The sequence below is a fragment of the Culex quinquefasciatus genome, chromosome 2 (assembly GCF_015732765.1).
Source record: "Culex quinquefasciatus strain JHB chromosome 2, VPISU_Cqui_1.0_pri_paternal, whole genome shotgun sequence".
NCBI lineage: Eukaryota > Metazoa > Arthropoda > Insecta > Diptera > Culicidae > Culex > Culex quinquefasciatus.
Window position 1 is genome coordinate 140,554,157 of NC_051862.1, and position 144,179 is coordinate 140,698,335.

General features: G+C 37.6%; 7 protein-coding genes across 11 annotated transcripts in view; 4 read left to right on the forward strand and 3 right to left on the reverse strand.

The window, feature by feature from the left end:
* The first annotated feature begins 2,517 nt into the window (after nt 1-2,517).
* Nucleotides 2,518-11,852, forward strand: LOC6031777 (laccase-2). The gene is made up of 9 exons (XM_038258281.1): nt 2,518-2,544; nt 2,603-2,765; nt 2,861-3,407; nt 7,155-7,271; nt 7,353-7,479; nt 7,589-7,752; nt 8,381-8,579; nt 11,021-11,482; nt 11,555-11,852. The coding sequence occupies exons 2-9, from the start codon at nt 2,659-2,661 to the stop codon at nt 11,713-11,715; spliced, it is 1,884 nt and encodes a 627-aa protein (XP_038114209.1). The 5' UTR covers nt 2,518-2,544; nt 2,603-2,658; the 3' UTR covers nt 11,716-11,852.
* A 2,135-nt stretch (nt 11,853-13,987) lies between these two features.
* On the forward strand, nt 13,988-37,678 carry LOC6031776 (laccase-1). 3 transcript variants are annotated; one of them, XM_001842435.2, is made up of 6 exons: nt 20,008-20,232; nt 20,389-20,963; nt 27,022-27,818; nt 36,039-36,202; nt 36,286-36,475; nt 36,985-37,678. In XM_001842435.2, exons 2-6 carry the CDS (start codon nt 20,722-20,724, stop codon nt 37,593-37,595), a joined length of 2,004 nt encoding a protein of 667 aa, XP_001842487.2. In that variant the 5' UTR covers nt 20,008-20,232; nt 20,389-20,721; the 3' UTR covers nt 37,596-37,678. The 3 variants fall into 3 exon arrangements, with proteins under 3 accessions (XP_038112198.1, XP_038112197.1, XP_001842487.2); XM_038256270.1 differs by lacking the exons at nt 20,008-20,232; nt 20,389-20,963 and adding an exon at nt 13,988-14,051; XM_038256269.1 differs by lacking the exons at nt 20,008-20,232; nt 20,389-20,963 and adding an exon at nt 19,890-19,930.
* A 3,701-nt stretch (nt 37,679-41,379) lies between these two features.
* On the forward strand, nt 41,380-42,625 carry LOC6031775 (6-pyruvoyl tetrahydrobiopterin synthase). The gene is made up of 4 exons (XM_038257685.1): nt 41,380-41,738; nt 41,802-41,881; nt 41,975-42,120; nt 42,186-42,625. The coding sequence occupies exons 1-4, from the start codon at nt 41,674-41,676 to the stop codon at nt 42,420-42,422; spliced, it is 528 nt and encodes a 175-aa protein (XP_038113613.1). The 5' UTR covers nt 41,380-41,673; the 3' UTR covers nt 42,423-42,625.
* A 3,449-nt stretch (nt 42,626-46,074) lies between these two features.
* LOC6031774 (alkaline ceramidase) lies at nt 46,075-63,097 on the reverse strand. The gene is made up of 5 exons (XM_038251122.1): nt 62,810-63,097; nt 56,395-56,630; nt 47,093-47,349; nt 46,884-47,021; nt 46,075-46,810 (listed from the first exon to the last, which is right to left on the reverse strand). The coding sequence occupies exons 2-5, from the start codon at nt 56,488-56,490 to the stop codon at nt 46,495-46,497; spliced, it is 807 nt and encodes a 268-aa protein (XP_038107050.1). The 5' UTR covers nt 56,491-56,630; nt 62,810-63,097; the 3' UTR covers nt 46,075-46,494.
* A 177-nt stretch (nt 63,098-63,274) lies between these two features.
* Nucleotides 63,275-79,863, forward strand: LOC6031773 (protein shuttle craft). The gene is made up of 4 exons (XM_001842432.2): nt 63,275-63,431; nt 67,601-70,268; nt 79,082-79,436; nt 79,507-79,863. The coding sequence occupies exons 2-4, from the start codon at nt 67,741-67,743 to the stop codon at nt 79,630-79,632; spliced, it is 3,009 nt and encodes a 1,002-aa protein (XP_001842484.2). The 5' UTR covers nt 63,275-63,431; nt 67,601-67,740; the 3' UTR covers nt 79,633-79,863.
* An 8,027-nt stretch (nt 79,864-87,890) lies between these two features.
* LOC6031772 (uncharacterized protein C19orf47) lies at nt 87,891-89,969 on the reverse strand. Its single transcript, XM_001842431.2, has 4 exons — nt 89,753-89,969; nt 89,317-89,649; nt 88,809-89,251; nt 87,891-88,749 (listed from the first exon to the last, which is right to left on the reverse strand). Exons 1-4 carry the CDS (start codon nt 89,769-89,771, stop codon nt 88,033-88,035), a joined length of 1,512 nt encoding a protein of 503 aa, XP_001842483.2. The 5' UTR covers nt 89,772-89,969; the 3' UTR covers nt 87,891-88,032.
* Nucleotides 89,970-94,190: 4,221 nt separating this feature from the next.
* LOC6031771 (ATP-citrate synthase) overlaps nt 94,191-144,179 on the reverse strand; it is a 50,466-nt gene continuing 477 nt past the window's right edge. Inside the window, exons 1-11 of one of the 3 annotated variants that reach the window (XM_038251407.1) lie at nt 139,627-139,744; nt 139,375-139,412; nt 113,317-113,580; nt 109,584-109,769; nt 108,661-109,513; nt 108,395-108,589; nt 103,682-103,832; nt 96,471-97,704; nt 96,305-96,409; nt 96,008-96,243; nt 94,191-95,934 (exon numbers count right to left, since the gene is read on the reverse strand). In XM_038251407.1, the coding sequence (XP_038107335.1) occupies nt 95,766-95,934; nt 96,008-96,243; nt 96,305-96,409; nt 96,471-97,704; nt 103,682-103,832; nt 108,395-108,589; nt 108,661-109,513; nt 109,584-109,769; nt 113,317-113,478 (3,291 nt within the window). In that variant the 5' untranslated portion in view covers nt 113,479-113,580; nt 139,375-139,412; nt 139,627-139,744 and the 3' untranslated portion in view covers nt 94,191-95,765. Of the gene's footprint in view, nt 95,935-96,007; nt 96,244-96,304; nt 96,410-96,470; nt 97,705-103,681; nt 103,833-108,394; nt 108,590-108,660; nt 109,514-109,583; nt 109,770-113,316; nt 113,581-122,674; nt 122,870-139,374; nt 139,413-139,626; nt 139,745-144,179 lie in introns of those variants that run through there. The other 2 variants (XM_038251406.1, XM_038251408.1) reach the window with 2 other exon arrangements.

Below are 144,179 nucleotides of genomic sequence, written 5' to 3' on the forward strand. Positions count from 1 at the left end.
GACGAGACAGGAGAAACCGGGACCGACGTTTTACTTCACCATCCGATAGAAGCTCAGTGGATAAGGCGGGAATCGAACCCGCGTCTCATAGCATCATCGGGCGCCCTATCTTTGATAAAAAAAATAAATTTTCAAAAACACTTCGGTAGAAATATTCATATAATTGATTTTAACGCACCTAAATCATATTTTTTATATTTTAAACCAAATTATCTAGTTATTTATAGTTCTACTTTATAATTTGGCACCCATTCTGTTGCAAATACCTAATGAGAATGTTATAACTGACATGAAAATGTTGTACTCTCATCGATTTCGGCGCCCCCCCAGGAGCTGGCGCCCTTGGCGGTCGCCAACTGCGCCAACCCCTAGGTACGGCGCTGACTACAATATTATCGAACTTTTTTTTTTATCTGTTGCACCATGTTTAAATAATAAGCATACTAACACAGACAACAGACATTTTGGCTCAATCGCCATCTTGTGTAAAACCATGCAACGGTTTTATCGAGAATGGCAAGCCGTTTGTGGCGCTGTCGTCGCAAAGGAGATTTGATAACCCTCCCGCGCGGCTCTCAACTGTACTGAACAAAAGATTCATTCCTTGTTTCGTCGAGAAAATTGATATGTAAATCAAAAATAGTTTTGAAGTGCCGAAAGAAGAAATGTCGAGTATCGCTTAAGATAACCGTTAGATAATTTCAGATCAAAAATGTATATTTATTTTAAAAAAATAACTTCATCAAAATTTAGTTGGTGAGAATCAGAAAGCGGCTTCTGCAAAAGCTGTAGTGCACTGCAGTCTACATCCAGGCTTATTCTTGCAAGGAGCAATAGTTTACGAGATGGCGTTAATGTGTCACCTGCCATATTTTTACACACGGTTTTCAAATTATTCTGTTCTAAAATAAGCTGAAAATGTGTTAATCGGACTGCTATCTACAACGAGTTGGATTTCCCATTTGGAACTGTCGAAGCATAAATCCTCCAAAAATTTTCGTTTATTTCAAAATTTAGAACTTGCGACCTGCGGTCTGCGAGTTTAGTACAGAATCGCAACACCGCAGCATTGTCATTGTTGAAGATCAGAATGATTTGCATGAGTTTAAAACTTGCACATACATCTGCGATCCTGCGTTTCCTATTGTAGTCCAGGCTTCATAGCTTTTTGAATAAAATAGTTTTTCCCAGTGTCATCTAACTAGCCCTCATTTTACAACATGCGATATCTCGAAAACTATTGATTCGATTTTCATTGTTGAAAAATTACAACTTTGTGAAATGTACTGCTTTTTGAAATATTTTTTTCTGTTTTCAAACAATCTCTCTTATATCTGAACAAAGCTATTGATATTTTTATTATTCTAAACAAGTAATTTTGAATAGCAAAATATTCGCAATCAAATGTCTAGGTAAACCAGTGTTGGTATTCTCGCGCTCTCGCGAGAAATATTTCTCGCTCTCGAGTTCTCGTCGCTAGTCAAGAGCTCCCCGTGCTCCCTTCCTCTCGCGCACGGGCTAGCTCGCGAGCCGAGAAGTAGAACGTGTTGGAAACGAAACAAACAACGTAACGATTGAAGTTACACATCTTTACCATTGCATCGTTCGCATTCAAAAGCCTGATAAACAAATTGATTGCTTGGAACGAACGGCTAGCACGAGGCGCTCGCGAGCGCTCCCGGCTAGAGCGATTTAAATGTTCAAATCATGTTTTTATCAAATTTGAAACTAAAATTTATTCAACCAAAAATGCAAACAATTTATTCGATTATGAATTGATAAAAACCAACCGAGAACGTTCAAAACACACAATTTGCGTTTCAAATCTTCTAACATTTAAGTATTGTCAAAACGTACACGATAACGCGACAGCAGATTAACTCTCTCCACGTTGTCACCCTAAAACCAGGAAAAAATAATCTTCCATCACAACCAAAATTGCCGCAGGCACCAGCAAAAAAGCCTGTTTACTTTCCAACTCTTATCAAAAACATCCGACTAAGCCGCTACCGCCGCCGCAGGTTCCAAGAAAGCAAACACCGGCAACACTCACTGTAGGTTGTTCTACCCAAAAGCAGCCAGCATCCAGGCTGCAAGTCACGGAGAACGCGAGACATATTTATTACACTGCCCCGAGCCATCGACGGCCGTTAATCAAATGTTGGTGCGCCATTAAAATCCGACGGAATTGAACGAATCGGGAAATTGTACTGTTTTGGGTTGTGTGCGATTCAACGGCAGAGGAGTTCAACTCCAAGGTCGGGTGTCTAATGCAATCTAAAATATTGCCGATGTAGGATTATCAGTTCATGACCATAGACACAAGCTTTCGTGTAGAGAAGAGTTAGGTTTTGCCAGAAAAATTTTGTCAGTCATCATTGGAGGTTTGATTTGAAACCATGTTCTTGAATTTTGAACAAGAGTAGATAGAGGTGAAGAGTGTAACTATGAAGCTAACAATGTTTGCAAAAATTGTAGTTATTATACTTGTGGCATTATTTAGCAATAAAATCGATGGCTTTCTAACGTTTAAATTAGATTTTAGTATGTTTTAACAACTGCATGACACGTTACATGAGAATAACTAATATCTAATTTGAAGGTTCGCTATGGGCCAAGCAGCAGACCCGGCCCATCCTAGTTCCGTTGACGGCGAAGATGAAGACCTACGCCGGGGAAGAGTGTGACCGGGTTTGCAGTGCCACCGAAGCACCCCGCATTTGTTATTTCAAGTGGATTGCCGAGAGTTACGCAGCAATGGGATCGTAAGTTTAAAATGATTGAAATAAAAGAATTTCGGTTCCCTTGAACGAAAACAGAGTTTATGAAGTTGGAATAACTTCCATAAACATTCCGACAGGGCCTGCAAAGAATGCCGATGGGGCAACCATTCCGACTGCTTCCACCCGCAGTGCATCACCGCCGACGGCATGGAACGGAGCGTGGTGACGCTGAACCGGCAAATCCCGGGACCCACGATCGCCGTCTGTCGGAACGACGTCATCGTGGTGGACCTGCTGAACCACATGGAGGGCTCGGCCGGTGCGATTCACTGGCACGGCATGCACCAGATGCAGACGCCCTGGATGGACGGCGTCCCGATGGTGACGCAGTGTCCGATTCCGTTCGGGGACATCTTCCGGTACGTGTTCAATGCCAGCGAGCCGGGAACGCAGTTTTACCATTCGCACGCCGGACACCAGAAGGCCAACGGGCACTTTGGGTCGCTGATTGTGCGAAATCCGAGTGATTTGAACAGGGAGTTGTACGATGCGGATCTGACCGAGCACATAATTATTATTGCGGACTGGACGCTGGACATGGCGGAGAAGTACGTTCCGGGGCTGCAGAGTAGCACCATCCAGATGGATTCGATTTTGATCAACGGTCGGGGTAGGCATTTCGATGTGAGTATCATCTTTTGGATGTACTGAGCTCTAATCTCAAATATGACCTTAATTGGTTGTCGCTCCGGGTCTGAAATTATAAATGATTGGTTTTTACCAAACATAAGTTCATTCAATTTGGATTTATTTAAATTTATCTAAATCCTCATGAGCTTATAGTTTATATTCCAACTTTGCCGAAGAGAGTGCAGATATTCTTCCACTCTGAAGAACGTTGCGAAATTCAACAGTTAAAACGGCAGCACTTTGGCGTTAGCGTCGTTTTCTGACGTTGCGAGAAAAAGTTGTTTAATGTTTGACTAAAATGAACTAGAACATGCAATGAAAAATGTTCTGAGCATTGTCCCGAAGGATGGTTGAATTAGGTTGCCGAGATCTTGAGTTATAATTAAAAATGTGTACAGAAGTCGGGCATGTACGTGTGTCAAACAGCTTCTGTCTAAATTCCCTTTGGTCAGTTGTCGCAATTTTTAGAGTGTGTCAAGATAGCACGATCGAAGAAAGTAAACGAGCAAGCCAGATAGTGAGTTATTGAGTGATTGAAAGAGTGAACCGATCAATGCACTTTCAACTACATTTCCTGAATATATCTCCATGTCTATCGGTGTCTATTTTTAGATAACTCAATTTGAATTTGACGGTTTTTTTATCAATTTATTTATAAATGTTATTCGCAGTATTGTTAAAATATAATATTATCAGCTCTCAGCAACTACAATTATCCCGCCTGAATATTCATGCCTCAAATACAACTGCTCTTCTCTCCTTATTGAAACTCTCAGCGCAGAAGATAGCCGAACACGTTTTCGTGTTTACACACTCGCGATTGACATTTTCCTTTTCTCTCTCATTCCCGCTTCCACGATCATCCAAATTTTATTTTCTGTTTTGTTTTAGGGGACATAAAATTCCAACTTTTCAGAAATTTCCAAAATAGGCAAAAAATCTTTAACCGAGTTATGAATTTTTGAATTGAATTCTGATTTTTTTCAAAAAATCGAAATACTGGTCGCAAAAAGTTTTCAACTTCATTTTTCGATATAAAATCGAATTCAAAAAGGCGTATTATGGTTGGGCCTTTTGATATGCTGGTCTTGATTCAAAAAGTTTAAAATGAAATTGAAAACATTTTTTTCGAAGAGTTCACAAATTTTCACGAATGTTTCATATTTTAACATTGAAAATCGAACCATAAGTTGCTGAGATATCGGCATTAGCAATGATGATTTGTTTTGGTGAGACTTAGAAAACATAAATTTTTCTGTTTTAAAATCTTTGTATGGCAATATCTCAGCAACTAAGCCCGAGCATGGGTAAATAACAAGGGAAATGCGTAATAATACCTTTCTCTGGTATCAATACCAAATTTTGGTATTCCTGGACCCTTAAAAATTTGTCTTAAGGATTATGCAAGAGCAAAATTTGGTATCATACCAATTTAAGGTATTGTTTTGATATTGCAAAATTGCAGAATTTGTCAATGGTCGAACACCACATTTTGGTATTATTTTGGTATTAAAGTGTTTTACCAAATTCCTCTGAAACTATGGGAAAATTTTGACCAATTTTGACAAAATAATTAATTTTGCGCTAAAATGATGTCTCAAAGCGAATGCTTTCATTGAAAACCAGAAATTTCAAACTTGATTTTAAACATTTTTGATATACCCCCTACAGAAATGACTTAAAATTGTGGAAAATTTTCTAAGTCAGGATGGCACATTTTGGTGTTATTTTGGTATTAAGGTGTTTTATCAATTTCCTCTGAAACTATGGGAAAATGTTGACCAATTTTGACAAAATAATTAATTTTGCGCTAAAATGATGTCTCAAAGCGAATGCTTTCATTGAAAACCGGAAATTTCAAACTTGATTTTAAACATTTTTGATATACCCCCTACAGAAATGACTTGATATTGTGGAAAAATTTCTAAGTCAGGATGCCACATTTTGGTATTATTTTGGTATTGAAAGGTTTCATCAATTTTCTCTGAAACAATGGATTTTTTTAAATTTTTGACGAGATAATTAATTTTGCGCTAACTTGACTTGAAACCCAAAAATGTTAAAGCTGATTTAATTTTTTTTTGTGATATACTCACTAATATTTTTTTCAAAAACGTTGAAATTTTTCTAAGTTGGGATAGCCAAATACTTTGAAAAACGAGTCAATCAACAGATTATTGAATTTTGGTGAATTTCAATCCAGTTTCATTTTAATAATACTTATTTTTCAATCTTGTTATTTTTCAGAAGCTTCAAGAACTTCAAGTACAGCCGTTCATCAATGACAAATGCATTCGGTGTGGTGAAGAATATCACTAAAAACAACATGGAATCATCAGGTGAGTAGATTTGGTTGTTGCATAAGGATCATGTACGTTTTTTTCACTAACTGCAACTGCTGCACTAAAAATGGTATGAAAATAGCAAATTTTGGTATTACTTGTGCAAATACCAGCGACCAAAATGTGCTCTTGGTTGCCCAGTAATAGATGGTAAAATACCATGAAATCAAACCAATATTATGTTTGTGGAAGACCACAGGAATACCAAAATATGATTTTCCAAGGGCGCGGGAATACCTAAAATTAAAACCATGACAATACCAAGTTTTGGTATTCAAGCAATGTTCAAAAATCCAGAAGTCCGTAACTTGGTATTGAAATGATTTTATTTTGTGGTATTATTTTACCTTTGGAATAACATGGTATGGTATTGTTGTGCCCTTCCACATACAAGCTTTTGGTATGATTTCATGGTATTTTACCATCTATTACTGGGCAACCAAGGGCACATTTTGGTCGCTGTTATTTGCCCAAGTAATACCAAAATTTGGTATTCCCGTGTTATTTACCCCTGCTCAGGTACCCCTGCGCCACGAGACCCACGAGAGTGGGCAAACACGGGCACTAATTAAAAAAAAATGAATAACTGCGACAATTTTCAAAAAAGTTATCTTAAAATGGCTATAACTTGAAAACGGTGCACTTTATCAAAATTTCACTAAAATACTCTTTGATTGCAAATTCGGTTTTACATCGAAAAATGAAGTTGAGTAATTTTTGCGACCAATATTTTTTTTTTTTTTTAAATCAGTTTTGATTCAAAAATTCGGGCCAAGATTTTTTGCCCATTCTGGAAATTTCTGAAAAGTTGACATTTGATGTCCCCTAAAACATATCAGAAAATAAAAAAAAATAAAAATAATGTTTTTTATTACCGCGTATCAGTGTAGTCCTTATCCATACCAACAAATTTGCCGAAGACACCAAATCGATCAAAAAATTCCTTCAAAAGATACAGAGTTTTGAATTTTCATAAATCATTTTTGTATAGACAGCTGCCAAATTTGTGTGGAAAAGTATATGTACAAACTAATGTTGCAAAATGGTTTCTTTAGGCATACCAAAGATACCAAAAAAGTTTCAGCCGGATTAAAAAATAGAAAAAAAACGAATGACCGAAATATCAGAGAATTGCTCAATTTTAGGATGAAATTTGAATGGTTTAGAAATTTATTTGCAAGGGGACTTATATGTCAAATTGGACGCTCACTTTGATTACTTTCTAAAAATTCAAAAAAAAACTGTGTACTTAAAAAAGGTAATAATGAAATATTTAACCAAAACAGTGGATTGCTGTGAATCTGAATTCTAAGATCTATTGTTTTGCAAATTCAATGTGATCGACCACAAACCAATATAATACAAACAAGCAACAATTACCAAATAATGCATTTTCCAGGAAGAAGACCAAGAGCTGCAACAGTCTCCACTGACGGTTTACCGCGTAGAGCAGGGCAAACGCTACCGTTTCCGGGTAGTCAGCAGCGGTAGCCAGTTTTGTCCGTTTCAGTTACAAGTAAGTAACAAAGCGGTAAACCACTCCGATCTGGACCAATCACGGATGTGAGCGTCTGAATAATTAATTCGCTTCTTCCAGATTGAACACCACAGGATGCAAATCATTTCGACAGACGGTGGCGCCGTCCAACCGCTGGTCGTGGACACGCTCGTTTCGACGTCCGGCGAACGGTACGATTTCGTCCTTTCGGCAGACCAAAAACCAGGTCCGTACACGGGGCCTTCGACAAACACCGACCCACCACCACTTTGTAATCCCAAAATGCGATCATTGATTCATTTGTGTGTGTGTGTCCTTTTTCTCTGTCCAAACAGGAAACTACTGGGTACGAGTACGAGCCATCGGCTTTTGTGACATCCAGCGGAAGGAGGAGTATGCCGTCCTTTCGTACTCGTCACCGGCCGACGTCAGCGACCAAGAGTTGGCCTTTCCGACGGTGGAACCTCCTGGCTGGGACGAACCGTATCCGGTTGGTGTGGTAAGTGGAACAGAACCGTTGGTTAATCCTGTTGAAACTGTAATTGTCACACTGACCTAGTAAACTCGGCTGATGTTCTATTAGGAAATTATATACTTACACACATAGTTCTACAACAATATTTTTATCATTTAGAAACATTGTCAAAAAAACACTTTTTGCTGGCCCCATTAAGGCTCTATGTACTGAGTAAGTAAATCTTTCCCAGTTCCTGAGGGGAACACCCTTGAAGAGTATCGGGGCCGGCATTTACAAAGCGGATTCAGTGGCAGTTTCATTCTCAACTTAATGTTAACATGTTAAGGTTAATGTTAACATTCCATAGGTCGCCTCCCTAAGGTGTCGTGATAAGGTCCAGTTTGTGACGATACACTACCTTCCCTTTACTAAGCAATCGATTCCAGAAGGGAAAAGATCACCAGTTGTGTTGGTCCGAGCCGGGATTTGAACCCCGATCTACCGCTTACGAAGCGGAAGCGTTACCACTGGGCTACGTGGCTCGGTCTTGTATGTACTGAGTACTAAAGCCAAATTGATTCCATCCAAAGCAATTTATCATAAACAAACCGTCACACCGGGGGTCTCAAATTTTCAATTTATTTTGTTTTTTTTTTTTTCTTTCGGTCAGATCCTGAACCACCCAAACACCACCTGCTACCAGCCTGGGGATCAGTCCGTGTGTGCCGCTGACCTGGAATCCCACGAAGTTCACCGGGACGATGCCCTGATCGATGCGAAGCCGGACAAAAAGTTTTACATCGCATTTGACACGTTCCAGGCGGACACCAACCTGCTGTTCTCGGAAAATGGATACGTCCGCTACATGAGTAAGTGGGATGTTTTTTTTTGTCGTTTCAAGCTTGGTAAATAAAACCATTGGCAGCGTATTGTGCGCAAGTACGTTGTACACGAACAATGGTGCTGCAAATACCTCGAATTAACAAAATACCGGTTTTACACCAGCAAGTGACAACAGCTTTTTGTCGAATGGAATTACGCGAAAAACTTTTTTTATTATGTGACGCTTTTAAACGGAATACAATTCATTTATCGGAGTACCCAATTTAGACGAATTGAATGCAGACAAAAATGGAAAAATAGTTGTTCTCCATTAGGTACATTAGGTCGTTGCAAATATTTTTTGCATTTCTTACAAAAGAAAAGTTTGAGGTTTGCTTTTGGAAAAACGCTTTTCTCAGAAATCTTAAAAAATTCGCCAGGAATTCCCGAATGTACGAAAAAGGGAAAAGGTCGTACCGCCCCTCCGTCACGAGATATCAAAATACGGACCTTGGATTCGTGATCAGGGACAAAAGTTACCCCTTAGGACAAAGTTTCACGCCAATCGAAGAGGGGTCGGGGCAACTTTTCCCGATTTCGTGTGAGTTGGTAGAGAATTACCCAATATTTTTGAGCTTATTCTATGAAAATATAATCAATAAAATGAAAACATAGATTTTATGAGTGTTTCAAAAATTTCCCGGGGTCCCGGGAATTCCCGGGATTTCAAAAATATTTTTCCCGTTTCCCGGGAAATTCAAAACCCGGGAAAATTGGACGCCCTAAAAAATATATATGAAGCTTTAGGTCAAATTCTCACTGGGTGGCATCATTATGCTTCTGGAAAAAATAATTGCACCAATATATTTGTCGTTTCATCATTTTGTAAGAAAGGCTCTATTTCACCTCTGGTGATATGGTGACAGTTTTCAAAGATGGATCTCGAATATTTCGATGAAAATTATGTCTTTCCAATGTGCCCATCAATTATGAATACTTGGAAACCATTTCTAAATCTTTTAAAAATGAAGTTAAATTGATTGAATATTGAAAAGATTAATATTACTATTTTCTATATAAATTTGAGTGAAGCATATTTTTTTTTAGGTGTTATAGACACATTCTCCGAGCTAGTATACAAGTGGTTTAAACTTAATATATTGGAAAAATAGATGTTGTAATTGAATTCTAAATAGTTCCAGGCTTCTAAAACCAACTACTACAACTTTCAATGATGTTTTCTGAAGTCATCCCACATATTCGGAACACCCACAAATTCGGAACACTTTTGTGGTAATTTGTCAATAGGATGCAAAATGTAACTTTTCTGTCGTCCCTGCTATTTTTATGACCTTTATTTGTACATTCTCTTCCTATTTCACTAGTAAAAATAGTACTTTAAAAAAAAACTCATTTCAAGACTATTTTATCCAGAGCAGTAAAAGCACTGGGCAGTACTACTGGAGAGAAAAAAAAGTTTGTTTACATCGTAAGAAAAAAGTGTTCCGAATTTGTGGATTTCAAGGGTCAATGTTTTTCTTTAAAAACTTGATATAAAACGTAAAAATGTACAGCAGGTCTATACTTCAATCGAAACATCGCAAGAAAAGCTTTCTTATGAAGGAAAAAGCAAATCATTATGTTCAATTATCGATTTTCTATGATTTGTTGAACATTGACAGATCTGTAAACTGTTCCGAATATGAGGGATGACTGTATTAACTGCAGTAAACCGAAATATCATGTTTTCAAGCAACTAATTCAGAAAAAAAACACTTGAAAACCACCTCCGGAAATCCGAGACATCTCCGGTGGTCAGGAACCATTTTTCCAAAGCCAATCATGTCCTGAAAAGGATTAATTTCCCGTCAATTGCAACTGGTAAGATCGAAATTGGTAAATTTTTCGCAAAGATACAGCATTGAGAACTTCCGTGACGTTACTACGCAAGCAGAACACCCTTTTTGTAAGAATCTGCGATGTAACGTCACGAAATATAAAACGGGTGCAAAAAAATGGCATAACTTTTTTTGCAAAAACGAATAACGGCATTCTATTCAGCAAGGGACCACCCATAAACCACGTGGACATTTTTTTTAATCTCAGAACCTCCTTCCCCCCCCCCCCCCTTCACGCGCCATCTACGTTTAAAAATCTGGATACCATCACCACACCACACCACATCATTATTGGTATATTTAACCATATATTTTTAAATTGCGTACAATTAAGTAAATTTAGCCTTCTTACAATGTAATCCTTCTGTACCTAAGCTTGAATTCAGTTTTCCGCTTATTAGCACCGTTTAGATTATTCATAATTAGGCAGGTAGAAATCCCTCCCAAATCATTACTGCCGAGGTCAGCTTGAATAATTCATTATCAATCTGGCACCGGTCAGTCGGTCAGTCCGTCCAAGTCACGAAAAGGGACTCTGGCAGGACTCAAAAGGATGACGAATTTCTTGTTTCTCCCTCGCCCTCTCCCAGCTGTGGCCCTAACGTTCAACAACATTGGCATCACGAACAACATCAGCATGGTGAACTTGCCGTTTCCGCCGTTGACCCAACCGGACCTGCTGGCCACGGTGGAGGACCAATTTTGCAACTCGACCTCCAAACCGGCCCGTTGCCTGCCCGACCGGGCCTGCTTCTGCACCCACCGGCTCCAGGTGGCGCTGAACGACGTGGTCGAGATGTCACTCATCGACGATGCCGACCAGATTCGTGAACTGTACCACCCGTTCCATCTGCACGGCCACCGGTTCATCGTGATGGGCCAGGGCCAGGTGCCACCCGGGACGCGACGCCAGGTGGACAAGTTTGCGTGGTTAAAGGCCCAAGCCCCCCGTCGTGGTGGCATGCCGGACAGCCATAATCCACCCTACAAGGACACCGTGTCCATCCCGAGCCGGGGCTACACCAGAGTTCGGTTCCGCGCCGATAATCCAGGTTAGTTGAGCAGCCACCACGAGTGAGTGCAAGTTTGTGTCACTTTTTGAACATTTCGCGTCATTTTTGCAGGCTTCTGGCTGGTGCATTGTCATTTCGAGTGGCACCTTGGCATCGGAATGTCCCTCATCCTGCAGGTGGGAGATGTCGACCAGATGAAAAAGCCCCCGCCCGGATTCCCCACCTGTGGCCACTACAGACCGGACGCGGAGAGTATTCTGGGAATGGTTTGAATATTGAGTACAGGCTTACATTGAGGACAGCTCGAAGCTTGTGTTGTGGGTTGTAAAATTCAATTACTAACGGTTAATTTTAGTGATGAAAAAGAGTATGATAATTCAACGAGAAATTAGAAAATTCGAGGACAAATGCATATTACATTTTTTAAGCATTCCGAAATACCTACTAAACAAACAAGATGACAGACTAAAAAAATATATGCAGCAGTTTTTTTTAAAGAAATAAGTACATTTTACAAATGATTCATTTTTGACATTGAAAATCGAACCAATAGTTCTGGATATCGGCAATTAAAAATTAAGTGACATTTACAAAGCTTCATTATTTTCTTGTCGCAGGAACTAAAAGACTAACAGACTACAGATAACATTTTTCTACCATGGACCATGTTCCGGGTTCACCAGTAGATGTTTTTTGACATGTCGCACTATGGGAATTACAGATCACATTTTTCTACCATGGACCATGCTCCGGATTTACCGGTTCCAGGTGGCCAAAGTGTCCAGATGGCCTCGGACACTCTTTTGAGGGGTAGCACTCAACTTTTCAGAGCCAGTAGATATTTTTTGACATGTCGCATGACATATTTCTGTGACTTCTAGATTTTGTCCCCCACGGCTGTACTACGGAACCGGTTCCGGTGGTCCCAGGGCTATGTGGAGGGGTCATCATATGCCATATACGCATAGGAGTATTTGTTTTTGATAATACTTCAGTTTTTTCCACTAAAACTTTATACTGTTGAAGAAAAATATTAAGTAAACATAAAGTGACCCCACTGGCCAAAACAAAGGTACCCCAAGGGAATCTGCGATAAATCCGGAACAATCCGAAATTCTGACCCAACTCAAAGTTCATTTGAAACGATACTAAAAACTGGACCTGCTCTGAAAGTTTCATCAAAATTGGTTGAAACCAACCGGAGATATGATTTTTTACATTTTCAAATGTTGTTTCTAAGAGAGCATGGCCTTTTGGGTGTTAATATTAAACAAAAATGGGCATTTTTTTTTAGAGTTTGACTATTTTTTCTAAATAGTTCTAACCAACACCTAATCATTGTCGAGCACACTAAATTTATTGAAGATTCCTTTTCAAGATACGGGAGCGAATAGGGGGATGGCGTCGCTATTTTTAGACCACGTTTTCCACTTTTTCTCATCGAAACCGACTACTTTATCGACTTCATTTTGCTGGGCGAGATAGGACGCCGTCTATTTTTAGACGATGACTCAGCACTTTTCCACTCTTACGCTTAAAAAAACCAGATGGCAGCACGATGTAACGCCACGTCCCTATGACCCAACGGTATAAAATTCCCCTAATAAAATCAACAACAATCCTTCTCAAGATAAAAGGATTGTTGTTGTTGATGATCTTTATAGAGGGATGGCGTCGCTATTTTTAGACCACGTTTTCCACTTTTTCTCATCGAAACCGACTACTTTATCGACTACATTTTGCTGGGCGAGATAGGACGCCGTCTATTTTTAGACGATGACTCAGCAATTTTCCACTCTTGCGCTTTAAAAAACCAGGTGGCAGCACGATGTAACGCCACGTCCCTATTTAACTTCTAACCTAGAGGTTAGGTCGTTAGCTCAATTCAGGTATAGGAGCCGTCTCCCTGGGACATGCCTCGGTGGAGTCGCTGGTAGGCAGTTGGACGCACAATCCAAAAGTCGTCAGTTCGAATCCCGGGGTGGATGGAAGCTAAGGTGTAAAAAGAGGTTTGCAATGGAGCACCCGCAGTCGAGCAGTTTTTGACAGTTTGCTCCATAAGAAATACATTGTAGAAAAAAGCAAAAACTGCTCGAATTGAAGTGCTCCATTGTAGGGCCTTATCATACAAAATAGGCATTCAGTATTTATCTCGAGAAGAAGTTTACTACACTCAAACCCCGATGGTTTGACACCAATTGTGTCAAACGAACGGGGTCACTTTTTAGTTTGACACCCCTTTTACACGGAGTTCACAGACACTATTGAACGTTTGTTTTGATAGTGTGCGTGATCGCCGTGTAAAAAGTGACAGTTCGTCACTTTTTAGTTTGACTTTGACCAACCAACGGGGTACAAACTAAAAAAGTGTCAAACGAAAAAGTGACCAACCACCGGGGGTTGAGTGTAGTCGATTTGGCGCTTCGGCAAAGTAGCAAGTTTTTATTTATTTATTTACTTATTTTTTCATTTAAATACTAATGCACCGGAACTCTTCTTCTGATTACTTTATTTGAGTTTTTATCAGTTAAATGATGTGTATTGAAAATTGTGTGTTTTTCATTTTCGACATTTATTTGAGACTAAACAAGGCATTTTTTCGCTAGAGGTAAGGATGGTGCAAAATGTGCTACCAGAGATTTTTGGAAAAAAAAAGGTTTTAGAAAGAAATCGACAATGTTATCCAACAAAATTTCAAAAATGCAAAACAAATTTTCAATCAAAAATTTTTTTTATAAATTTTAAAATGATGCAATTATTTGATTCATATGAGACAATTTGGATCTTGTTCATATTTTTACTTCTAAATCCAATGTATAAAGGGTATACTTTTGTAATTTTGAAACTTACTAAAAATAGAAGTATTTTAGTCCAAATAACTCATAGGGGTAATTCTCCGCCAACTCACACAGCAGTTGCCCCGACCCCTCTTCGATTTGCGTGAAACATTGTCCTAAGGGGTAACCTTTGTCCCTGATCACGAACCCGAGGTCCGTTTTTTGATATCTCGTGACGGAGGGGCGGTACGACCCCTTCCATTTTTGAACATGCGAAAAAAGAGGTGTTTTTCAATAATTTGCAGCCTGAAACGGTGATGAGATAGAAATTTGGTGTCAAAGGGACTTTTATATAAAATTAGACGCCCGATTTGATGGCGTACTCAGAATTCCGAAAAAACGTATTTTTCATCGAAAAAAACACTAAAAAAGTTTTATAAACTCTCCCATTTTCCGTTACTTGACTGTAAAAATTTTTGTAACATGTCATTTTATGGGAAATTTAATGTTCTTTTCGAATCTACATTGACCCAGTAGGGTCATTTTTTCATTTAGAACAAAATTTTTCATTTTAAAATTTCGTGTTTTTTCTAACTTTGCAGGGTTATTTTTTAGAGTGTAACAATGTTCTACAAAAATGTAGAGCAGACAATTACAAAAATTATGATATATAGACATAAGGGGTTTGCTCATAAACATCACGAGTTATCGCGATTTTACCAGAATTTTTTTTGAAAAAGTTGGTCGTCATCGATCATGGCCGTTCATGGTCACCCGCGACAGACACGGACGACGAAACAAAGAGAAACGCCAAAAGTAACTTTTTCAAAACTTTGTTTCGTAAAATCGCGATAACTCGTGATGTTTATAAGCAAACCCCTTATGTCTATATATCAAAGTTTTTGTTATTGTCTGCCCTACAACTTTGTTGAACACTGTTACACTCTAAAAAATAACCCTGCAAAGTTAGAAAAAACACGAAATTTTAAAATGAAAAATTTTGTTCCAAAAGAAAAAATGACCCTTCTGGGTCAATGTAGATTCGAAAAGAACATTAAATTTCCCATAAAATGAAATGTTCCAAAATTTTTTACAGTCGAGTAACGGAAAATGGGAGAGTTTTTCAAACTTTTTTAGTGTTTTTTTCGATGAAAAATACGTTTTTTCGGGATTCTGAGTACGCCAAATTGACACCAAATTTCTATCTCATCACCGTTTCAGGCTGCAAATTATTGAAAAACACCTCTTTTCTCGCATGTTCAAAAATGGAAGGGGTCGTACCGCCCCTCCGTCACGAGATATCAAAAAACGGACCTCGGGTTCGTGATCAGGGACAAAAGTTATCCTTTAAGACAAAGTTTCACGCAAATCGAAGAGGGGTCGGGGCAACTTTTCCCGATTTCGTGTGAGTTGGTAGAGAATTACCCATAGATGAAAAACAAAATTTCACTCAACCCCCAGTGGTTGGTCATATTTTCGCTTGACACTTTTTTAGTTTGTACCCCGTTGGTTGGTCAAAGTCAAACTAAAAAGTAACGAACTATCACTTTTTACACGGAGCTTGCGCACACTATCAAATCAAACGTTTGATAGTATGGAGCAATTCCAGCTCAAATCAGGATTTTTTCTGATACTTTTGTACCCGACCCTCTCCGATTTCAATGAAACTTTGTAGACATGTTATCCTAGGCCTATATAAGCCATTTTTGTGCATATGGACCAAATAGTACTCGAAAATAACATTTGAGAAGGGCGTAAGGTATTTAAATATTTTTTGTATTCTGTAATTTAAAAATTACTGTATCTCGAAGCCGTTGCGTCGTATCAAAAAGTGGTCAAAGACAAACTTGTAGGAAATTGGACGGGCTTTCTACACTGAAACAAAAATACACGCCACATCTATGAGATTTTTTGATTTTTAAGTCTAAAACTTAAATTTAAAGGTGATGTCACGATTTTTTTTCGTTCAAAATTTTTGAGGAAATAGCCTAAAATGTTACTAAAAGACTGACGAAAAATGCAGGACGGTATGTCTTTCCTAAAAAAATACAAAAATCATTTACTAAAACTGTTTTTTGAAAAGTGGTCTCAACGTCAAAATTTTTAAAAACCGGTAGTGGGAATCGATTCTTCAGACAATTTTACATAAAAGTCTCCGTATTGACCATTGTCCTATGTCCAATCCTTGGGAAGATACAGCGGTTTTAAAAATAAAAATGTTGAAAAAACGGGATTTTTGGTGGTTTTTGACAATTTCTATATGACAGACTTGGTTTTTCAGTCTCGTAAATATTTTTAACGGAAAGCTCGTCCAATTTCCCATAAGTTTGCCTTTAACAGCATTTCAATTGGATGTAAGAGCTTACAGATATAAGCTTAATTACATTGCTTATAACTGAAAATAGAATATTTTTTTCAGTGTGGTAGAAACCAGGATAATAAATTTGATTATGTAAATATAAGGCTACCAACTCTTGCTGGGCAAAAATCCGTACACTTTGCCGATATGACACCATGTGTAACAAAAACTGTCAAAGAATTATTTAGATAAATTAAATTAAATAAATTTGAGAATAACAAGCATAAAACTGTGTCGTTTTTACAGCTAACAAACTTCACAAAATGCTATCAGAGTGCTTATGGCTTGCACGTTCAAAAAGTATTCATAAAATAAACCGTGATTTGAATCAAATCATTATGGTATTCATTTTTTTGTTGTAAAACGTGTAAAAGTTTACGAAATGCCAAGTTTGCTTTTACGAATGATATCGTTCTCAATGTTTTCACGAACACTTTTCCAGAGTTTTTTTTATTGAAAAGGTCCTATAAAATGTGAAACACAACAGTTTATAGGACCTTTAAAAAAAACTCTAGATTTGTTAATTCAAATGTTCAAAAGTTTTCACAAGTTTTAGAAAGCCTTTGGATCTTTAATGGATAAATATATTTAGTAAGGAATGTCTAAAACAACAATTCTAGAATGTTTTTAAAAGGTCCTATTAACATATGAAAGAAAAAAATTAAAATAAATAATCAAGTTTGAATTGAGAAAAACCCGGAAAACACTTTTTAAATCAAACTCACAGTTAAATTAAAATTTCTAATTGACAAAAGCTTTGACCAAATCAAAAAAGCAATTCAATGTTCAAACATTGTTAAAATTCCGTACAAATCCGTATTATGCGTGAAATTCCCTACAAAAATTCCGGCCTGATAAAAATCCGCGAAGAGGGTCGAAAATCCGTATGGTAAGGAAAAAATCCGTACAGTTGGTAGCCTTATGTACCCGGGCAGACGGTAATAACAAAATTCATGCCATTGCAATAACAAATACTGTTAAAATAACAAAAAATGTTATGGAATATTCTTGCAAAATCCATTATTGCATAAGAGTCTAATAACAGTTTATGTTATCATAACCAAACTTGTTATTGGTCAGATATTGGTTGAAAGTCAAAACAACTTGGGAATAACATTTTTTGTTAAGGAAGAATAACTCCAACTGTTATTGGGATGATCGGATTAGTTGTTAAAATAACAAAAAAGAATAACAAAGATTTGTTCGTAGAATAACGCAAAATGTTATTAGTCTGTTATTACAATAACAATCCAATAACAAAAAAATCATAACGGCGAATAACAAATCTTGTTATAAATAACATAAAATGTTATTGGCCTAGTATTTTCAAATAACAAAAAATGTTATTCCCACGTTATTTCCGTCTGCTCGGGTAAATATAAAAACGATATAAATCAAAAAGCTGTCTAAGGCAAACATATGGGAAATTGAACGAGCTTTCCGGTAAAAATATTTACGAGACTGAAAAACCAAGTCTGTCATATAGAAATTGTCAAAAACCACCATAAATCCCGTTTTTTCAACATTTTTATTTTTAAAACCGCTGTATCTTCCCACGGATTGGACATAGGACAATGGTTAATATGGAGACTTTTATGTAAAATTATCTGGGGAATCGATTCCCACTACCGGTTTTAAAAGAGAGACATACCATCCTGCATTTTTCGTCAGTCTTTTGGTAACATCTTAGGGTATTTTCTCAAAAATTTTGAGCGAAAAAAAATCGTGACATCACCTTCAAATTTAACTTTTAAACTTAAAAATTGAAAAATGACATAAAAGTGGCGTGTATTTTTGTTTCAGTGTATTTTTATCAGAAAGCCCGTCCAATTTCCTACAAGTTTGTCTTTGACCACTTTTTGATACGACGCAACGGCTTCGAGATACAGTAATTTTTAAATTGCAAAATACCAAAATATTTAAATAACTTACGCCCTTCTCAAATGTTATTCTCGAGTACTATTGGCTCCATATACACAAAAATGACGTATATAGGCCTGGGATAACATGTCTACAAAGTTTCATTGAAATCGGAGAGGGTCGGGTACAAAAGTACCAGAAAAAATCCTGATTTGAGCTGGAATTGATCTATTTGTAAACTCCGTGTGAAAGGGGTGTCAAACTAAAAAGTGAGTCCGTTCGTTTGACAACAGTTGGTGTCAAACCATCGGGGTTTGAGTGTATACAGCTTTGCCTAAATGGGCAGAAAAACGTCATTTAGGGTAGAGTAGTCATCAGGCTCATATTTTGGGGAAAGGTGTGTCCACTAGATACACATCTGGCATAATAGTGGCTTTGGTTATGGACGCTCCCTTGTAAAGTTATTCATAAATGTTTGATTCTGGGGTGTAGAAGTAAATTATGGACAAAAAATACTTTTTCGCTCGTAGGCTGCCATGTACACCAAAACTAATATTTTTTAAAATTTCTTTCGACGTTCCATAGGGATTGAGTTGGGCTACAATATCCTTTCAAAAGGTTTGGCCAAAATTAAAAATATACCAAGAATCTAGGACTGTTTAATTGTTCCCCACTCATTTCCGCCCATGGGTAACAATGAGACACTTCGATTTTTCTTCTTTAAACTTTTCCAAATCTATGGAAATCTTTCAAAACATGAATTGAAAGTGATTTTTGGCATATTTATAGTGTTTTAACCTCATTTAACCAAAAATACCAAGATATTTGGTACAAATATTTGTATTTTACAAAATTTAAATACTTTTAAGTATAACTTTTGTTAATTAAACTTTCATGTTGGCAAAATTGCCCTAAAATGTTCATGGCAAGTCACCTGCTATGGAACAATACAAAGAATTATGTTTTACTAGAAAAGTACTGATTTTCATAGAGAGTCTCATTGTTGCCCAGCTGTCTCATTGTTCCTGCCAAGTGCGTCTACAATGAGACAGTTGAATAACTCTGGCTGTAGATGTCGGATCGATCTCATATTTTGGTCAATTCCAGGTTAACTCACCGGGTCCTGTCCCGGTAAAGTCGCTGGTAGGCAGTTGGACTCACAATCCAAAGGTCATCAGTTCGAATCCCGGGGTGAATGGGGTAAAACGTGGTTTGGACACCTAGCTTTGAGTAGGAATCTCGCAATCGAGAACGCCAAGGCAACGCAAATACAAATCTCTGTACATCTCTGGTCTGTTCCCTTGGTTCTAAATCGACCTAGTTTCAGCAACCTGGAACGCCAGCGTCCCCCGCAGATAAGCAAATTGGTGACGCTTGTTTTGGTTTCGTGCAGCAAAATCTCATTCACGGAAACTGGAACGGAAACCTACGAGTGGAAGTAAGGAAAGCCCATCCAAACAGTACAATGTACATGGAGGATATTGCACACTAGTAAATTTCGTTTGATTTTGTAAAATTTGAAGTGTTGGTGAAGTAAATGTTTTATTTCCATCATTGTAACGTGATAAAAAATTCAATTTCTTACAACAACTTCCATCATCCGAGTTTCGTCCCGTACGGTAAACCGATTACGTACACTGACCAACAGCCGGCTAGCTCTACGATATCAAGAAGGAAATCACACTTCCACGAATCGACTTCCACATGTCTGCAACTGTGGGGGTTGTTTGCGAAGACTATGGAACAATATTTGCTCTAGGATTTGATTCCAAGTAGTGGCACCTTCTCCCACGGTAACAGAAGTCTAACTTCACGTTAGGTTCTACGATTCCTTTGGTGGTTTTATGAAATTATGACGATTTTGAGCTGTTATGATGCATCACGTCTGCCACAAAAGGGGTTTCACCGCCCCCAGCGAAGAAAATTCACCGCATCAAAAACTATTTCAGTCCAAATCCCTCGACAATTGAAGCTAATCCTTTTCCACGGATAACAACCCACTGAGAACCAGAATCAGCTCTGCTAAACAGTGACGAGCTCGTCGACGTGAGCCCAAAGTTAATCCCTTTCCGCCACGGTATCTTGTGCAGTCGAGTGCCATCAGCCACTATCACTGCAGACGACTTAAAGTTGGAGCTTTCGACAATATAAATGAATGAAATTACTCCTAGGCTAAACTTAGTCTTCACCAGCCGCTGCACTGGACAGGTCCGTCAGCGAAATAAACTTCCTAAACCAAGATTTGAGCCAGCAAGACTTCGAGTTAAAAACTACAACAAGCCATGGCTAAGCCCAGTTCACGAGTGCCTCTTCCGGTTGGCCAAGTGTTAATCCTGGTCGCGATATGCAGTTCCACTGCCAGTGGTAGCGCCCTGGAACGGTACCGTAGCCTGATTCGCAACCAGTCTGTGCCCATAAATCTGGAAGCGTTCCCGGGGGAGCTGTGTATGCGGAGCTGTGAGGACACCCTGCCTCGCGTGTGCTACTTCAACTGGGTGCTGGAACACTATCACGCCATGGGACCGTAAGTAGAAGAACACGGGTTGTTTGGAATAGTGGCGGGCGAGGATTACTCCGCGAGTGACGCAAATCTGGAATGTGCAAACTCATCGGAAGATGCAAATGTTGAATCGTATATAGGAAATAAGTGAATTAATGGTGCTAATAGATGAAATTTTAGGTTTTGAAAAAAATGATTAAATAACGATATCCGGAATCATATATTTCTGAATGAACCTTCTTCAACATGGACACTAGGGTGGGTACGTTTTTTCAAAAAGTTCTCGGATCAAGTTTTAGTATGGTTCCCCTTGTAGGGCATGCCCATAGGGGCTTTCATGCCAAATATCAGCTCATTTGGTTTTAAACTGGCTGCGCGCATCAGGGTTAAAGTTTACATGGGAATTACTATGGGAAAATTGGAAATTTTGTTCAAACGCTCCTACAGGTCTGGGAAAGTAACGCGCCAACTTCTGGTATAGTCAGGCCTATGGGGAATGGTCTGGAGAACACTTTTCCCGAAGAGAGCATATGGATTCGTTGTCCCTAGACCTGGCGCATCGGCAAACAATCCGATGTCTCCGAGATCAACGGTTTTCTCCCAAAAAGCATCAAATTTTCCTTAGCATGCTATGAAAGCTTGATGGACACCGCGACGCCATATGTCAGACAGCTACCATGTGGGTGAGAAACGGCTGGAATATTCAATTGCAAACCTTCTTTTAACAAGAAAATGATCATTTCGAGCAATCCTGACATTATTTAGTCGAATTCAGAATCTTTGCATAGCAAATTTGTATTTTTTTTTTTTTGCAAATATTTCAACCACGTGGTAGCTGCCTGCCGTCGCGGTGTTCATCAAGCTTTCATAGCATGCTAAGGAAAATTTGATGCTTTTTGGGGGAAAACCGTTGATTTCGGAGACATCGGATTGTTTACCGATGCGCCAGGTCTAGGGACAACGAATCCATATGATTTCTTCGGGAAAAGTATTCTCCAGACCATTCTCCATAGGCCTGACTATACCAGAAGTTGGCGCGTTACTTTCCCAGACCTGTAGGAGCGTTTGAACAAAATTTCCAATTTTCCCATAGTAATTCCCATTTAAACTTTAACCCTGATGCGCGCAGCCAGTTTACAACCAAATGAGCTGATATTTGGCATGAAAGCCCCTATGGGCATGCCCTACAAGGGGAACCATACTAAAACTTGATCCGAGAACTTTTTGAAAAACGTACCCACCCTAATGGACACTCTTCAATCAAGGTTGTACTTTAAAAAAACAAAACTTATTTAAAGCTCTTTAAAATTGAATAAAAATATCATTCAGTGAAAAGTTTGATATTATTATAAAAATTATTAGTTTTCAAATTCCTCAAGTTCATAAAAAAACAAACGCAGGAGCTATTAAATATTTGAATTGAAGTTATGGTGGGAAAGCACTACCAACCGTTTTAAATTGATTGCAAAACCTAGAAAAGCTATTATAGATTTTATATAGAAACGTTAGATGAATTCCAAATTAAACAATGATTTACAACAAATTGTGACCTGTAATGTAATGTACTTTGGACTTTGTAGAAAATTAGATTTTTTTCTTCTATTTATGGCTGGAACACCATTAATCATAGGGATTCCGGAATTTGATCCACTTATATTTTCTCCACGTCCGATCTACTTGAAGATTCGAGCATCAAACTACCCTCAATACAATGTTATGGCATTCATGCCATGATATGACGAATATCTCAAAGGGCTTAAATTGTTTTATAATACTAGAAACAGCAGGATAGACCAGAGCGGTTCAATAGACGATGATGCATTTAATTCAAGTGGACTCGCACTTGATGGAAGCAAAAAAAAATCAAGTGTTGGTAAACAAACTATAAGTAGGGTATATGGCCCTATTTTGGACCTACTATGCAAAGCGTCAACATATTTCGCATAGTTCTCAGGAACGGTCTAACTAATTTGGCTCGTTTCAGGATTGTTTTGTGCCTTAATTTATGCTTAACAAAGTGTACTATTGAAAATTTAAAATAATTTAACCATTCCATTGTAATAAGCATTTCAAGTAAAACATTTTTGGATGCTTTTTGGACTTATTGAATGTATTTTGGAGACATCGCTGAACCTATTTTGGACCCACACTCTGATTGGTTGAAATTTGGACAACTCGAATTGCGGCGTGCGGCGGCAACACGCACACTTACAAAAACTCGGTTTGATAAACTAAAGGGCCTATCCACGATTATAATTTGGAAAATATTTATTTCAGAAATTAAACAATTATGATGAAACAATGGATTTGAATTTGAAAACGTGTTTTAATCATATTGAATGGAAACTCACGCATCTTTAGAAGGTCTCTGTCCTATTTACAATTTGCATATTCTTACGACCTAATTGTTCAAGCATTAGAACATAAAATACAACCCGTTATTACTCGCAATAAAAACACCTTATCTTAACATTAAATGAATGACACAGATACATAACAAGTTACAATGAAAAAGGTTCTAAATTTTACGCAGAGCTTATGTTCAAATATTATTAAACAATCAAGAAATTTTAAAGGGAGATTATAGCTTGTAACTTGGTGTGAAACTTTCTCATCTGTCATGTTAAACTTTACAGTTGCTTGACAAAAAGATTAACTACATATTGCACTTTAAAAACAATGTAATATTTCAAAAAAATCTTTGTTTGAATACCAGGGTGCCTTTGATAGTCATAGTTTGTCTTGTTAAAAGCAGATTTGAGGTTTTCAAACATTATTTTTACTTCGAACTTACCATCACTTAGGTTGCTGATATATTTTTTAAGAAAATCATTTATGTCAATACTTAGTTAATTATGTTTATAAGCTTTTTAATATAATACATATAAATTTTAGGTAATATTGTTAAAAATTTAGAACTTTGCCTGAAATTCGTTGAAACTAGTTTTGTTTATTAAATTATGGATTTATATTACATGTATAACTGAATTTAAAGAATGAATCAAAAGTTTTCACATTTTATATGAAATTTGTTTTACTGGAAATGCCTTTAAATTATGAGATTTTTTAAATTATGTTTCAAAAACAAATAAAATTTAATAATATTTATATTACTTATTTTACCTTTTCCTGGTAGAAGATTGTCCGAAGAATCCGAAAATGCATTCCGTTTTACGATTCAAAATCATGTTCATTGAAAAAATCATGACACGTTGAGAAGATGAAAATAATGCTATTTATCAACATTTTCTTAGTTATAGCACAGACAACAGACGTAGCGGCTAGAACAAAATATTTTGAAAATCGTGTGTAAAAACATGGCTGCCGCATCCTGCTAATCTACTAGCGCCATCTGTTACCCTATTGCCACTCTCTAAAGCAGCCATGATGGTTTTCTGAGAAGGTGTGTTTGAAAATGCATCACCCAAAAATGTTTAAAAATATATTATTTAAATTTTTCGAGAAAAGAAATAAAAAGGTAAAGATTGTGTTTTTATGCTATAGTAAATCTACTTTAATTATCAATTAACACGATTTACGAGCACATGGATTTTTTTTTCATTTAATTATCAATATTAAAAAATAGTCTAATCTGATGGTTTTTTTAACACAGCAACCAAGGCCGCGCTTGAGGCTGTCAAATTTTTGCTGGTTGTGTTTATAAACAAAACCAACAGAGGTGAGCGAAAATAAGGAGGAGACCCGGTGGAAATCGGGAGGATGGGCAAGCGTTTCTTGGAGGATAAAAGATCCGGAACCAGAAACGAAACAATCCGGAACTGTCGAAGAAGGAAAAACAGCAAGGTATGACACGGTAAAGTCTGGATGTCATCGGCGCCGTCAGCAAGAGCTATTATCACGGCCAACCCCGTAAACCTTTGGCCCCAAACGACCGCATTCCGAAGATTATCTCCGGAACCGACAAACCAGCTACCACGATCATTTCAACGCTCACCTCCAAGGCATCAACATCTTCAACGCCCTCGAAACCCACCCCACCTTCAAGTGACGCCACTTCCGGCGAACCCTCGTCGCCATACCAAAGGCCTGAATCTTGAATGTTCTCCCCGGCGCGTCAGATTCCCCCACCGGATTTCTAGTGTAAGCGATCCTCAAACACCAGAACCAGAACAAACGATTACAAACGTTGAAAACCAACAAAATGAAAGTAGGCGGAAAGCGATATTTTGACAGCGGGCAATGTGTCAGGGCAAAGCGACTGCAGCGCCACAAACGGATTGCCACAACTAAAAAATCTGTAACAATGATTTACACAAGGGAAGAATCGAGCCCAAACGTCTGTTGTCTGTGGTTATAGTTAACTGACTTTTAAACTTTTCAAAATTTCATGAAAAGATCTTTATGAGGTACTTTGAGCACTTCTCTACCACGGTCAGTATGATTCCATACCATTCCGTACGTATTCAATTTTTACTCTTCATTTTGCGGAAAAATATCAAACCTATCAAAGTCACCCCGGCTATATGTCTCAAATCATAATAATGTTGACATCGCATTAACCTCTTATGCCTATTTTTTCGAAGATTTTTATTTTTCTAGCTGGTTTAATTGTGTTTCTAACATGATTGACACGGTAAAACTTAAAAATGTAATTTATTATAAACCAACGCTGCCAATGGCGAAAAAAAAATCGTTATACCTATATTTTTAAAAATTATATATAGATAAATATGCAAAAATCAGATAAAACTTACAAAAAATATATTTTCCATATGTATATTTCTCTGATTAGTTTGCAATACGTCTTAAAAGCCATCACGATCTCCGACATATATTTGATTTTTTTTCTGAACCAAACCAAATTTTGTTTGTTTTCCAGTAAAGAGCATTTAAGAGACGTGCAGATGATAATTCAAAGCAATTTTTATTTATAATTCGTAAATTGATCGAGAACAAATCGAAAAATTGATTTGTTTACAACTAGCGCTTAGGATCTTTTTTAAACTAACTCAAGATTTTTTTTAAATTTAATTCATACGACTTTTTCAAAAACCACTCGTAAACGATGTTGACAGCTCCTGTCACGGTGACAGCTGACGATTTAATGAACTAGACCCTTTAGGTTTTTCAATCGTTTTCCTTCAATTCCAACAGGGTAGCCAGTTTGCATTTTTTGAAGCAAAAATTAAAAATATATGCGGCTAAATTGGTGATAATGATGTTAAGACAAAAATAAATCAACATCAGTTTAAATTTTGGGATACTTTGCAATCGGTCCTAACAATCATCTAAATCTCTAGCATCAATTTGCATTTTAATCGTTTAAAAAACATATTTTCATTGTTTCTGTTAATCATTTGCTTTTTAAAGCTTAGATTTCATTCAAATAATTACAGTAAAGAAATTCAATTCAAAATATTAAGTTAAAAAAAAATCAATCAATTTCAATGAAATATCGAAATAAATTGATAAACAAAACTGGCAACACCTTGTTATGCATGTGTTGGTGATAGCCTTGAACCGACGGCAAAGTAGCTCCAAAACTGATCCAACGCGGCTGATTTGAAAATATATTTTGAAATGAGTTTTTTCGATAATAGAATAGTTATATCAATAGTTTAGTGACGGAAAACAAGAAAGAATTAAATAAGCAACAGTTACATTGCTCGGAAACCGGACGAAATTGCTTGGTGTCAGTGCAAAACAGAAAAATCATCAAGGTGTCGCGAGCCAAATCTGATAAGCAACGAGGCCGGAATTTTTGGACCTAATCGATGTGCTAGGAAAATGAAAGGAAGTTCGAATGGCGTTGGAAAAAGTGGCTGAAGAGGCGGAAATAATCAAAAATGTTAACATTTTTGGAAGAGGTAAGATACAAAACGATCCTGCCTACACTTTCTGTTGGTTGGATTCAGTGAATTCGTACTTTAAAAGCCTGAACTAACTCGATTAATAAAAATAGGTCCAAAATAGGTACTAGGTCCAAAATAGGGTCATATACCCTATCACGTAGGTACTTCCATCATACATCCAAACGGGAGGAAGTTGCACGATATCCGTTTCTCGTAACAATTTCAAGTAGCTGAAAATCGACTAAGATCATCAAAATGTTTATTTTCAGCGCCTGCAAAGCTTGTGCCGACGGGAATCACCGCGACTGCTACCACCACGCGTGTCTCACGGCGGACGGTGTCGAGCGGGGTGTAATGTCCATCAACCGGCAGATTCCGGGTCCGCCGATACAGGTCTGCAAGGACGACCTGGTCGTGATCGACATGATGAACGCCATGGGCGGCACGGCAACGGCCATGCACTGGCACGGCCTACACCAACGGGACACCCCCTACATGGACGGAGTTCCGTTTGTGACGCAGTGTCCGATCGAGTTCATGAGCACCTTCCGGTACTCGTTTTGGGCAACCGAACCGGGAACGCAGTTCTACCACTCGCACGCCGGTCACCACAAGGTCAACGGCCACTACGGAGCCATGATCATCCGCCAGCCGGAGGCCAACGATCCGAACGCCCACCTGTACGACTTTGACCTCCCAGATCATACCATTCTGGGCTCGGACTGGATGCACGTGGACGGAGAAATGTTCATGCCGGGACTACCCTCAAGCGGTGGCATACTCCCCAAGAACCTACTCATCAACGGCAAGGGGACGTACACGTACGAGAACGGCACCACAACCAACGCCCCGCGCGATGTGTTCCGGGTGCGCAAGGGTGGCCGCTATCGGTTCCGGTTCATCAACGCCGCCAGCCACGTCTGCCCACTGGAGCTTCAAATCGAAAATCACCCTCTTCAGATCATCGCCAGTGATTCCTTCAACCTGCAGCCCGTCACGGTGAACACGCTCGTTACGACGTCTGGCGAACGGTACGACTTTGTGGTGAACGCCGACCAACCCTCCGGTGAGTACCCACGCCGTATAATAATAGGATCTGACAGCCTCTCCTCTTGACGTTTTGCAATCCTTTGGCCGGGACACGCGTGGCGCGCTTGGGAGTCTCTGGCGTCATCCCTTGTCAGACATTTCGTCAAGTGAGGAGTCGCTGATACGCGTTTATCACTAAATCTGTCCCGGCTTGAGGCAAATAAAAGGATGGTGCGCGCCCTACATGGTGACGATCCGTCTGCTTGTTTTTTTGCAGATGAATGTTACAGTTTATTCCGATATTTTTTTCCGATTTGATAGAATATAAAATCTATTTAATTTTATAGGATCCTAGTGTTTTTTTTATGATTCACCGGTTTTTTGTCAGAAGCATTTTGCATAAGTAATTTAACACCAACTATAAGTTTCTTTGCAACATTTTTCTGTTTCTCAATTTCTTTGAAATAACTTTTAACACTGGAACGACCAACGCATGTCCAACTAACTCGGGAGTTGGAATGTTAAAGCGGATTCGTAATGTGGTAGAAGGTGTCCTTCACTCTTGGGGCAATGACTGCCAATGATAGTTCTGCATTTAGGGTCCAGAAATAGTAAATTGAAATGTAAAAATAATCACTATATGTAAAATGCTTCTACAAACAACACAAAGAAAACCATTTTTTGATTGAAACATTCTGAATCAAGATTTGAATGTTTCTTCTAAAACAAACATGGCCGCCAAACGGCCGATCGGAAATTATGCCTTTCAGAACCTTAAGGGTGCACAGCAACCAAGAAAGTTGTTGTAAAAATAAACAAACATTGTTGTAAATCATTGTGTAGACAGTATTTTAGGGGATGAATCAAAAATTATATCGATAGTTTCCATTGTTTTGAAGATACTAAAATGTCTGTAACAAAAATCTTGGTGCAAATGCTCAGCTTAATGTGTACCGTTAATTACTAATATTTTAATGAAAAGCACCCAAATTTATATTTATTGATAATAAAAAACAACTTTCTCTACAAATCTGTGTTGAAAAATATCAGTTGTTTTGCAATCATTAGTTTCAAAAGATGTAAGATTTGACGAAAACAAAATTTTTGCAATTCCACTGTGAAACTGTCAACTTTTCCTGCCCTTCTGGAGAAACGAAACGGCCTACTTTTCCCTACCAAAAATAACAGAATGGAAAATTAATACCTTTCAATAACAGTGCTGAAAAGTTCTACTTTTCAGCACTGAAATTGGTGCTGAAAAGTTGAACTTTTCAGCACTTGTATCGAAAAGTAACATTTTTCAATATAGTTTTGTTTTGAACGATGAATTTACATAACACATGAATGTTTGACATAAAATTACATTAAATAAGCGTTTTTCGGAATTGCAAAAAATGTTGTAAGCAACTCGTTGCAAAACTTGATTTTTTCAGCACTCGTCGTATTTATCCAACTCGGTAAACCTCGTTGGATAAATGTACAACTCGTGCTGAAAAAATCTTCTTTTTGCAACTTGTTGCATAAACTACTATTTCAGCGAAAATAAAAACTTTTTGCAATAGTTACCAAACATCGAACATTTTCGAAAATTCCTGACATTTTGAAATCAATCCAAACATGCTTAAAAATGATTCTAAACGCATGAGAATGCATTCTCAATTGAAAAAATATTTTTTGACCCGTGATTTTTTGGACCAATTTAAAATCATTGGCAGGGGGAGGGGGGGGGGGGGAGACCGAAACTTAAAATAAAATGTGTACCAGTCAAAAAGAAATTATTTAAATCTGAATATTTTAATATATGAAAAACGAGTGCTCAGAAACTGCAGTGTTTTTTTATAAAAACACCTTACTTTTGTTTCCAAATGACAATTGAAAAAAAAAGATCAAAAAGTTCATACCTCACTTAAGGGGTTACATACATGTAAAAAATCACAAAATTTCATATTACAGGAAATTTATTGAATCCACTAAAAAGATTAAATTGGCTGCAATTCGGGGTGAAGACTCTGAACAGATATCTCGTGTACATGATGAAGCCCGACTTTAAAATTTTGCTTTTTAAAAAAATACAAAAATCAAAAACTGGTGATTTTTTTATGGAAAACACAAAAATATTTTTATCTTTTTTCAAAATAAGTTTTTTGAAAATCGGCCTTCATCATGCATACAGGACAGGTTTAACGAGTCTGCACCAAAATTTTGAGCTGTAACCCCTTAAGTAATTAGAGACAGGATTGCGATTGGATTGAGACAAGGATTACCTATACAGCAATTCCATCTGAAAAGAGCCTAAACCGAAAAAAGTTCTCCAATCGGGCTCAAAATTTTTCTGGAGGTTCCTCGGCCAAAATAATTAGACCCGTATTTTTTTGTTTGGCCATTAGGGTGGCCTACATCTTGCTAGGGTGGTTCGAAAAATGGCAATTTTCGTCATTTTTCGCAAAAATCACTTTTTTCGAAAAATCATATGTCCGCGCCATTTCATCCGATTTTAGCTGTCTTAGACGCAAAAGAAAGGGTATGAGTTTGGCTATTTGAGGAAAATAGTACGAAGTTCCAAAAATCTAGCTCAACTATTGAAAAAGTCGTTTGAAAACTTAAAATGGCGTTTTGACCGTGTCTGGACCAAAGAGCCTATGTCTGAAAATATTTTTATCGGATTCCTCGGAAAATTTCACATAATATATCAAAAAATTGGCGATGTCGAACCGTACATTTCCAAGATTTGATTTTTTGAAAATAAAAACTACGTTTTGTGACGCGCCGCGCGCAAAAACGGGAAAATGACGAAATCGGCAAAAAATCAACTTTTTTCACTAAAACTGCGATAACTTAAAAATTTCAGCGATGACCTATACATGTCTGGGTACCAAAATTTTCGTAATTGAAAGACGCAACTTTTGGTACCCAGACATGTATAGGTCATCGCTGAAATTTTTAAGTTCTCGCAGTTTTAGTGAAAAAAGTTGATTTTTTGCCGATTTCGTAATTTTCCTGTTTTTGCGCGTGGCGCGTCGAAAAACTCAGTTTTTATTTTCAAAAAATCATATCTTGGAAACGTACGGTTCGACATCACCAATTTTTTGATATGTTATGTGAAATTTTCCGAGGAATCCGATAAAAATATTTTCAGACATAGGCTCTTTGGTCCAGACACGGTCAAAACGCCATTTTAAGTTTTCAAACGACTTTTTCAATAGTTGAGCTAGATTTTTGAACTTCGTACTATTTTTCTCAAATAGCCAAACTCATCACCTTTCTTTTGCGTCTAAGACAGCTAAAATCGGATGAAATGGCGCGGACATATGATTTTTCGAAAAAAGTGATTTTTGCGAAAAATGACGAAAATTGCCATTTTTCGAACCACCCTAGCAAGATGTAGGTCACTAGGCTCTTTTCAAATGGAATTGCTGTATATAGACTTACCTCAGGGAAGGAAGGCAAATCCATACATGTCTCTGAGTAGTCTTGGAGCATTTGAGCATAGTCGTTTTCAGTAAACTCAAATTTGGTCCCTACATTGGATAACTGTTGGCATTCCTGAGGTCATATTGAAAAAAATATGATTCAATTTACCAAAAAGCTTCTGATTAGGGAAGCGGTTTTTTAAAGAAAATGTAATTAAATTTTCATTGGTTCCTTGTCAATTTATGGAAGTGACACCCTGTTAATGGCTAACTTTGGAAACAAGAATAGAATTTACATAAAAGCACTTCCGCTGGCAATCTACAACAAAAAGCCTTTGAATCGGATCATTTATCCAGACCAAACAAGAACAGTCTCAAGTCTTGTCACAAAAACGTGGGTTTTAAATTTCAATTACAGTGCACTTCCTTTAATCAACGGATGATATCTGGACGATGGAAAAGCATGAAAATCCCATTTTTCCACACTTTCATCCTGTATACCGGTGGTGGCACAACAACCCAACAAGAAAATCAAGAAAAAAAAGAAAACGCCCGCCCGGCCGGCCTAAGAATAGCGGTCCTTATTGTGAGGCATCCTGGTGGAAAATCATCTTCTTCATCGAAATTCCTTTTGTACTCTTACGGTACGGTCTCAAGTGTCAGTGCCGCCGCCGCCACCGGCAAGATAGATTGGGAAAAGTGTCCTATACACGTGTGCCTGGCCGCGATAAAACGCGTTGGAAGATACCTAGTACATTTCCGTAAGATCCTTGAAGCAGTGCCTTAAGAAATTCCTGGGGATTTTTTTTTTTTTGCGCTTCTGCTTCCACCCCCGATACAAACTCTGGCTCAGATTTCAAAAGTATCGCCACTTGCACCTGCTACCACCTTATCTCGTTTGCCTTGAGGGAAAGATTTTCCTCCCAAAAAAGTAGAAGCAGTTTTCCTCCCAAAAGAAGGAAAGTCCACAAAAATAGGCCGAACTAACTCCGGGAATGATCCGGTGGATATGCGGGGAAAGCCCTCAATTTGTCGGCCCTAACTTGGCCCCGCCTCAAGTGAGGCAACAAGGTCAGGTGGTTCCTGTAAGGTTTTGGGGGAGAGCAGGTGGACGAAATCATTTTTGGTTACAACACTTACAGGACATGACGAAAACCCCCGTCCTGAATGCTATCTGATGAGATGATGCATAATTAAAAACCTTTTTGCACAGAATGCTAATGTGCCGTGGGAATGCACTTTCCCAGGCAGCCAGCAACGACAGCGACGACGGTGTCAAGATTGCTTTGAATGGGGCTTTTGGTGAAATTTGAATGCACTTGAGACGATGAGCTCTGTTTTGGTGCACATTTAGGGCCTTAGTGGAGAATTAATTAAAGCTTAAAAAAGCATTACCAGATGCAAATCTCGAAAGTGCACTTTGTCAACAAAAGATCAACAGTCGGAAAGCTTGTGTAACAAAAGATTTAACTTTTTAATTTTGCGTAAAGCTTGTCACTTGAACTCTTTTGAAGTTGAACTCTGTCAAATCACACGCAATTAGAAATGGATGTCCTCGAGTTTCTTGTAACTTTGTACAATTATTTTCATTTCGTAAAATTCTTTAAAAAAAACAAAAAAATAGAATTTTAAAGGAAATGATTCTGATTTTGGAAAGACCTTATCGATGAGTCATTCAAGTGGCTGGATTTAAACCTCTACAACCCAACCCCGCCTTTAGACGGGCTTTGATTTAAAAAAATCACCAAAAATCAATTTTACAACCAAGTTTTGATCTTAAAAAAGCATTGGAAAGAAGATCTCTTAAAATATTAAAAAATGTATGGGTTGGAAGTTTTACTTGTTTTATGTGACTTTGCCAATGTTTTCAACAATGCCAACTTTGGCTAACATTTCGCTAACATTTCCTATATTTTTTAGTAAAAAGTAGTATGCACTAATTTTTGTAGTGTCCCAGACTATGCTTCTACGCATTTATTTACAATTTAAATGGTAATGGTACCATTTTATAGCAGAAAATGTGAAACAAGCAAAAATTGAAAAAGCGGATATAAACCATGAAAAATTAGTTAGGAAAATTGTAATGATAGGAGAGTGGTAGAATAGGCCAAATACTACCAAAAACAAACATAAACTAAACAAGATAAATGCAAATTAAAATACTAAAAATGAAACAAGAAAAACATAAAACAAGAGAAGTAATGTTTTTCGTAGAACAAAAGATGCTCAAAATGACCTCCTAAACACGGGAAAAATAAAAATTTTCGAAAAAAAAATTTGGGCAGTAACGTCATGATTCGAATTCCCGGACGCTTCGAAACCCGGACACTTCAACTTGTTTTATCAATTATTTGGATATAAGTTCGCATTATGAATGTCAAAACTGTGTTATTTGATTAATTCTAACACCAACTTCCATTTAAAGTTTGTTTGAACGCTGTAGTTAATGCCAAAACAGTTAAATAAAACAAAATTATAAGTTTACCAAAAATGTGAAACATTTCAACGGAAATATTTCATAGACGTCCGAAGCACCGGGAAAGCAAAGCAGAAATTTATGTTTTTGATTTCCTTAAATTCTAGCAAATTTTCATATAAACTGTCGATTGTTTTGATGTTAACAGCTTATTTGAGGCTTAAAGAATGCCATTCACTAACATTTCAGTCCAAATTTGTGCGATTCATAAGCAAAATCGAGTGTCCGGAATTCGAAGCAAAAGTGTCCGGATTTCGAATCAGCTTTTAACAGTGTCCGGGATTCGAAGCACAACAAGTCATTTTAATTTTCAAATTCTGATCAAAAATTGTTAGAAAAGCCATATTTTGCATGCATTCTCTTAAAACTGACTGTTTATACTAAATCCTGATGATATTTTTACATTTCCAACTTATTACATGATATTTTGCCAGCTATAACAAAAATGATATGCTACTAAGTGTCCGGATTTCGAATCATGACGTTAGAGGGTTAACCAATTCTGATGGAAACAACACACAAACAGTATCGAGAAATTAAAAGTGCAACATGGAGTTAAACTTTCTGTCAAACTGCTGTGAAGTTTACCATGACAGCTGCGAAAGTTTCACTCCATGTTACCGGCTCACATCTCTCTTTTCAATTTCTCGATTGCATGTTAGGGGAAATTCTCGTATGTTTGGCAGGTTAGGTTAAGCACTCGCACCTAACTCCATCCAATTTGCAGATTTTCACTATTTAAACAACTTATTTTGCAAAACTTTTGATAGAAACATGCTTGCTCACTTCTTATTGAGCTATTTATAACTCGATTTCAGTTGAAAACGCTTTTAATTAGCTTTAATTGAATGTCAAAGTTTTGACCTGCCAACATTAGAGTCACGCTGGAATTAGATGCTGTTTCCCTACCGTCATTTGGGGCGAATTGGGGCACATAAAAAAAAACGAAGTTGACTTTATAGCTGTCGGCCACCATTGCTAGTACCAACCACTAGTGTCTTCCTTTTATCTACAAGGACTTCGCCGCCCTGGGCTCCTAAGTGTATGAAAGTATGGCACGGAGCGACGGCGCCGAATACCCATATTTACACAAAGAATTTTAGAGCGCCCGCCGCGGGATTCGAACCGGCGACCTCTGGATTGTGAATCCAGTGCGCGGTCCGATTGATCCACACGGGCGGGACAATTGGGGCACATGGGGCAGCTGTTTTAGCATTTTTACTGCACAATATTTGGTAGTTTTATATTGGTTTCGGATAGAACTGCAACAGAACAACAAAAATAGTGCATTGTTTTCCAACTTTAAAGCTTTTAAATGCTCTAAAAACTGCTGTTTCTTTTCAGACCCGACCCGCCCCAGTTGAGGGTTACAAAAATATTTGTGGCATTTTCCAAACAAATCTGAGATTGAGAGGTTTTGGGTGACCTTTACATAACCTTCGGACGATTAGAAATGAGCAGAAACTTGCATCAGAGAATTATGTTTTTTTTTTAAACTAAAATATGTTAAAGGTTTTTTAAATATGTTTTTTTTTTAAACTAAACTTTTAAAGCAGCGGTCCATTTGAAGTAATCAAACCAAACCCAGTTCTGGGCCATATCTCAAAAGAGCATTACGCAATAGTGTGCGCAAATTAATTTAAAAAAATGGAACTTGACACTTCAGATTACTATTTACAAAAATATACATGTTGAAATTATGTGAAAATATTGTAAACGAATTAAAATTTATATCGTCAACCTTAAATTAAATATTTAGGAATAAAATCATTTAAAAAAAATAGTTCAAGTTTAAATAATATGGATTCTAATTGCTACATTTTTTTACGTTTAAAAAAAATATTTTCAGCTTCAGAATATTTTCAGAATCTGAAAATGTAGTCCGTTTTCGATTCAAATCAATGTTTATAACGAATATCATTTTTGTAAACTTCTTGTGTACAAAAAGTTTATAAAAAAAACTCTTTATAAATATTTAAAAAAATCATCAAACTGAGAACCTTCATCTACAGAACGTTAAATTTTCCGCTTCAATTCCGTTTACACTAAGTACCCCCCATCAAGATCTGAAGGGAGTAAAAAAGGGATGCAAAAGAAAGCTCGTAATCTCCCTGATTGGAAATCACACTGCCACACAAAACGGTTTAATTACTGGTCCTCAACTACTGAACGGCTCCTTCTGGAGTGTGCCACTATACAGGCAGAAAGCATAGAAAGTTCCCTTTTTCTACTGGTGGATGAATATCTGAGAGCGTTCCACTGGGTTGCGCCCGAACGGAGGGATGTTGATCTGTTGATTCTGCACAAATACGGAAATTAACTATAACGATAATCTAATTATGTAAATTTTCCTCCTCTTCGTTCTCCCTAGCCAATTACTGGATCCGGCTGCGGGCGATTGGACCTTGCGATTATCTGAACATCGACCAGACCGCCGTCCTGTCCTACTTGCCGTTTTCCGTCCCCGAGGAGGAGCTGGCCTTCACCGACCGGGAGCTTCCGGCCTTCTCCGAGTCGCTGTTTGAGGACACCATTGTAAGATATTACGATAAGTGGAGAAAAATATGTTGAACTTTGCAGCTGATTAACTTTTGTGTCTTATTGTTCCATGCAACTAGTCGGCGAATCATCCCAACACAACCTGTGGCATCTCAAAACCGGACGTTTGCATCACCGATTTCGAAGCCCACTCGAGAGATGACAGCATTGTGAACGGCGTTCCGGATCACAAGTTTATCTTGGGATTTGAAAATTACCGGATGACCTTTGACAAGACGTTTGGAGAAAACAGTCACGAGCATTTTATGAGTAAGTATGGTACTTTTTTTGTCTGGACCAACTCCAGTGTGACAACCTCTACAACTGGAGTGGCCTAACGACCTAACATTTCTTGTTTGGATTTACTAAATAATCTTGTAACGTCATGATTCGAATTCCCGGACGCTTCGAAACCCGGACACTTCAACTTGTTTTATGTATTATTTGGATAAATATAAGTTCGCATTATGAATGTCAAAACTGTGTTTTTTTATGAATTCTAACATCAACTTTCATTTAAAGTTTGTTCGAACGCTGTAGTTAATGCCAAAACAATTAAATTAAATAAAATTATAAGTTTTCCAAAAATGCGAAACATTTCAACGGAAATATTTCATAGGCGTCCGAAGCACCGGGAAGGCAAAGCAGAAATTTATGGTTTTGATTTCCTTAAATTCTAGCAAATTTTTATATAAAATATCGACTGTTTTGATGTTATTATTATTATTATTATTATTATTGATGTTATTATTATTAATCTGCCAACTTTTTTCCCACAGACATCCACGATGACGTCGTCCTGCAAGGTGCCATCAACAATCTCAGCTTCACGTATCCCCCCTTCTCGATGCTTACCCAACCCGAACTGCTCCGCGAGGACATGTTCTGCGACGAGCACACCCGACCTGCCCATTGTGACCAGAGTGACAGCCACTGCACGTGCATCCACCGGCTCAAGATCGAACTGCACTCGCTCGTGGAGCTGTACATCCTGGATCTTTCCCCGGATGTGAACCCGCTGAACCATCCGTTCCACCTGCACGGCTACCAGATGCACGTGATGGAGATGGGCCAGAACCTGGCGGAACCGATCACGATCGCCCGAGCCCAGACGATTGCCCGGGCCCAATCACTCCGCCGGACCACGGTGACCAACTTCCCGCCGAGCAAGGACACCGTTTCGATCCCCAGCAAAGGTTACACCCGGTTGCGCTTCCGGGCGGACAATCCCGGCTTCTGGCTGATGCACTGTCACTTTGAGTGGCACACGGCCGTCGGAATGGCGCTGGTGGTGCAAGTCGGGGAACCGACGGACTTTGTGCGGGCGCCGGCGAATTTTCCAACCTGTAACAAGTACCAGCCGGATGTGGACGAGGCAATGTTTCGATAATCGTGATCTTGTGCGGTAGCGATTAGGATATTCTCATTAATTTATACTTTATTTAAAATAAAATCTAGTCATTTTGAAGCTTACCCAGAGTTGTTATAAAATAATTTGAGCTTTGAAGAATGTCGATTGATTACATTTACGTGGTCCGATTTGGATGAAAATTTCAATTTTATTTATTAAAACGAGAGCTTTTGAATGAGTTTGACTAAAATATTTCAAAAATTATCATTTTCCAAGGCAAGAATTTAAAAAAAAAACGTATTAAACGTGGTAACGTTCTGTTGTTCCGTAGCGCTTTATCCTAATAAGAGGTAATTTATGTCTCTGAATGCGAATTCGAGTTCCATTTTCGATATCTCGTGACGGAGGGGCGGAATGACCCTTTCCATTTTTACGTAAAATTGGACGCCCGATTTGAAGGCGTACTCAGAATTACGAAAAAACGTATTTTTCATAAAAAAAATTAAGATAGTTTCGACATACCACATTTTGGGACATGTAATTTTATGGGAATATGGGAAATTCAATGTACTTTTCAAATCATTTTTTTAATCGCAAATTTGCCACCGAAAATTACTTAAGGGGTTACATACATGTAAATCGACAAAAAAGTCAGAGGTTGGTGTGAGAACACACTCAATTTTATTTAAAATCTGTTTTAAGTGCATTAAAATAAACATTTTTATCTATCGTTAAAACAAATTTGAAGGGATTTGGTTGCATCACTGCCGAGATATATCAATTTGAAGTTAGCAGTTTCAAAAAACGGGTGCCACGATATCTTAACACTGCCTTGACCAAATCGGCTCAAAATTTTGGTGAAGACTTGTTAAACCGGTCCTGTGTGCATGACGAAAACCGATTTTCAAAAAACGTTTAAAAAAGAAAAAAATATTTTGGTGTTTATCATTTAAAAAGTCGTCAGTTTAAAAGTACAAGTACCTACAATTTTTTTTAAAAAGCAAAATTTCAAAATCGGGCTTCGTCATGCACACGGGATATGTCTTGAGAGTCTTCTTCCCAAATTTAAGCCAATTTGGTCCATCCCTTCTCGAGATATCGTGGCACCCGTAAATCAATCCGGTGTTTCGAGAAAAACGTTCAGAAAGTTTGACAGTCCGCTTTGCGCACGGCATAATGTTAAGCTTAAAATCGTCTTTAACTCATCTTCATGAAACTATCAGGAGTGATTGAAAATCATCTTTTTAGTGGATTCAATAAATTTTCTGTAATATGAAATTTTGTGATTTTCTACATGTATGTAACCCCTGAACCGATTTTTTTTTTTAAAGCCACTGTTCCGGTGACTTAGCGCTGAATTCCCCACCGGTGATATAGAAACCCTGCGCAGCTATCAATCATGCTTGCGATGACAAGCAGAAGAGGACACACGCTTTGATGTCATTATTCTTCCACAGCTCGACGCGATCAGAAGGAAATAAACTAGAGGTGGGCAAAATCGCTCTTTTTTAGGAGCCGCTCATTTCCGTTCGCTCATTAAAAAGAGCCGCTCTTTTGAACGGTTCTCACGCTCTTTTTCAAAATTTGGATGAAAAGCTGGGTTTTTTTTAAAGAATCGTGTGATTTTATAAGTTATTTTACATTGGACTTTTATAAATTATTTGGTTGGCAAAAAATTAAAATTAAAACGAGAAGATGCCCTCGAAAACCATAGGTCTTGGTATGATCTCTTTTCAATAAACACTAAAGTTTAATCGGACAAAAGGATATATATTTTCCAAAATCTCTAAACTATTGAGTAGATTTTTTGTAATATTTTACAAATTCTGCAATTTGAAATGCTCAAATTTGTATTCCGGTAAAACTATAATGTACAATCAGTTGTACAATGATTTTTTTTTGTTTTGAAAATCATTTATTTTTGGGATTAATTTTTATATGCTTTGAAATATTTGAAAATGCCTTTTCAATTCAATTCAGTTTATTCACAACAAAAATCATGCCATCTTAAACCGAAGTATAAAAAAGAACCGCGATTCTTTTTTTGTGAGCCACGGTTCGTTCGCTCTTTTCATATAACCGGCTCTTTGAGCGGCTCGCTCTTTTTTTGCCCACCTCTAAAATAAACAGTAGCTTTCAAGGTTGAAAAAAAATCACTTCGAGCGAATAACGATTGCCTGAAGAAAGGCCCTCTGAGTATGCTTTGATCACTTCTTTCCCGACTAGCACTTGATCGCTGGCTGTGCTAGAGACGAATAAAAATGTGAATGATTGGGTTTAGTCGTCAACTTGCTGCGATCTGATTATAATTTTCCCCATTTAACACCAGCAGTCATGGGTTGTTATAATCAGCGGAGGTACACTCGACGAATGACACCTAGTCGTGGCAATTTGAGAATAAAGATTATTCTCAGCAGTCTTATTCGTGAGGTGTTACAGGCAGCGATTAATCGCAAAACTAATCATAGTCGTCAGATTTTCAACACTGGTAGCTTTAGAACGCGATCGTCTTTTATTCTCCTCCGGTCTCGTGTTCCGTCGGCCCAGTCCAAGGTTCACCCAAACTTTGAGTCTTTGACAGCGGTGGAAGAATCATCAATATCATCATCAAAAGAAAATCTTTTTACGCTCATCAAGAGAAAAAATCGGAACGAAACATGATTTTCTCTCGCGCCTGTAAGATCGATAAAAAGAAACTCAAAAAAATCATCATCATCGGCGAAACATCTATTTCTCTACTAAACTTGCAGGTGTAACGTCAAGGTGATTCACAAAAAATCAACAGCTGATTGATTTTCTTTGAGAAGTTCGGGAGCGATTTTGTTTTGCGTGTTTCGCCTCCCCCCGAAAGGGTGAAGAAAGTTTGCAAGCGACGATGATTTTTTTTGCGATTATTCCATCTGTGGTCTTCGATATTGTGTTATTAACAAAATTGAAAATTGATTTTAAGCAGTTTGGTAAACGATCAAAACAAAGCCGAACGCAGACTATTTCGAATCAGCTTTGGCGCTGTACTACCCGATTGGAGTGATAGGGAGAGCAAAGAGAGAGTATTCTGTAACGATTGGTGTGGAAGTGAGAGGGGGGCAAGTACAACGTCGGTCCATTTGCGTAAAAGATGTTTTGGGTGACTCACCACACATAACCTTCAGGCGCCTAGAAATGAGCAACAGAGCCCACAAAAGACCCGGGGGTCGTTTAAGTGGATTGCTTTGCTTTTTTGGTGTGGAAATGGTCAGAGCAGTTTTTCATCATGTTCAATTTGAAGGGTTTATTCAAATAGGGGAACAGCATCTAATTCCAGCGTGCCTCTAATGTTGGCAGGTCAGAACTTTGACATTCAATTAAAGCTAATTAAAAGCGTTTTCAACTGAAATGGAGTGATAAATAGCTCAATAAGAAGTGAGCAAGCCAGTTTCTATCAAAAGTTTTGCAAAATTAGTTGTTTAAATAGTGAAAATCAGCAAATTGGATGGAGTTAGGAGCGAGTGCTTAACCTGCCAAACATACGAGAATTTCGCCTATTTCTGTCGGAGTATTGTTTGTATGTGGATGTTGTGCTTTTGTTTTGATTATGTAATCTTTTTTTTGTGTCTAGCTTGTGTTTTTAATGTTTCATGAAAGGGCTGTGTTGTTATTCAATGGTTTGAAAAAATCTCCTGTTCGACTCAACGTCACTGAAGAAATACGTGCATGAAATACCCCTCAACCACTTGAAACACGCATGCGCCTAAAAGTATTTGAAATCGATAGCATTGGTATTGGTACCATCGCCGACCAAAACATGTGCGTTTTATAAGTGTTTGCTCTTGTTGATTCTTTGGCCGCTAAAGCCGCTTCGAAATGTGTTCCAAAGGCAGAACTGTTGTTGCCGATTTTTTGCCCACACTTCATTCATTCCACACCGGCTGATATGAACGGGTATGTGTTGGTGTTGGCCTCCAGCAGACTCTCTGGATGTTGGATACAGACGGCAGGCAGGCAGTCAGACACAGATGAGAAAGGTCTCTCGAGTGCAACAAGTTAGTGTTGTGCTAGAAAGTTTGAAGAGTTTGTGCGAAAGTGACAAAAAGTATTCAATTTTTATCGAATAGTTTGGACTGAGGTGTTTGAAGTGATGTCTCTTCCGCTGATGTATTTGACACGAAAGGAGTGCTTCAGTGCTTGTCATCGTTTACATAGGTTTGGATTAGAAATAAATTAAGTTTGTTTTGCGTCTTAAATTAATACAATATCTTGTTTCAGTCCCTTTCTCAGCGAGGAAGCAAATCGTCAAGTGTACGGCAAGTGTAACAACCCAAATGGTCACGGTCACAACTATAACGGTACGAACAGTATTCAAAGTTTACACATATTATGATTGCTTATTAATTGAATCATCCTGCCAATTTACCGGCTTCAATTGAAACGATTCACAGTCGAGGTCACCGTACGAGGCCCAGTGGATCCTAAAACTGGAATGGTAATGAACATCACCGATCTGAAGCAATACATGGACCAAACCATCATGAAGAAGCTGGACCACCTCAACCTGGACAAGGACGTGCCGTACTTCAAAAACTTGGTAACAAAATCAACACAGTTAAGCTAAAAACACAAACTAACCAACTTCCTCCGTTCTAAACCCAGCCAAGTACCACCGAGAACGTGGCGTTCTTCATCTGGGACGCCCTCAAGCTGGTGATGGCCAAGCCGGAGCTGCTGTACGAGGTCAAAATCCACGAGACGGACAAGAACTCGGTCGTGTACAGGGGCCAGAAGTTCGACGCGAGCAACCACTACCATGACCACAACAGCGACCATCACCACCAGAGCAATGACCATCAGAATGCGGCGGCCGGCATGTCTTCGGACTCGGACAGCTAAGCACGAGGTAGAGTCGGTAGGGGAGTTACGATTACGAGCCATACCTTGCTAGGTGCAATGAGGGCGAACAGAAGCGACGGTGCGAGAAAATGGACTGGAAAGACTTATGTATTGATGATTGGTTTGTTATTTGAAATGTTGTTCTTCTTTTTCGTGCGCAAATAAATTGATGCAATTCCAATGCAATGACTTTCGGTGAAGAATCAAGTTTGTTTGTTTTTAGGTTATTCTAAATAGTGTGACTTGAAATGTCCCCTAAATGGCTCATTTAATTAAACTGTAATCGTTCTACATATTTAGAAATTTAGAACATCTGTATTTCATCAGCTCTGGAGGTCCTGAACAACTCACCCGGAGATAGCATGGTGCTTGCTTGAACGCTCGATTGACAGACATTTCGGAAAACTCGGCAAGAATCATGCTTTTTGCCAACACTGCCAAGTCAAGGGGAAACTTTCGAAAGCCATAATATATTTGGAGAATTGGGGTGCAACTTAACTAAATAATGTCTTCTAAACATTTCTTCATAACGATTTTACGTAAGGTTCATCAAAATATAAGAACAATCATGTTTGTTTTGTATTTCATGGTTCCTTTGGCAATTTTGGCAGAAAATGTGATTTTCACTAATTATTTCTATACACTACTTTTGAAAACTCTGTATCATTTTTGTGTCGCACTTTAGCACCATACCGTCTTCGGAGGAGTTGTTCAGGACATCCAGGGCTAGGGGAAATTCTCGTATGTTTGGCAGGTTAAGCACTCGCTCCTAACTCCATCCAATTTGCTGATTTTCACCATTTCAACAACTAATTTTGTAAAACTTTTGATAGAAACTTGCTTGCTCACTCCTTATTGAGCTATTTATCATTCGATTTAAAACGCTTTTCATTAGCTTTAATTGAATGTCAAATTTCTGACCTGCCAACATTAGAGGCACGCTGGAATTAGATGCTGTTCCCCTATATTTCTACGGTGTTAGCTTCAGAAAATAATAATACATAAATTTTGTAAATTCAGGTTTCCCTTTGCACCAATCGTTGGCTTAACCAATCGCTCCCAAATTTTGGAGGGTTGTTCGGGACACGCTTCCGCTTTAACCCTTTCAGGCCTGATGATATAGGACCTAAAAATAAAAAAATCCAAAACTAGTCTATAATATTCGTATGGAATAATTTTCACATCATTAACTATAACAATATTTGTTGAAAATTCAGGCTTGAAAGGGTTAAAAGACGTTGAACGTCTTCAAATCTATAGTACATTTTCAAAACAACCCACTAGTAATGGGTTTCCTATGCAGATAGGACCTTTTGAAAATTATATCAAGAAATGTTAGGTCAGATTTCAAAAATTTAAAAGTATTTTTATCAGAAACATCAGACAGTTTTACATAAAAATTACTATTTGCATTTGTTGGTTCGACACATTTATGTTGATATTTACATTAAACTAAATAAAATGTTTGAAGAATTAGTTTTAGTCCAATTTACCCATGCGCAGAATAAATTTCCGATTTTTTTTTTATTAGGCCGTTGCAAACATTTTTCAAAGCTTATGAGATTAGCTTAGGGGGAGAGGGGGTAATATGCACCACCGGGGCAAAATGCACCCCTGCTTTTCTCGGTTTTTGGAAGAATTTTCCGGGGTAAAAATCAAAAAAATTGGAAGCTTAACATTGCTAAACCATGCTGGAAAAATTTGAGCATCGCAGTATCAAAACAGCTCAAGTTATTTGCAAAACTTTAAAATGTTGTGTTTTCATCTAATTTTCATTGAACTTTCATTATGATTTTTGGACAATATAAAAAGCATTTATTGATATTGTGAGTGTTGAGGTTTATAGTTTTTGCCATAATCTTCCTTATTCTGTAGATAGATGAGTCCAAAAACATCAAAAAATGCATTTTTAATTTAATTTTCTGCAAAAAGCGTGGTCGGGGCAAAATGCACCGCTTTGAAGCTCCTTTGTAAAAACAGCGGTGTCATCTAGTGGTGACTAGTGAAAACTGATTTTACCCGGTGCATTTTGCCCCATGTTGCGGTGCATTTTGCCCCGTTGTTGTAGTGCATTTTGCCCCAATGTTGCGGTGCATATTGCCCCGCATGGTTGTTTGAAATGAATCAAAAATGTTTTTAGAAATTTGATATTTTTGAACAATTTTGAGGTTTTTTAAGACTTTTTTCACATGGATGACGAAGAATAATAGTTGTTTTAGAACATCGAACAAAATTATTCCACAGTAATGGTTGAGAAATCACAGTTTTCCCTTAGGGGGTGCATATTACCCCCTCTCCCCCTAATTAGTGTATTCTAATCACTGGCACAACATGCTGGGAATCATCTACGCGAAATGCCAAACAAGTTCTTCTAAAAGTGGAGTTAGAGCGGATGCACGTCTGCTTGGTTGACACCCTGTAGGTGTGTCACCCTGCATGTCAATAATTTTAAATGAAAGCCACACATACAACAACTTTTCCTAAGACACCATTTTAATCGCTTGCTTCCTTATTAGGTTAAAATTTAAGATTTTGAAATATCTACCAAAGTACTGGCAGTGTTGGCAAGAAATATAAAATTTTCAGCACTTATTTTGAAATGCCTCTTTTAAAAATTCTGTATCTTTTGAAGAAGCTAGATAGGACCATACTTCCTTCCGAAAGTTTTATAGGACATTCAGGACTATACTTCTACGGTTTTAGTTCTAAATTCAGTGAAAATTTTAAATTATAATAATCAAATGCAAAAAAAGGGTTTTCCCATACAAGTATCCATACAAATTTGAGTCACTTTGCAGAAAGCCGGGACAAACCCAATCGCTCTCAAATTTTGCCTGTTCTGATTGAATAGGTAAATTTTTAAGTTTTCCTATACAACTACAAGCCACCCTAATGTCTACGCAAGCCATGAGAAAGCAAAAATATTCACAACTGGAAGAGATTTTTAAAGCAAAAAGAATCCAAGGTGACCGTCGAGCGAAAGATCAAGCAAGAGAAAATATCGAGGAATTAAGGGAATTTTACATTGCTTTGCTGGTTTTTTTTTAAATGAGAAATACAGTGCCAGAAAAAGTGTCCACAGATTCTCAAAAAAGTGTCCACGTGGTTTATGAATGGTCCCAATCTGTTCATTTGTAAATCAATCAAAAATACTAAAAAAGTTTTCTCTTTACAAAAAAAATATCCAGTGATTAACCGATTAATATCCATTTTTAGCAAAACATCGATCTTCGATTTTAATGGTAGAAGCAGAAGCTTAAACTAGATCACAGATCCTTTTATCTTTTGTCAACGTGCTCAATCATCTGTTCCCGCAATGGCCAGGAACTGTTCCGGCAGTTTCGGAACCGCTTCATCATCTCCCCCGCGAGAGCAACGAACTCCGGAGATCTTCACCGGTGACTTCTTGCTGAGCCTGTTTTCTACTACTCGAGGCGGATTTTCCACGCAATGTATCCACAGTAGTTGCTGGTATGGTTACCTCTACAATTGGCGCACATGACGCGCGCGTTGGTTTGATCTGCCTTGTCCCAAAAAAAACGGAGATACTTTTCAGCCTAGGACTAATTTACCTCTTAATTGACAATATAAAGAATATCTAAATTGATCTACTTATGAAGGCTTTCGGAATATTAGTTGAAAGAATCATTCGTTTTTTTTTATCTCTATTTAATTGCTTTCAACATTATGAGAAACTTTCGCTAAAATCTATAAACGTAAAATATACTATATTAATTTCAAGCTGATTACACTCAAGCGTTTCTGATGTAAATAAATAATAAAATCATAAAATAAAGGTTTCGTTATCACTTTGCTTAGGCCAAACCTTTTTCTAAATTCGAAAAAAAATAAAAGAAGTGTAAGGGAATGCTACTTCTACGCTATTATTAAAAGGACCCTTTCCAATCGAATTTACTCAATGAAACTAAAAAAAAACAGACAACCCGTTTCCAGATTGTCACTAGTGAGATTCGACTCAAACATTTCTTGTTTCCGTGACTCTTTTTGGTTTACTATCGCAATGGCGTTAATCGGTGACTTTTTGTACTACTTCTGGAGCACCCCAACCCAATTAGATGTCATCGTTGAGCTTTTTGTAGCAACTGATGGACACGTACGGCACGCCCAGCTCAAAGGCGTTATGCGGCCAATACTTGAGCTGGGGCCGACTCTCGGGACGTTCGTCACTGACGAAAAAGTACGCAAACAGCACGCAAGCCGTGTACGCCGAGATGAAGATCAGGATGTGCCAAAAGCCGTGCAGATACGGGAAGTTGACCCGGGACCAGGCGTCGCAGAACATCCGATCATTGATCCAGCAAACGATGGCCAACATCAGGATGGTGGTGTTTCGCACTCCCAACCGGTACACGCGCTTATCTTGGACGCTAAAAAATGGTTACTTGTAAATTAGTTTTTTTTTTTTTCGGATATAAACCCCGAGAATCCGGCGAAACTTACATCTGAAGCTCCTTGTACAGAAGGTACGTGGCGGGGATGGCCAACAGCATCAAGGCGAACGCGTTGATAGCCGGGTAGCACACGGAAAGGGCCGTGGCCGTCAGGGAAAACACCGACATCGAGATACAGAACCGTTTTCTACAACAAAATTTTCAAAGGTTAATCCCGGCTTAAATCAACTAGGCAGGTATGTACTACTAAAAAGTTACCTCGAGTGCTTGAAAACCCGCGGGAAGTGTCTCCGGGGGCAGAATAGACTGAGCGTGGCCATAAACACCCACAGGATGGTAAGCTCGTCCAGTAGCTGGCCAAGCAAGCTGAGCGTGGCGTGGAAGTACGCCGAGCTGAGGCCCACCACAATCAGCAGGATCCAGATCATGTGAATGGCGGGCTGGATGAACCGCCCATAGTCCTTGAACAGATAGATGAGGAACGGAGGGCCTACCAGGAAGAGGATGTTGCTGACCTGTGGAAAGGGTTTGTGATTGTCTGCTTGAAGTTTTACTGTATATTTGTAAATATTAATCTGAGTTAAAACGAAACTATTGGCACTACGCCCCCCGGGGCATGGCCTTCCTCTAACGTGGGATTTCTGCTCCAGCGCCTCTGACGAGACAGGAGAAACCGGGACCGACGTTTTACTTCACCATCCGATAGAAGCTCAGTGGATAAGGCGGGAATCGAACCCGCGTCTCATAGCATCATCGGGATCGGCAGCCGAAGCCGCTACCCCTGCGCCACGAGACCCAGTTACCCTGAGTTATTAAACTCGAAAAAAATAAGTGAAAATTAAAAAAATCAAAATTGAATAATTCATTGACCGTCTAGCAACGCTGAGGCCCTAATTTTATTTTGTCAGATTTTTGAGTTCATCAGAAATAAGCAAGTAATTATAACTTGATGACAATCGTTTATCTTTTCGCGAATAGATCATTTCCATAGAAAAATATATTGGATAACGAATACAAAATCTGTTACCAAAATTGTACCATAAAATTTGAACACTTTTTTGTATGTTCACAATTTTCTGAACGTTTGTTCACAATTTTTGGAACTGATTTTTTTTCTGTGTGCGCTGACAGTTATTCATGTTGTTAAACATGAATTTACTCAACATATACTACCAGAACGTCGGAGGCATGAACACACGGGCTCTCGAGTACCGTCTCGCGTGCTCCGCTATCTCTTACGACGTAATCGCGGTGACGGAAACCTGGTTAAAGAACAACACGCTATCGAGTCAAGTCTTCGGCAACGGGTACGAGGTCTTCAGATGTGATCGCGAGCAGTTTATCAACAGCCAGAAGAAAGACGGTGGGGGAGTAGCTATCGCAGTTCGGCAGGGACTCAACGCGCGAATCGTTTCATCGGACGAGTGGAAGTGCGTTGAGCAAGTTTGGGTCGCCATCGATCTTGCTGACCATACCGTCTACATCTGCGTTGTTTACATCCCTCCCGACCAAACCAACAACGCAAGCGTATTTGAAATCAACTCGTCTTCGGTTTCAACAGTCTCTTCAATGGCACGTCCCTACGATGAGCTAGTCATTCTCGGCGACTTCAACTTGCCCAGACTGATATGGCGGCCAAGCCGGGATGGTTTCCTGTATGCTGATCCCGAACTCTCAACCCAGACCTTGCACGTAACAGAGTTCCTAGACAACTATAGCAGCGCACTTCTGCAGCAGATCAACCAGTTCCCGAACGAAAACAATGTGCTGTTAGACCTTTGTTTCGTCAGCTGCCCAGATATTGCACCCCCGATAGCCATCGCCCCGGCACCGCTAGTCAAGGATGTCCGGCACCATCCACCGCTGCACCTATCTTTGCCTGTTCATTTAGCCAGCGAATTTACGCCCATTGTTTGTGAAGTCCGCTATGACTATCGCAAATCCGACGTTCCCAGCATGCTAGAACTACTTCGGAGCATTGACTGGGAGAACACACTTGACAAGGACAATCTTGACGATGCTGTGCAGACCTTCACCAATATTATCGGCTATGTCATCGACAGACACGTCCCGAAGAAACCAGTTACGAACGCCCGTGTTCCATGGCAAACCAGCGAACTTAGGAGAGTCAAGGCTGCTAAGAGGTCGGCACTGAAAAAGTACTCAAAACATCGAACGTTACCATTGCACAACTACTACGTGCGACTCAACAGCTGCTACAAAAGGATGAGCAAACAGTGTCATGCCGATCACGAAGTACGTACCCAAAAGAAGCTTAAGTCCAATCCGAAAGGATTCTGGAAATACATCAATGAGCAGCGGAAGGAAATCGGGCTGCCGTCGTCGATGTTCCTTGGCGACAAGACAGCTTCGAATACGGAGGACATCTGCCAGCTGTTTGCCGCAAAATTTTCGAGCATGTTCACACAAGAAGATCTGTCACAACAACAAATCACCGCTGCTGCCAACAATGTCCTTCCAAACGGGCTGGCCCTGAACCGCATCACAATCGATCGCTCGCAGATTCTGGAAGCCGCAACCAAACTGAAGTCATCCAACACTGCAGGTCCGGACGGAGTTCCATCGATCGTCCTGAAAAAATGTATCGACGGGCTTCTAGATCCTCTCGCACATCTCTTCAGTCTGTCCCTCTCCACCGGCTCCTTCCCAAAACTCTGGAAGCACGCATATATGTTTCCGGTGCACAAGAAAGGGGACAAACGGAACGCAGACAACTATCGCGGGATTTCAGCACTGTGCGCCACTTCGAAACTCTTCGAGCTGGCGGTCATGGATCCGGTGTTTTTCTTCTGCAAGAACCTTATCAGCGACGACCAGCACGGTTTTATGCCTTCGCGGTCAACCACGACGAATCTGCTCACTTTTACGACATTCGTGACCGATAGTTTCACCGCCAAATCGCAGACCGACGCGGTGTATACCGACCTGTCGGCCGCATTTGACAAGCTGAACCATTCTATTGCAATCGCAAAGCTGGAAAGAATGGGAATCGGTGGGGTTCTCCTGCGTTGGTTTCAATCCTATCTAACCGGCCGGAAAATTAGCGTCAAGATCGGTGATTGGCTGTCCGCTGTCTTTGAAGCCTTTTCGGGAATTGCACAAGGCAGTCACTTGGGACCACTTGTATTCCTGCTGTACTACAACGACTGTATCCATTCTATCTCGGTTCCACGCCTGTCGTACGCGGACGACATGAAAATCTACTGCCGGATTGACAATGCATCTGACGCTCAAGTTCTCCAACAACAGCTGATCAACTTCGCGGAATGGTGCAAAATTAACCGAATGGTCGTTAATCCAACCAAATGCTCCGTTATCTCTTTTTCCAGAAAACGCAACCCGATTAAGTTCGAGTACCAGATTTGCGGCACTTCAATTCCTCGTGAGAACTGCGTTAAGGATCTGGGTGTGCTCCTCGACACGGAGCTGACATACAAGCAGCACATCTCCTACATCGTCTCCAAAGCATCGCGGCAACTTGGTTTTGTCTTCCGTACAGCCAAAAACTTTACTGACATCTACTGTTTGAAGGCACTTTATTGTGCGTTGGTCCGTTCCACACTAGAATACTGCTGTTCTGTGTGGAGTCCTTACTACGAGAACAGCGTAGCGCGAATCGAGAGTGTGCAGCGAAGATTCATCCGATATGCCCTTCGATCTCTACCCTGGCGGGATCCCTTCCGACTGCCCAGCTACGAAAGTCGCTGTGAGCTGATCAACCTGGACACGCTAGCAGTACGACGAAATGTGTGCCGATCACTCCTAGTTGCCGACGTTTTGACCTCGAGAGTGCAGTGTCCGGCCATTCTCCGTGGATTGAACATTTTCGCCCCCATTCGGACTTTTCGGAACTCCCCATTCCTACGTGTCCCTATCCGTCAAACAAATTATGCAATGTACAGTGCACTGACAGGGCTACACCGGGCGTTTAATTTTGTCGCTTCTTTGTTCGATTTTAACTTGTCTCGTGATGTTATCAAAAGGAAATTCTTGTTGTTCTTTAGACGTTAATTTATGTATTAGTTTGTAAGGTAAAACACCATTGGGGCCCGAGCCTGTTGGTGTCCAAATAAATAACAAATAACAAATAAAGGAGTTATTTATGCATCACCTTTTGACCTCCACAGATCCCCAAAATTCGATTTCAATCCTGATATATTCAATAAAACCCGAAATAACTCCGTGCATTGTTGTCGCTCTTCATATGAAAGAAATTTCAATCTTGGCGTGGTAACTTGACACACCCTGAAAATTTATGTAAGTGCGACACCTGGCCAAAGGGGTTTCAGGTCAGAACGCGTTTGACACATGTACAAGCTCGACTACCGTAAACATTTGTAATTATAATTTGTGACTCCAGCAACCAAATTCAACCAAACTTCAGGACAATGAACAGATTGGTCGAAACGAGTTTGTTGTTGTTTACATTGCGTGATAACTTTTTGCCTTCCTCACCTCACTGAGGCAAGGCTATAAAATCACTCGAAAAATGAACTTCTAAAATACACCTCCTAGATATACCTTCACGTGTACCTATCGACTCAGAATCAAATTCTGAACAATTGTCTGTGGGGATGTGTGTAGACATGATTTTTTTTCCACACGATTATCTCAGAGCTGGCTGAACCGATTTTGGCCGGATCCGCCTTATTCTGTTCGTTTTGGGGTCCCCTAAGACCCTATTGAATTTTATTCTGTTTAGTGAAGTACTTTTGAAGTTATTCCATGAAAAAGTTTTTTTTGTAGCTACAAAAAGGGTGATTTTTGCATAACCTCAAAGGCCGAGTCGCCCGGTTGCTACATTGCTTAAGCAGTGTCTGCGTCTCTTCTGGAAAAAATTCTGTAATAATTATTAGGGTTAGTGAATTTTCACGATTTCGCGGACAGCGTGAAATTCGTGAAATTTGAAGATTTCCGCGAAATCCCGTGAAATTTATCATTTTTTCTCAGACCAATTCTTTAAAATAATAATATAATCAAAATTTCATTCACAAAAGACTTAAATTTTATTAGTTTTCAATTGTAAAATGTGATATGAAAAAATAATAATATAATCAAAATTTCATTCATAAAAATACTTAAATTTTATTAGTTTCAATTTAAAAATGTGATATGAACCATTTAAAAAAATGTTAGCAAAACCAACATTAACATGAAATTGATACAACATTTACTAAGAAGTGAATGCTGCGAAAACTTAAACGATGTTAACAAAAATCAGTCAATGAAAAAAAATATTCACGTATTTTTTTACAAACTCTGTCTTTTTCAACCGAAACATGTTGAAATCGATTAAATAAGTGAATTGTGATATTTTTTTAAAGATTGCACAGTTTTTTCTTTAAATTTTATTGATTTTTTAACATTTTTTTAAAGTAACATTCAGTGAAAGAAGTCGTCTTTCCTTTTTCCTCCGGTCAATGAGTAAACGGAGGAGCAAAAAAATAGATAGAAAAAAATTAATTCGTCAGAGCAAGGAAACATATTGAGAAAATAGATTGCTCTTTATTTGATACTCTATAAAATATTTCATTAATTTTACTTAGGAAACTAAATTAATTTAGCAATATTTTCATTAATTTTAAAAGATGTTAAAAGATTCATGCTTGGTTATTCAACATTAAATTAATATTTATTAGTAAGTTTTTTTTTCTATTCAGTTTTTTTATCTTTAAAGTCACCTTTAAGAAAATTTCACCTGTTTAATTTTCACGATATTTAAATATTTGAATAAAATTTTGAAGATTTCGTTACAGAATAAATTACTTTTGCCTATCGATTTTAAATTTAGTTTCTGAAAAGTGCGATGAAAACTCTAAAAATATGTTCAACTGGGCAAAATGCCATAAAAAAGTTAAAGTTGTTTTGTTGAATTTGGCTTTGATATGAATTTCAATAAAATGTAAAGGATATAATAGTAGCAAATCAGCGAAAACTGTTTAGCTATATTAGTCGAACATTAAAAAAGCAGCTCAATAAATGATAATTTGCATGCCCTACATTTTAGTTTCAAAGTAGATATAGAGCCCATCCATAAACCAAGTGGATTTTTTTTAAATTACTAAAAGTTTTTTTAGTGCCACGTTGAACGTTAAGAATTTTTATGTTTATTGAAAACAATGTATAATTAAGCAAAAAAGTAGTTTCTGTATGTTTAACAAAAGATTTTGATAGTTATTTTAACATTTTTCACGTTCCGCGAAATTTCCGTGAAATTTGGTGTTTTAAAATTAAGGTCCCCGTGAAATTTGCAATTTTTTAGCGTGAAAAATCACTAAGCCTAATAATTATGTTGCTGAATATATCATGTCTCGACAAAGATTTACGCGAACTTTTTACTGAAATATACAACTCATAAGACAGGGGTCAGCATGGCATTTCAGCACTTATAAATTCAATTACAGCCCCCCTTTCTCCTTTATTTTGGAGAGTTGGTTAAAAAAGAATTGAAAATTGCCTATCCAAAGTTATAAGTACTTAAGTGTTTTTTATACACCTTTCAGAGGCCGGATCTCAGATATTTTGATGAAAACGTTGTCCGGATCTGTCATGCGATCCATCGTTGGATGAATAATCAAAAGACCTTTCCAACGCGTCCAAAAGATTGATGATCTGACAACCCTATCAAAAGTTATGAGCACATAAGTGATCATTATACACTTTTTTGAAGCCGAATCTCAGAAATTTTTATGAAGAGCAATTCCAGCTCAAACCAGGAATTTTTCTGGTACTTTTGTACCCGACCCTCTCCGATTTCAATGAAACTTTGTAGACATGTTATCCTAGGCCTATATAAGCCATTTTTGTGTATATGGAGCCAATAGTACTCGAAAATAACATTTGAGGAGGGCGTAAGGTATTTAAATATTTTTGTATTTTGTAATTTAAAAATTACTGTATCTCGAAGCCGTTGCGTCGTATCAAAATGTGGTCAAAGACAAACTTGTAGGAAATTCGACGGGCTTTCTGAAAAAAAAATACACTGAAACAAAAATACACGCCACATCTGAGATTTTTTGATTTTTAAGTCTAAAACTCAAATTTAAAGGTGATGTCACGATTTTTTTTCGTTCAAAATTTTTGAGGTAATAGCCTAAAATGTTAATAAAAGACTGACGAAAAATGCAGGATGGTATGTCTCTCCTAAAAAAAAATAAAAAATCATTTACTAAAACTGTTTTTTTTAAAGTGGTCTAAACGTCAAAATTTAAAAGAAAACCAGTAGTGGGAATCGATTCTCCAACCAATTTCACATAAAAGTCTCCATATTGACCATTGTCCTCTTTCCAATCCGTGGGAAGATACAGCGGTTTTAAAAATAAAAATGTTGAAAAAACGGGATTTTTGGTGGTTTTTGGCATTTTCTATATGACAGACTTGGTTTTTCAGTCTCGTAAATATTTTTACCGGAAAGCTCGTCCAACTTCCCATAAGTTGGCCTTTGACAGCATTTCAATTGGATGTAAGGGCTTACAGATATAAGCTTAATTGCATTGCTAATAACTGAAAATAGAATATTTTTTTCAGTGTGGTAGAAACTAGGATAGTAAATTTGCTTACGTAAATATAAAAACGATATAAATCAAAAAGCTGTCAAAGACGAACGTATGGGAAATTGGACGAGCTTTCCGGTAAAAATATTTACGAGACTGAAAAACTAAGTCTGTCATATAGAAATTGCCAAAAACCACAAAAAAACCGTTTTTTCAACATTTTTATTTTGAAAACCGCTGTATCTTCCCACGGATTGGACATAGGACAATGGTCAATATGGAGACTTTTATGTAAAATTGTCTGGAGAATCGATTCCCACTACTGGTTTTAAAAAAAATTGACGTTTAGACCACTTAAAAAAAAAACAGTTTTAGTAAATGATTTTTGTATTTTTTTTAGAAGAGACATACCATCCTGCATTTTTCGTCAGTCTTTTAGTAATATTTTAGGCTATTTCCTCAAAAATTTTGAACGAAAAAAAATCGTGACATCATCTTTAAATTTAAGTTTTAGACTTATAAATCAAAAAATCTCATAGATGTGGCCTGTATTTTTGTTTCAGTGTATTTTTTTCAGAAAGCCCGCCCAATTTCCTACAAGTTTGTCTTTGACCACTTTTTGATACGACGCAACGGCTTCGAGATACAGTAATTTTTAAATTACAAAATACAAAAATATTTAAATACCTTACGCCCTCCTCAAATGTTATTTTCGAGTACTATTGGCTTTATATACACAAAAATGGCTTATATAGGCCTAGGATAACATGTCTGGAGTTTTTTTTAAAAGGTCCAATAAACCAAATTTCTTGCTTTTTGGGTGTTTTTAGAACCGCTTTGAGTCAGGGGTATTGAAAAACACCCAAAAAGCAAAGACTGAAAATTTGGTTTATTGGTCCTTTTCAAAAAAAAAAACTCCAGATGTCTACAAAGTTTCATTGAAATCGGAGAGGGTCGGGTACAAAAGTACCAGAAAAATTCCTGATTTGAGCTGGAATTGCTCGAAAATGATGTCCTTATCAATCCTGTGACCCATAGTTAGATGTGTAATCAAAAGACAGTCGAGACAAAAAAAGTTTCCGAGAAACTCAAATCAAAATTTAAAAAAATGGCTGATTTGGGGAAAAGTGCTCTGTTTGCAACCCATAGTAAAAAAAGTAGTTTTTTTTAATAAACGTAATGGGATATATTATAAACAGTCTAAGAATATTCATGTTTGAGGAAAGTATTTGTATTTGTGATAACATTTCTAAAACCAGTTCAAAACTTTTTTGAAATTGTCTTTTAAAATAACTAGAATCCAGCTAAATCCTCTTATAACCACGTATAATCAAGTGCTAATTGAAAACATCAACACTGTCACACTACACCGGTCAACAATAAAATGGTGATAACGAGTCTGAACAACACTTCCCCGGCGTGCTCCCCTTAACACGGTTTAAAATACCACAGATATTATTAGCTCCCTTTGCCATTTAGCGAGCAAACGAAAAGGCTCCCAAGCGCATCACATATCCAGATGTTGATGGTGAAAAATGCATCGATATTATCGATTTCACCCCGTTTAGTGCCGTCTTTTTGTGCTGCACGAGTTTTGCACTGCCGTCGTCATCACATTCTGGCCCGACCTTGCTCGCCACAGCTGTTTTCGCTCTACGACGCCAGCTCTGATGTGTTTGCATTAAGGGGGAAACGATTTGAACTAATCTGACTGAGCTCAGTGTTATTCAAATTCAACTTTAGGTCCCTCTTCTGCGCTGCGATAACTCTAGCATGCTTACCGGCGAGCTGTGGCATTCGTCCAATTTGTGAACTGCCTCGGCGTTTTGATACGATTTACATCTGCGTGACGAAACGGCGGTCCCGCGATTACATAAGTTTTCAGTCAATCTAGAAGCCTGCATTCGATCGCTGCACCCCACATAAACCACATAATTTCACAGTTCAGTGCCACACACATGGCTTTAACGATCAGGTTTACCTTGATGCGCCCCGTTCGAGGGCTTCAACCAAAACTCCACAGCCCAGGTTTCAGCTCCAACTTACCGTGTTGACGAATTCGGCAATATCCGGCGAGATGAGGTAGTTCCCTTCGCACCAGTCCACCGGCGAGCTGCCCCGCTCCAGATGTTCCCAGGTCATCGTTGAAAGGGTCGTTTTTCGCTCGACCTGCTGCGAATGGGTAGACTGACTGACTGACTGACTGTGACTGAGGTCGACACGTGGTGCCGCGGCCCGGTTCTAGCTGAAACTGATGCGGCTGCTGAGTTGATGCTGGCAAGCTGAACGAAACCGAGACAAACAAACAAAGCAAAAGAATGAGTTATGGAAATGGCTCGTCGCACTCCCACGGTCACCATCGGATGGAAGACAATGGGGAATTGGGCCCGAGAGGGGTTGGTCATTGATATCGAGAGGTGGTAGCCCGTGCACGGGTGGGCTGAAAGTGCGATGGCATTTGGGGTATTTTTCTTGGAGATGAATTGGATTTGCCGCCGTGGATTTGGGTCAGAGCTTTTCGTTTGAAATGGATCCATTTTGGCTAAAATAAAAGCCTTTTTTTAATTGAAAAAGTCTAGATTACTTTTTCAAAACTACCAATGCGCCATGGCTTTCCTATGTACATAGGACCTTTTGAAAAAGTAAGCGAATAGTATTCAGTTTCAATATTTGTTTATTTCATCTGTAAAACAAGAAGAAAAACAAAGTCCCGAAAATGCCACCAGGTTTGACTGGTATTGAACCCTGGCCAACTGGAGTAAGAGGCAACCACGCTAACCACTATACACCACCGATCATGACCATTTTAAGACATGCTCTCCGTGTTACAGCTCACAGTTTAATAATGGAATCTGAGATAGAGGAAATATACCCTTTCCAAATTTATGTCACTTACTAACCAAAAAGATCAAATTTAATGCACTTTTGATCATAATTTCTATTTTGCGAGACCATTTCTCATCATTTTGGTGGCACACACATCCACACGCAAGATCAGAGGTTAACTGCTTAACGAAAGCCGCCATCAATATCTATTCACTTGCGCTAACGATTTCAAAGCGCTTAAGATATAAAATTGCTTCCAACTACCGGCAACATGTTCTTTTGACCGCATTACTTAGTCACTCACTTGAAAAATAATCCCGAAAAATGTAAATAATTAGCAAGCGCCATAAAAAAAAACAAACGCGCCAAGTCTTTTGACGTTTCAATTTTGACTACCCATTCCAATCGAAGGCTGAAGAAAACCGAGCGAGAAGCGAAGGCAAATAAAGAACAAAGGGTGGCTACCAACACCACCAGCAGCGCCTGTTGGAGTGAGCCAGTGTTGCCAGGAAATTTTCTCTATAAATGCTACTTTTCGTGAGTGTTCGCTGAAAATTTCATCAATTTTGGCAGCACTAGGCAGACCGAAAAGAGCGGTGAAAGTAAAAAAAAACGTTACTTGATCCACCCTTAGGTGGTTGTTGCCTTCCTCACATCCTCACATTCAGAGGGTTATGCTATCCAAAATAGATACACAACGGCGGACCTTTTAGTGTTCTATCAACTTGATTCATTATTCATACCATCTGATTGGGTAGTCAGATCTTCATAATTCAGGGCACTTATGTACTTATAACTTTTGATAGGGTTGTCAGATCTTCAATCTTTTGAACTCTTTGGAAAGGTCTTTTGATCACCTATCCATCGACAGGTCGCATGATAGATCCGGACAACGTTTTCATCGAAATTTATTAGATCCGGTCTCTAAAAAGTTCATAAATAACACTTAAGTGCTTATAACTTTTGATAGGGTTGTCAGATCTTCAATCTTTTGAACTGGTTGGAAAGGTTTTTCGAATATTTTTCTAAAAATGTATAACATGACGGGGTTTCTTACAAAAACCACCCTTTTTACAATCTTCCGGACTTTTGTCAGAATGGTTTTTTTAGCATAACTTTTGAAGTACTTTACTAAACTTTATAATTTTCAATAGCGACTTACGGAGACCAATACGGTCCAAATCGGTTAGGCCAGTGCCGAGATAATCCAGTGCAAATTTTTTTGATCAACATCCCACCACACACTCAGACATTTGCTCAGAATGTGATTCTGAGTCGATATGTATACATGAAGTTGGGTCTAGGATGTCAAATTAAGAATTTCGTTTTTCGAGTGATTTTATAGCCTTTCCTCAGTAAGTTGAGGAAGGCAAAACTAAGCTGAAAATAGGAAAATGGCCGTGGTCCAATGCATTCGTTTGATTAGAATACATTTTGGACATATTTTTTTCAAATGCTTGTAAAAGGAATAAAATAATTTTTTAGTAAAAGTGACAATAAACAGAAATGTTCACAAAAGTTGCTCTACTCGTTGGTGTACTTGGTTTTAGTAAATTTCAAGGAAAACTCCAGAGTATCCAGCATCAATCAAACACGACCGTTTATAAGGCTTAAAATGGGTTTATTTCCCCTACGTTGGTTCGTAAAGATAATTGTTTTTACATACAGTCCAGACATAACCCTCTACTACCAGTTTTTTTGTTCGAAACCTTTTTTTAAATTATTTTTAGGAGGTGATTTTGAGCGACTCCTGTTTTATGTTTTTTTGCACTCATTTTTAATATTTTCATTTGCCTATTTACCATTAGCTCTAGAGTCGAAACAAAGTGTGACAAAACATTTTCCGGATATTAATTACTTATTTACTACATTCTTGTTTTGATTTTAAAAGAACGGGAAAAAAAGAAAATGATTGCTGATTGCTCCAAAAAGACTCATGCACTCGCGATCACAAATCATACGCGACGAAAAACTGCTATGACCGTTTCCTACCGTTCGCTACTGAATGTTCTCTCTTTGCTCTCTCTCTTTACTAAGCGAGGCTGATTGCGCTATGTATCGCTCAAAGCTGACTCGAAATAGTCTGCGATCGGCTATGGTTTAATCAAGTGAGCGCCGCGCACTTACTAGGATCTACGCAGACTCGGTTTTTAGGTGAGAAAATTTACAGCTTGGCTTCACTGTTTACATTTTTTGCACGTGTGTCTTAGTCAAAAGGTGTGTGCGTGTGCGCTCGTGACGTCACGCTGTAAAACCTAATAGAGTTATCTAAGACCGAGCTCACGCACACTAGCACGCCATTTGTTTTGCTGGACGGTACAAAATTTAACCTCAATCTTTTTCATGTACGTACACGCAATACATGCGCACGTAGATAACTCTATTGTGTTAGGTTCTCTCCTTTCTGAACACAATATACGTTTGTGACTCGGGTCGACGGACGAAGTACCTAGGCAAAGAAATTCACGAAGTCGAGCCAAACATTTCATTAGGGCACAAAACCAAAACGTAAACATTCGGGATTATTTTCCTATGCCATTCATTAGTACACTCCCTACATGCCCTCCAAGAATCAGATTGATAACAAACAATTTCCTATTGAAAAAATCAAAAACACAAAAGGGCACATAACCATTTTCACTGCGAACCAAAAAAAAAGTTCAAAATTTTTAAAATGTGCCCTTTTATTTACGTTAGTTTCTCGTACTTAAGGAACTTTTTGTGTTATAAAGTGAACTTTTCATGCATTCTTAACACTAATTCACCTCAAAAAAAAGTTTGGTTTACTTTTCACCAAGGATTTCTGCAGAGAAAAACTTCGTAACAATATTTAATACGGTCCCACGGCTGCTGTTCAGTACACTTTAGAAGAATTTTTATGTTTCACGTACCTTATTTACACTATTCAATCACAAAACTTCACAAAATTTCTACTGAATTCCTCATTTCTAAGTAAAACAAAAGGGCCCGTAAACATCATTCCAAACAACAATGCGGTGACAGTGCTTTAGTGCCCTTTCAGCTCTCTTCGAAATTGCATTTAGAAAGGGCCAATTTTGAACAACAGTTGGAAAGTTAAAAGGGCCTAATAACGAAATTTTCCTAATTTATGAGTTTTATTGCGAAAATCAACAAAAATTAAGAAGCATTTAAGCAGAGTTGAGGATAATGATGTGTTTTATAGTATCATCAGTAAAAATACCAACAGTCAGGCTTCTTTTTTAAATAGGAATTGAAACAAGTTGTCCACTTTTTGCAAGCGATTTTCTCGAGTCGCGGTTTTTGGTTTTGTGCCCTAATGAAATGTTTGGCTCGAAGTATTTGTTTCGCTGGGTAAGGTGATTGGCCAAGGCGCTGTCAGCTAGCGGGACGTGTTCGCTCACGAATGGTTGCGCGAATTTCTGATCTATGAACCGAACGTCAGGACCCTTGTGTTCAAGACATTTAGCAAAATCAAGTGAAACAAATAAAATCAAAACATTATTTTTTTTTTAAACTTAAGATTTCTCCTTTTTAATTCCTTTGAAAATTAAAATCCGTCCAAAAATTTATTTTTGATTTTTGTTTAGATCGAAGCCCGTCAACCGCGAACCGCAGAAAAAAATGTTCATTTTCGGGAGCTTTTCAACAAAGAATCCTAAAAAAATATGATTTTTTTCCAAATTTAAGGGGTTACATACATGTGAATCGTCAAAAATGTCCTAGGTTGGTGTGAGCACACTTTTAAACTTTTTTTATAATCTTTTTGCAGGGCATTTAACTGTTAACAAAATAAATATGAAGACATTTGTATGTACCATTGCTGAGATATAGCTATTTTAAGTGAGCAGTTTCAAAAAAACGGGTGCTTTGACCAAATCATCTAGAAATTTTGGTGAAGACTCGTTAAACCGGTCCTGTGTGCATGACGAAGGCCGATTTTCAAAAACTTAATTCTAAAAAAAAAATAAAAATATTTTTGTGTTTTTCATATAAAAAACGTTAGTTTTTGATTTTTGTATTGAACAAAAAAGCAAAATTTCAACATCGGAATTCGTCATGCAAACGGGATATGTCTTGAGAGTTTTCACCCAAAATTTCAGCCAATTTGGTCCATCCCATCTCGAGATAACGTGGTACCCGTAAATCAACTCCTTGTTTAGAGAAAAACGTTCACAAAGTTTGACAGTTCGCTTTGCGCATCTCAAAATTGTTAACTTAAATCGTCTCTTACTCAGTTCAGTCATGAAATATTTTTTCAGGAGTAATTGAAAATCATCTTTTTAGTAAATTTAGTGAATTTTCTGTAATATGCAATTTTGTGATTTTCTACATGTATGTAACCCCTTAATGAAAGTTCTACATCCGAGAAATGGTAAGAATTGGATAAGTATTGCCCCTTCACAGGTTAACAACAGAAACAGTTGCTTTTCTCCATACATTTTGACGATTTTCCCATACTCGACGTAGTCGTGCTATCTTGTCGCACCCGCCATTTTGACGTTCCGAGAAAAACGCGTTTAATTGTTTGACCTTGAATATTCAAAAAAGAGAGCACGCAATGTAAACAATAACAAACACGTTTTGTTTGGCTCACCATTCTGTGCATTGTCCCAAAGTTTGGTTGAAGTTGGTTGCTGGAGTCCCGAGTTATAATTACAAATGTTTACGGTAGTCTAGCTTGTACGTGCGACAAACGCATGCTGACTTTCCTGGCCTGAAATCCCTTTGGCCTTTTGTCGCACTTACATCAATTTTCATGGAGTGACAAGATAGCACGACAAGATTGAAACTACTTTCATATGTAAAGTGACAAAAATGCACGGAGTTTTTTTCGGTTTTTGTTGAATTTTGTGGATCTGTGAAGGTCAAAAGGTGAGGCATTGTGAGCTGCACAAAATGGCGTTCTTAACTCAATTTGGCCCAAAATGCACGTACGACAAGTTAGCACGATGGCGACGATACAAACTTCAAGTGATTAGTTAGAATTTTCTTATAGTGTTGTTATGCAAGTTCAATTGTGAAATTGACTCAGGAACACAAATATGATAAAATTATCACCAGAAAATTGTATCTAAGGGAGACCCCGAGCATAAACCTGCAATTAAAAAAAAACACTTAATGAAAAAGTGTCTATTTATGTGTTAAACTGCCTTTTCTAAAGCGTTATCAATCTCAGGTAGTAGTTGCAGATGTCCCCTACAAGCTCCAGGTCGAATCGAGTTGATATCTGGATGGAACACTGTTTTATTTGAATCTGAAAATTGTGTTATTAAAGAAATTTTCTTCACTAAAATACCAATGACTCCCTTTAAATTTAACCAATTAGGATGCTTCACCCCGTATTTCGTTGCATTTTTAGCCAATTCAGCTGCATTTGGAGCATTGAAATTTAATTGCATGTTGTTTGAATCACAGCCTTTTTTGGATGTTTGACGTTTTTGAACCATAAAATGTTGTGTCCTGATTTGCCCCACTTCCCGTTGACCTAAAGTACTCATATTTTGGCCTAGTTTTTGCTAGTTTTATATGCACAAACAACCCCAGAAAAATTTCAAGCAGATTCGTGAGGTCCAAACAAAGGGGTGCATTCGAGATAGCAACTAATGGTTTGTCTTAATAAATCAACAAATTGCGAAACATTCGGGTTTCTTACCTGTTTTTCCACCTATTTAGTCAACTTTGAAGTCGTCTTTTTATTAATCCACATTTAATTTCATTCCCAGTCAACACTCTACACCGTTCACCCGTCACCGTTTCTTCATTTCTAATCAATATTTTTTCAAGTAACACTTTTTTTTCACGATGCAAACACGAAAAATGCTAATCAAATAAACCCAGTAATGATTATTGAATAATATTTTTGGCACGCGATTCCGCGAGCCAGACTTTTCTTCTTGTGGCCGATGTGATTGCGTGTGTGTCGAATTGACGCGTTGTTCTGGGGAGAGAGATCGCGTAAAAAGCAAAATAAACCAAAATAAAGAGAGAACGAGCGAATTTGTTTCACAACAACCCCAAATTCAAGAGAGGGGCGTCGCGACGCCTGACGTTTCTTCTGGGACCGGGAACGCGTGCAACAAAAGTTCCGTTGGCACAGCCCTACCCTGCGAACCGGTTCGCTCGGGCAGCTGTCAATCGTGTCATGATGGCGACTTTGATGGTGTCCATCCAGTTCGTGCAACATCGTACAACTTTTCACCAGCCGTAGTTTTCCCGACTTTTTTTCGTTCGTTTCCTCGTTTTCCCGGCGTTTTTCTTCCGCTTTTCCAGCTCAGGTGAGTGTCACGAACCCGGGAAGGGTAAAATTACGGCGTTTGCTCGCTGTGGGAGCGTGATAATTGAAGGGGGAAATTTCACCACCTTTCGTGTCGCCCAGACACTTTCACCTACTTTTTTCTAAAGTGGCGACTGAATTATTTCGCAAGGTGGCGGAACGCCACGCCGTTGCGGGCAGGCAGAGTAGGGTATGGGCTTCAATTGTGCGGACAATGCAATTACACGAACTCTGTCTGATACAGCCAGCAAGCAGCCGTTGAGACTTATCTAATCTTGAGCGGTTGTCAGACATGGCAACGAACCTTGAAGGGTTTTTCGTGGGGCAATTTCCGGAACATCCTCTAAAATCTTTCGTTTTTATATTTCTATGGATTCAATATTCCCTGATATTTTTTTTTAAATTATATCTTTTTGTAATTAAAATAGCCATTACCTATTATTTCTAATTTATTATTTAAAAAAGACGATACTTAATCCACCATTCGCATTTTATAACATAAGATCTTCAGTTTATTTTAATTAACCTCAAGATACTAAGAATCTAAAAGCTTAGCCCAAAACTCCTGATAGAAACAGAATTAGAGAGCCTGGAGCTCTCAGGCTCTCTAGACAGAATGAGCCACCTTTTCGCGTTTGACAGTTTGCCAAACTCGCAAACTTGTTTGCGGCAAACTAGCAACCAAAACAAAATGTATGCAAGCTGACGTTTCTGCAATCAAATGTTGGCGAACAAACAGCGCAGACAAACTGTCAAAATGTGCAGGTTTGTTTGCGGAAGTCTAATACCTCCTTTAGTAAAATCACAAACAATGTATGTGAGAAAATGATCTGAAAAACTCAAAAAAATAACTTGTAACGAGATTCACTAAGTCCTTTTCAATGTTATGTACAGAGCGGATTCGTTAATTCGAATTCGCTAATTGGAACGACTCACATCTGAGCAGTTCTCTCAGATTTCGGTCATTCGATTTTTTTTTGTATTTTTTTAATCCGACTGAAACTTTTTTGGTGCCTTCGGTATGCCCAAAGAAGCCATTTTTCATCATTAGTTTGTCCATATAATTTTCCATAGAAATTTGGCAGCTGGCCATACAAAAACGATGTAAGAAAATTCAAAAAGCTGTATCTTTTGAAGGAATTTTTTGATCGATTTGGTGTCTTCGGCAAAGTTGTAGGTATGGATATGGAGTACACTGGAAAAAAATGATACACAGTAAAACATTTTTTGGTGATTTTTTATATAACTTTTTGTCTTTGAAACTTGATTTGCAAAAAAACACTATTTTTTTATATATGTTTTAGAGGACATCAATTGCAACTTTTCAGAAATTTCGAGGTTGTGCAAAAATCTTTGAGCGAGTTATGAATTTTTGAATCAATACTGATTTTTTCAAAAAAATCGAAAAATTGGTCGCAAAAATTTTTCAACTTCATTTTTCGATGTAAAATCAAATTTGCAATCAAAAAGTACTTTGCACCTCCGTGTACGCACCAGAGCAGGAAGTAAAGAAGTGCTCAGTGCTCTATCGTTTTTTCGGATTTTTTCGCCATAATTAATTGTGTTTACCCGCGAGTTTGCTGTTCCAGCATGCCAAAGGCCAAACATTCAATATTACGCCCTTTTAAAATGTTAGTCTTGGTTTAAAAATCTTGAAAACATTTTTTTTTTTGAAAAAAATTTCACAAATGCTTCATAGTTTAACATTGAAAATCGGACCATTAGTTGCTGAGATATCGACGTTAGAAAATGGTGTGTTGTTTCGGTGGGACAACATCAATTTTCCTGCTTTTTAAACCTTTGCATGGCAATATCTCAGCAACGAAGGATCGTATCAACAAAGTTTAAAAATTCAAAATATAGAAAATTTTCTCAGCTTTTCAAAAATATTTTTTTTAAAGGTGGGCAAACATGTGCACTAATTTAAAAAAAAATGAAATCTGCGACTATTTTCAAAAAAGTCACCTAAAAATGGATTTAACTTGAAAACGGTGCACTTTATCAAAATTTCATTAAAGTACTTTTTGATTGCAAATTTGATTTTGCATCGAAAAATGAAGTTGAAAAATTTTTGCGACCAATTTTTCGATTTTCTTAAAAAAATCTGTATTGATTCAAAAATTCATAACTCGCTCAAAGATTTTTTGCACAGCCTGGAAATTTTTGAAAAGTTGGCATTTGATGTCCTCTAGAACACACCAATAAATAAAAAAAATGAAAACAGTGTTTTTTGGCAAATCAAGTTTTAGTGACAAAAAGTTAAATAAAAAATCACCAATTTTTTTTACGTGTATCATTTTTTTCAGTGTTGTCCATATCCATACCTACAACTTTACCGAAGACACCAAATCGATCAAAAAATTCCTTCAAAAGATACAGATTTGTGAATTTTCATACATCATTTTTGTACGGCTAGCTGCCAAATTTGTATGAAAAATTATGTGGACAAACTAATGATGCAAAATGGCTTCTTTGGGCATACCGAAGGCACCAAAAAAGTTTCAGCCGGATTAAAAAATACAAAAATTAAAATTCAAAAATTTCGTAGATTTCGCTCATCTGTCAAAAACTAGCTAGCTTGTGTTGTTACGGCGGTAGATTCCAAAAAGGTAGCAGAGGTAGGCAAAAAGGTAGCAGAGAAATATTGCATTTTGTAATTTGAAAGGCAATCAACTATTCAAATTTGACTAAAATGGTGAATGGTGAAAGTAACGAAGGAGCATTGCCAACAAATTCACATTTTTTTGTGTTTCTACAAACAAGGCAAACTGTCAAAAAGTGCGAGTTTGTTTGTTTGTTTCTCATAGACTAATACATCCTTAAGAAAAAAAAAAAAATGAAAACGTTTTTTTTTTTTTTGTTCATGACTCGAACCAATCTTCGGATAATCAAAATTTCGGATAATCGAGTCTATACGGTATTGAAGATCCAGAATTGTCTCAGAAAACCGTAAATGAAAGGACAAATTTGTTGTTTTTTTCACAAAATGAAGTATTTTTTTGTCAAAAAAAATAAATTAAAAGAAATAATATTTAAAAAATCAGAAATTTATAAAATCTAAAATTCAAAAACTAAAACCTACAATTTCTAAATTTTAAAGTTCAAAATTACGATGTTGAAAAATAGAAAACAAAGAAATTTAAATATACAAAAACTCAATCGTTCGAAAATCTAAAAAAACATGAATTAAAAATAATTAAAAATTAAAAAATCTATGGATTTAAAACAAAACTAAGCGAAGTTCGTACAACTATTGTCAAACGAACGGGGTCACTTTTTAGTTTGACACCCCTTTTACAGGGAGTTCACGCACAATATCACACGTTTGTTTTGATAGTGTGCGTGAGCGCCATGTAAAAAGTGTCAGTTCGTTTCTTGCATAGAAAAAAGTGTTTCAAAATGCATTTTACACTAGTTAAGATTTGACAAAAACAAAAAAATTTGCGAAAAAAAACTTTTTGCGATTATAAACATCGAAAATTTTAAAAAAAATCTAGAAGTTTTTAATTCATGCTAAAAATAATTCCAAACACACATTGAAATTTTGAAGTTTTTTGAAAATTGTTTTGCCCCCATGATTTTTCGGGCAAATTTTGAAAGGTGGGAGACAAAAACTTTTTTGAGAGGTTTTGAATTTTAGGTTTTTAAAGTTTTTTTTTTAAAGGAGTAAAGAAGTTCAAAATTGTAAAATTTCAGAATTTCACAAATTCAATTCAATTCAATTTTTGTTTTTATTAGAATTTAGCAGTTCTGTTCCAGGATGTTACATTTGCAATTCAGAGATTTGGAGAACCTTTCAACTGAGATCAATTCATAAGCCTTTGCAGGGAGAGTACATATTTCTGCGTTTAGATTTTGCTAGCTGAGTGCTCTTTTAGGGAAAAATTTCACATTTTTTTTAAATTTATTTTAAAATTTTGAAAGCTAGAAATTTTTATTTTTTTTTAAATTGTTAGTTTTTAAATTTCTGAGTTTCAATTTTAGTTTTCTGATTTTAAATTTTTAAAATTTTAAAAATCCTGAATGCTGGAACAATATTTGAAAGGGCAGTACGACATTGCTCTTTCGACCTTACGCCGCAAATTTTTGATTTTTTTTACATTATGAAAAACTCCAACTTCAATGCAAACATCAATCTCACCCCGTCATTTCCCTTCCCCCTTCTTTCAGGGACCAACACCGCCCGGCCGGAATCTGCGCACAACCGTGCCCCGTTGATCCCCCTTGCGGGGTTGAACACCAACACCAGCAGGGCGCGCGCGCTCGCGGCGCTCCCTAAAACGCCGAACGCCAGCGGTTCCCGCAGCATCATGGCCAACGCCGGCGAAGGTTCCTCGTCGGGCAGTGGACGCCAGCAAAATCACCAGAGCTTCGAGCAGTTCATCTCGCAGTTCAACAACCGCACTTCCATCCAGCCTCAGCAGCAACAGGGCGGAGCAGGTTCATCGTCCCACGTGGAGTCGTCCAGCTTGAAGCCGACCGCGGCCGAGTTCGTACCACGGTGGCAGAACGAACCTGGCCAGCCGAGGGGTCAACCCCAAGAGAATGGAGGTGGTGGTGGCCGGGGTGGGAACGGTAACAACGGAGGAGTGCGCAGGCAGTACAACGAAGGAGGACCGCGGTGGAACAACGGAGGACGGAGGAATAACCGTGGTGGCGGCGGCGCTGACGATTATGGCAAGAACCGCCGCGGGCGGAACTTTAACGATTCCCGGGATGACCGAACGGATGATGGAGGTGGGTTCTACGAGCAGGATAGGCCGCAACGGCAGCAGCGAAACCACCACCAACAGCAGCAACATCAGCAGCAGCAGCAGCAGCAGAGTAACGGTGGTGGGAGATGGAAGGGAAACGCCGGAGGAGGAAGATTCCGGAATGGTGGTGGGGGAAGGGGCCCGAAGAATGAGAGGGAACAGGGTCCGATGGGGAATGGAGGTGAGGAGCACCAGAGACAGGTGGAACCTGTGTCGTCGGCGCCGGAACGAAAGGAACGTCGACCAAATGGTTATCAGCGGCAGCGTGCACGACAGGAAAAGCTGGAGGCCAACATCATCTCCAAGTGTTCGCAGCGCGAGAAGCTGATCCGTGAGCTGGACTCGTGCCGGGTCGAGTGTCTCGTGTGCTGCGAGCTCGTCCGTCCGACGCAGTCGGTTTGGTCCTGCCTCAACTGCTATCACATTCTTCACCTGAACTGCACCACCAAGTGGGCCAATTCTTCCCAGTCGGACGACGGTTGGCGCTGTCCGGCCTGCCAGAACGTGTCGAAGAAGATCCCGCGGGATTATTACTGCTTCTGTGGCAAGCAGAAGAACCCGCAGTACAACCGCAGTGACGTGGCCCACTCGTGCGGGGAACTGTGCGGCCGGGAAGATCTGTGCGAACATCCGTGCACGTTGCTTTGCCATCCGGGACCGTGTCCACCGTGTCAGGCGATGGTTCAACGTAGTTGTGGGTGTGGTCGTACGACGAAGCCACTGCAGTGCAGCCAAAAGGACGACATAGCGTGCGAAGCGATCTGCGCGAAACCGCTCAACTGCGGAATTCACACGTGCCAGCAAAAGTGCCACGTGGGTGACTGTGCGGAGTGTGGGGAAACGCTGGAACACGAGTGTCACTGTGGCAAGCAGAAGAAGCAGGTCACCTGCACGGTGTCCAATCTGGACAACACCCGGTTCTGCTGCGAGGCGGTTTGCGATGCCCAGCTCAGCTGTAACAACCACGCCTGTACCAAGGTATGTCACGCAGGTCCCTGCGGAGAATGCGTCCTCTCGCCAACCCTGGTCACGTCCTGTCCCTGCGGCAAACAGGCCATCGTCAAGGGCGAACGCAAAAGCTGTCTGGATCCGATTCCGATCTGCAAAGCCGTCTGCGGCAAACAGCTTCCTTGCGGAAGTCCCGGCGCTCATCACGTGTGCTCCGCCAAATGCCATCTGGATGAATGCCCACCCTGCAACAAGACCACGATGGTCAAGTGTCGCTGCGGCCACATGGACCAGCAAATCAAGTGCAAACAGCTGCAAACTCGAGCCGACGACGCTCGCTGCAAGAAACGCTGCACGCGGATGAGAAGCTGCGCCAAGCACAAATGTAACCAGGAATGCTGCATCGATTACGATCACATCTGCACCAAGACCTGCTCGCAAGCCCTCACCTGCGGCCGACATCGCTGCGACAAACCGTGCCACCGCGGCTCGTGCAGCACCTGCCACCGGGTTTCATTCGACGAACTAACCTGCGAGTGCGGTGCAGCCGTCATCTTCCCGCCGGTGCCTTGCGGAACGAGCAAACCTCCCTGCAACAAACCCTGCTCCCGCCAGCACCCCTGTTCCCACCCAGTCCTCCACAACTGTCACTCCGAACCCAACTGTCCGCCCTGTGTCGTCCTCACTACCCAGCACTGCTATGGCAAACACGAACAGCGCAAAACCATCCCCTGCTACCAAAGCTCCTTCAGCTGTGGACTCGCCTGCGCCAAACAACTTCCGTGTGGCCGCCACACGTGCATCAAACCGTGCCACGAAAACGGATGCCAATCGAACGCCGCCGAGCCGGAAGTGTGTCGCCAGAGTTGCACCAAAACGCGCACGACCTGCGCCCACCAGTGCAAGGCGCCGTGCCACGAGGGCGAGTGCCCGCCGGATCTGCCCTGCCGGGAGATGGTCGAGGTGACGTGCGAGTGTGGCAACCGGAAGCAGATGCGCACGTGTCACGACTTTAGCAAGGAGTACCGCCGCATCACGTCCGCCCAGCTGGCCTCGTCGATGCAGGAAATGCAACGCGGTGGATCCGTCGAGCTGAGCGACATCCTGGGCACAGGAAAGCCGAAGAGTAACAAGACGTGAGTAACTGATAACACAAATGCCGCGATATAACCGGAATGGCGTTGAATTACGTAGTTCATTTTAGTTTAGTTTATCGATAGGTACTAGAAACTCAATGATGGGTCACTCAAGACAGAAAAATCCGGAATTTGCAAAATCTGCATAAAGTCGGGATTTTATGATTTGTTGTCAAAAAGCCGGGGAAAGTTGAAAATTCTTGTTTAACAAACATTTCTTTACTCTTGAATAATTTTGTATTATTTTCCAATTTTTGAAAAAAGAAACAAACCATTTACTTTAACGACCCTTTTGTGGTCTCTATTGAAAGTTTCTGCTCGAACCTAGGAGTCCAAAGGCTTGAATATGGAGAGCACCCATACCTCTTTCTATTCCAAGGATCTTTCCACCCCAGGGTTCGAACTGACGACCTTTAGATTGCGAAAATTCAACCGCCACCAGCGACTCTACCGGAGCAGGTTTCGTTTGGTGTGTTGTTTGTATTTATAGCAGAGAGGTGACTCCCACGCCTGGAATGACTAAACGGCCCCACCCGATAGAAGGTTGGAGCAGATGGGAATCGAACCCATACTCATCCCCTTAAAAACTCGCGGACAGCGTAACCATTCGGCCAAGCCTGCTGTACGTTAGTTGTCACCTACACCCAGTTTTTTTTGTGCTTATTTTTCCATTGAGTTTATTTTTTAAAAGAATATTCCTTCGAAGCAAGTAAATTTGCAGATTTTTTAGCACAAGCTCAAGGCTCAAACGTATTGTTTAACTATGTTAATCGTTGATTTCTCATGACATGATTTGCTTACAAAAAAGGTAAACGTTTCACAGTTCTGAGTTCTGAGACCAGTGTTGCGATTTTGAGCACTCGTTCGCTCATGAGTGACCATTTTTCGCTCATTCCTGAGGAGGATCGCTACGCGAGCTGGCTCACGTTTGCTCCTGCTCATGTTTGCTCATACATTTTATGAGACGATATTTTTTTTATAAATTTTGTTTTAAAGCTTGTTTAGGAGTCAGAGTTTATATGCCAGATTTGGATTATCTTCGCTATCTGAAGAAATAATCCGATTTATAAAAATGAAGTTGATAAAAAGTAACACGGGGAAGTCAGCTATTTAATTAAGCCTGGTATGCTGATCGGAAGGAACGCAAAACTCCATATAAAAAAAAACGCCCAAGAAACGGTCAAGGAAAGGGTCACGAAAAGATTTTTCTTAAGCGGTACGCAGCTGAAAAGTAACAGAAACGGAAAGATTGCGTTTTACGTTTCTTCGCGCGGTGCTTATTTGCAATATGTTTTGATGAAACAAAATCAAAGAATTGCCATTTTCTTTTTTGAATGCGACTGATAACTACAAACGTTTAAATAATTTTGTAATGGATATAATAATATTTAAAATTCTCAAAATGCAGAATATTGAAATTTAACGGACAGATTTAGTTTTTTGGTCGAAATGGAGTAAAAAAAGAAGTTGTCTTTATAGATGTCGGCCATCGTGTCACCAACTATTTATTGCTAGTACCCACCAGTACTCTACATTACGAGTCCCCTGCGCTGTCCGATTGATCCACACTTGCGGGACCAAAATGCAGTAAATCAGAGTGAAATTAAACTTGACAATAATCATACAAATGTCTATGTTCTTACTGAAAATACAATAATAATCTGAAATTTTGAAATCCAACCTAACAACAAATTCAAAAATATGAAAAATCAAACATTTCATAAATTTCAAATAACTTTTTTTTTAAATAATAAAGAAAATTTCAACAAAAATATGAAATTTGGAATGAATAATAATAATTTTAATTTTTAAGGTTTTATAAATTCAATAGCTCAAAAATGTTAAAACTCGGAACGAATGTTCATGTCGAAATTTCAAAAGTTTTAAAAATCGGAAACAGAAATTCGTAATTACAAATTTAAGAAAACCTCGAAATTATAACAATCAAAAACTGTTTTTCTTCCAAAATTAAAAAAATCTAGAATGAAAAATTTAAGAATTTAGGAAAAAAATAAACATTTGTACCCAATTTGTACCAGCCTTATTTATTAATTTCCAAATTTCCGTATTTCCAAATTAACTAATTTCCTTAACTTCCTAACTTCCTAAACTCTTAATTTCCTAGTTTCCTAATTTCCTGATTTCCTAACTTCCTAATTTCCTTACGTCCTTATTTCCTAACTTCCTAACTTCTTAACTTCCTAATTTCCTAGTCTCATGATATCCTAATTACCCAATTTTCTTACTTCCTAACTTCCTCACTTCCTAATATCCTAATTTCCTTATTTAATTTCCTAACTTCCTTACTTCCTAATTTCCTAGTTTCCTAATTTCAAAATTTTCTTATTTCCTAATTTCTTAATTTCCTTGTTTCCTTATTTCATAATTTCCTTATTTCCTAATTTTCTTTATTTTACTAATTTGCTAATATCGTAATTTCCAAATTTCATAATTCCCTGATTTCCTATTTTTTTAATTTCCTTATTTCATAATTAGGGGAATGTGGGGTAATTTGGACACCCTAAGGAAATTGCTCTGTCACGGGCTGTATGGATATTTTAAAGGAATGTGGATGACACCAGAGGATAATAGAGACCATATTTGATGGAAAAATGTCATTTATTTCGATAAATTTTGATGAAAAACCCATTTTTATCGCAAAAATTAAAAGGTGTCCAAATTACCCCCACATTCTTGTGTGGGGGTCATATGAACACCCCTATGGGGTAATTAGGACATGCCTTGTGTGGTAATATGAACACCTTTTAAGGGGTAATTTGGACACATGTTGATTTTTTGAGCATGTTTTTTATCCTTCAACCTGGTTTTGTAATTGCTTTATACTTTAAAGTGTTGTTTTGCTCACAATATTTCATCAAATGTTTGAATAATGATTTTGTGATAGAACTATAATTCAAGATTCAGATAACAAATAGTTCAGTGTAGTATACATAATCAAATCATTAATACTGAAATGATTTAAACATTGATTCCGGATTAGGCACAAGTATAGTTTTTAGTGATTAAGGTATCGTTTATGTTTATATAAATCAATCTTTATATAGAATTTATTAGCCTGAAAATATCATTTTTTTTAAATTTTACATTCTGTAGCCCTTCAAATTTAAATATTATTGTAAACCGGCATAGAAATTAGAAATGTCAAAGAAATTAATAAAAAGCAATTAACATTAGAGTCTTGTTGAACGCCAAATGTACAGTAATCAGATTTTTATCAATTCGAATATTGGAATAAATTTATCTAAATTAAAAAATAGGGGTTTTGTGAAAGTTCTCATTGCTCACATTCCTTTTTGATTGTTTTGAGATATTAAATCCCTCTAAATTTATCTAAATCGCTTTAAAAACTCATCCAACCATGAAAGTTACTTTTTTGTTGCCTGACAGTCAGACTTTCAGGTATGTCCAAATTACCCCACAAGCCATGTCATAGCCATAGCATATTCTATCATAAATTGCAATTTTTGATGATAAAAATGGATAAAATGCACAATTTTTATACGTACATATCTCAGGCATCATCGTCCAAGCAATCCCCTTAAACATAAAATGTCCACTTTTTTGCCATATAACCCCTGCAAAACCTTATTTCCTAACCTTCAAATATTAGAATTTAAGGCAGTTCCAACCGGCCTTTTGAAACTTTTACATATTGCACGTAAATTACTTAACCTATTCCAACTTTTTTGGTTTGTCCATACTCCAAGGCCATTACTAATACTAAGCCTTATCACTTAAATTGCCGTTTTCATTTTATATCCGAAGAAAACGTGATTTTTTACCCCAAACTCCCCTACATATATTTTTTTTATTTTAGTTTTTCTAGTTTTAGAATTTAAGACTTATATTTTTTTGTTTGTTTTAAAGAAATTTTCAATTATTGATTTCTTAATTCTGTTCATAATTCACAGAAAAAAAAAATTATGGTAATATTCATCAGGAAATAGTGACAGATTTTGTGGCAAAATATATGATAAATTTTACCCCAGAAAATGATGAATTTTCACCAGTTTTTGATGAATATTCATCAGGTTCACATTTTTACACATTTTTTTATGTAATATTACTCAAAAAAAGAGGTAATATTCAACCTACCAAATTTTCAACATTCCAAAATTCAACTTTTTTTCTGTGTTGTTGTTAAAAGTTTTTGAATAAACATTTAATAATCTATTTAATTTTAACTTTTGAATATTTTTAATCTTTTTATTTTTTTCCTCGAAACAACCTGAAGCGCGCACACCGTCAATCGCGCTCATACCGAACTGTCAACTTTACTTGGGGGGTCACGAAAAGAACACGCAACATTTCTTGACCGCGTTCCTTCCGATCAGCATACCGTACTTTAAGCTGAAAAGTATCTTTAACAAACACAAAAAACTTTTCTTGGTAATTTTGTTTTTTATTATTTTTTGCCTTCCTCACCTCAATGAGGAAAGGCTATAAAATCACTCGAAAAATGAACTTCTTTATTTGACCTCATAGACCCACTTTAACGTATACCTATCGACTCAGAATCAAATTCTGAACAAATGTCTGTGCGTGTGTTTGGATGTGTGTCCGTGCACCGAAAAATATGCACACGATTATCTCCGGACTGGCTGAACCGATTTGATCTCATTCGATACATTTTGTTCACTGGTAATTCTTTGGGTAAAAAAATGCCTAATGTTTGTGGTTCTGAAAAAGCAAAACATAGCATAGCAATGGAGTCTACCCGTAAGTTGCTATTCCGTTATTGACCAGGGCCTCCATGCTCCAAATTGCTCCATGGACCACAGATGAAAAGAAGGAGCCAATCATTTCGCAATTTTCAAATGCCCCTATCATACTGATCAATCACGGCGCCGGCCACGACCAGTGATAAGATCACGGGGAATGTTTGTCCAATACTTGAGTGATGAAGACCGCTGAATCGGCTGCGTCTTCGACAAAGTAGGGGAAATATACCCATTTTAAGCCTAATAAGCGGTCGTGTTTGAATGATGCTGGATAATCTGGAGTGTTCCTTGAATTTTACTAAAACCAAGTACACCAATAAGTAGAACGACAAACGAGAATGTTGGAATATATTGTTACGTTCAACGAATTTGAAAGACAACAGGACACCGCTTAAACGTTTGTGAAGAAATTGAAACAATAACTGAAACGAACCAATCCGGCGGCGTGCCTTCCGATCAACGATGATAAAAGAAGGACTGAAAAATGAAAAATAATACATGATGCAGAGTAATCGCGAGGGCCCGCTACTCGCAATCGAATCTGACCAGTGATACAAAGAAAAAGGGAGATATGGAAATGCAAAAACGAGTCTGGGCGTCCCGTAGCCAGCGCACTAATGATGTCATTGTTCAATTACAATGACAGGGTGGCCAATAGATTTCGATTTTCAATTTCCCGGTTTTTTCCCGGTTTTCTCCCGATACCAGAAGAAATTTTCCGGAATATTTTTAAACCAAATTTCAATGTTTTTCAGGCTAACGTTATTATTAACATACTTTTTTAACGCATAAATTTGTTTCAAAGTTTGAATTTCTAAAGAATTCCTTTCAAATATCTTGAGAACAAAGAAAGTAAGTTGTAAACGAAGCCGTTTTTATCTGTTTCCAATCCAAACCTCTAATTTCCTTAATGATTGGGATTTTTCATCATCATGTTCTATAGATTTTACAAACTCAAAATAAAAAAAAATTGTTTTTATTTTTTAGAATAACATGAATTATTATTAGAAAGCAGAAAATGGAATTCACAAGAAAAGATTTGCAAAAATACATTGATATCAACATTTATATAAATGCTCATAAATTTTCTTTGAAAAAAGTTTTTGTGAATTCAAGAAGATAGATTCTTCCTAGAATTATCAATTCTTGTTAATTAATTATTATTTTTTGGCTTATATTATGTGAGTACTTTTTTTTAAGTCTTTTCGCTTCATTAGTCCAAACAAAAATGTATGCACTTTGGCAGCAGTGCAGGAAAAGTGCTATACAAATGTAAAAAAATCAATACCTTGAGATTTTTTTTTATCGATTTATTATCTTTGGTAAATTCATACATACATTGATGGGAAAAAAATAAAATTTGGAATTTTTCGAAAATAATTTTTACTGAAAAAAAAGTTCTATAAAACCTAAAACACAAAATGTTAAAAATCGTAAAAAAATGACCTTTCTGCGATTTTTTCAACAACACATAAGGCTGATACAAATTTTATTTAAAGTTTTTGTACCCCCCTTGAAAGTTGAAGTTGAAAATATTTTTTTCAAAAAACATCAAAATGGAAATTTGAGTGCATTCAGCTGAAATCTGTTTAAAGTGCATTCTTTTGCGTTTAGAATCATTTTTAAGCATGTTTGGGTTGATTTAATACCCTAGTAACATTTTAGGTTTTAAGTAGGCCATAAAAGCCTATTTAGGTCGTATGAGGGTTGTCAGAACCATGATAAAACCAGTAAGTTTAAAAATGTTACTAGGGTAGTCTCTTGATTTTTTGAAAATGGTCGATCTTTAGTATCTTAAAAAGTTTTTTTTTCTTTGACATTTTTGTTTTCCTCAAATCTTACATTTTTTGAAGACTAATGATTGCCAAATAACTGAACTAGTGTAAAATGCATTTTAAAAACTTTTTGTATTCAAATGTTGAGACTATTGCTTTTTTTATATTTTTTATTTATTTTTTTGCATGGATGTGAAAATTTTCAATTGATGCCGTCGTTAAAAATGTGTTTCAATGCTAAATTAAATATTGTTGAATTTTTTTTTTACTTGTACTGGATAGGCCAAACAACGTCGTTTCTTTAAAACAGTTTTCTTAGTAAAGCTTCAAAATAAAATGTATTTCTTTATTTCTTTTAAACTATCTATTTAAAATGTCAATAAATTCAGAGATATTCCTTTTGTAAACCAAATTTTCATTGACTTTTTCATTTCTACATACATATCCCATATTATTTTTTTTAAATGTAAATTTCTGATGACGGACGAATTGTTTTTAAAACAGAGATTTTTTAAACTGCTCAAAATATACATTCAAAAGATTTTCAAGAACTGTTTTGTTTTTAGATTTAAACATTCTATTTAATAGTACTTTTCAGAAGTTGTAGCTGTTTTCAATAAAGAATAATTCTATTTTATCTCTAAAAAAAGAATGGTTGAGAAAATTCTTAACTGCTTTAATTTTTGAACATTTTTGATCCATGCTTTTGTTGCTGAGATACAGGCCACGAAAAATATTTAAAAGAGTGTATTTTGTGTGACTTTTTGAAAGAAAAATCTTGATCTTTAAATTTAAGAAAATCTTGATTTGAATTTTATGCAAAACTAATATTTTAGCAAAGAAAGGTCGAATTGAGAATATCCAAATTTTAAAACATAAGCTCCTTGTAGATAAAAGGAAAACGCTAGTGGTTGGTACCAGCAATGGTTGCCGACAGCTATAAAGTCAACTTCGTTCAAACATAAGATATTTTTACTAACATTTCGAATGTTTTGAATACCTATATGGTAGTTGGCACAATTTGAAAATTTGAAACAAATATTCGTAGAAAAAAAAACAACAAACTCAAAAACGGAGCACTTTACTTCAAATTCTTAAAATTGCTTAACAAATGCAAATTATAGGTTTATCATTTAAATATTTTTTAATTCACCCGTAACTCACTGCACCCTAAATATGGTTGTTAGTTTGTTGCTTCAAATCAATTTGATATTTTTTGTCTGTTAAATATTTAGTTTGGGACATATGTCCGCCATTACGGGGTTGTCTTCCGGACCACCTGAAACCGCTCGTGGTACTCCCAGGGTAACATGTACATGTAAAAATATCATAGGATACAAAAGAAAAATCATCCATAACCAAGAAGCATTCTATACACAATCTATTACACAAATTCAAACATAGTTTTCGCGAAGTCTTCATTTAGAATAACAGGAATAATATTCTATTTGAGAAAAGAACATATTGAGTACATTAAAGAGGCTTTTGTCAATTTTTATATAAACTAAAAATATTTTCCCGGTTTCTCAGTCGAATTCCCGAGTTTTTCCCGGTTTTCTCCCGGTTGATAAAAATCCCGGTTTTTTCCCGAGGTGGCCACCCTGCAATGACCAATCACCCCATGCACACAAAAGAGACGAAAATAAACACGACAAAACAGGACTGCGCGTCCCCACAGGAACCCCACTAATGCACACAAATCATGATAAAAATGCGACACAAAATAATTATTTTATGACCTGTTTGTCATTCTGGGAAAGCCAAGAAAAATTCGGAACTTTGAAAATGGGATTTGAGGCCGCGTTGATAAAGCGACCCAGACACTGAGTGATACCAGATTATCGTCTTTTTGGCCTAAAAGGCCTTATTTGAGTAAAAAATGCACTTTAAGTTTTTGAAAAAAAATATAGAGTAGAAAATGCACTTTTTAATTTGAACTTCCTTTTGCCCTGAAAGTTTTTATTTCGAGCGACCAAGTGGCGCGTCAGGGAAACAGTTGTTGGGCGAAATTGGGTTTAAGGAAAATGGGGACATTTCAGCTAGCCAGAAGATTTTTTTTATGGATGATCTTAATACTTAGATCTTCCATTCAAAAAAAAAAAAAAAGAAAAGGACGAGACGAGACTTAAGGTAACATATGAATAAGAACTGTTTTTATGTGCACTCTCTGATTACTGAAATTTACCAAATAAAAAAAATGTCTCAAAATTTAAATTCCTCTTAATTAAAAGAAATCAGTAAAAATAAATGCAACACCCTGCAATACTCATCTTTATCCCACCCGTTTCCATTCCAGCCTGGAATGCAACGACGAGTGCCGCACGCTGGAGCGCAACCGCCGGCTCGCCATCGGACTGCAGATCCGCAACCCGGACCTGTCGTCCAAGCTGCAGCCCAACTACTCCGAGTTCCTGCGGACGTACGCCAAAAAGGACCCGGCCCTGATCAAGATGATCCACGACCGGCTGAGCGAGCTGGTTAAGCTGGCCAAGGAAAGCAAACACCAAAAGTCGCGCTCCTTCTCCTTCCCGGTGATGAACCGCGAGAAGCGCCACGTGGTGCACGAAATGTGCGGCATGTTCGGCATCGAGTCCGTCGCGTACGACGCGGAACCGAACCGGAACGTGGTGGCCACCGCCGATCGATTCAAGGTTTGTAGTTTTTTTTTTACGTGACAGACCATAGAAATTGTTTCAACACTTTCTTTCTATTTTGTAACAGTCGTGGCTGCCGAGCATGAGCCTGCTGGAGGTCATCCAACGGGAAAACGGCCAGCGGCGGGTGATTGTGCCCAACCTGAACGCCTGGGGCAGAACGGCCAACAGCAGCAGCAGCGCGGCCAAATGACAGCTTTCCGGTGTTTTCCTCTACCTTCTACTTTGTGTTTTCCAGTTTATTTCACTACTTTCGTTTTTCTTCAACTTTTCTTTATTTTTTCCATTACATTATTGAGTTTTCGGTAACTAGCACGTGGTGTTTTCAGTTTAATTTCCAATCTTTGTAACAAAACAAAATTTTCCGGGGCGAATTATACGTCGACCTACTAAAAGTTTATTCCGGGTCAAAACACCAACGCTAGAGTGGCATTTGTTTATTGTGGAGCGCAAAAAAAGAAATTCCCTAATGTTTTGTACGGTAGGAAAAGCCGTGAAGACAAAAGAATGGGTCCGTAAATCAAAAGTGGCCCAAATTTGGCATGAGAATGTTTTCGCCAAAATAATATTTTTTTGTCTCCATTCCATCATTCTTTGATTGAATTAACCCATAGTGATCAACACATGTCACAAAGTTATTCGCATTAACGGTATGTCCACGCCTCCTTCTCATCTTAATGATGTCTTAAAATTTGTCGATGGTAAGGTAATGTACGCACCTGGTAGGGAACCAGTCTAGGAATATCTTAAATGGACAGCAGCGGCTGTAAAATCAAGCCAGAGAGGGCGGGGAAAAGCACCACGTAATCGCTCCCTCTCCTTTGTTCTACTGTTCGTAAAGCTGTTTCTTAACCTCTTTGGTTTGGAGCTACGTATTGGCCCTAAGTCGTATTTTTATCGATAGTAGATTGAGATCATTCGATCGCAATTTCCATTTAATTTAAAATTCAAATAATAGAAAATCAAAAAAAAAAATAAAACTTATGAATCCAACATTAGATCCAAAATCTTAACCCAATATACAACATTTTTTTAAATAAGTTATTCATATAACATTCATAATCGAAAATTCAAAATTAACAATCTTAAACTACAAAATTAAAATATTAGAAAAAAAATAACTTAATCCACCTATGTGGTTGATGCCTTCCTTACTATTTACCAAAAATTAGTAATATGATGCGTTTGGACACAAATTTCATCATTTTTTTTTGAACCGGAATAAAAAATCAATAAATATCACTTAAGTCAGCGATTCTCATCCTTTTCTTGGCCAGGTAACCCTTTTCGTTTTACTAAAGCTGCTGGTACCCCTTAGTATTCATACATGAATTTTTTCGTCTTAATTTTTTTTTTAAATTGAATATGTCTTTATTGAACTTCCTTACAATTATTACATTTCATTTACATTCTAAGTGATATGGCTAAATCGACGACACGACAAGACACTCGCTGCAAAAATCTTAGTCAAAAGTGGTTCCACCGTGAATCCCGTGAAATGACCGTGAATGGTCAAAGTCACGGTAAATTGAGAGACCCCTTGGTTTTTCCGCAAAATCAACTTTTTTCGCAACACTGCTTGGCTTTGCAGGTAGCGCTTCGGCATTCTTTAGCTTCTTCAAATCTACCGATCCTGCTAGTGAGGCATTTGTTGCACTTTTTAGCACATTTTTTTGGTGTGTGAGGGACGCACGTCTGACTCGCTTCTCTGCTAATCTCAGCCTGATTTTCGTCTTAAGAATTTTAATAACAAGCTAAATTTCATAATTATTTGTAAGAAATTTTAAATTAGAAAAAAAATCGGTAAATTTTGGGATCGGCCCGTGGCTTAATGGCTACGGCTCTCGCCTCATAAGCGGAAGGTTCCGGGTTCGATTCCCGACCGGTCTCCTTGAAATTATTCGACTATAATTGAACTTTGAATATGAACAAAAAACGCATGGAATCAGGTGGGATTCGAACTCACACCTTTGGATTGGTAATCAGATGCTCTAGCCAACCGAGGGGTTGACACCCCTTGAGTGAATTAATCCGTAGTGGTGAAATAATGTCACAAGGTCATTTACTAAATAATACAATAATCCCTCTCCCAACGATTCCCCTACACACACCACACACCATATTCTATAAATAACTCGAAGTGGTTGGTACGGTATGTCCCCACTTCTTCTTCTTCCCCTGATGATTCCATGAAATGTGAATTCCGTTCATAGAATCTGTCTCTTGCGGTTAATGCAACGCAGTTGGTTGGCCGCTTTAGTGAGTGTAATCTAACCATAAGTTCTTCCCGGATGCTTTCTTCGGACTGGCTGCGCTTGTGTTCGATTAGATTAGATTAGAAAAAAAAAATCGGTCAATTTTGTTTCAATCAGACATGCATTGGCACTGCGCGCAGATTGCACGCGTGCTATTTTAGCGAATAGCACTGCGCTATCAATCATAGCACTCGCCCTTGCACTCTAGCGAAACTGGTAACTAGGACGCATTTTTCTTTTGTTTGTCTGGATTTGGTTGTCATCGACCACTGAAAAGTCGTGCACATAATTTCATCAATTTTTATCAGAGAGTTTAGTGCAGTGCTTGCGTTGAAGACTTGGAAGTGAAAGGTCCATGGTTCTATTCTCTACAAGGTAAACTTATTTTATTTTGGTGTAATAAAAGCGCCATTTTTTTTCTTTTAGATTATCGCGAAAAGTCTTTAAATTTTGCATGAGAATCTAAAATTTTTACTAGATTTTCAGTACTTGAGCGAATGGGTCAACGCTTGTAGCCGTTAGGGGCACAAACAGTATCCCAGTTCATTAAAATGCCCCAAATTAACCAGCAAGACTAGTGCCAACCTATTTTTTAAAAAAAGTTTATGGGAGTGCTATGAGGGAGTGCTAATAAATAGCACTAGCACTGTGCAATGCGCAGTGTGCGTAGAACTTGAGGTAAGTGCTAATTTGAAGTGTCAGTGCAGAGCGTGCCAATGCATGTCTGGTTTCAATGCTCTGTCACCGTAAACTAAGGTGACATTGTATAAATTTAAATTAAAAATGGTTGAACCGGTATTTTTTTTTTGTTTTTTTTAAGAGACGATTTGAAAATCCACAATTACTTTCCCAAGTAACATTTATTTCTAGGAGTTCTACAAGAGCTCTTCAAGATAGCTACAGCATAGCAGTTTGGACCGCGGTAGGATAAAACTCTCTTCAAGTACTCTTCCAAACTCCTGAAGAAGTTTTGAAGAGAATTTTATCCTACCGCGGTCCAAACTGCTATGCTGTAGCTATCTTGAAGAGCTCTTGTAGAACTCTTGGAAAACAATGTTACTTGGGTTTGTTTGAAGTTTACGAGATAAAATAAAAGATACAACATTTTGCATGAAAATTCCATTTTTAATTTCCATTAAACCAATTTAATAAGATATTTCATCTACTGAAAATTCGCAATAAATTTCAAGGTTTCTACCCATTTTGAAATATTTTTTAATTGTCAAAAATACATACTCAAAGATCCCTTTTTTGATTTTTAATTTAAAATTGCCATCAAAAAGTGAAAGGAAATTTTTATGATTTGCACCGTTTTCAAGTTACATATAATTGTTTAAAGAAAAAGTCGAACCTTTTTCACCCTAAAAAAAGGTTAGTTGTGAAATTTCTCCTCTTTTTTTCAACATTTTTTGATCCGTTCTTTCATTGCAGAAACATTAAACAAGATTTGCAACGGCCTTAGGCCGATGCAAATTTTCTTCAAAGTTTTTTAACATTTCAATGAAAAAACCATTGGAAAATGCTGTATACGCCCGTGCAGTTGATAACTGGAATTTTTTTTGAAAAGGTCCAATAAACCAAATTTTCAGTTTTTGCTTTTTGGGTGTTTTTGAAACCGAGTCAGGGGTATTAAAAAACACCTAAAAAGCAAAAACTGAAAATTTCGTTATTGGACCTTTTCAAAAAAAAACTCCAGATATGCAAACATTAGTTTTCAAAAAAGTTAAGATTGGACGAAAACAAAACTTTCGTAAAAAAACTTTATGTGTTTTTGAAAGTTCAACAAAGACCAAAAAATTTCTGAACTGTCCCAAACATGCTAAAAATGATTCTAAACGCAAGGGAAAGCTTTTTATATTAATTTCACTTGATTGCACTTAAATTTTCGTTGGAAATTTTAACATATTTTAAAAAAATGTTTTGGACTTATAAGAATTCTTTCATTTAAAAAAAATATTTTAAAATATCTGTATTAAATTTGCATAGTTTAATTTGTTTTTGTGTTTTAAATTTTTGACATTCTTTAAATTTTGAATATTTGATTTTGTAATTTTAAATAATTTATACATTCAATATTTAAAATGAGAGCGGCCGTGGCTGACTGGTTACGGTGTTCGCTTTGAAAGCGAATGGTCCTGGGTTCGATTCCCATCTGCTCCCAATGAGAAAGTATAGGACATATAAATCTTGAAACTCTGAACATGAACGAAAAATCAAATCAAAGCTCAAGTCGGGGTTCGATCCCCCGTCCTTTGGATTGGTAAGCAAAAATGCTAACCATTAGGCCATCGCGACTTGGTGAGTTATGACTGGAATTAGGAATACTGTTACTATCAATTATATACGCGCTGGGTCCATGTCCATTTGACAAGGGTTCAGAAGTTCTAAATAACGTTTGAATCCGATTGGTGCAAACGTTCTTCAGGGCGGGGCTTGTCGATAAAGCTGAAGTACCTCGCGCTCGGCTAGCCAGCGTAGAAATGGGTCACCGAAACTCGGCAGAGCTAACACCTTCCAAATGCCTATGTGAGTTATTTGCATGTGACCGATTCTTAGCACTTGTTTACCAAGCAGTAATTTTTACATAGGACTATGTCTTTACTTACTATATTGGGGGGCCAGTTCAGAAATTCGATCCAAAGCGTCACTTTTAAGCGTTGAAAAAGGGGACATTTTGAACGCTTATATCTTTTTTCCCTGTGAATCAATCCAGATGGTTGGACCACCAATCGAAAGAGGAAGACTTCAGCTATTGTTTAACTACATAGATAGTCTGACTAAACATAGTTAAAGCACTTAAAACATGCAATCAAAATGAGCAATTTTTCAGTACAAATCGGACAGATGACCAATCAGAGCGAGCGTATGCATTCGAGACCGCGCCCCTTTTGTGCCGTTCTCCGGCTGTGCCGCTATTTAAACAGAAAATTTCGCAAAAGCAAGTCACTTTGGAACAAGCACTCGAACTGTGCACGTCGGGCCGGCGCGGAGCAGCAGCAGCAGCGGCCAATAGAAGAAGAGGACCAGCAACCAGAAGGAAGAACCAGCAGCAGCAGAAGGAGGAAATTCGAGCGAAGCGGACGGCGTGGAAGTCAATATGATGCGGCGGTTCTCATGAAAAATGGCCAATTCGACAGTGGTGGCCAAAACCAGGAGTGGCCGATGCCCTCAAAGAAGGTTCCCCCCAGACAATTACAGAACCATACTAATTGTGGCAATATGGGTATCAAAATTCATGGTTTTTGATACTGAACATAATAATGGCCATTTTGACAGTAGTGGCCACAACCTGGAGTGGTCGGTGCCCTCAAAGAAGGTTCCTCCGGGGCCTGGGGGGACATTTACAGAAACATACGAGTTGTGGCAATATGGGTATCAAAATTCATGGTTTTTGATATTGAACATAATGGCCATTTTGACAGTAGTGGCCACAACCTGGAGTGGCCGGTGCCCTCAAAGAAGGTTCCCCCGGGGCCCGGAGGGTCTTTAACAGAACCATACGAGTTGTGGCAATATGGGTATCAAAATTCATGGTTTTTGATACTGTACATGAAAATTGACATTCCGACAGTAGTGGCCACAACCTTGAGTGACCGGTGATCTCAAAGCAGGTTTCCCCGGGGCCCGGAGGGTCTTTAACAGAACCATACGAGTTGTGGCAATATGGATATCAAAATTCATGGTTTTTGATACTGAACATGAAAATTGTCATTTCAACCGCAGTGGCCACAACCTGGAGTTGCCCGTGCCCTCATAGAAGGTTCACCTTGGGAGAACATTTATGACAATTTTGCCGACAAATCTATAAAACAAAATAAAATAATCTTATTTCAGATTTCACTAGCAATCCAAAAACACATTCAAATTGTTTGGTCCTATGTCTTTCGGTTATGTCTCTGACATACCATCTTGAACTTTTTTTCAAGTTGAACTTTGGATGGTTCTGATAATTTTCCATGTTTTCCCACTATTTGAACCACACAAAAAACATATTTCCACACCAAAGTTCCTATTCTAAACATATATGTGAGCAGATGTTGTAAAATGTATAAACGTTGGGAATTTTTAATTTTCCCAACTGTTTTAAATAATAGCTCAAATTAATGGAAGGAATGCAGATATTTAATCAATCTAAACGGTATTTTATAGTAAAATGACTCTTTTATAAGCCCTCTTATTGACAGAAGCAGATTCTGTAGGTATAAAATTATACATGACATTTGAAAAGGGGGTATATGGAAGCGTTGTCCCGTCACGAAAAATGACAATAGTTTAATTTGCAATAGTTCGTGAAATCGGTTTTGCATCATATTTTGGATTCTCTTCGTACTCAAAAAACCCTTTAAAATGCTTATTAGAAATCGAAAATCGGCCAAAAGGATCCAGAGTTACGGCTGACGCAAGTTTGCGTTGTCCCGTCGCGCCTATTTTTTGGTCAAGGCACGAATTCAAAAAAAGATGCTCATTTCTCGTGTCTAGAAGCAAATCGTGTAACAGGCCAGTTTTTGATCGATCTAGACTAAATCGACCCTCCAGAATCCAAATTTGCCTGTTGATTTTCCTGAGTCTCAAAGGGAAGCGAGATATTCAAGATGGCGTCTAATATGGAAATTTTAACATATTTAAAAAAAATGTTTTGGCCTTATAAGAATTCTTTCATTTAAAAAAAATATTTTAAAATATCTGTATTAAATTTGCATAGTTTAATTTGTTTTTGTGTTTTAAATTTTTGAAATTCTTTAAATTTTGAATGTTTGATTTTGTAATTTTAAATAATTTATACATTCAATATTTAAAATGAGAGCGGTCGTGGCTGACTGGTTACGGTGTTCGCTTTGAAAGCGAATGGTTTTGGGTTCGATTCCCATCTGCTCCCAACGAAAAAGTATAGGACATATAAATCTTGAAACTCTGAACATGAACGAAAAATCAAATCAAAGCTCAAGTCGGGGTTCGATCCCCCGTCCTTTGGATTGGTAAGCAAAAATGCTAACCATTAGGCCATCGCGACTTGGTGAGTTATGACTGGAATTAGGAATACTGTTACTATCAACTATATACGCGCTGGGTCCATGTCCATTTGACAAGGGTTCAGAAGTTCTAAATAACGTTTGAATCCGATTGGTGCAAACGTTCTTCAGGGCGGGGCTTGTCGATAAAGCTGAAGTACCTCGCGCTCGGCTAGCCAGCGTAGAAATAGGGACGTGGCGTTACATCGTGCTGCCACCTGGTTTTTTTAAGCGCAAGAGTGTAAAAGTGCTGAGTCATCGTCTAAAAATAGACGGCGTCCTATCTCGCCCAGCAAAATGAAGTCGATAAAGTAGTCGGTTTCGATGAGAAAAAGTGGAAAACGTGGTCTAAAAATAGCGACGCCATCCCCCTATGGGTCACCGAAGCTCGGCAGAGCTAACACCTTCCAAATGCCTATGCGAGTTATTTGCATGTATAGAATATAGATCTTAAAATACATGGAAACAACTCAATTTGTAAGAAGCGACCGCGTGGTCCCGTTTGGTTGGTTGCACACACACACACACACATTTATACATTCAATATTTAAAAAAAATTTGAAACCACGAAAAAAAATCTTATATGTTTTTATTTTTTTTGTCATTTAAATTTAAGATTTTTTTTTAATTTTAAATTTGCCTATTTTTTGATTTTTATTTTTGAAAGTTTGGCTACCTTTTAAATGCGTTAAATCGCTACCGTGAACTGGGGCGAATTGGGACAGCAGTTTTAACGTTGTTAGAGCACAATATTTGTATTTTTTCTGGTTGGTTTCGGATAGAACAGACTCTCAGACCAACAAAATGAGTACATCCATTTTCAAATTTAAAACCATTAAGTGCTCTAAACACTGCTATCCCCATTCAGACTGTAGTCCCGATTCGCCCCCAGATGACGGTATTACAAATTTTAATCGTAATATCCCGATAGTAAGTCGTAATTTGATGGTGGATGGTCGAATTCCAAATCCCTTTTAACAGAATTTTGAAGATATTTTTTAATTGATGTTGTTTTTATTATTTAACTTTTTTCTTCAAACCTGACTTACCTCAGATTAAAAAAAAACTGTCCACGTGGTTTATGGATGGACCCCACATTCCTCATTGGAGAATTTGAAAAATATGTTTCGATCTAACGCTGGAAATTCCAACCTGGAATAAATTCTTTCCAACAAAAAACTACCTCAACCTTTGTTACGTAGTGTAATACGAGAGCTTTATTTTCATAATTATTGTGTAGTAAACTCGTTACAAATGCTCAAATTTTGCAAACCAACGTGCCTTCCTCTCTGCGCTATCCGACAGTCAATCAAGATTATCCCCTCCCGCTCACTTCCGTCCGTACCCCAACCGATCGAACACACTCGACCCCCCGACCGGTTCCTTGAACTTACTGCCCCCCTTCGAAGCTGGCGGTCTCGCCGCCATCGGTCGTCCTGCGGCCACCAATTTGCCCGGTTTGATTCCTCCCTTCAGCTTGAGGTTGACCAACTTCGAGTCCAAGCTGAACCGATCCTTACGGTAAGCTAGAGATTTGCCGCCCCCATCGGACGACCCCAGGCTGAGCCGGTTCCGAATGGGCGTTTCGTTGCGCAGCAGCATCGCATCGGCCTTCATCTTGGAACGCGACAGCGACGCAGGGGACAGCGTGGTCACGTTGCCGGCTTTCATCATGACAGTCTTTTTCGTGCCCCGCAGGGGAGAGGTGGAGGAGTTCATCGCCGCCGTTGGCTGTTGATTTGGGAAGGGCGGACGACGTTTCCCGACTGGGAAGTGAACGCCGCCGAGGCGTGCCCGAACGGGGAGTTCCCGATCTTGGAAGCGCATCCGAGCTTTGGGACTGATGAGTCCCTTGGGACGGGATTCTATTTCGAGAACTTCGTCCTCCTTCGAGAAGGAAACCGATTTGGCCGGTTCGCCGTCCGAGAAGCTGCGCCGTCGCGAGGAGAGCGACTGGTCGTCACCTGCCGTGACCGCCTTGGCAGGGATCTTCTTCACCAGAATGACGTTCTGGGTTTTGGGAGGAAGTTTGCGGGTGAGTTGTTGCTGAAAGAGTTTGAACGTTAGTAAAGCAGCCTGGCTTTGACCAAATCTTCGACACTTACCGGTGACTTCTTCAATATCCCGGCGGGCGCTCCATCACTCTGCTCTTTCTGGTTGCTCTTCTCGCCCAAACGCGAAAAGATTGAACCTCCGCCGCCACCGGAACTAAAACTCTTCTTCCCAAGCGCCTCGATACCCTTGAGCGTGACCTTCGAGGCCATCTTCTTCGGCGGTTCCCGTCCGTTTCCGGCGTCGTCAATGTCGTCGTCTAATTCTCCCTCCTCCTCCTCGTCGTCATTGGAGTTGCGTTCGAGCCGTTTGAAGACGGCACTCCGCTTGCCTAAGCTACCGACCGTCGACACCAGCGATGCCTTCTTGTCCGGACCCTCGTTGATGGTGCGCACAATGTTCGTGGAAGATCCGCCGCCGCCAGCCGGAAGTGTGATTTTGTGCTCGGAAAAGACTTTCCGCGATTTGCTCGGCAGAGACACCGCTGAGCTGGGGCCTAATAAAGGAAAATTTGTATTAAAAAGCGGGTTCTATACCACCGTTAAGAAGAGAGGTTCTTACGGGACACTGCCGATTTGGGTGGGTTGCTCAGCGTGGCAGAGACCGCCGCCACCGGAACCAAATTGGCCAAGTGTTCCGGCAGTGCCGGCCCCTCGACGACTGCCGACTGCGAGGACAGTACCCGGTCGCGGGCACTCTGGTCGCACACCGTCTTCGAGTGACGCAGGATGGCAATGATGTCCCCCATCGTCGTGATGCCCATCTCCCGCAGGTACTCCTTGTTCAAGTCCATCAGCATGTCCATCTGAATCCGGTTCTCAACGAAAACATGCGCGTACCCGGCGGCCGCCTGCGACGGAATGCCGGCATTGGTGAAAAACTTCACCCATGACGCTGGAAGAGAACAGAAAAAAACGGTTCCCCACCGAAAAAGGGCAATCAAAATTTAGCTCCACTTTTGGAGTGGCATCACAACAAAACCACCCGAAACACTTACAGGCGCTTGCCGTGGGCATCTTTTCGAGCCGGACCGTGTTCCGTGGCACGCAGAGTTCACTTTAGCGTTGGTTCTCTTCGAAAACGGATCAAATCAAACGAAAAAAATACGATTTTTGGTTGAATTTTACGCAAAATATTTTCCACCATTCGTTTCGTCGGTTGTCAAACAGCGCACCCACAAACAGCGGAACCGGTTCAGCTCCCGCGGGGAAAGGAAAAGAAGGGTGAACCGGTTCGTGGGCGGAGCACAGCTCTATTGCGTGTTCCCCGTTCTCGGTCTCTGAAACACAACTTGGGAGTACACGCTGAAATGAAAATGAATGATATTGCTTATTGCACGACAAAATCACGTTTCATCTTCGCTGTAAGTGACAGGAGATTATCCAGTCAAATCAATCAGAATTATTCTGAAACGGAATCTAATTAGAATCGTATAAAAATTCCGTTTCAAACGCAACAACCGGTTCGAACACGAGTTTAACTGGGTATTAGTCGCCTAACTGACGCGTTTTAAAAATCAGCAAGTTGAACTGAAATTCAACGTTGATTTGGCTGTAAACTTGGTTTGTTTTGAATATTTTCCACAAAACTCAGCTGAAAACTCGTGGCAACCTTTGAGAACAGCCAAAAATTTGTTATGCAGTTGTCATGTGGCTGTCGGTTGTACGCCGTGACGTCATTTGACAGCTTGCGTGCACTGTTTACATGGTCTTCGTAGATTTTTGGACTATCATTCACGAACAAAAACGAACTGTGTTAAGTCCATGTCTGGAGTTTTTTTTTTTTTTTTTTGAAGAGGTCCAATAAACCAAATTTTCAGTTTTTGCTTTTTGGGTGTTTTTAATACCCCTGACTCAAGGCGGTTTCAAAAACACCCAAAAAGCAAAAACTGAACATTTGGTTTATTGGACCTTTTCAAAAAAAAAACTTCAGATGTAAACAGTGCACTCATTTCTAACCTCCAGATCAAGTCGGTGTAAAACCTAATGTATCTTGCGGTCGTATCACCACGCGTGAACTCTGATTATTGACGCCCGCAGTAATATTTTTTCATTTGACACTTTTTTAGTATGTACCCCGTTGGTTGGTCAAAGTCAAACTAAAAAGTGACGAACTGTCACTTTTTACGCGGCGTTTACGCACACTATCAAAACCAACATTTAATAGTGTGTGTGAGCTCCGTGTAAAAGAGGTGTCAAACTAAAAAGTAACCCCGTTCGTTTGACAACAGTTGGTGTCAAACCATCGGGGTTTGAGTGTTTATTTTTGATAAGGTTCAATAAACAAAATTTTATTAATCAATCACAGACTACTGAGTCGAAAAGGGTTCAAGATGGCAATATTCTTAAATGCCAACACGTTTATTTTTTCCTTTCGAAAACCTCTTACAATTGTTATTTTTCAGAATAATTATTGTTATTTTTCAGAATATTTTATTGCAAAAAAAAATTGTGCGGAACTATTGCAAAACTTGAAGTCGAAAAGACCTTAAAATAAACAATTGAAAAATGAAAATTTCGAGAAAATATGTCCAGTAGAGGAACAAATATAAATTTTATAAACACATCCAAAATTTGCCATTAAAAATGACAAATTGAGTTGGGTATACAACTCCACCAAATACATGTAATCAACAACAACTAATGGTGCAATTTTCCATTTTAAATATGAATCATATGTGAAATTTCCGATTTTTCCGATAGAAATAGGTAGTACGGAGCTCGGAAGGAATGGTTGAGATTCTTGGTGAAACAAATAAAAAGATGGAAATACATATTTAAAACTTAAAATATTCAAGCTCTCAGCAATTAAAAAAATGAACTAAAAAAATAAAAACAAAATTTAAACAAAAAAAATCGAAAATTATTTTTTGAAAAATTAAGGCATTTCAAAAATTTTAAACATCACATAAAATTGACAAAAATTATTCCAAAATCAACAATAAAACAAAACATCCATCCTCGCATCCATCTTTCCTAAATAAAAAAAATATATTCCTTTATTCTATATTTTTTATTTTAAGTTCTAATATTCTAAAATTGGGTCCTAAAATGAAGCTTAGATTGCTGATATTATTGTTTACAGCGATAAAGCTTATTTTTCTGAGTACAATGACCTTTTGTACGACCACAAAGAGTTTAAAATGGATTTTTAAATCAATTTTGAAAAATTATCCTCGCGGTCCTTCTTGACAGAAAAGCTCCTACTTGACAGCTCGTTCCAAGGGGACCATAGTTGATCCATCGAAAAAATGTTGTCTTGTCAATATTTTTTGTTGCATTAAAATGAAAAAAAGTGATCAGAAATGGTTTTTAATCGTGTTTTTTACCGTTGTACATAAATATTGACATAGGGCTTTAGTACCCAATTCTAAAAAAATTAAAAAATTCTAGAAATCTAAAATTCTGAAATTGCTTTATTTTAATTTTAAATACTTCAATTCTAAAATTCATACATTTTTATGTTATTAAATTCGTAATTGTCGCCATTTTCTCCTCCGTATACGCACGAGAGCAAGCAGCAGTGAAGTGCTCAGTGCTCTATCGTTTTTTTTTCGGATTTTTTCGCCGCAATTGATTGTGATTACCCGCGAGTTTGCTTCTCCAGCATGCCAAAGGCCGGCCGTGGCCGTGGCAGTTCGAGTGGGGCCTCGAAAAACCCGCGAAGTTCGTCTACCGGCCGTGTGCAAAAAGGTAAACAAACCAACGCCGTGTCGACCGCCATCGCGCAGGGGAGCGTGAACGCAGAAGGCATCGACAAAAAGTTACTACATCCCGGGTATGTTTCGAGATCACCAGTGCGAACCCGTTCCGGTACTTCCGGTGTCACAACCAGGAACGAGTTCCAGATGCTGAGCGACGATGAGGAAAACAACAACAACAACAACCCCGAGCACTACACCCTTACCAAAAATCATGACTTTTTGAGTTCCAAATCCCACTTTTCATACGATTTTTTAAGTTCAAGTACTACAACCATAAAAATGGTTATATGGGTTGAACTGAAAAATTCGTATGAAAAGTGGGATTTGGAACTCAAAAAGTCATGATTTTTGGTAAGGGTGTACCGACGACGACGATGATGGTCGTGCACGGAAAAAAGTGCCGACGTCAAAAAAGAACAACTCTCCAGCGGAACGTAGACCACCTCCAATTTTTGTTTTGGACACGTTAGCGGACGATGTTGACGAGTTGCTGGAAGGCCTCGGATATTGTCTGACAATCGGTAAGTCGGCAGTGCAAGTGATCACACTGACCAAAAAGAATTTCGACCTGGTGTTTGAAGAATTGAAGCATAGCAACTTCAACTTCTACACATTCAACCCCGAGAAGCCCCCTGTCAAGGTTGTCTTGCAGGGTTACCAAGACCGTCCGGTACACACACAGTACCTGTTGTACTTCGACCGCGGCACCGTCAAGATCCAAGACCTGCGGCGGACTAAGACGTTGGACGGTTTTTGGGTAAACTGGCGGTTTTACGCCAAGAACCCGACAAACGTAGCGCAATGCCACCGTTGCCAGAAACTCGGCCACGGCTCGCGGAACTGCAACCTCCGGCCCCCGCTGCGTGAAGTGTGGTGAGTCACATCCAGCGGAAAACTCAGCGTTCCCTCCTGGTTGGGGGCGTTCGTTCGCCAGCGTGGTCGCTGCCGGTAACGGCAATGCGGCCCAGCAAGAAGTCACCGGGGAAGATCTCTTTACCCTGCCAGAGTTCTTCGCTCTCGCGGGGGAGATGATGACGCGGTTTCGGAGCTGCCGGAATAAGGCGGAACAATTCCTGGCCCTTGGGGAGCTGATGATCTAGCACATCTACAATATATTTTTTCTGTGATCTGGTGTTAAGCTTTTTCTTCATCTATCCTTTTCCCATTGCACTTTTTGTAAGTGTTTTGAAAACTTTTTCTTACTCGATGTAACACACAGCTGAAAGGATCTCCAAAACTCTGTTATGTACTTTAATGCACTCTTGATTATTCACAAATAAACCGAATTGAAAATTCAATTGTCGCCATTTTTGCTGCCATATTTTAGGTTAGAGAAACTTTACAATTTAAAATTACAAATTTCCTCTTTCGATTATTAGGAGTGAAACTTGGCAAGGACTTCGACGAACGTGTTCCTTATCCTTATTTTTTAGTTTATGAATTCCTAAAAAAAAAAATTCTAGGTGCTGGAGAACATTTTTTCCTTTAAAAAATCGGATTCAAGATTGACCAGTTCTGTAAATTTCAATCGATCGGGCATCGAATATCGATCATCCATGATTTGTTGCAGATTTTTCCAATGAATATTTCTCGCGAAATGTTCGGATTCCAAAGACTGATCTTTAGTCAGATCCGAAAGCAAATCCTTTCTTTAGACAACAAAAACTATTATGCGTTGTTTTGTTTCAATTGTTTTAAGGAATTTCTTTTCCAAGAATGAAAGTACTCTTCATTTCATATAGCGATCTATATTTACTCTTCAATATTTGTTTTTTTTTATGATTCCATACTGCGATACCACGTGTTACGTTATTTTGCTTTCAAAAAGGCATTTTAGTCCACCTTTGCCATAATACAAATACTTACTACTCACACTGAAAACGTCGGTGCAGTTTTTTTCTCTCTTCTAGTGTGTGTGTGCCAAACCCGGGTGCAGCTTGTTGGAAGTCTTATTCTTCACATTGTTTTATAACATTTTGTTTGTGCAGTGCTTGTGCTCGTTTTGCTTCAACAGTTGGTAGCGCATTTTAGGCTGCTTTATTTTATTTTATTTGTTTCATGTGCAATTTCGCTACGCAGTTGTCCGTGGACGGTGCAGAAAACAGTTGTTTTTTTTTTGTCAACAATATTCAACATCGATATCGCCTTCTAGTGTATCGCAGTACTGCTTCAAAGTTTGTTTTGGGGGGAAAAGAGATAAAAGAAAACAAAACCAAAAAGAAAACGCTTGTTCGAAGAAGAATGTTCATCAGTTTATTACAATAAAACTGTAAAAATCAATGATTTTCGCTTACAAAACAAAAACAGTTTAAATCAATGATACATCCTGCCGAGTCTAGGGTTTGGGACAATCTTTAGTACAAAACTAATTCGTCTACTAAAATTAGCGCAAAAAAAATAAACAAAAATTATCAGTTTCCTCCTAACGCGAAATGAATGAATGGAAAGAAATGAAAGTGTAAAGGAAAAAAGAAACCACAAAACTAAAGTTAGGGGGGAGAAAAATAGTGTCTAACCTAAATGAACGAAACTTGTACGGATCTCTTCGATTTTTTTTTTCGCTTTTTCCTTTCCACATAGAGATCCCCTTTGCTAGAAACTATAAACTTTGCCGATTTTGCATTTTGTCTGTGCTCTTCCTCAAAAACACTCCTAATAATGATGCTTAGCAAATAAGAGAAAATAACTTAGGTTTGATTTGAATTTAAATAATTTCCACTCCATTGAATGTTCGTTTTTTTTCTAGATTATCTCTCTCTATCTTCATGCGATTGTTTTGTATGGCGATCCTGTTGTTTTTCTCTTCTTTTGTTTCGCTCACCATATTTTTTGTTTGTGTGTAATGAAAGAGTCTGTAAAGTTTTTTTTTGATTACATCAAAGGAAGGGAAAGATTTTTAAATGCATATTTATCAGGTTTGATAAACCGCGAGAAGGAATTGGAAAAGCGGGGGGTTTGGTGGGAATGAAGTAAAGATAGATAGATAAACGGGGTAAAACGGGACTCTCGCGCGCTCGCACAAAACAGAAACTATCGTATGGAATGAGTTGGATGTGCATTTTGCCTTTTTTGTTTGTTTGTTTGTGTAGGAAATCTTTTCATCACTATAATCTAGTCCATCTTTTTTTTTGTTGCATTTTTTGCTTCGCCGAGATTCTGCTTGCTTTTTTTCTTCAACTTCTTTCCTAGTGTTTTCCCCAAATAAATTGCATTCGATGAAAAACAAACCTCTCACTAAACTTGTTGTGCTTTGTCAGGTTCAGCCTTTTCGACCCCGTTTACGTTGGTTAGTTCAGCAGCTCGCAGCTTAGTTGTACTGCTCCGGCAGCACGTACGAGATGTCGTCCCACGGGTGGCGGTACAGACCCTGCTTCAGGCGCTTCTGGTCCATGTAATGGCCGATGAAGCCAACGCTGCGGCCCAGCACAAACAGCGAGTTGATGGCGCCAATGTTGATGTACTCCTGGGCCTCCTCGCTGTTACAAAAAAAAAGTGGATTAGACTTCTTCAACCACCCTCAACCTAGGCAAGCCGAGTTCGGCCACTCACCTGGTGAACGAGCCGCAGTTTCGCAGCATGTCGACGAAGCTGGTCGCGATCACGCCGTCCACGTTCAGGATCAGGTTCGGCTTTTTGCTCGTCGTGATCTTCTCGACCTCGAGCGCGTACTCGAGCAGTGGCTTGGCCGGGAAGTTCTCCATCACAAACTCCTTGATGATCTTGACGCGAATGTCCGGGTTGTTGATCGACTTGACGCGGTGCCCGATGCCCATGATCAGTTGACCCTGGAGGATTGACTGGGGGTTAGTTTGAATTCCTCACAAGATTAAAGTACTACGATCTTACCTTCTTCCTCATGCTGTTGACAAACTCCATCGGGTGCAGGTTCGAGTCGTACGCCTCCGAGAACTGCTTGGCGGCACCGTCCAGCGCGCCTCCGAAGCGGTCACCCTGAAAGCAGACACGTTTCGTTTATACCAACTCGATTTAATCCAGTAATCTTGCCACTCACGATGGTCAACAGTCCGCTGACGACGGACGAAACCAGATCCTTGCCGGCACGAGCGCACACGATCGTGTTGTGCGCACCGGACACCGCAGGCCCGTGGTCCGCAGTCACCATCAGACACATCTCGAAGAACTTGCACACGTACGGCGGCAGGCAGCGCTGGAACCACAGCAGCGAAACCACACCCCCAATTCCGACGTTTTTCTGCAGCACATCACTAATGGGCATGCCGGCGTACAGCAGCTCCTGGCCACGCTCGTCACAGATCGACGTCATGAACGAGGCCGGCTTACGGATCAGACCCAGCTCGCGCGCCCACGAGTAATCCATCGGAACCGTCGGCGGCGGAACCTCATCGGCCGGCACGATCACCCCGCTCTTGACCAAATCGCCATAAACCGAGCCAATCAAATCACCCAGCGTGTCGAACGAGTCCGGAACGTGCGCTCCGGCCGCCGCCAGCGACTTGTTTTTGGCCGTAGCCGTCTCGCGGTCCGAGTTAGCACATGACCCAGCGTGACCAAACTGCACCTCCGACGTAAACATCCCAGCGCACGTTCCAATGCACCACGCGATCAACGGCTTCGTAATACGACCATTCTGAAGCGCCTCGCACACCTCGTACTCCTCAACGCCACCGACCTCACCCAGCAGCACCAGCATCTTCGCGTCCGGATCGGCCTGGTACCGCAGAATGTGATCCATAAACGTCGTCCCCGGGTAACGATCCCCGCCAATGGCCACACCCTCAAACACGCCGTCCGTCGTCAACGAAATAATATTGTTCAACTCGTTGGACATTCCACCCGACCGCGACACATAAGCCACACTGCCCGGCCGGTACAGCTTCGAGTGCAAAATGTTGTCCAACATCCCCCCAGTATTTCCGATCTTGAAGCAGCCCGGCTTCACCCCACCAACCGTCGCCGGCCCAATGATCGAAACGTTCTTCGAACGCGCGGCCACGTTCAGCTTGCGGGTCAAATTCTCCGGAATGCCCTCGGCGATGATGGCGATCGTGCGGATCTGCGGGTAGTCCAGCACCTCAACCGAGCTGTCGTACGCCGAACGGAGCGACGCAAAGTTGACCAGCACGTCCGCCTCCTTGTGCTTGTTGATCGCGTCGGACATCTTGGAGTAGACCGGAATCAGCACCTCCTTGTGGCCCCAGTAGAACTTTTGCTTGTGGTACCCGGTGAAGGGGTACACCATGGCGACCACCGACGGCTCGTCGCGGCTGGAACAAAAAGAGGAAAAGTGGAAATTAATTAAAAATCTTAAGAAAAACATGTTTTTAAAGAAACAGGCAGACAGTTAATTTGACAAAGTTCGGCATTTTTCTGCTTAAAAAATAAGTTGTTCTGTTTTCGGCAGAATTCTGCCAAATTTGAAAATTAAAAATGAGCGTGCTTGGCGCAGGACTATGCTAATTTCTATTACTTCCATGAATTCTAAAAATAATTTACATTTTTAGGGTGATCATTTCTTTTTCTTTTCTGAAAAAAAGCTAAATAAAACCTCAATATAAGGGCAAAGATAGAGCGAGCCGCTCAAAAAGCCGGTTCACTAAAAAGAGCGAAAGAACCGTGGCTCACAAAAAAATAACAGCGGGTCTTTTTAAACTTCGGTCTTTTGAAAGAAACGGCTCAAGTTGGCATGGTTTTTTGTTAAAATATTATTTTAGGAATTTCCAAAACGAAATGTAAATGTACTACATTTGTTTTTGAGAATTGAAAATGCCATTTCAAATATTTCAATGGTTTAAATTTTTAATAAATTCTGGCTGTCGATCTTCTCGATATCAATAATTCTCCATCTTTCCATGAATTCTTCAGTCCCTTCAATCTGCATACTTCAATTATCTTCATTCCTCGATGTTATCCCTTGCTTGAAGGATCTCTTCCTCGACGGTCCCTTGGATTCTGTTTGCTTTAAAAATTTCTTCGGGTTGTCAATAATTTCACTTTCTCATGGCTTGCATAGACATTTTTCTTGGCGCAACGAAGCTTTGAAGGGTGTTTGACATTAGTCTCTCTCTCTTATGCACCAGGTTCCCGACGAACACGCACTGCCCTTACACCTACATCTCACCCTTGCTCTGAGTCAGTACGAGCAGCACGCTAGAACACGCTTTGAGTGTTCGTGCCAGGCATGCACACCTTCTTTTCCGGTTACGCATTTTAACTCGGCCGGGGGTGGTACATTACGTAGGGTTTGATGTAAGTATAAGCGCCTAACCATTTAAAGTGTGCCTAACAACTTTCATTAAAGCAAAGACTGTTTTATTTTTAGTTTGAATTCAAAACTAATTGTTATTTACTGTGTATTGTTTTCTCCTGAAATCTTTCCTAGTGTTGAGTCGTGTTTATATGTTGGTATTTCTTTTGTCGCGGTGTTTTGTTACAATTTTTGGTCCTAAGCATTTTATAAAAGTTTTCAAAAGTACAATAGTAATATTTGTGTTAATTCTTTGATCATTCCAAAAATTGAGTAAGGGCTCGAACCTCATTTGGTTGAAGAAAAGGGTGAAGATTGAAAACAATGGACAGTGAAAGAAATATACTATGTAAAGAATCAATAGTAAAAGAAAGATAGTAATTTATTAAGTAGATAATGAAATTAACAATAGTTAATAACAAGAGGTAACAATGTGGTTAAGGTGTTAAGTGCAATTTATAGGGCAGATGAAAAATTATTCAAATAGATAAATAAAGATAAACAAAATTGACATCGCTGCCAAATTAAGGAAAAACAGACAGTTTGTTACAGCAGCATCAATTGGTAAAATAGAGTGGAAAAGCGTTGAGAAATAAGAGAATCAAATGAGTAAAATCGAAATCAAATGGAGTAAACAGAAGTTAACAGAAGCCGCGTTAGAAAATCAGTGAAACAAAATAAACAGAAGATAGGTGGTAGATGAAATAGAATGAAGAGAAACCCCGTTGTGCGATGTTTCAGGTACATCCACAGCAGTTGACTCAACATACTGCGAATCAAAACAATACCGTCTACAATCACAAATTACATCCCTTTCCCACATTGTCGCGCCCCTTTCTTTTAGCCGTCTCGACTTTGACCCGCGGTGGTCAAAGGTTTACGATCCGTTTCCACAGGCCACCAGCTAGGTCATCATGAAAACCAAGCCAACGTGGAGGTAAGAAAATAGGACACTTGCAAGGAACCAGAGCTATACTGTCTTGATCAAGAAATGATCTAACAGGACTACGGGCGTAGTCAGTGACGCTCCTTCCAGGATGTTCCTCGCCTGAGCGTCAACTGAAGAGGTATCATCAGAATCATTCGCACTTGGCCTGCCACAAAACAAGCTTAGATTATAGTAATGATAATTTATAGGAAAGATAAATAATTATTCAAATAAATAAATTCGCAATAAATTCAAAAAAGATTAGGCGAATGATAAATAGACTTGATATTACTAGTACATTAAGGAAAAGTATATTTTTAAGGAAAAAAAAAACAAAACAAAGTTTGTTACAGCAGTATCAATTGACAGAAAAGAGTGGAAAAGCTTTGAGAGATAAGAGAATCAAAAGTTAGTAAAATTAAAATCAAATGTTGGATATTAAATAGAAGAATCAGTGAAGAATTGGGAATCAGAAGAGCAAAATAAAAATAGGAGATAGGTGGTAGCTGAGAATGAAGAGAAGAAAAACCCCGTTGTGCGATGTTTCAGGTACATCCACAGCAGTTGACTCAACATACTGCGAATCAAAACAATACCGTCTACAATCACAAATTCACAAACTTTACGATCCGTTTCCACACACAGCAAATAAAGTAGTAATCCAGCTGCGTGTAAAAGACCTGGGTGTAAAATAAATTTTGCATTATTTTATGAAATTCTGTGTAATATTACATACTGAAATATGTAGCCCATCAGTATGGGAAACCTACTTTACCGAAATGTCAAGCCTATATATGCGTTTATCCATTCTATTATTCATCGGTCCGATGGCCGAGCGGGCTAAGGCGCCAGTCTTTACTGATGGTGCTGGGTTTGAATCCCGTCGGTTGCAACTTTTTTTTTGTGTTTGCAAAAAATGTACATGCAGTGTGTAATATTAAGTGTTTATTTTGACGAAGGTGATGTGCATGCTTTTGCATGCGATTTTACCATCGGATTTTTTGCTGTGCAGGCCACCAGCTAGGTCATCATGAAAACCAAGACAACGTGGAGGTAAGAAAATAGGACACTCGCAAGGAACCAGAGCTATACTGTTCTGATCAAGATTATTCGGATGATCTAACAGAACAACGGATGTAGTTAGTTACGCTCCTTCCAGGATGCTCCTTACGTGGACGTCAACCGAAGAGCACGAAACAAGGTCAGTGCCATTGCATGCTCTTAGGTATCAATCCTTGGCCTGCAAATAAAATAAGGAAATCAAAATAAGAAAAAATTGGGCAATTACAAAATAATAATCAAGTATTTAAAAACTTTATTACGTAAGTAAAAAAATATCACAAATTGAAAACATAAAAAAATGTAATAATCCAATATATATTTTTTTAAACTAAAGAAAAATAAAAAAAACATTCTTAATTAAAAAAAGAATGGTTCAGAACATCAAAAATTAAAATATTTAACATTGCTGCAACTAAAAAAAAATTAGTTAAAAAAATAATGAAGAAAAAAACTATGAAAAAAATACATTTTTAGTCAATCAAACATTTTAAAACTCGATAATCACCGATTTGAATTTAAAAATAGTTCGTATTCTATTGCTTCGAGGTCCTCGTAAATTTTTAAATTCTCTAGATTTTTGTTCCTAACCTAAAATATGACTCCAAAACTGGCAGCATTTAAGAATATGAAAAGTTTAGAAACTCAGATGTTTTGAAAAGAAGAGAAGAAGATTTTTTTTTAATTTGAGGAGAATTTAGGAGTTTTTAAGTTTTACTATTAAGGAATTTTAGAATTTTCATATTTAAAAAAAAATGGAATATTAGAGTTTTCGAATTTTTAAATCTAAAACATTGGCAATTTTATAATCTTGGAATTTCAGATTTTTAGAATTTCACAAGTTTAAAAGTTGACAATTTCAAAATGTTTATTTTTTTTAATGTTATGTTTTGGGAATTTGAGGTTTTTCGAATTTATGAATTTTATAATTTATGCCTTTAGGAATTCAAGATATTGAGAATAAACAGATTTGTAAATTTAAAAAAATTAAATTATTTTTTTAAATGTTTTTAGGCTGGTACAAATATTTTTAAAAGTTTTGTCACCCCCTTCAAAATTGGCCCGAAAAATCAGGGGGCAAAAAAAATATTTTTACAATAAACTTCAAAATTTCAATGAAAATTCAAGTGCAACCAACTGAAATCAAATTAAAATACACAAATCATTTTTTGCATGTTTGGGTTTATTAAAAAATCTTAAGATTTTTTGAAAATTTTCGATGCAAAATCTTTTTTTTTCGATACAATTTTTGTTTTCGTCAGATCATAGATTTTTTGAAAACTAATGATTGCAAAACAACTGAACTAGTGTAAAATGCATTTTAAAACACTTTTTTCATTTAAATGTGAAGACTATAGCTTGTTATTTAATTTTTTTTTATTTTTTTATTTTTTTGCCCCCTTGACCTTGGCCAGGGCCGAGGACAAAACTTTTTTAAATATTTGCATCGGCCTTAAATTTTTTGAAAAAAAAAATGATTTTTTTTAGTTTTACTTTTGGATTTTTTTTTGCATTTTCAAAATTTTCATATTTTTGGGCTCACTAATTTTTAAATTCTTCAATTTTAGAATTCTCGTTTATTTTTTTGCACATTGATTTTTTAAGTATTTTAACTAATTTTTGAAGTTGATGCGTTAAAGTTGAATTTTAGAATATTAGAATTTTGGAATCCAAGAATTTTAGAATTTTAAAATCTAAAAAATTTTGAATTTTATAATATTAGTACTTCAGATTTTTTGAATTTTAAAATTTGAGATTTTTTTAATTTTATAATAATTTAAGGAATTCAGGAATTTAAGGTTTTTTTAATTTACGATTTATTTTTTTTTTGATTTTTAAATTCAAGAATTTTAGAATTAAAACATTTATATAAATTTAAAAAAATAGTTCAAAACTTAAAAAAAATGGATAATATTTGTTTATTATTCTGTTTTTTAGATTTTTGGACTCAATAATTTTTGAATTCTTCAAATTTAGGATTCACAATTTATTTTTTTGTACTATGATTTTTTGAATAGTTTAACCATCTACAACCCAACCCCGCCTTTAGACGGGCTTCGATTTGAAAAATCGCCAAAAATCCATTTTTCAACCGATTTTTGATCTTTAAAAAGCCTTGGAAAGAAGAACTCTTAAAATTTTAGAAAATTTATGGGTTGGAAGTTTTACTTGTTTTATGTGACTTTGCCAATGTTCTCAAAAATGTCATTTTTTCAGGTGTCAACTTTGGCTGTATTTTTACTAACATTTCCTATATCTTAAGTAAAAAGAAGTATGCAGTAATTTTTGTAGTGTCCCAGACTATGCCTCTACGCATTTTTTTACAATTTAAATGATAAATGTGCTATTTTATAGCAGAAATGTGAAAAACAAGCAAAAAAAAAGTGGCTATAAAAACATGAAAAAATTAACAAAATGTAATGATAGGAGGTGCTAGAATAGGCCAAATACTAACAAAAACAAACAAAAACTAAACAAGATAAATGCAAATTAAAATACTAAAACAAACAAAAAAAACAAGAAAAACATAAAACAAGAGAAGTAAAGTTTTTCGTAGAACAAGAGTTGCTCAAAATGACCTCATGAACACGGGAAAAAGAATATATATATATTCTAAAAAAAATTGGGCGGTAGAGGGTTAATCTATTTTTTCAAGTTGAGGAACACAGACCGAACTGTCAACATTTCTTGGGGGGTCATAAAAAGAATACGCAACTTTACTTGATCACGTTCCTTCCGATCTCCGGACTTGCTAATGGATTAAACAAACAAAAACAAAAACGAGAAAACAAACAAAAAAAAACTAAACACAATGTACGACGAGATTGTTTACTATGGTCTAGAATAAATATAATTAAAAAATAAAGAAAAAAAATCACATAAAAAACGCACTAAAAATGAAAGAACAAAAACACAACACAACATAAGTCAAGTTTGTTATCCAGAGTTGCTAAGATAATCCCCGAAACAAAATTATTCGAAAAATTTCTAATTTGCACGGTAGACTCACCGACAGATAAAGTCAAAGTCCAGCATGGACTGGACGGCCCGCGTCTGCATGCCCCAGACGAGCGCCTTCGTGCCCTTGCTGAACATCCGCTGGTACTCGCCGGAACCGACCTTGGCGTGGGCATACTTCACCGACGACGCTCCCGATGCTCCTGCGAGTTCGAAATTAGAGGGAGGAAAAAATAATGGAAAAATTAGTCCCGAATGCCCCTCTAATTTTGGGTGAAATTTGCTTCACAAACAACTACTGGACGAAAGTGTCCCACTTAGTACCGTTACTACCGTTGTTGGCCGATGATGTGGGTGTTGTTGCGGTGGGTGTCGTGGCCGGAGCTGCTACCGTCGGTGTCGTTGGCGTGGCCACTGTTTGTGTGTGTTCGTGTGTTGTTTTTTTTGTTGTTGTTGGGAAGGATGGCATGGATGACACACAAACACACACACACGTAGGTGGGAGTTTCACACGATGTTTTGGGTTGAATGGAATGAGGATTGTTTGATCGGATGGTTTTTGGGATTTTTGTTTGGTGGGCGCATGGAAGAAACCAACCGAAATTGCAACCCGAACACAGAATGCCAATAGAGAACCGATAACATAAACATAAAATAAAAAGAAATAAGCAGAACACAATTTTGATTAGGATTTAATTTTGGATTTTTTTCGGGAGGAGGTTTTTGCACAGGGGAAGAAGAAATTTGATATTTTTTTGGTTATAGATTAGAAGGTTAGTTAATTGATGACGTCGGATTAGCAGGTTAGTTGCGATGTGCCAGAAAAGCAATGATAAAATTAACAGGGTGGCTACTCAAATTTAATTTCAGCTGTAATAATTTTGAACAACACCTAACTTGCCCCCCATTTGTGGATGGCGTTTAACTCACAAAACGAGGATTGTCTTAATAATTGTATTCGTCTCCACCGCTGGTAAGCAAATCAAATTTGATCCCATTTTGTGAAAACTGAGCCCATTCGGGTAACCATTTTCTGTTATTTGCTGGTACCGGCCAGCCGGAGACAAAGGTTTGAATGCATTTTTGTTGTTTGGAGCAAACATAAACAGACGCCAATAGAATTCCAAAGCCCAATGCAATTTTTTATGTACAGCGATAAAAAAAACACGGCCTAAAAACCATTTCCGATCACTTTTTTTTAATGAACAAAAAATGACAAGACAACATTTTACGATGGATCAACTATGATCCTCTTGGGACAATCTGTCAAGTAAGAAGATTAAAAATTTGTTTTTTTATTCATTCTTTGTGGTCGTAGAAAGGGTCATTGTACTCAGAAAAATAATCTTTATCATTGTGAGCAATAATATCAGCCATTTAAGCATCATTTTATTACCCAATTCAAAATAAAAATATGAAAATTTAAAAATATTTGTAAAATTAAAAAAAATTAATACCGTCAGTGGGGGTGACTATGGGTGAAAAAAACGATACACCTCTCGAATTTTCTTAATAACAAAAACAATTTAAATAACATCGAAAATCTTTCAACGCAGATTTGTTCTTAGATAGTTTACTAACATTTTCCCAAAATATGGTGGATTTTGATGAACATTACCTTAAATGCCAATTGTTTGAAAATTGACCCAATCTCACCCCTTAGAGGGGGTGACATTGGGTCAAATGAAACTAAAATGATGCTCAAATACAACGACATGGTAAAAACAAGTCATCCAATAGTGTTTCTTGTTCGAGGGAATCGTATTGACACTCTACAATGTTTGAAGTGGAGATTTTCAAACATTTGGGTGGTTTTGGAGCAATTCTAACAAAAATATTAGAAAAATGATTTTTCGAGAGGTCATTTTTGGCCAAAAACGTACTCCAACTTTAGACAGCTGCCAAAATAACAGGATTTGTTCTAGGAACGAGATGTTTTCAGCGAAGTCATCTTAAGATGTCCCCTACACAACCCTTGCAACAGAATTCATTTTCATTGAAAAGAACCTGAGAAATGGTAAAATTCGTAAAAAATCACTTTGACCCAATGTCACCCCCACTGACGGTACACATTTATTTTTTTTGTTTTATAAAGAGAAAGGATTTTTTTTACGAAAACTATGCAATTGGGTACAGAGAAACCTCTTCTACGCGGTGGCGTTACGCTTTTTGTTTCGTCGATTTCTCTTAAACCATACAATATTTTTGCAAGCTTCAAAAAGCTTTTTGTAGAACTGAACAAGACATACACGCATCGCGTAAAAAGAGGTTTCCCTGTACTAAAGCCCTATGTCAATTTTTATGTACAACGGTAAAAAAAAAACACGATCAAAACCCATTATTGATCACTTTTTTTCATTTTAATGCAAAAAAATTAATTGACAAGAAAACATTTTTTCGATAGATCAACTTTGGTCCCCTTGGAACGACCTGTCAAGTAGGAACTTTTCTGTCAAGATGGACCGCGAGGTTAATTTTTCAAAATTGATTTAAAAATCAATTTTAAACTCTTTGTGGTCGTACAAAGGGTCATTGTACTCAGAAAAATAAGCTTTTTCGCTGTAAACAATAATATCAGTAATCTAAGCTTCATTTTAGGACCCAATTGAATTCAAAGCAATTCGTTCTTGTTTTTTTCAAGATTTGAAGATTTTAAATTACAAAAGAAAAACTAATGAAGAATCTCTTTAAATCGTGTTGTTCTCATAGTTTCACAATTAACATTTCTGGGGAATGGCATCCTAAAAAAATAAATAAAACCAAAAAATATATAAAAACAAACTTAAAAAAATAAAAGTACTTTTTGCCTTCCTCACCTTAATGAGGAAAGGCTATAAAATCACTCGAAAAATGAACTTCTTTATTTGACCTCGTAGACCCACCTTCACGTATACATATCGCCTAAGAATCATGTTCTGAGCAAATGTCTGTGTGGAAAAAAAAATTGTCACTCGATTATCTCCGGACTGGATGCACGGATTTTGACCGTATTAGTCTCATTCGATCCGTCTTTCAGTCTGACAGGTCTCTATTTCAAATCAGCAAGTTTAGTTAAGTACTTCAAAAGTTATGCTAAAAAAACGATTCTTGCGTATGTCCGGAAGATTAAAAAAGGGTGGTTTTTGCAAGGAAACCTATCATGTTATACATTTTTAGAAAGGTATTAAAAAGATATTTCAATAAAAAGGATGTCCGGGTTCATCATGAGACCTGTCATTAGTTAGATAATCGAAAGACCTAAATAGTTGATAGTAATAAAGTTGATTTGTTAAACATGACTTTATGAATTAAGTAACGTTTTTTCTTTTATTTTGTTGTTCTTCAATTACTATTTTTTGCCACTTTTTGATTTTTGACTTTTTAATTTTGAATTGTTTGAAGGTTTTTTTTATATTTTTTATAATTTTTTTTCTTTATATTTTTAATTATTTTATTCACTTATTTTATGCTTTTTGTTAGGTTGTTGCAAAGCTGGAGTTTTTTTTTTGTTGAAAAGGTCCAATAAACCAAATTTACAGTTTTTGCTTTTTTGGTGTTTTTGAAACCGCCTTGAGTCAGGGGTATTGAAAAACAATTGGACCTTTAAAAAAAAAAACGCCAGAAATATATTTCAAAGTTTGTGTCACCCCATGACAATCAATCTGAAAAATCAGAATTTTTTTTTTGCGAAAGACATCAAATTTTCTATGCAAATGTGTAATCAACTGAAACCAAACTAAAATACATTTAACTGCATAATTTTTGCCTGCTTAAACATATTTTTTATATTGGTGAAAATGTATTGTACAGTACCACAAAAAAAAACAATTTATCTTGTTTTTTTAACTATTGATAAGAAAACATCTGTGCCAGTGTTTAAGAAAAAAGTTGATTTAGTTTTTAAAAAATAAAAAAAAAAACAAACCTTATTTTAGTTTTTTGAAGTTTTTTTTTATTTGCTGAATTTTTGATGTTTTGATTTTTTTTTTGTGCATCATTAGAATTTTTTGGCAAACGGTTAGCAGCAAATTGAAATCCTGATGAATTGGAAGAAAGTATGCTACCGCGCGGAAGGCTAGCCGTCGGGTGCAAATTTAATTTGACTTCGTGTTTGTTTCCTGAAGTGGAGATGCCCTTACCCACATAATGCCCATGTTCGCTACGCTTGCTTATCCTAGATTATTTACCTTCACAAAATTCAGTCCAACTCAAAGCTGTTGAGAATTTTCTTTGTCTCTTTAAAAATAGGAGCAAACACCAAAATTAACACACTCGTAAGTGGATTATTTCGGAGAATCAATGTTGTTAAGTTTTTCACAATACGCCCGATATTCTAAGCCGAGTGGCCACCCTGTGGCAATACCGGTAATTGTCTGGCAGAATGTTCCAGGTATAACTCTGTCAAGATTTAGCCAAAATAAATCCACCACCACAACCAAGTTTCAAAACGAACAAGAGTCAAGCATTTTACAACCGATTGGATTTGCGTGACAGTTTTTGAAAACAAATTCGCAAAAGTGTAAACTTTCAAAAAAAAAACTCGCGCTTAATACCTGCATCTCTGCCAGAGCTACCGTAGAACAGTTTGTGCAGAATTCTTGCCACTTTTAAGCGCGCAATGAAGCCCGTTATCGAAACTGGAAACATCAGATGGGGGGAGGGAAGGGTTGTGGTGAGTTGGTGAGGCGGATGATGTTAGGAGGCCGTTGAATGGAGCGTGATTTGGGTGAGTCTCGCGGTGTGTTAGTGTACTGTAGGTGTGTAGAGTTCCGGCGCGCGAACTTACCGTTGACGGCGTCACTGCTGCTTCCCGCACCGGAGGCCTTCTTGGCGGCGTCCGCCGCTTGTTGTCCGCCAGGGAGCAAAAAGTTTGCGGTGGCAAAGTGTACGTTGCAGCTCTTGGGGATGGCCTTGCGACCGAGGGCCATGCCGCAGATGGCGGTCATGTGGGTTTCCGGACCGAACACGTAGAGGGGGATGCCTGAAATGGGGGAGGTTTCGTTTAGTATGCGTTGAGGTGTTGTTTTTGTTGGCGGGGAGTTTGATGCTAACCCAGAGTGCTGCCGATTTCGCGCATCTTGCGCAAACCTTCCTGGTAGTTGGGACCGGCGCGACGCACGAAGATCGAGACGTTGTGCTCGATCAGCCGCTGCTGGAACTCGCGCAGTGCCGTGATAATACCGCTGAAGGTCGCAGCCACGTTGGTGAAGTTGGCAATGCCTCCACCGGTGATCAGCACCTTGCCGTCCTTGTGCTTCGGACTGCTCGTCATCAGACTCAGGATGGTCTTGGCGTACTCGTACGTTTGCTGTTCGGACGGCGCTCCGCTGTACTCGCCGTAGTTGGCCAGCTCCGAGGCACCACCCAGGTCGCAGATCGTATCCGAGTAGATCACACTGGCGCCGCCACCCGCAACCATCGTCCATATCCGCCCGTTTCGGTTGAGGATCGTCAACTTCAGCGAGGCACCACTCTTCGCGTCCAAATCGGCAATGTACGCCTCCTCCGGGTACGCGTCCCGACCGAACGGCGGCGGGTAGTCAATCTCGCCCCACTTTGGACGGCAAATGAAATCAGCCGTTGCATCGACCTTGGCCGCCAGATCCAGAATGTAGATCGCACTGTCCGTCACCACCAGCGGGTTGATCTCCAGGTACGTAAAGTACAGATCTACGTACAGTTTGTACAAATTGTACACGAAGCTGGCGATGCGCTTCTTCTTGCCGGCTGCCACCTCGGTCAGCAGCACCTTTTCGATGCTTTCAGCGGTGACATCCGTGCCAACAGGTACCTCCAGTTTAAGTGCCTTCGCGTCCACATCGCCAATATCCACGCCACCCTGGTGGTAGAACAGGATCGTGTCCGCCGTCCGGTGCGAGTAAATACAAACGTACGCCTCCTCGTTCTACAAAGCAAACAAGTTCATTACCACCACATCCCAACTACCCTCACGAAGAGATAAAGGTCAATCTTACATCCTTGTGCGGGACGAACGGCTCGATGATAAAGTTGCGCAGCTTGCCGGTCGCGTTGCCCACCTTCTGGTCCTTGCCCATGCGCTCGTCCACCCACTTTTTCACATCGGGGAACTTCTTGTTGACGGCGATCAGGCCGAGCTTGCCGCGCCGCTTGATCAGCTGGTCCGGCTTGACGACGAGGGGCTGCAGAAAGGGGAAAAAAGAAATGTTTATTGTTGTTGTGTTTAATGTTTATTTTATTGGAAATTTCTTCAGATAAGTCACCACTGAACTCAAAGATTGACCCATCACTAGGCTTAATTCCAAATTTGAGCTCATTCTGTCCACGGAAACCCTTAGAGCAGCTTTTTGTGAACATTTCTGTATAACTTGGGTAAACCAAAAATAATCCAAATTCTGGAAAATTGCTCCAACATATAAAAGAAAATTATAAATCCTAAAATTTAGGCCAAAATGAATGTTTATTGTTATTGTCACTCTCCCAACAAAACTACTAAAATTCTAAAATTCTAAAATTCTAAAATTTTAAAATTCCTAAATTCTTAAATTCTTAAATTCTTAAATTCTTAAATTCTTAAATTCTTAAATTCTTAAATTCTTAAATTCTTAAATTCTTAAATTCTTAAATTCTTAAATTCTTAAATTCTTAAATTCTTAAATTCTTAAATTCTTAAATTCTTAAATTCTTAAATTCTTAAATTCTTAAATTCTTAAATTCTTAAATTCTTAAATTCTTAAATTCTTAAATTCTTAAATTCTTAAATTCTTAAATTCTTAAATTCTTAAATTCTTAAATTCTTAAATTCTTAAATTCTTAAATTCTTAAATTCTTAAATTCTTAAATTCTTAAATTCTTAAATTCTTAAATTCTTAAATTCTTAAATTCTTAAATTCTAAAATTTTTAAATTCTTAAATTCCTTAATTCTTAAATTTTTAAATTCCTAAACTCCACATTTTTAATTCTATTTATCAAGGTTGTTAAGGAAAAGTCGAAAAAAAAATCCGCGCCAGATCCGCGCCGACCCCAAAACCCAATCCGCGCCATAAAAAAAAATCGCGACAAGCATAGAAGAGAGTAACATAATGAATGAAATTTCAAACGAATAAAGAATAATACAGAAAGCATTTGGATCAGTACCGTTGATCAGTTGTGGATTCATATCCCACCTGCACCAAATGGAACCTTTTTTGCCATATCTGAAACAATATTAGCATTTTTTGTAACACTTTTGTAACAATTCAGGAAAAAAATTAAATTCAAAAAATTAATAAATTTAAAACCGTAAAATAAATTACCAAATAATAAAATCAAGGGATTTTGTACTTGATAATTCTCGAGAAAATTTTACTCTGGAAAATCGAAACACGAAATTTTTATTATTTTCTTCACTAAATTTCTCTAAACAAAATTATGACTCCGAAATAATTTAATAATTTAATAGTTTAATAATTTAATAATTAAAAAATTTTATAATTTAAAAATTTAAAAATTTAAAGATTTTAAAATTTAATAATTTAATAATTCAAAAATTTAATAATTTAATAATTTAATAATTTAATAATTTAATAATTTAATAATTTAATAATTTAATAATTTAATAATTTAATAATTTAATAATTTAATAATTTAATAATTTAATAATTTAATAATTTAATAATTTAATAATTTAATAATTTAATAATTTAATAATTTAATAATTTAATAATTTAATAATTTAATAATTTAATAATTTAATAATTTAATAATTTAATAATTTAATAATTTAATAATTTAATAATTTAATAATTTAATAATTTAATAATTTAATAATTTAATAATTTAATAATTTAATAATTTAATAATTTAATAATTTAATAATGTAATAATTTAATAATTTAATAATTTAATAAATTAATAATTTAATAACTTAAGATTTTTAAATTATTAAAATAAAAATAAAATCATTTGTAATATTTTCTTAATTTTTCAAATTTAATAATTCGTACTCTTTTGCGTTTTTTGAGTTTTGGCAATTTTAAATAATAAATTCTATATATTTTTTATTATTTGAATATGTAAATTCTGAAATTTCATAGCGTTCTCTGGAAGAGTTTCTATTTTTTTTTAAATTTTAACATTACATTTCGCTTTTAGACGGAGATTTTAACAGATTACTAAGTGGATTTCGTCATGTTGTGATAATTGGGAGTAGAATCAATTCTACCTGAATCAGAGTGGCAACAGAATTTTTAATTTTTTCAAAAAACCAAAAACTTGAAAATTTCAATTTTTAATGAAAAAACTTAGAAAATCTAGAAAGTTTCATAACTTCAAATTTTTGAAATTCTGTAATTTTCCGAATTTTGTTATTTTGATTTTAACAAAATTGTTATTAATACGAGTTGTTAATCAGATGTTTCAAAAATAATGGGTTGTAATATTATGTTTAATCTATATAACAAATCTCAATACATTTAAAAAAATCGCTCCTTGAAGATTATTTCGAAGTTCCATGTTAAGAAAAAAAAATCAATAATTTTTAGAAGAAAATTTTCTTCATTAACAACTTCTTAGAAATTGATGTGTTTGCACTCAACGAAAAAGATTGAATTTATTTAATTCCTAATAATATTTTCCTTTGTAATTTGAAAGAAATTCTATCGTTCTCAATTATTTTTTTTGTCAAAATTGCTATCCGCGCGAAATCCGCGCTTGAGCAAAATTAGCCAGCAAATCCGAGCCAGATCCGCGCGATTCGCGCCATCCGCGCCGTCCGTAACAACCCTGTATTTTCTATTACGTTTTGAGAAAAATTGATGAATTTCATGCATTTTTTGAGAAATAGGAATTGATCGAAATTGCATCCATCAAAAACCATGAAAAAAATTTCAAATTGGAAAATAATAAAAATAAGTATCCGACTTCAAAACTTCACACACACACACGGACAGACAGTACTCAGTGAAAAGTTAAAATTTCTAGAGCATGATTATAGCCTTACCTCAGTGAGGAAGGCAAAACAAAACCTCAAACGGGTGCACTCTGTACCTGCCACAAACACCAATTCAATTGCCGTTAAGTTAAATTAAATTGCAGTGTACCTCAGTAAAAGTGAGTCAAGACATCGGGCACGGCGTGCGTTACCCGAGGGCAAGATTGGCACGTGTGGTGCCACGGGAATACCACGTCCTTTACTATCCAACCCACCGGCTTGTTACACAACAAAGTGGTACAAACAATGTGTGGAATTTCGTTTCAAAGTTTTCTTGGAAATTGGTCAAATTGAATTGAATATTGGTTTGGAAACATGCAGTCTATCGTTTTAATATATCTTTAAGTACATTAATATTTGGTTGTACAATTTTTTTCTATATTTTTTTACTAGGCAAACCTTATCAATGCAGGTATTAGGTATTGATAATCGTAAATTCACCCGGTTACGAAGTTGTGCATTTCATATATACCACAACACACGCCACAAAGCTGGACACGGCGTGATTGATGAGCGTCATCACTGTTTACAACAAGCAATTTTATACTGAGTTGCGGCGTGCGCGCGTCCAATTTTTGTTATCGTTCTGTCAAAAAAAAAGGTATCCCTCTTGACGACGACGACGCCGACCTGCTCAAATACTTCGCGCATGAACCAATAACCGTGTGCGCCCTCATCATAATTTATGACCTAACAACTTCCCGATCGCTGATAAACCGCTGGTGAAATTGATAACGCCACAAGCAAAACAACTCACGGTAGTCTCCAGCCAGGGATGGTCGGCCACGAGCTGCGGCCACTGTGTCGTCTCATCGACGGACGCGAACCGGCACTTGGCCGCACCGTGCTCACCGGAGGCCGCGAGGTGTCGACTGATGATGTCCTTGCCGGTGGCTTCGCGTATCGCTTTCGCGGACATGTTGACGGCGTTGGTGCTGGTTCAGTAGATCAGTTTGTCCTGGTCCGCTCTGTCTGACTGTGACTTGGTTGAGAGGTTGATTTTGTGTGTGTGTGTGTGGTTCTGCAAAAGAAAGGAAAAAAATGTCTCAATTAGATGATTGTCCGAAATTCGTTTATAATGGAGAGGAGCAATCTGGAGGAATTTGGATTATTCGCCAACTTCCGCGAGTTTGGCCTTGACAACGAAGCTTCTCCCCCTCAAAACATAAGCCGGATTTACGCGAGTGGCCAAAGTTCAACAAAAATGATATTAAATAACAATTCAGACTTCAGAAAGACCGGTTTCTAAGAAATCTTCAATTTTCACCCCCGAAAACCTCACGCGACAGACTACTTGGTAACAAAACCAGTTTAGCCTGACCCAGCCCAGCTACGAGAGGAAGGTGCTTTCTTGCACGTGATAGCAGCTGAGGCGCGAGCTCATCTCTCTTCTAGTGTTGTTGTTGTTGCTGTTGCTGTCGTAATCGGAACGCGGAGAGAAATCGAATTATTTCGTCACTATCGGCGAACACACACACAATTTTTAGGAAGAAAACGATGCGTGGCAATATGATGGTTTCAAGACTTTACCTGTGAACACCTGGGCAAATTTGAAATTTCCAGGTGTTTTTGACGGTAAAAGCTTGGTGATTGGTCTAAACTAAATATTGTTTTATTCATTGCATTCGTACCCAAAACGGCGATCAACTTTTGCAACATTATTTTGGAAAAAAATATTGTAAAAAATCCGAGGTCGCAAAAAGTTTTACGTGTCTATAGCCTAAGTCCAAAAACAAAAAAAATATTTTAAAAATCGACCAAATTCACTGTTATCAAGTTATGTTTACTTATTTTTTTCTATTTAGAAAAAATCCCTTTTTATTCGTTGAAGTCATTATTGAACATCTCTCAATTTATTTAATTTCTCGAAATGATGGGATTTTTTTCTATAAATTTCATGATAGCTAGTTTAAGATTTTCATATTCATATTCAGATTCGTATGGATTGGAATGGAATCATACTGACCGTTGCACGTAAACTTAACCCCCGGTGGTTGGTCACTTTTTCGTTTGACACTTTTTCAACTTGAACCCCGCTGCACAGTGGGCGAAATGGAACCCAAAATCGGACTTAATTGAACGCGGCAGGTTTCCTGGTATGAATAATACTGTTTCTAATGTAAAAAAATCCGGGGAATCGATTGGTGATGGTTTCATCCACCGCAGGAAACGGCAAAGGGTCAATTTTGCCCCAATTCCCTATTTTTGTACATTTTTTCTTGAAAATCGGTCTGTATTTAAAGCGAAGGCTTTATGGGGCCTTCCAAAATGCACTTAACTTATGTGAAAATGTCCCAGGAATCCAGTAAAAATAACCACTTGCACCGCAAAAATCATCTAGGGTCCATTTAACCCCAATTACGCTATAAAAGCATTTTTGGCCGTTTTCAAATGTTAGGTAAGATTTTAAAAATCTGAAAATATTTTTATCGTAAAGATCAAACAATTTTACATAAGAATGACGATTTGCACTTGAAAGTTTGACACATTTATGTTGATATAGAAATTAAACTAAATAAAAAGATTGAAGAATCACTTGTGGGCCAATTTTCCCAAACGCAGAATAAACTGCCTTTCACATACATTTTATTTTTATCAACATAAATGTGTCAAACTATCAAGTGCAAATCGTCATTTTTATGTAAAATTGTCTGATCTTTACGATAAAAAAAAATATTTTCAGATTTTTAAAATCTGACCCAACATTTGAAAACGGCCAAAAATGCTTTTATAGCGGAATTGGGGTTAAATGGACCCTAGATGATTTTTGCGGTGCAAGTGGTTATTTTTACTGGATTCCTGGGACATTTTCACATAAGTTAAGTGCATTTTGGAAGGCCGCATAAAGCCTCCGCTCTAAATACAGACCGATTTTCAAGAAAAAATGTGAAAAATGGGAAATTGGGGCAAAATGGACCCTTTGTCGTTTTGTGCGGTGGATGAAACCATCACCAATCGATTCCCAGGATTTTTTTACATAAGAAACACTATTATTCTTACCAGGGAACCAGCCGCGTTCAATTAAGTCCGATTTTGGGTTCCATTTCGCCCATTGTGCGCTGGTTTGACAAAGCCAAACTAAAAATTGACGTACTGTCAATTCATTTTAATTTTCATGAAACATTTTTCTATAGAGCAGTTCTCTACGAAATCGATCTTTTTTTTAATTTTAATTTTTGTATTTTTAATTAGACTGAAACTTTTTTGGTGCCTTCGGTATGCCCAAAGAAGCCATTTTTCATCATTAGTTTGTCCATATAATTTTCCATACAAATTTGGCAGCTGTCCATACAAACATGATATATGAAAATTCAAAAATCTGTATCTTTTGAAGGAATTTTTTGATCGATTTGGTGTCTTTGGTATGGATATGGACTACACTGAAAAAAAATGATACACGGTAAAAAAAATTGTGATTTTTAATTTAACTTTTCGTCACTAAAAATTGATTTGCAAAAAACACTATTTTTGTTTTTTTTTATATGTTTTAGGGGACATAAAATGCCAACTTTTCAGAAATTTCCAGGTTATGCAAAAAATCTTTGACCGAGTTATGAATATTAAATCAATACTGATTTTTTTCAAAAAAAAAAAGAAATATTGGCCGCAAAAATTGATCAGCTTCATTTTTCGATGTAAAATCAAATTTGCAATCAAAAAGTACTTCAGTGAAATTTTCATAAAGTGCACCGTTTTAAGATATAGCCATATTAAGGATTTTTTTAGATAGTCGCAGTTTTCCATTTTTGTTTTTAATTGGTGCACATGTTAGCCCACACCTGAATTTTTTTTATGAAATTCTGAGAAAATTCTCTATATTTTGCTTTTTTGAACTTTGTTGATACGACCTTTAGTTGCTGAGATATTGCCATGCAAAGGTTTAAAAAGCAAGAAAATTGATGTTTTCTAAGTCTCACCCAAACAACCCACCATTTTCTAACGTCGATATCTTAGCAAAAATGGCTATAACTTGAAAACGGTGCACTTTATCAAAATTTCACTAAAGTACTTTTTGATTGCAAATTTAATTTTACATCGAAAAATAAATTTGAATAATTTTTGCGACCAAATATTTCGATTTTTTGAAAAAAATTGTATTGATTCGAAAAATCATTACTCGGTCAAAGATTTTTTGCCCATTTTGGAAATTTCTGAAAAGTTGACATTTCATGTCCTCTAAAACATATCAAAAAATAAAAAAAATAAAAATAGTGTTTTTTTGCAAATCAAGTTTTAATGACAAAAAGTTAAATGAAAAATCACAAAAAAAAATTTACCGTGTATCATTTTTTTCAGTGTAGTCCATATCCATACCTACAACTTTGCCGAAGACACCAAATCGATCAAGAAATCCCTTCAAAAGATACAGATTTTTGAATTTTCATATATCATGTTTGTATGGACAGCTGCCAAATTTGCATGGAAAATTATATGGACAAACTAATGATGCAAAATGGCTTCTTTGGGCATACCGAAGGCACCAAAAAAGTTTCGGCCTTATTAAAAAATACAAAAAAAAAATCGAATGACCGAAATCTCAGAGAATTGCTCAAATAAAGAATTTTTTTTTCTGAGAAATGCTAAGCCATTAGTATCACTTTGCCAAACTACCAGAATGATCAGAAAATCCATTCTCAAGTTCCTGCAGGATACCGACTGCCAAGGTTGTGTGGAGACTTGTTTTACTTGACTGTTGCAAAATATCTTCTTTGGCCTTATAAATGGTTTAAAATTGCAGTACAATTGTTCATTCTTGGGAAAATTGCTCATCAACAGTTAATCGTCAAAAATGTCTTCTAGGCGTCTACCGCAATCAGAGCTAAATTATATTGAGTTTAAGAATACTTTGGATGGTCAAGACCATCCCGATCTCTCTAATCCAGGGGTGCTCAAAGTTTTAGAGTGGCGGGCCAAATTTGAAGTTTACATAAGCTTGCGGGCCAAATGTGAAAAAAATGTTTATTTAAAAAAAATGCGTTATTTAAAATTGTAAAACTGTTAAGTACATGTATCAGCTGCAGTTTTTTTAATTACAGGTATTTTCTGAACATTTTCACCATTTCAATTCTGGAGAACAGAATATTAAATTTTTCCAACAGTTTTATTCGAAAAAAAAACGAGGTTGATGGATGTTTGATAATTTTGTGACTAAAGCCAATCGTTGTTGACCACATTTAATGAAATTAAAATAGTCTTCAACTGAATTTACTTATATTTTCACATTTTTTGTTTTTTTTTTTTGTAAAAATATATTAAAACTGGTGATTTATACTTGGAAAAAGGTAATATTTTAAGATATAAACGTGCAAAGAAATAATTCCACCAATTTCAATAATATTTTAACATTCCAACGCCCAAGACTCCAAAAAAGTTGGAACGGTAACTTCAACTCAATAGTTCTCGGGCATAACTCAACTAATCAAGATGATTCTTCTTTCCAGTGATTTGTTAAGATGTCTAGATGATTCTAGAACTTTGCAGAACTTAATTTGATCAAATCTGTAATTTTTGCGATCAAAACTATCGTTCCAACTTTTTTTTTCGCGTGTAAAATAAAATTCGCCAAAAATTCCGCGGAGGCAGTCGTTTTGAAAAAAGGTGGAACGATTTTTTCGGTCGCAGAAATTACAGATTTCTTCAAAGACGGATTCCACGCGAAATCGACCATAAAAATACGATTTTGAACCGGACCATTTCCGATCTTAATAAAACTTGCTGGATCGTTTGTCCTACCCAAATCAACAACTCCTGTGCACTCAGTTTAGTAATTCACAATGGCATTTGAATTTTAGGAATTCTTTTAGTTTTAAATTATTGGTAATTACATTTAAATTGAAAAAATCATATCTTTCGAAGCAGATGTTCAAAAAATCGATCGAAAGTGTGTTTTAACGAAAATCGTGCGCTCTTTTCAATGAAAATATTTCCAAAAGCCGAAACTTTCATTTTCGATCAAAAAACAGCCAAAAATCAAATTTTCTTCGAAAATCAGGCTGAATACACCCTTTGATTCAAAATTTGCCATTACCATTCGAAAGAGCGGACAATTTCCCACTTTTCTTCCATAGACACCAAGTTGGAGCGAAAGCGTTTTCGAGTGGTTTGTAAATAAAAACCTTTTTCGTTTTTATTTTTTCCAAAAACTAAATTACATGTTTTATGGCAGATTTTGTAACAGATCCCATTTTTAAACTTAAAATAAAGTTCTGCTTCCGTGTTTTTTAGTTTTTCCTTGACGTACCAGTTTCAAATACATATAAAAGGAACGAAATAATTACTAAAGATAACCAAAAAAGATGCATTTCCTGAACCACTTTTATTATGGAAAAATGTTTATCTCACTCGTCAATGTTGTTACAGTCGACTCTCTGGTTGTCAATATCCAAGGGACCGTCGAGGAAGAGAATCATCAGTTTACAGAACGATGCAAAATGAAGACTCGATTGAAAATATTTTTTTCCTGATTCCCAGCTATGGGAGAGAACGATGGCAACGTAACTAAACAAAAACAAACAAATGTCAAACACCCTTCAAAGCTTCGATTCTCAAAAAAAAATTTCTATGCAAGCCATGAGAAAGTGAAATTATTGACAACTAGAATAGATTTTCAGAGCAAAATGAATTGAAGGGACTGTCGAGGAAGAGATCCTTCAAGCAAGAGAAAATATCGAGGAATGAAGAGAATCGTAGTATGCAGTTTGAAGGGACTGAAAATTTCATCGGTAGATGGAGCAATATTGAAATCGGGAAGATCGACAGCCAGAGAGTCGACTGTAGTACCTGCAAAATATTTTTTTTTTCCTATTTTTTTAATCATTGTAAAACGCCGTTTAAACTGAACTAATGCATATTTTTCCTTGAAACCAAATTAGTCACTTTCCATGTACAAACCGGATAACTTAAGTTGGTTTAAACATTTTAAAGCACACCCTGACGTGCCAGGAACCACCCTAATTACCTAACAAAAATTATGTATAAAACTATTTTGGGTAGAGAATCCCGAAGCTTTGAAGCCGATCCGAGCACCTTAGAGTATGGCCATGCCGTTTGCCCGGAAAATTGTTGTAAGTCACTTAGCAGAATTTTGTAAGATGTTCAATAATTTGTCAACGTGTTTTTTTCCTACAATTAAAATAAAATTGAAATCCAACACAGAATTTTTGATTTGTCATCCTGAGCAATTTTAGTAATAGTAGAACGAAAAGGGAATAAATATCACAGAATTTTACAATTTGCAGCTTTTCTATACAAAAATTGTTGTAGCTTTTCAGAGATTTGATTAAATAGCATGTTTATTCTGCAAATTTATTCTTGATATAATTAGCTTCAAATCTACACAAATAGTTTTGATAAACACGAATAAATGATGTTTCGAGATGAATTTGGAAAATAAAATAAGAAAAAAACTATTTTGCAGGTATTAACAACACTGACGAATCAGATAAACATTTTTCCATAATAAAAGTGGTTCAGGAAATGCATCTTTTTTGGTTATCTTTAGTAATTATTTCGTTCCTTTTATATGTATTTGAAACTGGTACGTCAAGGAAAAACTCAAAAACACGGAAGCAGAACTTTATTTTAAGTTTAAAAATGGGATCTGTTACAAAATCTGCCATAAAACATGTAATTTAGTTTTTTGGAAAAAAATAAAAAAAAACGAAAAAAGGTTTTTATTTACAAACCACTCGAAAACGCTTTCGCTCCAACTTGGTGTCTATGGAAGAAAAGTGGGAAATTGTCCGCTCTTTCGAATGGTAATGGCAAATTTTGAATCAAAGGGTGTATTCAGCCTGATTTTCGAAGAAAATTTGATTTTTGGCTGTTTTTTGATCGAAAATGAAAGTTTCGGCTTTTGGAAATATTTTCATTGAAAAGAGCGCACGATTTTCGTTAAAACACACTTTTGATCGATTTTTTGAACATCTGCTTCGAAAGATATGATTTTTTCAATTTAAATGTAATTACCAATAATTTAAAACTAAAAGAATTCCTAAAATTCAAATGCCATTGTGAATTACTAAACTGAGTGCACAGGAGTTGTTGATTTGAGTAGGAAAAACGATCCAGCAAGTTTTATTAAGATTGGAGAAGGTCCGGATTTTGAGTGGTCGATTTCGCGTGGAAATCGTCCAAAACAAGTTCTGCAAAATTTTAGGATCATCTAGACATTCTTACAAATCACTGGAAACAAGAATCGTCCCGATTGGTTGAGTTATGCCCGGGAACCAGCGAGTTGAAGTTGCCGTTCCACCTTTTTTGGGAGGCTTGGGCGTCCGTGTAAGTTGGACATGCGTTGGGCGTTCCAGTGTTAATAAATTTTCGACCTGAATCAGATGATACGTACTCAATTCGTAACCCAAATGTCATGAGTTGGGTGGTTTAAAAATGCAAAAAAAAAAAAAATGGGGCCAGCACATTAAAGCTGTTGCGTCATGACATTTCAATTAATATGGAATACCTATATTTTTGCTGTCTTTACAGTTTCCACTTAAGTAAAATTTGAAGTTTCATTACTCATTTGAAGTTTTTGACGAAATTAACTGTTTTCAATCACATTCTCACTTGTGAAACTGTTTCAAAACGATAGATTTTTCAACAAAATGCCTGTTTCGTATATTCAGGATCAAAGTATGGATAAATCATTAATTATATGTTAACAAAATCTGAAAATGTTCATTAAACCTTAATTTCAAGAATTATGGAATCCAAAGGGCCATTTTACATGATTATTCAAAATGGGTCCGCAGGCCACAAAAAATCACCCCGCGGGCCACATTTGGCCCGCGGGCCGTACTTTGGTCACCCCTGCTCTAATCTCTCTGGATATGTAGCCAGCCATGTTAGATATACAGATAAATCTGTATTTTACAGATTTTTCAAAGCCAAAAATCTCAAATATCTGTTAATACAGATTAAAAAAAAATTATTTTATTTAGAGATTTCACCATTTTAGTAGTTGAATAACGTTGAATTATGCTTATATATGACTGAAAAGCTTAAATCTGCCGTTAAAAATCTTAAAATTTCTTCTATGGCTTCGAATTCGACACGATATAGATAAAATACAGTTTTTTTTTAAGGAAAATACAGATCTCCCATAAAATAATCTGGAATCGTTGTATGTAGCACTATTTCGAAACTGGTTCAGGGTTTGGTTGTATTTTCATCAAATTTTGGTTATATTTTCAAATTATTTTGCAAAACTTTTGACGGAAACTTGCTTGCTCACTTCATACTGAACTATTTATCACTTGGATTCAGTTGAAAAGCCTTCTATAACCTGTAATTGAAGTCGGCCTATCAGCAGCCAACTATTTCGCACATTAATCAAATAAAATTCATCGCTCCCCTTAAATAAGCTCTGGATTTTTTTTCCTGGCAGAAAGTCGCAAAAATTAAACAACCGAATTTGGTGTGATTCATATTGCACACTGCACTGTTCACTGAGGCACATTCTTCCAAGATTGTGTGCGCTTGAGTAAAATTGTCATCAGACAAGTAACATTTTCTTCAAAAATCTTCACCAAATTTTGAAACGAAGATTGCTAGTTTTCGCAAGGAATGCTTCGTACCACCAACGAACACAAAACGGTGACAGTCTTATCGTTTCCGCAGGCTGTTCCTAAGTCCGTTATCACTCATCCATCCGCGGCCCAAATCCCGTTCCGCGCGCACTACTAACTGCCCTTAGCGATTACTCATGGTCCACAAATTTCAGCACGAAAATCGTTCCGTCCAGGTCGCTGTGCTCAGTCAGTCAGTCCCCGCGTATAGATAACACCACTTCCAAAAGTTCCAGCAACAGCGTTGAGTAACCAGCAAGTCTCACTCTACGTCTACGATTCGAAGAAGTGGTTGGATAACTAACGACCGTTAGCGCGCAAACACACAACTCCACACTTGGTTTGTTCAGCAGCAGCTAACGGAGCGCCCAAAAACTCGGAAGCCAACACGGTAACGTGTCCACGTGTCCGCAATACCACTTTCACTTGTCGGGGCTCTCGATAATCGCAAAATTACGGAACTTCCCCCCTCCTCGTCACCTCAACGCGAGCTGTGGTTGATTTGGTAACAGAACTGACTTGGTGCAAGTCTCGTTGCACGGAACGAACCTGGTTTCAGCTGACACAGCTCAGTCTGCTGTTGTTGGTTCCAGAGACCCAAAAAAAAAAAACGCAGCGCCCGTACAGGTAGCAACAGGTAGTCGGGTTCAAGACTATACCGGACTTGACGAATTCCGGAGAGAGCGAGAACAGAGAGACACTTTCCGATCCGAACACTCGCGCGGTTCCCTGCGAACTGACTGCGCTGACCGTAGAGTGAAGCAGTGATTGCCGCGACTGGCGACTGGAAATATGGTGAAGTGTGTGTGTGTGTGCTTGATGACGTGACTCGACTCGTGCAACATCTGCTGAGGCTCTCCTGGGTCGGAGTAAACAGCATTCGCGCAGGTTTAGGATCGACGCGCAAATACAGAGAGACATCCACGCGACGCACGCGACTTGGAGTTGTGGTTGAAGGTGCGGATGGGGGCGGGCATCTTGGGGTGGAGTGGGCTTTACAAAAAAGGTCCTATAAACATATGAAACATTATAGCTTAGAGGACTTTAAAAAAAAACTCTGGATTTGACCTGAAGTAAGTATGGAACTTCAATCAATTTACTATGGGGAATTTTCACTTTTAACATCTTCTTACACCCAAACGGCGGTCGCATGATTGTGATGCATGGCGGCATGAAAGTATATCAGAATCTGCATGAAAACTGTCCTCATGCATTTTTTGCGATGTAAGGGTATGACATCTTTGCCCTTTATCGACAATTATCGACATTACCGACGGCTTTTTTGTTATATTTCACAAAAAAAAACCTTTAACAGAACGAGGATTGAACCACCAACTTCTTGATTATTGATCCGACACGCTACCACCACGCCATGGACGGTTAATGAAATGTGAGTGAAAGAGCACCAACATATTTTTCTCTTTGGAGTGTTGCTCGGGGACGGGCCAGCATGGTGTGAACTGCAGATCGCTGACATGTTTACACGCGGGCAAAAATGATCTACGGGCTTGCTGCAAAAAATGTTATAAAATGTGACATTTTCTGCAGCAAATCTACTGTTGCAGATTTTGAGATATATTTTTACTTTGGGTGTACGTTTTTAAATACCTAGGTAAAAACGTTGTTATGGTTTCATTTGAGCAACCTGCCAAAAATGTATGGATTTTCGTAATTTTTATTCTCGTGGATCAAACTTACTTTTTGCTCAGGTATTGAAAAAATAAATAAAAAAGTGATGTTTAAAAATTCAAAAATCTGTGTCTTTTGAAGGAATTTTTTGATCGATTTGGTGTCTTCGGCAAAGTTGTAGGTGGATAAGGACTACACTGAAAAAAATGATACACGGTAAAAATAAATTTGGTGATTTTTTATTTAACATTTTGTCACTGGAACTTGATTTGCACAAAACACTATTTTTATTTTTGGATGTTTTAGGAGACATAAAATGCCAACTTTTAAGAAATTTCCAGGTTTTGCAAAAAATCTTAGACCGAGTTATGATTTTTTCAATCAATACTGTTTTTTTCCAAAAAAAATCGAAGTATTGGTCGCAAAAGTTTTTCAACATCATTTTTCGTTGTAAAATCAAATTTGCAGCATGAGCATGAGCATGAGAGATCACCCATGGTTGCCCCTCCGTTGCTGAACAGAACCGTAATATCCTTTCAGCACTACTGATTATAGGCTTCGACGATCTAGTGGTGTTTCCCTTATCAACAGCATGTATGAATGCGCTGAAAAGATAAAACACCATGATTGCTAAAGCTAGATCAGTTGCGAATAGGTAACAGTCATTGGCCACCAACGGCGCCCGCCATGTCAGTTTGTAGACCTCGATTTTAAGGGACGGGAATGTTAGTTAGCGCAGGTTGCTACTAGGGCAGCTGATTTACTCTGTGCTTACACCCCACGAGCGCCAGGAACCTGAAAACTTGTTAGTAGGATAGGGTGTTTGGTCAGGATTCATCATAGAAGATGATGATGCGACCCAAAATCATAGTGTTTGTTGAACGGTATTTTGTATTATTCTCAAGGCAAGCAATCGGAGGCTGCGGATGAGACATTTCCGTTTATCTGTTGTTAAATTTTAAATGAAATGGTCTAGTCTTAGACAGCCGGCTGTGGAAAGATAGAACCAAAATCATTTGTAATTAAAACTGAAGGGTTAAACAGTGTAATTTTTAACTTGAGATGATTTCACGAGTTTTGAATGATTGATGTTTAGTGAGGTACTGATTAACTTTGCGAACGACGAGTTACGATGTATCGAGATGAAATGGTATGATAGGGTTTTGGTGTTGTTGCACATCGACAACGGACGCGAAAAATTTACCTACCCGACGAAAAGGCATCGCAAATCGAACTGACTGTCATCGGGACAGTCAAAGCCAGCCGCACCTTCACACGCACACACGCACGCGAAAAAAAAACGAAAAACACGCTGCGACGGACGCGAAAAATTTTGCGACCCAACGAAAAGGCATCGCAAATCGAACTGGCTAACTGTCATCGGGACAGTCAAAGCCAGCCGCACCTTCACACGCACACACGCACGCGAAAAAAAAACGAAAAACACACTGCGACGGACGCGAAAAATTTTGCGACCCAACGAAAAGGCATCGCAAATCGAACTGGCTAACTGTCATCGGGACAGCCAAAGCCAGCCGCACCTTCACACGCACACACGCACGCGAAAAAAAACGAAAAACACACTGGGACGGACGCGAAAAATTTTGCGACCCAACGAAAAGGCATCGCAAATCGAACTGGCTAACTGTCATCGGGACAGCCAAAGCCAGCCGCACCTTCACACGCACACACGCACGCGAAAAAAAAACGAAAAACACACTGCGACGGACGCGAAAAATTTTGCGACCCAACGAAAAGGCATCGCAAATCGAACTCTTTTTCGTTGTAAAATCAAATTTGCAATCAAAAAGTACTTTAGTGAAATTTTGATAAACTGCACCGTTTTTAATTTAAAGCCATTTTTAGGTAACTTTTTTGAAAATAGTCGCAGTTTTTCATTTTTTTTTAAATTAGTGCACATGTTTGCCCACTTCTGAAAAAAATATTTTTGAAAAGCTGAGCAAATTCTCTATATTTTACTTTTTTAAACTTTGTCGATACGAACCTTAGTTGCTGAGATCTTGCCTGGCAATTTAAAAACAGGAAAATTAATGTTTTCTAAGTCTCACCCAAACTACTCACCATTTGCTAATGTCGATATCTCAGCAACTGATGGTCCGATTTACAATATTAAAACATGAAACATTTGAAAAAAATATGATTTTCTTTTCAAAATCCCGGAAATGTTGCATTTTAAATATAGTGATTACTTTTTCATTACAATTTACTATTGCTGGACCTTAAATTCAGAACGATCATTGACAGTCATTGCCGCAAAAGTGAAAGACACCAGCTACCACCTCAACAAGTTTGAGTTTATTCGAAAATCTATTGAATTAGGTATCGAAAATATTTGATGTACAGTACCGCAAAAAGTTAATTTTTGATATTTTTTTTTGTTTTCGGCAAATCATACATTTTTTTAACTAATTAATAATTAGTAATTATTGCAAAACAACCGAACTAGTGTAAAAAAGCACACACCTCCTCCCCTTCCCTCTTTTTGAAAAAAAAATGAAATTTCGAATGGACTTATTATTCAACCGTTTATTCAAAGTATTCCAAAAATTAAGAATCAAAAAATAATGGCAACGCTGCCAATTTTTTTTTGCCTATGAAAATATATACAAAAAACATCGGTGGCCGAAATTTTCGAAAACTTCTCGGTTGGATTCAGAAGAAAAATTGTTTCAAAATTTACAAAGTAGCAGTCGCATCCAGAGTTTTGAACCAATTTCTACAGATTGATGACCCACATTGACCTATTCAGCCAAAACATTATAAAAAACCACGTGATTGTTCATCCTCCAAAGTTTCGTTTCAACCTGCTGGTGGTAATCAAAAATTGTTTTTACTTTTATTTTGCAAAAAAAACCGTCCGATTACGAGTTTGCATTATCATTTGACAGCAGAGCAACGCTGGAACCGACCAACGATCATTTTTCTTACATGTAGACTCAAAAACAACAAAAATTTCACCACGCCACTCACACACATAACTAAAACGTTACACAACATCAACTGAGATTCATGCAAGCGAGAGCATCATCACCACGGTCACGGGTATGCCACGACACGCGTCTTCCGCAGCAGAGCCGAGTCGAGAGTCGTGTGACCTCGAAAAGCCAGAGAGAGTCTTCACCTGATGCAATGCAGAAACAGAAAAGAGGATTCCCGTTCCTCTCCGCGGGTTGTGCGAGCATCTTTGAGGCTCGTGATTGGGAGGGCACTTGCGGAAAGTCCTTATCAGGACACTCCAACTTGGATGCGGCTGTAATGATGTAATGTTATGTCTTATTTCTTTATTCTTTTATTAACATTAAGAGATAACTGCACAGATAGGAACAAAATTATCGATTTTGCAACATTTTTGTATATTTTTTCAGCTGATTAATTTTGGGTGCACGCCAGATTTCCAACAAAGGAAAGGACATAAAAGAGGCGCCACCGTCAAGTGCACTCCCAACTTGCTGGTCTATGCAATTGACTTATTTGAGAGAGCAATTCCAGCTCAAATCAGGATTTTTTCTGGTACTTTTGTACCCGACCCTCTCCGATTTCAATGAAACTTTGTAGACATGTTATCCTAGTCCTATATGAGCCATTTTTGTGTGTATGGAGCCAATAGTACTCGAAAATAACATTTGAGAAGGGCGTAAGGTATTTAAATATTTTTGTATTTTGAAATTTAAAAATTACTGTGTCTCGAAGCCGTTGCGTCGTATCAAAATGTGGTCAAAGACAAACTTGTAGGAAATTGAACGGGCTTTCTGAAAAAAAAAAAAAAAAATACACTGAAACAAAAATACACGGCACATCTGAGATTTTTTTTATTTTTAAGTCTAAAACTTAAATTTAAAGGTGATGTCACGATTTTTTTTCGTTCAAAATTTTTGAGGTAATAGCCTAAAATGTTACCAAAAGACTAACGAAAAATGCAGGATAGTATGTCTCTCCTAAAAAATACAAAAATCATTTACTATAACTGTTTTTTTGAAAAGTGGCCTAAACGTCAAAATCTTTAAAAACCAGTAGTGGAGATCGATTCTCCAGACAATTTTACATAAAAGTCTCCATATTGACCATTGTCCTATGTCCAATCCTTGGGAAGATACAGCAGTTTTAAAAATAAAAATGTTGAAAAAACGGGTTTTTTTTTGTGGTTTCTGGCAAATTATTTATGACAGACTTGGTTTTTCAGTCTAGTAAATATTTTTACCGGAAAGCTCGTCCAATTTCCCATAAGTTTGCCTTTGACAGCATTTCAATTGGATGTAAGGGCTTACAGATATAAGCTTAATTGCATTGCTAATAACTGAAAATAGAATATTTTTTTCAGTGTGGTAGAAACCAGGACAGTAAATTTGCTTACGTAAATATAAAAGCGATATAAATCAAAAAGCTGTCAAAGACAAACTTATGGGAAATTGGACGGGCTTTCCGGTAAAAATATTTACGAGACTAAAAAACCAAGTCTGTCATAAAGAATTTGCCAGAAACCACCAAAAAACCCGTTTTTTCAACATTTTTGTTTTTAAACCGCTGTATCTTCCCAAGGATTGGACATAGAACAATGGTCAATATGGAGACTTTTATGTAAAATTGTCTGGAGAATCGATCCCCACTACTGGTTTTTAAAAATTTTGACATTTAGACCACTTTTCAAAAAAACAGTTATAGTAAATGATTTTTGTACTTTTTTAAGAGAGACATACCATCCTGCATTTTTAGTCAGTCTTTTGGTAACATTTTAGGCTATTTCCTCAAAAATTTTGAAAGAAAAAAAATCGTGACATCAACTTTAAATTTAAGTTTTAGAATTAAAATCAAAAAATCTCATAGATGTGGCGTGTATTTTTGTTTCAGTGTATTTTTTCAGAAAGCCCGTCTAATTTCTTACAAGTTTGTCTTTGACCACATTTTGATACGACGCAACGGCTTAGAGACACAGTAATTTTTAAATTTCAAAATTAGAGCGTCCAATTTCCCGTCCCGGGAAAAAAAATCCTGGGAATTCCCGGGATTTCCCAAAAAAAATATTTCCCGTTTGTAAATTTCCCGGGAATTCCCAAAATTCAAGCGGAAGTATACAATTTCTTAAATTTTTGGAACTATTTTTTGAAAATGCTCTGAAAAATAATAAATGAACAAACGCAACATAATTTTGTTCAATTAAATGTATTGTTTGGTTTAAATATAATTATTCAGATTATCAGAAATTATGGTATCAGAATTATTTCTGATATTATTCTTTGAAGCAACTGGGAATAGATCTTGCTTAATGAGTATTAAATAATTACAATTAGGTAAGCTTTAACAGATTGACGTTATTTCATCAAAACAATATAAATTCCTTACCTCCAAATTAAAATTGAGATTTTTTTACGTTTTTGTTTCATCATGAGATGACGATAAAATGAGATGAAAATCGAATTTGTGCAAAAAGAATTGATTCAATGGGTTGAATACCTAGTACTAAAGAAATTACAATTTTAAGTAAAAGAATTATGGAGCACTGGTGCAACTACAGGTGTTAGAGGGTTAAAGGTGAAAAAATAGAAGACTTTTTGTGGAATGATGTTAATTTATCGTATAATTTAAATCATGTTGCATAATAACACAAAAAAAAAATCATTGAAAAATGTCTTTCTTTTGTTTGTTCTCAAAAAATGCAAAAAAATATTCAAGGCTTGCTTCAAATATTTGAAAACATTGGGTTGTTCGGACTTAAACCAACACTAAAAAGCTTTACCATTTGTTCAAGAGCTGAAACCAGTATTTGTCATGAAAAACATAATTTCTGCATTTTTTTCTCATTTCAATAAACTGGTCACAGAGGCAAGTTTAAAATTTCTCATCAAAAAATATTAAAATGCATTTTCTTGTACTTGAATGATTTTTTACATGCAGTTAAGCTGTTAATTGATCATCACACTTATTGAAACCATTATTGATGTTGATGTCCTATACAATCTTGTTGCATAATATTAATTAAAACCAAGATCATATAAATTTTCAAAAATTTAAAATTTCCCGGGAATTCCCTGGATTTCCCGGGAAATCGGCTGAAAATTTCACGTTTCCCGGGAAATTTGTAACCCCGGGAAATTGGACGCTCTATTCAAAATACAAAAAATATTTAAATACCTTACGCCCTTCTCAAATGTTATTTTCGAGTACTATTGTCTCCATATACACAAAAATGGCTCATATAGGACTAGGATAACATGTCTACAAAGTTTCATTGAAATCGGAGAGGTTCGGGTACAAAAGTACCAGAAAAATTCCTGATTTGAACTGGAATTGCTCGATAGCAACCTTTGTTTTTGTCTTCCTCACTTCACTGAGGGAATGCATTAAAATTAAAAATTAAACATAAACTTCTTAAAGAGGCATCGTGGACCCAGCTTCACGCAATTCTAAGTAAATGTGTGTGTCGATTTTCTCGGAACTGCTTTGACCGATTTTGTTCAGATCGGTGTCATTCGACCCATCTTCTTGTCCCATAATTCTATTTTGAGTATCACCAAGTTTAGTTAAGTAATGCATAAGTTATGCTAGAAACGTTAAAAAAGATTCCAGATTCAAAAAGCTTTAAAATTTGTCCAGTTGTTTTTTAATCATAAATTTCCATATCGAAGCATTGACGAAAAATTGTGTTTTACGGGAAAAAAGTTTTGCACGTATATTGGAGTTTCATGTAATATCTCAAAACATGCGAAAAGTGAAAATCAATGCAGAAAAATAATATTTCAGATTGTTCATATTCATCATTTTTTTTTTTTTTTTTTTTTTTTTTTGAGATCTTTAGATTCAATAAGCTAAGTACAGAGCTTGCAAGGAGGGTGGTCAAGAAAAGTTGCGCATCTTTTTGAGACTTTTTCTTTGTATTTCATATTCAACATTAAACGTAGTTGGGTTGCCACCCTAGCTGTTCTAGACCATGAGACAAGACACGTTTTCCATGTTACTGCACCTGAGCTTCAATTTTGCTCGCTGTTGCCTCCTCTCCTCTATCGCACCATTGATTGCCGGCCCCGTAGTAGCTACGGCTGACTGGAATTCTGGCCCTGTGCTTGTTATGTAATTTGTCAAGGTGGGAGATTGTGGGGGAACTGTTTGTTCGCAACCAGGAACCTATCCTGCGAATCGAACCACACTTTTTTCATAAAGTATCTTTGCCAATAATAACCTTCAAACGAGTGAGTGCCGTTCAAGTGTTTACCTCCAGGCTAAACAATAATAAAGCGGGCAACTTTTGCATCAGCGTCTGATAACGCCACAGATAAGGATGCAATTTAGTAACTTTCTAATCATGCCATCGCGAATGCTCCTCCAATCGTCCAGTTTACCCTCTCTTGTTACGTAAAGGTCGTCGCGTTCACTGGATTAATCCCGATTTCATTCAGGGGAAAACATTCAAGTGGCCACGATTAATTTTCTCAGTAAGGCTTCCTTCAAGTGCCAATTAATGACGCTGTTCAGAATGAAGTTTGGGTTTTGCTATCGATCTGCAGTGACAAAAAAAAAACACGAAAACATGAAATCGAGTTGCATTGACGTCACTGGCGCGGTTTTTTGCTCGTTCTCTCGAGTTGAGTTTTGTTTGATTTGGTAATAAGCCAGCATGCATGGCTTTTACGTCGTCATTCCATCGATCGGCTTGAATAGGCTTGAATCCGGTCTCTTTGGAGAGGCTTTTTTTTTCTCCGCCAGCTCGAATGTGTGAAGACGAAAAACTCTAACGTTGGGGAACAAAGGTCTAACCCGGAGATTTACGTGATAAGGTGGAAGCAGATGAATTCGTAAAATGTTGCACAATAGAACGGAATTAGGCGTCGTTATCCTATATGTAAGCCTGTACGGCATGAACACAATCCGCTGCAGAATTGGAATTTTTGGAAGAGCTGCTTGCAGTCTCAACTCATGCATTATTCAGCGAAAGTCTAAAACTAGTTGTATCTGCTTGCAGCAGCAAACAGGATTCAAATTTTGATTGTTTTATATTTTTGTTGAGCAGTTTAGGTTTCGTAAAAAGTTGCAATGATTGTGCATTTTTTTTTAGATACAGTCCAGACGCGATTATACGAAGTTTGATTATCCGAAGGTTTGTATGGGACTTCGGATAATCGAATCAAACCAATTTTTTTTATATTTTTTTTATTTTGTAAACTTTTACATCAAAGTTTAATTCTGCGACCCAATATTGGTTACAGTCATGCCTCGGTTTTGCACGCCTCGGTTTTGCACTGCCCCGGTTTTGCACTGTTCAGCTGCCTCGGTTAAGCACGGCCCAGTGCTCAACTGAAGCACAGAGCTTATGGGATTTTGGCTATATGGGAGACATTGGCTTTAATCGTATGAAAAATCATGCAAACATCAAAAAATTATAGTGTTTTGGAATCAGGATGACGTCAGTTATCCATTAAAATTATTATTTCATGAAAATTTTCACAAAAATGTATTTTTCCAATATTTTGAAAATGCATTTTTTTCTCTAAAGAATCCAAAAATATATTGTTATTGCAATATGGGTATCAAATGATCAGGTTTTTTCATACATTTCGGATGTAATAACAACATTTTTAGAAAATACTCCAAATTTTCACAAAACAACGTTTTTTCGAAAAAAATACTCAAAATTTTCGTTTTTACAATGTAGGTATCGAACGATCGGGATTTTTCATACATTTCGAATGTAATAACAATATTCTTTGAAAATACTCCAAATTTTCACAAAACTACGTATTTTTGAAAAAAATACTCAAAATTTCCGTTTTTACAATGTGGGTATCAAACGATCGGGATTTTTTCATACATTTCGAATGTAATAAAAATATTTTTTGAAAATACTCAAAAAATTTCACAAAACTACGTATTTTCCAAAAAAATACACAAAATTTCCGGTTTTACAAAGTGGGTATCAAACGATCGGGATTTTTTCATACATTTCGAACGTAATAACTATATTTTTTGAAAATACTCAAAATTTTCACAAAACTACGTATTGTTAAAAATGTTATTAATTTCGAAATGTATGAAAACATCCCGATCGTTTGATACTAACATTGTAAAAACGGAAATTTTGAGTATTTTTTTTCGAAAATACGTAGTTTTGTAAAAAAATTGAGTTTTTTCAAAAAATATTGTTATAACATTTGAAATGTATGAAAAAATCCCAATCGTTCGATACCCACATTGTCAAAACGGAAATTTTGAGTATTTTATTCGAAAATGCGTAGTTTTGTGAAAATTTTGAGTATTTTCTAAAAATGTTTTTATTACATTCGAAATGTATGAAAAAATTCCGATCGTTTGATACCCATATTGTAAAAATTTAAATTTTGAGTATTTTTTCGAAAAGACGTAGTTTTGTGAAAATTTGGAGTATTTTCTAAAAATGTAAAAATGTACATCCAAAATGTATGAAAAAACCTGATCATTTGATACCTATATTGCAATAACAATATATTTTTGGTTTCTTTAGAGAAAAAAAATGCTTTTTGGAAATACAGGAAAAATACGTATTTTTGTAAAAAATTTCATGAAATAATAATTTTAATGGACACGAACACTCAAAGCGTGTTCTAGCGTGCTGCTCGTACTGACTCAGAGCCAGGGTGAGATGTAGGTGTAAGGGCAGTGCGTGTTCGTCGGGAACCTAGTGCATAAGATCGGTCAAGGCCCGTACTTACACTGAAAATTGCGAATTGCGAAAAATGAACGTTAAACAATGTGTTTGAAATAGTTTACAAAAAAAAATTATAAGATTTTTCAATTAAACATTGAAGATCTGGAAACACTGTCATAAGTTATAAGTACTTGAGTAGAATTTATATGACTTTTGCAGACCAAAGCCAGAGTTACAGCTCCTCGAGAAATCTCCCCACACCAGGGGGCAATCAGTTTCAATTTTGTATATTTTTTTTTATTCTTCAAGCAAACAATCTTCATTTGATTTTTTGGCCATTAATCGCAACTGAGTGAGTGGTCTCCCAGCAGAGTCTTTCACTCGCTCCCGGAGAAGGTCAAACGTGAATCGGTCGGAGGAAGATAAGGTAGAATTCAAATACGGTTGGACTCACATACAGGAACAACACCTCATCGTCGTAACAAGAACCGTGATTTGCGTGATTTTAAAGCGAGGAAGAATTGCGCTTCCAAGACCTACGTCAAACGCGTCCGATTTCACTCTTCGTTTGACCTCTAGATAAGCCGGCTCGTACCGCGTCAGCTGCACCCCTTCAGGAGATGCAAATCAGTTTCAGGTCGGGACGTCCTGGCTGAACTAAGACATGCTCTCGCTGGTTTCAAAGTGGTCGCCGATCTCGTGACCTACAACTATAAATCTGGTTCCTAACGTTCGACATGCAAAAATCGAATGTGTTCTAGATTTTACTATCGAAATCAATCCGAGCCAGATAATCGCAAGTGTTTCATGGTCGTTGGTCCCAAATGAAACTGATCACTTTTTTTTCAACCTTCAACGAAACGGGCGCTGAGCCTTTCCAGACTTGAAACAGGTTTCTCGCAGCGTGTTGTTGTTTTCCGACTAAATATTGTTTTGTTGATTTATATTGCATCTGTAGAGAGTGAGCGAGGTGCAACGTTCATACCGCACCCTGGGTTCAGTTTGTTACGGCGACGACTTGAAAGCACTCTGGTGAAACGAAATAGGCTTACAAAACGGAGTTGCTGCCGCCCGAATGCATTCGATTAGCCAGTTGTATAAGAGCCAGCCGAAGGGTGATCAAAGTTTAAATTTTAAGTGTTACGTTTTAACGTGACCATGGTAGAACTCGTTAATGATGCTGTAATTTAATAATCAAACTTTAAAGCTTTTTGCCTTCCTCACCTTACTGAGGAAAGGCTATAAAATCACTCGAAAAATGAACTTATTAATTTGACCTCGTAGACCCACCTTCACGCATACATATCGACTCAGAATCATGTTCTGAGCAAATGTCTGTGTGGATGTGTGTAGGTGGGTGGACAAAAAAATTGTCACTCGATTATCTCCGGACTGGATGAACGGATTTTGACCGTATTAGTCTCACTCGATCCGTCTTGGGGTCCCATAGGTCTCTATTTAAAAGCAGCAAGTTTAGTTAAGTACTTCAAAAGTTATGTTAAAAAAAAACGATTTTGGCGTATGTCCGGAAGATCGTAAAAAGGGTGGTTTTTGCAAGAAAACCTATCATGTTATACATCTTCAGAAAGGTATTGAAAAGACCTTTCCCTTGAGCCCAAAACATTGAAGATCTGACAACCCTATCAAAAGTTATTTGCGCTTAAGTGTTACTTATACATTTTTTGGAGGCCGGATCTCAGATATTTCAATAAAAATGATGTCCGGGTTCATCATGCGACTTGTCGTTAGTTAGATAATCGAAAGACTTCCAAATGAGCCTAAAACATCGAGGATCTGACAACTCTGTCAAAAGTTATTAGCACTTAAGTGTTATTTATACACTTTTTGGAGGCCGGATTTCAGATATTGTGATAGAAATATTGTCTGAATCTTCCATGCGAACTATCGTTGGATAGGTTTTTTATCAGACCTTGCCGATGAGTCAGAAATATTGAAGGTCAGCGAACCCTATCAAAAGAAATGAGTAATAAAGTTGATTTGTTAAACATGTTAAGGGGGATTGTTGCTATTTTTACTGAATGTATTGACTTTATGAATGTGAGGAAGGCACCAACCACCTAAAGGTGGATTAAGTAACGTTTTGAAGTTTGGAGTTGATTTAATTTAATAAATTTTCAATTGGTTTGCAAAAAGACCAAATTTATTAACAAAGACACTTTTGGTCGGTTTTAAACAATTTACGAGAATACATTAAAAAAAAGTTGGGAATACAATGCAATACGATTATTATTGCATTTATAATCAAATAGGGTAAAATTAAGATTTTTTTTATTTAGATCGGAAGAAGACTGCAACTTAAAGAAGAAAACAAATCATGAATTCAATAAAATTTTGCAAATGTTTAGTAGCAGCATAGCTATTATAATGTAAAAAGTTATTTGGTTATACTTTGTGTTATTTCTTTTGAAGATTAGTCATCTTTTGAATTACCCATTCGATTAGGAGAATAACTTGAAAATTTCACTTTGATTAATATTTTACTTTGAAAATCATCACTTAAAAAAACCTTTTTTTCCTGTTTTTTACGCAGTGAAAAATTGTGTAAATTTGGAAGATTGAATATTACCCCTTGAATGATGCCAAATTGTTACCTCACTGATAAAGTGACATTACACCAGAAAAGTGGCAAAATTACAAGTTTTCAGAAGTAAAATTACACATTATTTCTGAAATAAAAGATATTCCTTTTCCCGGATGTAATATAACTGTGTGCATAAATCTCTTAAAAAATCCCTCATTCAGGAATTTATCTAAAGTTCTCTAGAATTTCGCAAAAAAAAAACACCTCTTTAATTTTTGTATTTTTTTATTTGCATGAAACATGTCCGTCGATATCTTAGGTCCATTACTCATTATGCATCATTGGTTTAAAATTAAAAAAAAAAAAAATACAAATACAAATTTGGGGACTGTCCCGCAATTCAAATTATCTGAAATCTGTAACTTGAGAAGTGATTTTCTAATAAATTAGGCGTCTTCGGCAAAAACTCAAACTTTACACCCTTCCTTTATATATGTTTAAGTGGACCAAAGTGCCAACCTTTGAGATTAGTATTATATTATTATTGTAGTGGATGGATTCCACATTTTTTATGTAAAATTGAATTTAGAATAAAACAACCGAACCGTTTTGAGTTTAGGCCTTTTTTTTGTTGAAAATGCCTGAAAAATTGTCTATTTTAGTTTTTTAAATAGTGTCCCTTGTCCATCTCAGACAAAAAAAAAATAATCAGGTTTTATAAAACTACGACTAACATTTCAGAAGGGGATTTTTTAACATTAGAAATCGGATCCAAAATTTCCACGATGTCATCGATTGAAAATTTAGGCTCAGATCCGTAGCACTTGGAAAAACACATACTTCGTAATTATAATTCTTTGCAAGGCCATTTCAACAACCAATGGTAAAGGACAGGGGTGCTAAAAGTTTTTGGAGGCCGGGCGAAATTTGAAGCTCAAATGAGCTAGCGGACTAAATTGACAAAAAAGGTTATTAAAAAATAGTAGTTTATGCAACATGTTGCAAAAAGAGGATTTTTTCAGCACGAGTCGTACATTTATCCAACGAGGTTCACCGAGTTGGATAAATACGAAGAGTGCTGAAAAAATCAAGTTTTGCAATGAGTTCCTTACAACATTTTTTGCAATTCCCAAAAACACACAATGAGTGAAATTTTATGTCAAATTTTCATGTATTTTGTCAATAAATCGTTTAAATCAAAAAATGTTGAAAATTGTTACTTTTCGAAACAAGTGCTGAAAAGTTCAACTTTTCAGCACCCATTTGAGTGCTGAAAAGTAGAACTTTTCAGCATTTATTTTGAAAAGTGTTGCTATTCGATTCTGTTATTTTTGGTACAGAAAAGTAGGCTATTTCGTCGTTCAAGAATGACAGGAAAAGTAAGTAGTTTCACGACGGAATTGCAAAAATTAAATTACGTTATTTTAATTTAAAAGATTTAATTTCCGTTATTTAAAAAAAATGTCAATTCAAAATAAAAGAAACCACAAACAACGGTTTTCTATCGGTATTGTTGATTTTAATGTTTCAGGTATTTGAGAAAAAAAATGTTTTTAGCTGAATGTACTTGTGTTCTAAAAAAAAACTTGATTTTTTTTTATATTTCGAAATGGTGACATTATATGTTGAACAATACATCTAAAGGCGTAATTTTATCTATAAGTTAAGTGTGGTTAATGAAAAATCATTGACAGCCAGAATTTCAACATTTTTATTTAAATGTTAAATGTTAGAAAATGTTTCTAAAACTCCATTTCATCGAAAATTCACTAAAACTCCAATTATTTTTAATCAACCCAAACATGGTCAAATGATTCTAAATGCAAAGGAATGCACATTTAAATAATTTCAGCTGATTGCACTTAAATTTCATATTTTTGAATTGTGAAGTTTTTTGAAAATATATTTTTGCTCCTGGTTTTTCAAGCTGTAATGAGTAACTGTAAATGTAATGAGTTCGAATCCCGAAGGAAGTGCAATGTAAGTTTGAGGGTCAGTTCATAAAAGGGTCATTATGACTTGCAAATTGATAAACAAAACTTATATTTTTTGCAACAATTACAGAGTTCTACCTAAGTCAAACATGAACGTTTTTCATATATATCCAACAATGTTTGATGAAAGTTTTGACGATTTTTACTAGTTTCATGAACATTGAAACGTGTGAAATTGTTTTAGTTAAAACAATTTTTTTTTATTTGTACCCTATCAAAATACTGATAAATCATAAGTTTTTTTTTATTAAACAAAAATTAAAAAAGATTAGCATATAAAAGTTAAAAATTAACCTTAATTTTGAAAAAGTATAAAATCACTTTACAAGTGGTCAACGGGCCATTTTACATGATCATTCAAAATGGGTCCGCGGGCCATAAAATATCACCTCGCGGGTCACGTTTGGCCCGCGGGCCATACTTTGGTCACCCCTGGTATAGGACCAACAACGTAAAAAAAAATATTGTGAAGAACTTCACTTTTCAAATTTTTATTTCAGAGATGGACGCAGATGGACACTATTTTGAAAATTAAAATAAAATGCTCTCTTTTACTAAGATTGCTGCGATTCCTATCTAGATAGTACAAAAGAGCACATGGGCATCGAAGTATGATGTCAAAATAAAAAAAAAAAAACTTGATGGACAAGAATAACCAAAATCCCGATTCACTTTTTTGCCTCAAGTTCATAAACGAGAACTATCCTTTTTTCATGACTTGACCTTCGAACCTCGTTTACCAAACCCGGAATTTACCAACTAAGCCTCTAAGTGTTGTTCCCCACCGTATTTTCTATTAATTTACGAGCAAAATCAACCCTCGGGATCGTTACGGCCCATTTTGTGTGTTTGTATGATCACATTAAGCGTTATTACCGGCGACGGCGGCGCAGGCCAGCAGCAGCAGATGTAAACAAAAAAGCGACAACACTTTAAACGCCGATTCATGATGGGTTATTGTGCCGGCACAAGTCGCGTCGTCGTCGTGGCCAACGTGACAAGCGCGCACACCACCGCAATTTCGCGTACGTCGTCGTACTCATAATACGACGATCACCATCATTATGTGAGCCACAGCTCTTGACAACGGGTGTTCGGTTGAGCCGTCCATTAACAAACAACAACAAATCCGTTTCTCTCTCTGGCTGGCGCTCTCAACATCAGGCCACATCTCGTACGATATCCAATCCGCCAATGTCTTGGCGGGTTGGACGAGGATCTCACAGACTCACACCTACACCAGCAGCAGTACTACCACGTGCGCGAGTTCTGCAGCGATGTGTGCTCTTCATTCAAGTCTCGCGCACACAGCGAAATCGATATCTCGGCCCTGGATATTGGTGGCGAGTTTTTTTTTTTTGACAGTGTCGTCTACAAATTACGTAACGCTACAAACATGTACCCACGACGATCACTTGCCACGGTGATTGCCCTCACAGCTTTGGAGACGTACCTGTTGATCAGCGAAACGCTTCGTCAAGTTGTTGAGTTCTGCAAAGAAAGAAAAAAAAAACTCGATAAATATGACTTTGTCAACCAGGCAATGTCCGGTCATATTTCAAAATCTGCCACGGCAAGCACCGTTTCGTTCCAAAATGCAAATCCCTCTTTAAGCTTACGCAAGCTGGTATAGTTCAATAACTTGCCACGCCAATGTTTACATGTGGTCACATTTTTGTACCCCGCCAGCAAACCTCGCGCATACCTGCAGAGCAGCTCGATTTCAAGCAGTGTTGGTGAGCCGGCACTTTGCACCAGTCAGCAGTCAAAAATGTGACCCCGTTGGAGAAGTTTGCCAAATTTTTATGAAATCCAAATCCACTTCCGTGCGCGCTGGATTATCTACTCCCAACCCGTGTCAATTGACCGAATCTTCCATAATGGGTCGCGCGCGGGCCACTCGAGAAATTTCCTAATCTCTCCGCGAAAGGTGTAACTGGTTGGTTTGTGTGGTGGCACGCGAATACACGCAAACTCAAGTGCAAGTAACGAAATACACACAAATATCGTGTGCTTCGGATCATATCCAGAGAGTGGGGTGCGCTAAGCTTGATCACAAATTCGTTTGATGTGATAAGTATTATGATGAGGCCTAATAGTTGCGACTACTGTCTTGCAAGTAGGAAGTTCAGGTATCAAATCCCGGTTGGTCCTCTTGAAATCGCCAAAATAAAACAGAAGATAAATGATAGCTGAAAATGAAACGAAGAGATGTTCAGGTACATCCACAGCAGTTGACTCAACATGTTGCGAATCAAAACAATACCGTCTACAATCACAAATTGCTTCCCTGTCCCACATTGCCTCTTTTTTCTAGCCATCTCGACTGTGATCCTCGCTGGTCGAAGGTTTACGAGCCGATTCCACGGCTAGGCCACTTGCAAGGAATCAGAGCCAAACTGTTTTGACCAAGACGGATGTAGTTGGGCTCCTTCAGGAATGTTCCTCGCCTTGGCGTCAACCGAAGAGGTGTCATCAGTATCATCTACCCAAGGACCGCAAAAAAAAAGTTTCGATTGCAAATATGATTTTGATTCAAAAAAAGAATTTTGGTATTAAAAAATACGATTTTCACGCCCTAGTAATATTTTTAAACTTACAGGTTTTATCATGGTTCTGAAAACCCTCATACGGCCTAAATAGGCTTTTATGGCCTACTTAAGGTGAAGCCGTTGATCATTTTCGAAAAAAATTGATCATCAGTATAAAATATTCTGTATTAAATTCAATTTAACGAATTTCAGCACCAAAATGAATCAGCATGTGCCGGTTGTTGCCTTCTTGAAGCCACTGAAGGAATTTTTTATCTAAAGCAATTGTGTTTCAAAATTTATAAAATTTTGTGGTACAATCATTGACGCCCTAGATGGCAATCATTGATTAATGACGATTTCCATAACTTTACAAGGAATGAGATAATCGTTACCAAAAGGAATCAGCATGTGTAGGGCACTATTCTAAACAACTTGTTGAAGGAATTTTGTCAAAATATTGAAAGCGACGCAAAATTTATATCTTTGAACGAAAAATCATGACAATGATGGAAGTCTTCACGTTAAAACCTAAAATGTTACTAGGGCGCACTATGGCTCGAAAGATGTATTTTTATGGGACTTAAAAAGACATCAATAAATCAAAAAATCACAAAATTTTAAAAAGTACATGCCTGTTTCGGCAGTTTAATATTTGTTAAAGGAGGTATTAGACTATGACAAACAAACTCGCGCTTTTTCGAGTTTAACAGTTTGCAAAATGTATTCAGGCTAACATTTCTGCAAACAAATGCAGGCAAACAATCAAAGGAGGTAAAATATCAAACTGTCAAACATTGGTTCGGGATTTCCAAAAAAAGTGTCACTGCGGTTTATGGATGGTCCTTTGGCGGAAAAAATGCGTAGCAAAAACTTTTTGCGATCTAGTACATTTAAAAACCAAAAATATTCTGAACGCTGGGGAATGCATAGAATATTTTATGATGTTTTCTGTAAAAAAAAACTATTTTTTCGTCCTGATTGAGGAGCGGTTCATGGCTGAATGGTTACGATAAGCGAATGTTTCTGGGTTCGATACCCATCTGCTCCTAACGAGAAAGTTCTGGACTAATTGAGTTTGGAATTATGTAATGAAAAAAAAAAACATGAAGCTCATGGCGGGTTTCGATCCCCTGCCCTTCGAATTGGCAAGCAAAACGTCCAAAAAGTCATTTTTTGTGTTACTTAATAAAAGAACCAGAATAAAGTAAATTTGCAAAACAACCTATGAGTCACGGGATTCCTATGCAGATAGAACATTTTGAGGGTGACAAACTGGTCAAAAAGTTGCCAAACAATCGGAGTTGTATGCATCATGTTAAGTTTTTTAAGGAGTTTGCAATTCCTCAGGTTCTTTTGAATGAGACTTAAATCTGTTAAATTTTAAATCTTGTGTAGAAGACATCTTAAGAAAACTTTGGTGAAAAAATCACAATCCTAGAAGAAATCCTGTCATTTGAGGTAGGAGAATATACCCATTTTAATCACTCTAAGCCGTTCGATCAATGGAATACCCGATTCGAGTGATAGTTTGACAGTTCTGGGGTGGGGGGGGGGGGGGGGTTTGGCGTGAGGTTGTCGCAAGTGTGACAAGGAGAAGAAGGGGGTACGTGAGACTGTGACGTCACGCTAGACTATTTCTTGAATACTGAAAATGCAGTCTTAAAATATAGCTAAAAAAAAGTTAAATTAAACGCGATTTAAGAGAGCCGATTTTTGCCGATTTCCGTTATTAAATCAACATTTCCAGATGGAGAGTTGCTTGCTCACTTTTGTTTGAGCTATTTATTACTTTGGAATAGTAAAAAAAAAAACCTTATTGAAAGCTGTTATTCATGATTAAAGTGCTGATAGGCCGATAATAGAAATAGGCTGAGAAAGGGTATAAGTTCCCCTACGTTTTCGATCAACAAAGAGGACCTTTCGAAACATCAACCATAGGGGGATGGCGTCGCAATTTTAAGACCACGTTTTCCACTTTTTCTCCATCGAAACCGACTACTTTATCGACTTTATTTTGCTGGGCGAGATAGGACGCCGTCTATTTTTAGACAATGACTCAGCACTTTTTCACTCTTGCACCTAAAAAACCAAGAGTAGAAAAGTGCTGAGCCCAGCAAAATAAAGTCGATAAAGTAGTCGGTTTCGATGAGAAAAGGTGGAAAACGTGATCTAAAAATAGCGACGCAATCCCCCTATTTATTTTGACAAAGAATTTTGTCCTAAGGACACTGTCTACGGGTGTCAACCCAAGATTTCGCGAAGCGAAAGTGTAACGATTTGTGTAATTGTTGAAACGCTTATATCTTCCACTCCATTCAAGCAATCTGTATGCTTTATCCACCAAACAAACGGGGAAGTCTTAAATTGCAAGTAGACTACCTCACATAGTTGATAAAACTTTTTTAAAGTATTCAAAAGTTAAGAGGAAAAATCCCGGCTGCTGATTGGCTGAGAGCACTTAGCAAATTTTGCCTCGTCTCCTGCTTTCGTGGAACTGTCACGCGAGAATGTTGCACCATGGTTGCCACATTTCTTGGGAACTATAGAAGCTATCAGATAGCCTCAGAATGTTTCAGTGCCTTCCGAGATGTCGTCAAAGACGGACCCACGGTGGTAATATTTTAATCCATTCTTAATGGCAATTTTTCCAATCAAATTTACCACTTCAATACCTCTAACTAACGTGAAATTTTCCGAGGATTCCGAATATGGCAAAATTGAGACCAAAAAGTGCCGCTATGGAGGCCTACAGGGCAAAAACTAACGTTGTAAAATGTTTGTTGTAGAAAAATCGAGAAAAACTGCAATTGGTCAAAACGTTAATACCGTAGGCTTATAGTCCATGAAATTACCTATCTTTTGACCTACGGGAGTATGGGTGTTGGAGGCTGTTGCAAAAAGATATTAAGGTTTAAAAAAAATCAATTTTTAACAGTAATTTGCAAAAGCTACGAAAAAAAGTCAAACCGATCCTGGATGTCTATGGCCCATTTAAAAGTGCTTCAAAAGACCTTTCAAATACATCTACGAGAGTTGGAATTGATGAAGTTTTACGGAAATGCGAGCAATTTTAAGATTTCTTAGGTATTTTGGACCTCAAACTTCGGAGCCCGTTTTACCCCACTTCCCATTGTCGTAGAGGACTCACATTTGGCATGAGTTCATCTCATGTATAGACAAACAAACACTAAAAGTTTCATCCAAATCGGAGCACCTCGATACGACCTGTTACACATTGGTGAAAAACTCGCTCTTAACTATATAAGAATAATCCTGGGTTGAAAGTTTTTCGCAGATTCGCCCTATTAAACTGTTACTACGGATATACTTACTACGAATATTATCATTTAAATTGTTTTTATTATTTTAAAAATAAGAGAGGTGTATCGTTTTTTACCCATAGTCACTCTCACTGACGATTCCCAGATAAATCGTTTCCAAGATTAAAATCTTCAATGTTGAACCCCAGCTTCCCCAGCCCAAATTCGTTTCGGCCAACACGTCACAAACCTGCCGTGGCCATTAGGTGGCACACACGCACTCAAGGGGGAAAAACATTGCCGTTGTATTTACTTCACGAATACCGCCGCGACGCAAATAAAAGCCCCAACCCAAGACCAGAGAGAGAAAGAGGCAAAAGAGAGATGACCACAAGCAAACTTTTCTCCTCGAATTTTGCGTGCTTCGTCGTGGAGCAAAAAATTCTTTCGACTCTTTCGTCGAT

Coding starts and splice junctions, on each gene's coding strand:
- LOC6031777 (XM_038258281.1), top strand. CDS start 2,659: ATGAAGACCTACGCCGGGGAAGAGTGTGACCGGGTTTGCAGTGCCACC. Junction 7,480..7,588: donor TTCGGCAGACCAAAAACCAG/GTCCGTACACGG, acceptor CTGTCCAAACAG/GAAACTACTGGGTACGAGTA. Junction 7,753..8,380: donor AACCGTATCCGGTTGGTGTG/GTAAGTGGAACA, acceptor TCTTTCGGTCAG/ATCCTGAACCACCCAAACAC.
- LOC6031776 (XM_001842435.2), top strand. CDS start 20,722: ATGGCTAAGCCCAGTTCACGAGTGCCTCTTCCGGTTGGCCAAGTGTTA. Junction 36,203..36,285: donor CGCTGTTTGAGGACACCATT/GTAAGATATTAC, acceptor CCATGCAACTAG/TCGGCGAATCATCCCAACAC. Junction 36,476..36,984: donor CAGTCACGAGCATTTTATGA/GTAAGTATGGTA, acceptor TTTTTCCCACAG/ACATCCACGATGACGTCGTC.
- LOC6031775 (XM_038257685.1), top strand. CDS start 41,674: ATGTCTCTTCCGCTGATGTATTTGACACGAAAGGAGTGCTTCAGTGCT. Junction 41,882..41,974: donor TCACGGTCACAACTATAACG/GTACGAACAGTA, acceptor AACGATTCACAG/TCGAGGTCACCGTACGAGGC. Junction 42,121..42,185: donor TGCCGTACTTCAAAAACTTG/GTAACAAAATCA, acceptor TTCTAAACCCAG/CCAAGTACCACCGAGAACGT.
- LOC6031774 (XM_038251122.1), bottom strand. CDS start 56,490: ATGACCTGGGAACATCTGGAGCGGGGCAGCTCGCCGGTGGACTGGTGC. Junction 47,022..47,092: donor CGGGTTTTCAAGCACTCGAG/GTAACTTTTTAG, acceptor ATTTTGTTGTAG/AAAACGGTTCTGTATCTCGA. Junction 46,811..46,883: donor CTGTACAAGGAGCTTCAGAT/GTAAGTTTCGCC, acceptor ACCATTTTTTAG/CGTCCAAGATAAGCGCGTGT.
- LOC6031773 (XM_001842432.2), top strand. CDS start 67,741: ATGGCCAACGCCGGCGAAGGTTCCTCGTCGGGCAGTGGACGCCAGCAA. Junction 70,269..79,081: donor AAGCCGAAGAGTAACAAGAC/GTGAGTAACTGA, acceptor TTTCCATTCCAG/CCTGGAATGCAACGACGAGT. Junction 79,437..79,506: donor CCACCGCCGATCGATTCAAG/GTTTGTAGTTTT, acceptor ATTTTGTAACAG/TCGTGGCTGCCGAGCATGAG.
- LOC6031772 (XM_001842431.2), bottom strand. Junction 89,252..89,316: donor ACCCAAATCGGCAGTGTCCC/GTAAGAACCTCT, acceptor TTCCTTTATTAG/GCCCCAGCTCAGCGGTGTCT. Junction 88,750..88,808: donor GGATATTGAAGAAGTCACCG/GTAAGTGTCGAA, acceptor AAACTCTTTCAG/CAACAACTCACCCGCAAACT.